Source organism: Thermobia domestica, chromosome 5 (assembly GCF_964235325.1).
Source record: "Thermobia domestica chromosome 5, izTheDome1.hap1.1, whole genome shotgun sequence".
Taxonomy (NCBI): Eukaryota; Metazoa; Arthropoda; class Insecta; order Zygentoma; family Lepismatidae; genus Thermobia; species Thermobia domestica.
In genome coordinates, this window is record NC_137458.1 from 276,011,773 (window position 1) to 276,155,951 (window position 144,179).

At 33.0% G+C, this 144,179-nt stretch overlaps 2 protein-coding genes, 1 long non-coding RNA gene and 1 pseudogene across 3 annotated transcripts; 2 read left to right on the plus strand and 2 right to left on the minus strand.

The window, feature by feature from the left end:
- The first annotated feature begins 1,842 nt into the window (after positions 1-1,842).
- LOC145684869 (uncharacterized) lies at positions 1,843-9,486 on the plus strand. Its single transcript, XR_014131419.1, has 3 exons — positions 1,843-1,982; positions 8,127-8,178; positions 9,197-9,486. It is a non-coding gene; the product is annotated as an uncharacterized LOC145684869 (long non-coding RNA).
- A 22,822-nt stretch (positions 9,487-32,308) lies between these two features.
- On the plus strand, positions 32,309-41,395 carry LOC145684868 (uncharacterized). The gene is made up of 3 exons (XM_081757228.1): positions 32,309-34,634; positions 40,066-40,117; positions 41,157-41,395. Exons 1-3 carry the CDS (start codon positions 34,380-34,382, stop codon positions 41,393-41,395), a joined length of 546 nt encoding a protein of 181 aa, XP_081613354.1. The 5' UTR covers positions 32,309-34,379.
- Positions 41,396-52,238: 10,843 nt separating this feature from the next.
- Positions 52,239-120,204, minus strand: LOC145685543 (uncharacterized). The gene is made up of 9 exons (XM_081757942.1): positions 120,199-120,204; positions 103,897-103,980; positions 99,455-99,634; positions 83,950-84,033; positions 82,153-82,332; positions 69,357-69,440; positions 67,515-67,694; positions 54,914-54,997; positions 52,239-52,478 (listed from the first exon to the last, which is right to left on the minus strand). Exons 1-9 carry the CDS (start codon positions 120,202-120,204, stop codon positions 52,239-52,241), a joined length of 1,122 nt encoding a protein of 373 aa, XP_081614068.1.
- A 22,139-nt stretch (positions 120,205-142,343) lies between these two features.
- LOC145685544 (cuticle protein 19 pseudogene) overlaps positions 142,344-144,179 on the minus strand; it is a 12,136-nt pseudogene continuing 10,300 nt past the window's right edge.

A 144,179-nucleotide genomic window follows, 5' to 3' on the forward strand; every position in this document is an offset into this window, starting at 1 on the left:
TCCCTCTTCTTATAATCTCTATTTAATCAGTCCAAAAATTTCAATATTAGATTACGTTAGTTTGGATGCCTATGGTGGACTTATATTGTGAAATGAAACATACTTGTTTGAATAGAAAGTTGGGCCTATGTGGATCTAACTATTGACTTGCAAATGAAATTTGTTCATATTTGCTTAATGTTGTTTATATGTTGTGTCCTCATAGACAAAAGATATTATGAGTTTGTAACAAATACTTTCCAATGAGGCTTGAAGTTGCTCAGAGATTATGTAATCCCTCTTCTTATAATCTCTATTTAACCAGTCCAAAAATTTCAATATTAGATTACGTTAGTTTGGATGCCTATGGTGGACTTATATTGTGAAATGAAACATACTTGTTTGAATAGAAAGTTGGGCCTATATTCATTATTATGGTATGTGTAGTTTTGGGAGGTTGAACCTTTACGTTGCATGGATATGCCCTTTAGCTCATTAATAAAAATAAACAATAATAAATGAAATGATGTACTGAGAATGTAAGAAAAAAATATAGGAGAGACTCATGAAAAAACATAAACATGCCACTGTCCACCACATACTTACTTGATGTGGGATCGAACTACGAATCCATAGTCCCAGAACGTAGTAAACTACCAGTGAGTCACAACTGGTACAAAATACCCGACAAGGATGGTTTTGAAATCTGAGAAAGAGCATTAATTACTTAAAAAATGTGTAATGCATCTCGATTCTCGAATATTAAATGTTATACAACCTTATAACTAAAATATATATGTATAAAATTGTGTAAGTCAATATGCAGGTAACAACACAATCATTCATTATTATTAAATACTGCTAGCCGTAATTTCAATTTTTAATATTCACAATCTTTCACCGTGTGTCCCCGATTCTAATACTCTTACGCCAGATCGGAACTGAACTGAAGGGACAAGTTTAGATCTATTCTTTTCACCTAATGACATTTGCTTAAGGAAGAGTAGTGATCCATATACCAAACGGAAAATCTCTCATGCTCGTTAGTCAACTTTTATATAAAGCACGTAGATAATACAATTTTCATTACTTTTTTAATTAATAAAAATTCTTATAAATAATTCTAAAAGTTTAATTGCTTGCGTTACCTCCCTACCTACTAATTTAGTATACAAGTTATACAAGTAATACTGTCGAAATGCTTTTTACTGTTATATTATAAATGCATAATATTTTAAATCAATTACGTTGTTACATAACTAATAAAAGTTTTTTTAAAAAAACAGGAAATCTTTGAATGTTCTATTCAGTTTCGGACTGGACAGGTGAGGACAGCAAAGCGGAGATCTCCGAAGGCGCCCACCCTCTCATGGAACCTCTTTGTCACAAGAAAATAAGCTTAGTTGTATTGGACTCAAGACATTTTTTGTCTTTTTAATAAATATCTATAACAGTGTTATGGCAGGTTTACGTATATTATTTAAAGGCTATAAGCTCTCCTTGTTGCAGGTGCCAACACTGCCAGATATCCCAGGTGATATGTAACAACGGGCATTTCTGGCTGGTGACTAGGGGGACGTATCTCTTCGAATATTTTCATTATAGATTATTCAATATTTTATTTTAATTTAATATATTTACTAACGACAGAATGACATAAATAATAATTATTATTTTTATTTGGAGTATAATATTCAGGCTGTGAAACGATTATAACAGAGTTCTTGATACACTTCAGGGATTCGTGAAGGTAAGCAGATAGCTAACAAATGGAATCAAAGATAATAAACAGGTTGGGCTAGGTAGTACCATTTAAATCACTTTCTTTGATGTCTCCTCCAAACTGTACATGCCAGAGACACCAGTGTGTGTAACAACTCGGTCTGACCTAGTACAAGTGGCCTTGTGACTGGTGTAGCTCATTCTCTCGTTGCGTTATTTAACTGTAGTAATGTTACAGTGTTAGTCGAGACTCAACGTAAGCGGCACGTGCATGTTCTCAGGTAGGAAAGTAGATGTTAATTAAGGCAAGAATATTGTGTGCTAATGGTTATAGTGTTATTTACTAATGCAATTTGACTTTAGTAGTCATAGATGTTACGGAAAAATAGAAACATTATTTTATAAAATTTCCTTCAGAATTTTAATATCAAAATTATGCGTAAATTACGTTTAATATATCTACAAGACATCTTAACATTCTGTCTGGCTGAAATTTCAATAGTTATGAAATTATAAGTTTATTTCGGTTAAAAGTTAACTTTCACTCTTTTGACTACATCAGTGTATCGTCTGCATTGTAAGAATGAAAACAGTATGCAAATTTAACATTTAAAATTTTGCTAGAGCAACAGGATATTTGGATTTTATAATGAAGGTAGTTCTCGATGGCAAAATATTTATTTATATTGTATTTAAAATATTATATGCAGTGCACATGTGATGCAAAATGAGCAGAACAGCCAGAGCAAGAAGTTTACGAGACAGATGGTTGAAATTCGAAACTCTAATGACAGAAGCTCTATACACATAGCTATTTAAACTTAAAACACTAACTTCGAATTACCAACTGTCCATAAATATGAACTGCTTAACTGCATGGGAAATAGTCCAAACACTAGCAACAAATTTAAAGTCAATCAGGGAGAAATTTTCTCACTTGAATGGAAGCGTTAAAATGTTTTCGGAAAATCGTAACAGAGAATGGGATGAAGACGAACTTCATCTCAGGGTGGGTGTTGATTTTGAAACAAAAAGGATTCGGTGCAAAAAGCTCTTTTTCTATGAAAACTACTCTCATGAAGCTTCGTCTTAGTAGAAAGAAATTCCAAGTAGCTAGAAACCTTCTACAAAATTTGTGACAGCGCTTTGTAAATATTGAGGAGAGGTTTATTCCAAGTGAACATTTAATGAAAGATTGTGTCTGTTTGGGTTCAAAGAGATTTGAAGAAATAAAGAAAAATGGATTACCAAATGGAACCCTGAATCATTAGCAGAAAATACATGCCTTTGTAAAGAAACCGTGTCACTCGAACTCATACAATTTGCGATTCATTACAAAGGTTACTTCCATAATTTGAAGGATACTTCTACTAGTGACTTGGATGTGTTTCAGTGTCCAAATGATTCTGGAAATAAAGACGAATGGAGTGAAAATCAAACGTAAGATCTGTAAATGTAAGGTTCAGACTCAACTGAATCCAGGATTGGATACACAGTGAGTTTACATTCTTGTCTGAGCTGACTTTAAATGAAAGCGTATATGGAAAGTTGTAATGTGTGTACAAATATGATGTAGCTCTTTCAATTAGCTTGGCAACTTGTGAATTCTTATTTTCTAAGTTGAACATCATAACCCTGGAATACACAGACAAAACAAGCTTACGTGAATACACAGGTGGGGTGCCATTACACCCCATATAATTAAACGATACTAAAATTGTAATACACAAACTTAAATATATATATTTAACTTTATCAGTTACAAGAATACGCAATAAGAGTTTGTATGTATTTTTGAACAGACACAGCTATTCCTTACTGCACGAAATGCAGACTTCCTTTCTGTGCTCAGCACAGACAGTCTCCTTGCATCTGAAACAAAAAGATTTAGTTTTGCTGCCCTTATTCCTAGGGCACATTCGACATCGTGCTTGCTCTGGATTACTAGATGTTCAATCAATTACAGGTGATAGTTCTTTTTGAATTCCAAGGATATTTCTGATACCAATAGACAAATTAGTCGGAAGATTCTTCTTAAGGCGCTCCAGCATGTAGGGTCTAGATAACTGCAACCCAAGTTTTTTTTTATAAACTCCGAATGGTTGAGAATTCCATTTATGACCGTTTCTTCCTAATATAGAGGCTCCCCTTATAGCTGGATCATTTTCGATGTTAACCTCAGTGTCACTCGTGTCACTTCCACTAATTTCATCATCGACTTCCGATTATACTTCAATATTGTCATCGGACTCATTGAAATTACCTTCAGAATCAGTGTGTGAATTAGATCATGTATATTGGGGGGGGGTAAAATTAGGCCAGCAGAACATAAAGTTTGAAGGTATAAATTTCAAAATGAGAGAATAATGCCTTACGCCATATATATATATATATATATATATATATATATATATATATATATATATATATATATATATATATATATATGTATGTATGTATGTATGCAATAAATAAGAAATTTATTAATTCAATAAATCTACCGACAATAACTATGCGCGTATATATTGTCTGACATATACACACCAAACCAAACCTTTCTGAACGTGTTTAAATGTTGTACTCACACTTATTCCGGTAGCTCTCTAAGGTTTATTTAGTTGTTAATTCGGCCCGAGCGATAGCCATGATCACAACCATATGTTAATTTTTCCACTCATATTGAAACCTTCCACTTCGCGTTATTACATACAGGTTAAAGAAAATACTTCAGTCTTATGAAAACCACTAAAATTATCAGTTAAACCTGACATACATTTTTTTAAAAGAAAATCTAGATATTAGCGTATCAAACAAGAAATGGATTGTTGCTGGTCCCGATTTCTGACATCAAGCTCAAATCGAAGACAAAATATTGAAAATCTTTCATTTCAAGTTTCGAGCTTGTGATTCTACTCTCTGCTAAACCTGCCCTTTTCACGACTTTTTTTCTCCAAATATCGATTCTGTGATGGGGCTCAGGAAGTCAACACTGACAATTACTTTACTGTTAGGTTGCAGATGAGTTAATTCGCAATGGGCTACGTTATTCAAATAAAGTAAAACATTACATTGAAGTTTACCTGACAACATTATTAGCATGGACAGCAAACTGTACAGCGAAAAGAAAGATGGAAAAATGAAGGGTTAACCTTAAAAAAGCCGCTCTAATTGAAATCCTTATACAGACACGGACAGTGACACGGAGAACAAGACGTATTAACAAATGCTGAAACAAATCTTCAATTATGTGCTTATTCACCTAAAAAATCACCTTCGCTAACATGTCTGCTCACTAGGAGCGTATCCCCAGCGTGTACGTTAACATATACTTACGAGAGAATACCTATATCTCAGATTTTGAGTACAGTTTCAAAAATTCATTTCCGTAAACTGTAAACGGCAGTGATTACTATGCTAATTATCACAAATTAAATGCAACTTTTGAGTTGCATACCCACAAAATACTAGGGATTAAAAACCATGTGCTAACAAAGAGTACACTGGAAAATGAAATAACATGTTATAACAAAAAATAAAATAAGATGATAGTCGATACAAATGTAGTGGATGAATATGACATGTCCGAACTTCTCCAAGTATTGTGGAAGAAGGTATTTGTTTAGTTCTTGGCCAACCGCTAAGAACATTTATAAAATCATATGTGGCTTTGTTGTACGCAAATAGTACATTCAAATTCACGAACGAAGATGAACTGAAGGGTAAGAAGGTACAGTTGCAAGTAACAACCGTAGTCATCATAATATAGTTCAACTAAACAACGTTGAAAATAGTAGGTAATTACGTGGTAAGTAGAAATGACCAAAACTGAATAGTTTACATAGATCATTTCGAAATACAGCTAGAAGATTAAACTTGTAATAAATGACAAAAATCAGTGAAATTTGACGTTATACTAAGCATAGTTTGGGGGGGAAAGGAAGCATCCCAGGTGGGGATACTTCAGCTGACTTTTTGGGGGGGACAAAATGTGATTGAGGGGTAAAATCCCCCTTATCCCGCCGGTAATTCACACCCTGTTCAGGATCATAATCTTCTGTTAATGTGTTCAGTACAAAGTTTGTAAACTTGCTTGAACCTTCACACACTTTCGCCATCATGCAATTAAACAAATATGCACGCAAAGTATCTAAAACGACGTAAATACACAGATGGGGTGCTGGAGAACCCCACCCTTGAATATATTATCTTCTAAAACGAGACAATTTGCTTCGAACCCACCACAGTGAATGTCATGCTCCAAAATGAGAATACACGGAAGCACCAACCAACCAGAGGGGTGTAATGTTTAATATATGTTGTTGTTTTGTCTTATTGACCCTCTATTGGCGTTTGCCTGGAAGTGCCCATCCGTGATATGCGTGACCTAGAATATAAATCAACATCCTGAGGCCACGTATACCATCGGTGGACACTATATTTTTTGACATTTTCATTTTTTTAATATAAAGTAAAATTGCTGCAGTTTAATTATTATAACTGTATACTTTCTTTACTGTTTAGTCAGACATTCCCTGCCTAATGCACACTCAAGAAGGTTGTAGGGACATGGAAGGATGTTTTCCTTGTCATCGCAGTGACAGCATTAAAACTGCTTGGCAACCGTTTTGTTTACTTCCAGTGATCTCAATCATTCAGTTCAATTTGTCCACAATAGAAGGCGATAAAAGTCTAGATCAGAATACGAATCATAAGAAAACATCACTAGAATTTTCACTTTCTGGTATTATTTTAATCACCTTCTACTGTTGAAAGTTGCAACTGAATTATTGAGATTATTGAAAGTAAACAAAAGTGTTGCCAGACAGTTTTCGATGCTGTTCCTGCGATGACAACCTAAATATTCCACCATGTCCTTAAAACCTGCTTGAATGTGCATTGGGCAGGGAATGTCTGACTAAACGGTAAAGAACGCATACAATTATAATGATTAAGCATTAGCAATCATCTTTGTGCATAAGTCAATTAAACGTGTTTTATTATAGCTTTTCAAGACACAATAAATAATAACAAAATAAATCTAACTTTGCAAAATAGCTCAGTAGTTAAAAGCTCTTTTAAACATGCAAAATAGCATTAAATACTTCAATAAGCCATGAACAATTTTGTATGTGGAGGACACCTCTCCTAAAACACATATTCCACTTCACGCTGTATGTGCCCTCCGGTAGAACACGAGGCCATAAAGAGTAATGGTTACGTGTCCACGGGTTACGTGTCACTTGTCCTGCTAAAGCGAGTATGGTGTGACCACCGGCGGTACACGAGGCAACGAGAATGCTAGGTATTTCTATTTTCTCACTATTTATCTTCAATATATACCGTATTTATTTATACTATAATTGATGCTAGCATATCAAAGTTCTATACAGTTGACACTCGAACTTTTTATGTTCATTTTCGATGCTTCATTATAAATCTCGCTAAACTTACAAAATTATAAACAAATCTCGAATGTTTTCGCTCAAGCTGCAGAAATAACTTCATTGTTTGAAGCTGGAATCCATTAGAAATAAGCAGTAAAATAAACTTCTTATTGCAAAATTTCCACGTACATAAAACAAGTTCCTAAGGCAAATTACTTAAGAAAAATAATCACTTTTGTTAAAACATACTGTATATTTTCTTTACACATTCTGATCGTTCTCATTGGTAACGGTTGAAATTGTGAAGAGTTGTTGTTTATAGAATATAATAAGAAAAAACTCATTTTCTCGGTAATATTAAAAAAAATTGATGCAAAATGGCATGGATTTTCTTGAAGACTTTCGAAAGATTGAAATTGCTTGCTGCCCGAGTCTGAAAGATACAAAGAGTTGAATTTTATCCCCGGTAATTAATAGCGAATAATAATAATAATAATAATAATAATAATAATAATAATAATAATAATAATAATAATAATAATAATAATAATAATAATAATAATTATTATTATTATTATTATTATTATTATTATTATTATTATTATTATAGAATAAGATATTATTTTCTTCTTTAATGCATATCATCACTAGATATTTATAAGGACAAGAACAAAACTAGTAAGTTTCCTCACATGTATTGTTTCTGTCAAGTTCCAGTTTTCATTTGTATGTGGCTAATCTACATATTAATTGAAAAATTTAGGAGTGCGATAGTTCAACAGTTAAGGTGTATTGATTTTTGCTAGACAAAGATGTTAAGATTTTGAAATATGTTTTAATAGGTCGGTCTTCTTTGATTACAGTCAGAACACATCTAAAATGCTAATAACACTTTTCATTAGCAAGTGATAACATTTATAAGAAGAACTCATGTTAAGGAGTTGAAGTAGAATATTAAATTGGCTTCAACTTTAAATTGACTTCTATTCTAATTGCACTTTTAATGTAGATTTACATAAAAATATGTTTTTCCTTTTTCAGATCTCCCCGACTCTCGTTTTCTGCCTCGCCTTGTTCTTCGGAACTTCTTATGGTAAGCATATATTTAGTTACTTAGAATGTTACTTAGAATGCTGAAGTTTTAACACAAATATTAGTTCGATATATTGTATTTTTTCAATAAATCAGCTAGAGAACAAAATCAATTGCAAACAAAGGCACTATACGCGTCCGCTTTGTAGCATAAATACTATTTTTGACAACTCTCACAGTAATGTCATTGTCCAACTAATTTCACAGTAGTTAGTTTCTTTTTTTTCTCAGTTCTGACTTTCCTTCCAATAGTAAAGAAACGTCTTTGTTTGTTTGTGTGTATGATGAAATTAAGCCTATTCTCATACCACATAAGCTATATGAAACATGCACGTACAGTTTTGAAGCCGTAACTGATCCAACGTAATACGTTCCGTTCTCTCCTAAAACATCTGAACTCGGAATTACCTACAGTAAAACTCGTACACTACTTACTAGACCGGTAGAAAACATTTAAATAAACTGTTGTAGCAGTACAACAATCATAAGTTCATGTAATTGAGTAGAGTTTACTTTCTTTAGATTTCGAATGTAACAATTAAGCTTTCAAAAACAATAGCAAATAGTCCCCCACCCTAGCCTTTTTCTTTCTTTCTTCAATACATGAACTTGTGATTTAAATTTTTGTTCCTGTTATATAAAATCAGGATGAATTAATCAAACGATATTGTCATTGCTGATATGAATGCATCCGTAACCAAATTACAAATAAAATGTTGAACATTCGGCATGTTATAGTGCAAATCCGACTAAAAATTTCATAAATACTTTTATAATAATACCTTTGTCATAAACTTAGGATCTTAAGTGATTTTTTACCACTAGCACGTCTGAGAATACTCAACAAATTTATTTACACTTTCTTAATATTTAGAAATCTATGATTAAGGTATTTATATGTAAAATTTTACGTTTGGTTTCTCTTTGTCTAAATATTATCTTAACAAACACTTTTAACTTTCCAGTAGTTTATGTATTACGTAATTTGTTGACACAATTTTATTTTTTAAACTGTTTAGCCGACCTCTACAGCAGTGGTGTAAGCAGCCAAAATAACAACCGGCTCTCCTTAGCCACAGTCCCCATAGTCGTTGCTTATGGTGGCTATGGACTTGGTGCCGGGTACGGTCTTGGTGGTTACGGATTTGGTGTAGGATATGGTCTTGATGGATACGGTCTTGGAGCATATGAACGTGGTGGATACGGAGCCTGGGGATATGGTGCACAAGGTCTACGTGTAATTGTTTATATTGGTTAAGAGTTTAACAAAATTTTTCTTTTGAAAATAAAATCGAAAATAAATTAATTTCGAGGATTTGATATGTTTATATTTGTCTCCTTTTGAAAATTAAAGTAGTGTCGTTGCTTCTTGCAAATAATGAAAAATCGTTTCTTTTTTAGATGTAATAATTAGTAAAACGAAAATGACAAGGTAGCATTGCTTAGTCGATTAGACATAGACCTACCACTACTCTACAGCATTCCACCTAATACCCCACTTTTACTGGAGATGGTTCTTACCAACTTGCCCGAGCCTGTTTAACAATTATATAGCCTATATATATATATATATATATATATATATATATATATATATATATATATATATATATATATATATATATATGTATGTATGTATGTATGTATATACATACATAGTTATCCTTAAATAGTGTATATAGTTATGAAAATATAATCATGTGACGCTTTATATTGAAATTATATTAATTGCTCGAAGGGATGAGCAATCAAGTGGATTTGGAAAGGATATATAACACTGTATTCTACAACATGAATATATCGTTGGATTTTTTAATATCGAAAAGTGAGGAAAGATTTATAGTGGGGTTTAGTAACTTAAACTAGGTAAATATCACTCATAATGCGAACAAATAGATTTCTTTGGTTTCTGCAGTAATGATCTAACTTTTCTAAACCGTAGCGTTAGGTAATTAGTTACATGTATCATTCGTAAATATATAGTTATTTAAATATGAGAAACAAGAAATAACTTTATGATTTTATGAATAAATTTACACTAACACGATACGCATGTTACATGCACAGTTAAGAGGAAAGTAATGTAATTATCATGACTTTACCATGCATAGCCATGAAAGAAGTACATAAACAACTTATATTCAACAACCGTATACCTTTAGAAGAAACCAACACCCATGAAGAAAGTAACGCCATACGAATGGTAACATTTTACTTACGCTTTTACAGTAGTTTCAATATGCTGAGTCAAATTTAACTCTCTAAACTATGTACCTAAGTAGAATAATGACCTGAAACCAATAACCTGAAAGTTGATCAACAGCTTGTGCGTTATGATAAAATTACCCAAACTAGGATACATTTCTAATACCTCCTCTGTTTGGACATTAGAGCATGCCTGTATAACAGTATGTACAGAATATTTCAAAACAACATCGACAAAGTACGGTGGAATGATTTCTCCCACCAAAATTAAGCAACCTGAGTGTAGAAATAGTTCTATTTATCGCTGTCAGCAGCTGGAAATTTATGGAACAAGTGGCAATCTGTCGTAGCTCGACAACGAAATGTCAAATCAAAGTCGAGTAAAAAGAAAAATAGATTATGCTTACTTCTTGATTCTACTGACATATAATTGGATGAGTTGCATTGGTAGCGCAAGCGTGATTCTGAAAGAAATTAAAGAATTCCCGTTGTATTTTATCAAAAGTTGAATGAGGAAAGTAAACAAAAAGCAACTATGATATTTCAAGAAAAATACAAAAATACAAAAATCATGGTATAACGTTCAAGTTAGAATTCAGAAAAATAACAGATACATAAGTTTGATCCATCTACTTTTTCTGAGTACAAAGTAAACTTGCAAGAAGAACTGTCCTTCAGAAAGACACATTTTTTGAGTACATAATTCAGCATTCTTGATAAACATTGAAATATGAATATGTATGTTGTGTGGGAATTCGCAGTTTTGTCACCGTAATTAAATGCATCTTGTACTTTCCGAAAAATCTACCAGTTTAATTTCTTCTTTCTCATCTCTTTTAAACTGGCGAATCTATCCTTAGTGCGTTTGCATTAATAAAGTAATCCACTAGTGAACTTCGTATTATAAATCACTTTTTACCATATTTTTTACATATGTTATCTTACTGTCTCTTTCCTCTTCTTACTTTTGAAGTTTCCTATAATGAAGTTTTACAGCTGTAGTTCATTGGCGTAGCCCTTGTATTTTTTTATGTTATACTATGAGAGAGATTCCCCGAATTATGTAAAAGATAAGAATCAGTGACAACGCAAGAAAGGAGTCAAGATGTCAAGCGTCTGTCTCCTGTTACGAAGCAAACCCCAACATTACAGGTCATATTGTAATGACGATTGACAAAGGAAACAACACCCATGCCTCCCATGGAGTCGGTATTCCTCTAAAAAACCTGAGATTGACTAGTGAACTCATTAGAGAGAGGCCTAAAGTGCACTGGCCCCCTATAGTCTAATGTGTTTCCAATGGATTTTCATGTATTGGATTATCATTAGTTTTTTTAAGAATTATTGTATAATTCGTTTGTAATCCGAATCGTGGAACCCAAATTCCATACCTAATCGCTATCGAATCTACAATTTTGTGTGCAGAAAGCAGCTATGTTAGCCATTTCGCCACAAAATAACACACTGCCTAAAATAGTTTCTCACTTGAGAATAAAGTGAGAAAATAAAACAAAAATACGAAACATCAGGTAGTAAGTTTATATAGCTTATACGTTTTCAACTTCATTCAATTTATTTGTTGACAATTGAGATGAGACTGACATAGATATGTGTATAAATCGAAACGAGAAAGAGAGACCGGAATGACAATCTTCAACTCGATATGAGACGAGCTCGACCCTGCTTCGTTAAGTAGAGACGATACCAAGATTCTATGCAATCTAGTTTTGTTTGGTTTCTGATAACATTGTAAATTTTAAGTTTAATTATTTCTGTAACTTAGAAGTTGGAAATTATATATACACTCAATATTGTTATGAATTACTGGTACTAGTGAACATAATAGACATTACAGTGTTGAAAACTATTAACGGGAAAACTGTTTATATCGATCACGGAGGATATAATTTCAAACGGTATAGCGCAAGCTAAAGTATTATTCAGGTGTTGATAGATAGAGATAAATATCACCTTGCAAGAAACTGTTACCATTTATAGAGTTAGAATCAGAATATTACACATATCTGCATTTAGTTTTTATACAGAAAATAATTGAAGGGGTGTATTCCAAAATAGCCTAAGTCAATTTTTGTCAATCTCGAGAGACTGGTTCTATTAATTTCCATTTCATCATCTCCGTATATTAAACTGGATTTCATGCACAAATTAAATTACTTGTAGGCAAAAAAAAACAGTGTTGTTTTCCAAAATGTCCTTAGTCAACAGTATTCTCTGAAGTTATTTTCTAACTTATGCCTAAAACCGCTTATATAACTCTTGTTACAGATGATAATTTCACCGTTATTTTACGAAAAGTAGGCAATTACAATTTTCGTTTATGCGGATTACTTTTCCTTCATAGAAATAGAGTGATGGAAACACAAAAATAGTCTGCTGAAAAAATTACTTTATTGACTTAGGCTCTTTTGGAGTTGAGCTCTTCAATTTGTATTATTCAGTAATAGTGGGAAATCGGCCAATAAATATTTATAGTAATATAACAAGACAGATCTATAGTGAATATCTCTCACAACTCGATATAAATTATGTCTTCCATATTGCACATTAATATTACGTTACTCATTAGTCACGGAAGGTAATTGCTTTAATTTATTATATGTATAATAAATAATAATAATAATAATAATAATAATAATAATAATTATTATTATTATTATTATTATTATTATTATTATTATTATTATTATTATTATTATTGTTATTATTATTATTATTATTATTATTATTATTATTATTATTATTATTATTATTATTATTATTATTATTATTATTATTATTATTATAGTCGACCGTAGAAATCAACAATAATAGATGCAATGTAAAATATTACTCTCATTTTATTTCCGAAGAATACATTTGTGGTAATGTTTAACAGACCTATCCAAGGTATCCATAACCTCCGACTCCAGCGTGAAGATTACCACCAACTCTTCTCACAATGGCATTAAAACCATTGATGTCATCGGCTCCATATGTAACAATTCTTCGGCTGCCATCAGGTTCAATAAGACTGTATTGTCCTTTTACAACTGGACCATCACGAACTTCACTCTGTTGCTTGTTGTCTTCTGTAAGATGGTCACTCACAGCGTAGCCAAACTGGTATCGTGGGTAAGCCTTAAAATAAACAGTTAATTTCTTGTCTAAAATGTTGAATAATTTTGTCGTCTATATTATGAGTAATTTATGCTTCTATCATGCATTGTCACATGCTGTCAAAATAAGCAAAAGTGATAGTTATGTACATAGTGTATGGTATTTGCTAAATATTATCTGATTATATGGATAAAAATTCGGTACGTTTGAAAATTTAGATTAAAATAAGCTATGCAAAGTATCGGCAATCTTATACGAAGTATAGAAAGAATCGTCAGTGTTATAGTGAGTCAGGAAGATTTAAAGAAATGTATTCTACATTCCAAGGATAAATCGTTGAATTTACTTCTCTTTAAAAATAAGTTTGTAGATATATCAACTTATTTTAAAATATTGCATCAACTTAATAGAAAAATATTATCAAATAGGAAGAAACATTTTCTGATGTGATACTAAAGAGTTCAGTTTAGATTTAACTTTCGTTCTTATAATATTTTGTTTATTACATTCGTCGGTGAATTTCAGGATTGACTTGTAGTTCTCAAACGTATTAAGTTTTATAATGTGAAACTTAAAGTGCTGTTTGAATAGAGGGTACTAATATATAATGTGTAACGCACATTAGAAAATAAAAATTCTAAACAAAAATGCAGTTGCACAGAATAGAATATTAGCTTCAGGTCCTTTAATTCAGGATAATTGTTCAGAATAGGATTCTAGCTCAGCTAAATCGGAGAGAATTATTTTTAGTATAATTATTTCAAGAAAAATGACGTGAATTTATATCACACCGAAAAAGTAAATAATTACTCATCTAAAGTTCAAAATGTCAAATACAAATGCGCTAACTAAGGTTTATATAGTAATTAATTATGTAATAAGAAAAAAAGGTAATTCTTACTGTATGATTTATATATGGTCAAATAGAGTTGAATACAAAAATCTAAGCAAGTGACTTTTCGATACAACTGATAGAAATTGAATTACAACAAACTTCAAAATAGATACAAAAATATTAACCTTAAATATATATATATATATATATATATATTTAAAGACTTACCAATTTACTGTATAAATTGAATAATAGGATATCTTCCAAAATTCAATAACGAAATACACCATCTTAAATGACCGTTTATCACATGTTGAATCACAATCAAAATGGTCAAGAATAATGAAACTTACGTCGAAATCCTTTATCTTACTCAAACACACTTCACAATAATAAGATATATTTTAACTTTCATATAAGGATTTGCTCTATATAACAATTCTGGTAATAACTTCACGATTAATTACACTTGGATTTCTCAAACATTGTAAAGACATTTTCTCCGCCGATTTTTACTTCACTTATTAGGGGATGTTTCACCTACCCCAATTCCGAACTATTATATTTAGCCCAACCCGGAGCTATTCAAACGTAGAACAAGTAGTTCCAAAAATAACCGTTGGCGCTGACAACCAAGCATACGGAGAACGATACTAAGCTTCCTCTCGACAGTAGCTGAAAGCACTACAGGGTAGGAAACTAAACCAAATTATCCGGACTCTCGAGAGACCTTTCCTTTTTTTAAAAAAAAACTACGGAATAGAGATTTAAATCTCTAACCGTTACACACATCCCTTCGTCCATTTAAAAAAATGCAATATTTTTTATAATAATAATCTAGCTTTTGTAATTAATGTATAACAACCTGAAAGCTAAATGCTATTATGAAGTTATATTGTTGTCGAATAATTGTTAATTACTATTAACTACTATAAACTAACCCAAAATAAGAAAACCAAAGGAAATTAAATAAAATTAAATGCAAAACTTAAACAGAATAGAACTAAAGAAAATTCCCAAATAATAACTATGTAAAATAAAAATAATCTACTGTATGACAACAATATACATTCATAAATTATATGTACATAACCAAAACTGCATATCTAAAATTATACAAAATCTGCTCTATATATACATACATATATTGATCTCCTATTTTACAATAAATAAGAAGCTGAATAATATGGAATATAAATATATAGAATTTTATCATCATATATAACTTCAAATATAAGCATATATATTTGTCTTATTAACAGTTGACAAATTTAATTCTTTCATTTATTTCAAATCTATATATGTGTGAGTATTAATAGTTATCTTGATGGTAGATTTCTTCAGATGTTTCCAATTTCTCAATGACTAGATGATAAATTATGATCGTGATGAGCTCATTCATTCCATAACATCCACATAATGAGGCCAAATACATAAATATGGAATAGTCGAACCAGCGACTTTACATCTTCCAATTTACATTAAGATCTTTGTTATTCCTGAAAATAAAAGTACTTTAGTATATGTGCACACATTAATTTAAATTTTTACAACTTAGAAGCATACAAATGATAATCATACTACAATTCCTAATGACTGAGTTCCGGAACAATACAAATACATAACATTTATACAAGAATGATATCAATGATTTGACTATATACATATGTAAAAATGAACTATGAAATTATGATGTATTCATATAGAAATATCAACCATTACCATCACTTTTACAATAATTTATCTCACTATAACAATTTACAGATTGTTAAAACATATCTCTATGACCGTGGTACCTTAAATTTCTTTGTTAAAGAGACGTGACATTTCCTAATATCACGCTCGTCCGAATCATTTTGTACCTGGACTGTATTCTTCGTTAATAACTTAATAACAGTGTATCGACCTAGCCATCGATGACATAAGCTCCTCGTAACCTTATCTGCAAGGGAAGATTGGAATTGGGACTTAATTAATAATTTATCTCCCACTCGATATGATGACACTACTCTGTTTTTGTCGTATAACTTCTTTCTACGCAGCCATGCTCGTTCCATATTCCGCAAGGCATTCAACCAGATGTCTGGATCCCTGTGTCGAACATCAAGTGAATCAACATTCCATTTCACATCTAGTGGATCAAACACTGGATATGGATATACTAATTCCATCGGACTGTGTTTATGTTCTGAGTGGACAGATGTATTCAGAGAAAATTCAATTTCATGAATGCCTTTGTCCCAATGATGTTGCTTCGTTGCAAAGTATGCTTTCAAAGAGTCCTTGATCACTCGTATGTAACGTTCACTTGCGTTACTTTCACTGTGGTACGGTGCGATTCTAATATCCCTGATACCGTTTGCATACAAGAAATCCTGGAATCTTGCTGATACGAAAACAGAGTGATTGTCATGGCATAAGGCGTGGATAAATCCATGACGACACATCAACTTATATAGCTTATTTATGATTACTTGGGTAGATAAAGTTCTAAAAGGTTCTAAGAAAATTCTTTTTGTAAAAGAATCTACAACAAACAAAATCGGCCCGAACTGGACTGTACGAGTGGTCCAATGACGTCACAGGACCATCTTCCGTTTGGAAACGTCTCATAGGTTGATACCAACTGTCCCATAGGTTTGGTATTCTTACTTTTTGACTTCTGGCACTCAATACAAGAAGTCACATAATCTCGAATTTCTGCTATCATTTCTGGCCACGTATATCTCGCACAGATCTTAGAAGCACACTTAGAAAAACCCAAGTGAGCCCCAGGAAGAATATAAGAGTGGTAGAATTCAATGATGTTTCTTGATAAACTCCTGGGCAAACAAATCTTGTAAGGGTTCTTCAAAGCTTTAGTACGCTTGCATAGGATATCCTTTACAAGTTTATATCCCTGAACCTCCTCTCTGTTTTTCAACCTAGCAATTATAGGGCTCAATTCGGGATCTTTTTCTTGATGATCCTTAATAGAAAGTTGTGCATAAGGCATATTCGATATATTAACCATAAATCAGTTAATGACCTCTTCATGTAATGAGGGGTGTTCATTAAAATCTTCGAAATCTTCTATATTGTGTAAACGTGATAAGAAATCTGCAGGTACATTTAAGGACGAAGGTACACTCTTAACTGTAAAGTTAAATTCCAAAAGCCTATATAATAAACTACCATATCTCTTAACTCTTTTCAAGTTTCTAAGAGCAGAAGCTAGACCCAAATTATCGATTCTCAACTCTAAGGGTTGATATAAAAATGTACGAAAACGCTCCATAGTTTCTAAATCTGCAATGAGTTCAAGAACAAAGATTAGCTTGTTTACATCATACTTTTTAAGCTTCCTAGAATAAAAACTTACAGGAACTAATCTATTTTCAGCATCTAATTGTGAGATAGCGCCTCCAATTGAATGACTTGAGGCATCACTTGAGATAACGAAAGGCTTATTTAGATCCGGTAATTTCAATATTACATGACTTTCAAAACATTCTTTCAATCTCTTAAGAGCTACATCTTGTTCTTCTTTCCACTCAAAAGGAACCTTAGGAGAACGTAGACGACTAATTGGCTCTAAAATTTCTTGAATATCTGGTATATACCTACTATAATATTGAGCAAAACTACACAAGGCCATCACAGCGCGCCTATTTTTAGGTCTTGGTAGTTTCCTTATTACTTCTAATCGAGCTGGATCTAAATACATTTTACCATTTTCTATTATTTGACCTAAATAAGAAATTCGTCGTTGAAAGAAACAACACTTATCTACTGACAACGTTAATCCACTCTGAGCAAGTTTACTCAGGACTAAATCTAATGTTTTCATATGTGAAGGAATATCAGAACTGGCAATTACTACATCATCTGCATACCAACTTACTCCTACATCTTTCAGAGGATACAAAATATCTGTTATCAATTTACTAAGTAGAAAAGATCCAGAGGCAATGCCAAATGGAACATACTTAAACTCAAATAATCCTCTATGCGTGAGGAATGCAGTATATTTATATGAGTCTGGAGCTAATCTTATAGTGTGATAAGCTTTCTTTATATCTATTCTAGATAGCACAACACCTTCTGATAATTCTGCTAAGACATCTTCAATACGTGGTGTATATTGAGTATTGACTATTAGTTCTTTATTCAGATCAGTATAGTTGACAACTAACCTCTTAGAACCATCCCTATTTCCCACTAAAAAGCATGGGAAAGCATACTCACTTGAACTAGGTTGAATAATATTTTGTTCCAATAGTGAATCTAATATTTTGTCTAACTCTCTTTGTGCAACCCTGGACATCGGATATGCCTTATGTCTAATTGGTTTATAATCTTTAAGTTGAATATTATATTGAAAATTAGGAACTTCTCCTACTCTATTACAAAATACACTAGGATACTTTATACTTTTTTATATATTCATCCAAACTAGGATCTTGTTCTAGGAGAATAGGATCCACTGTCATAGCTGGTGGTCGATCATCGTCCTTCAGGATCTGGAACATTCGGAATGAACACTCAGAATCATTTGTACTGGCAGAAGTACCTAAGTTCAGCTTGGCCGGACTACCGGGAACACTGCTTGGCTTAGCCTCCATCCATATTTCCTGACTTCCAAATAGCTGACTGGAACCTTGGACTGGACTGGCACCATCATGGAAAACCGCTTCACCATTTCCCCCACTAGTCCTGCTATCATTTGTAGGATCGAGACATCTATATTCATTGGACCTAAATTGGAATCTCGGATGATGACGATTTAAAGCAAATGGATCATTATTATTGTCAACACACGATACTGAGTTCGAACAAGATGCATGTTTGATGAGAGGTTGAAGTTCCAAATCACCATCATTATTTAATAAAGTATTCTTCAAATATTTAAAGTTGGCAACACTACACTTCCGAGTAGCAGAAGGTTGATTAAAGTCTATCAGATTTTTATTACACAAAGAAGTTTTATGTTCCTCTCTTGAATCATTATCACTGGTGTTTTCTCTCACGAAGATGGCAACACTGTTACTTTTTGAACATAATGGGAGAACATCATGTTCGGATGTTAACTTAAGTTCATTCACATCTCTGGATTGTTTAAGTTCCAAGTGTAAACGTGGATTTTCATTGTCACTAAGAAAAGGATTAAGTCTGGCAACACTGTGTACCGAACCTAAGGTATGGTCTAAGTCCCCAACCTTCGAAGAAGTTCGATGAATAAAAGAAGTCCGAAAATTGTTTGTACCATTCTCAACTGATGTTTTCACTATAGAACTGGCAACACTGCTGTCACTCTGGACTGTAACTCCAGATGTAGCATCTCTTCTCTCCCATAAACCTGTGCATCCCATTGATTGATGATCACTATGTCCATCTGGAGAAGGTAACACCCAACTACTAGAAGATGTTCTCGGTTCATCTAATGAAGGATGCTGTCCTCTCATCTGTTGATGGTTGGATGCTGGATGGGCCACTGAGGAAGTTAGATCACTATTGATGTGGAGATGTGATGGACCACTGATCCCATCATGAGTGCGCAAGATCTTCTTCTTTATATGAGACACTCGTGATTCTCTATCTGATGTGGCAACCCTGTGCTCCATAGACCTATCAACGCGACCATGATAAAGATTAGAGGGATGAGGAATATCTTTATTAAAGGGATTTGAGGATTGAAGATCTCTGGATGCAAGATGTATCTGCTGTCCATTCGGCTCCATCTCCCTCGTAGGGGTGCACTCAGAGGAACCTACCTTAACGGTGCCCCTTACATCATCTTCCTTCCCTAAACACACATATTTATCTTGAATATTCATTAACTCGGAATTCAAAAATATATTTGAAATGTTAACACTGTCACTGAATGTTACTTGTTCCGCACTTTGAGAAACACTATCAATGTCATGTGAATTGACTGAAGACGAGTTTTCCTTACACTCATACCGTAAAGGTATATTCACTTTTTCCATTCCAAGATATAACTGATTGTTTTCAATATCTACTCGCGCCTTCAACATTTTCAATTCGTTTATTCCTATCAAAAATATAGGTTTAAGTTCAGGTACTAAATAAAATTTGAGTCTATATACTTTCTGATATAATCTCACTGGTAACCATACCACACTGTCTAACTTTATTTTCGTATTTCCTACACCAACACCAATAAATTTTTCTGTGAAAATCTTAACCGGTCTTTTCAAAGATCTATTCCATTTTAAAAAGCTCTCTTTATTTACTAGCGAAGCGGAAGCACAACTATCGATGGCACCGCAGTTCTGCGTACCTAAAATGTAACCTGTTATAAAAGCCGCCACTAGTTTTCTTGATTGTGATGCCAGGACACAATTTGCATTATGTTTTTGGCTTATATTCTTCTCTGTACTAACTTCTGGCTCTATTCTCAAGGATTGAGATCGAACTGAAGTCCTGTCAGTTTTGAAGCTAGAACCTTGCCCACTCGCAGATTTCTGTCTATCACTACTATTAGTCGTAGCTCTATTAACACTAACGAATCTACGTCGTAGATCACACTGAGCTACCAGATGCGGACCTAAACATTCAAAACACCTCGGTGTTGTTTTCTTCCCTCGAATTGTAAAGTTCGACCTTTCACGCCTGGCACCTACCAACGAATTATACATGTCAACATTACGCTGGTGAACGCTGTATTTCTTTAATTCCTGCACAAATACTGGTAAAGATAAGGGTATATTATATCGAAAAACCTCATGTCTGACTACTGGGTTCAAACCCCGCAACAATATGTCTCTCAATTTATCGTCCTGCATACCACCATAACAAATCGTAAAACTGTCTATCACTTTGTTTACGTATTCCAACACACTTTCTGTAGTCTGTTGTAAACAGTAAATATATTTATCACAAATATGTCTCTGGCCTATGGGTGTGACTACATTTGTGAAAATAGCATTTGCTATGTATATCCAATCATGTGATAACCCTATTTCTCTTAACAATTCAGTATGAAAACCACCACGAGTTTTCCCAATAGATGCCATGAGTATTGCCTCTATCGGATATATGCCTTGCTTGACAATCCGATATACCGATAACAAAAATTCAAAAATTAATAGGTCGTTACTCCCGTCACATATTGGTATGGATCTACATATATCTGTGAAGTTGTTACTAGTTATATCTACTGTTAACTTGTCAATATTGGTAGAAAAAGGTACTCCAATATTTATAAGTCTACTATTTTCCAATCCTGTTGGCTAATTAGCGTTATGAGAAATAAAAGGATTTGTGTTTTTATTTCCTTCTTTTTCTACAAATTTATGAAAACCTGGTTCAATCGGAACAGAAACTGGTTCTTGTCTCATCAATGAATTTTGTTCCATGACGAAAGGATTATGTGCACTTACACACGGTACGGCTGCTCGAGTCGTATCGTCATTGTTTACATTTTGCATCACGTTAGTTCCTGCTTGTCTGTCACCACGCGATGAAGAATAGCTACCAGACGTAACTAACCAAAAATTGCTATAGGTATGCAAGAAAGGATCGGGAGTTGAAAATTCACTCGAACTGTTACTTTCTGTTCGTGGTCTATGACTCCTAATAAAGAGGCCATGGTCACCATTGGAAAACCCGTTTAACCACAAGCCTTCAGGACGACTATTACTGGAAGAACTCCTGTACATTTTATTGAGTTTTTTTTTTTAATATACTCCTGCTATCAGAAGGATTACAATTAATAAGGCACAGCTTTTGGATTCGATGCGTACTTAACAACAACAAAACTAAGATGTAGAATGCAACGTTTTGTATTTTTCACTTGCTTAGACACTAAATTACTAACTTGAAGTATAGGTAATTTAAAATATGTCTCTTTTATATACATATACAAATAGAAACAACTCCTAACTGACCTTCTGAATGCTCTATCTTAACAAGGACACTGACTGCTAATATCATTTATCCTTACGATCATTCTCTTAAATACATTTGAGAAAACTACTCTTATAGCACTTATACAAGGTCTATCCAAAACTTTGGTGTTTGTAAGGAAGGATAATAGTTCGGAATTTAACTGTATAACGCACATTAGAAAATAAAAATTCTAAACAAAAATGCAGTTGCACAGAATAGAATATTAGCTTCAGGTCCTTTAATTCAGGATAATTGTTCAGAATAGGAATCTAGCTCAGCTAAATCGGGGAGAATGATTTTTAGTATAATTATTTCAAGAAAAATGACGTGAATTTATATCACACCGAAAAAGTAAATAATTACTCATCTAAAGTTCAAAATGTCAAATACAAATGCGCTAACTAAGGTTTATATAGTAATTAATTATGTAATAAGAAAAAAAGGTAATTCTTACTGTATGATTTATATATGGTCAAATAGAGTTGAATACAAAAATCTAAGCAAGTGACTTTTCGATACAACTGATAGAAATTGAATTACAACAAACTTCAAAATAGATACAAAAATATTAACCTTAAATATATATATATATATATATATATATATATATATATATATATATATATATATATATATATATATATATATATTTAAAGACTTACCAATTTACTGTATAAATTGAATAATAGGAGATCTTCCAAAATTCAATAACGAAATACACCATCTTAAATGACCGTTTATCACATGTTGAATCACAATCAAAATGGTCAAGAATAATGAAACTTACGTCGAAATCCTTTATCTTACTCAAACACACTTTACAATAATAAGATATATTTTAACTTTCATATAAGGATTTGCTCTATATAACAATTCTGGTAATAACTTCACGATTAATTACACTTGGATTTCTCAAACATTGTAAAGACATTTTCTCCGCCGATTTTTACTTCACTTATTAGGGGATGTTTCACCTACCCCAATTCCGAACTATTATATTTAGCCCAACCCGGAGCTATTCAAATGTAGAACAAGTAGTTCCAAAAATAACCGTTGGCGCTGACAACCAAGCATACGGAGAACGATACTAAGCTTCCTCTCGACAGTAGCTGAAAGCACTACAGGGTAGGAAACTAAACCAAACTATCCGGACTCTCGAGAGACCTTTCCTTTTTTTTAAAACTACGGAATAGAGATTTAAATCTCTAACCGTTACAAATGGTTATTTTCGTTTAAAACATAGTGCTTATTGAAGAAATAAACTTTTATATTCGATGTAGCACATAGACTACAAAATATCAAATGGAGCGTGCTTCTCGACGGTGAAACTTCGTAGTGTCGTAATGAAATTATATTAATACTAATCTCAGTAACTACACAATCAATGGTCATTTCTTGAAAGCAGTCGTTTAAAATGTTAACTCATAATACTTTCCTCAACACTTGAAATAACCAATACTTTCAAATAAGAAAAGATTGAATTAAATTGCTCCAATATACTTAGTTTACTGATCTAATGCTGCCAGATTCGGGAAAACATTCATTAATACTCGCTTCCATACACCCCAGGATATATAATAATTATTAAGCCTTTGGAAATATTGTGATATGAAAATATTATTATGCACATTAGAATAACATTCCATTCCTATAGAACTTTTGTTGTTTCTGGTAATGAGAAAAGTGTTTTTACAGACTTCATTTGAATCTAGCTTGTCATCATTTTGCTGAGACAGCAGCAATTGGCATTCTAAATTTCTAGTCAAGGGTTGTAGTGTACACGCATTAAACCTCCGATGCCTCAACTTCTAACAAGTAGTTAAAAATTCCGAGGTCTGATTTTGTCAATGGTCTGGACCCCGCCCTTTGTGTTGGTCAGTTCCAGTCGTTTCTTTTAATTGCTACATACATTTACGCTATTTGTCAAAGTACAAACCGTGGTAAACGTTATGCACGATTCCCTTCCGATCCCACAGATCACGCAAAGCATAATCTTCCTGGGCATCAGTGTACGCATTGATACACACTGTGAAGACTCTTCTGACTTCGAGTACGAACCTTTCTGACCATTGAGATGTCAAAATACGTTAGGCCTCTCCAGCTACACCTCATATACTCTATGATTGGAGACACATAATGCCATCTCGTACGCCAAAGATTCAATACATTTTAGACGACTGACACGCCTTGTTGGTTCCCTATATATTATTTAGCTCAAATTACGTAGATACGAATATTTTGCTTGACAGTAAATTCAAAAATGTCTTTTACGTTACTTGTTTTTCAATCTTCAAATACGATATGAGTTTAATGGAAATTGTATCGTCGTTGTTGATATTACTCATCAAGAAATTTTAAATAAATTATATAACGAAAAGTTAATCAGCATTGGGAAGATAACTCAGTTACGGCTCAATTAGACTCAATTATTATCCAGAAAATAACTCAATTACCATACGCGCATTTACCACGGAAGACCAGATTCGATTATAATTAAGGGCTCATGTGGTTCGGATCCCAGTGTTCTGTTGTAGGTTCATATCGTATAACAGATTTTATGGTGAATGGGACGCCCAATTCAAAAAACTGTAACGACGGTTCGGAGAAGACAGGCAGGCACTGACTACTTTATTAACTAAATATAACTTTATAACTACTATTCAGAAAAATATGTAAAATCAAATATCGGAATATGTTTGAAAATAAACGACATGCATACATGCATCATGAAGAAGCAATGTTACTTCAAACGAACTGTCTCGATGATTGTCTTCAATTGGACTATAAATTTGTTGTAAACGAAGTTAAAAGTTACAAGTAACGAATGCACGTCAATTTAAAAAGTCAGTAGTCCACTTAACTTCCAGCAAATATTCATAACGTAAATTGTCATTGTACTTACGTAATAATCAAATCCTCCACCAATTCCGCCAAGGACACCAACTGCATAAGCAGAATATGCAAGAGCAATAAGAGCAAAGATAATCTTAAAAAGAAGAAAAATAGTATTTTGATTGAAAATAGAATTTGGACAAAATATCCAAATTAGATATACAAAAAATATTTAATCACTTCAGAATTTAGTTTTGTTTTGCAATTAATAATTTTCACAATTATCACTACGTATTAACATTGAATACTTGCTCAACATTACGCCCATTTTGTTCGCTTCAACACGTTCCTTTAAACAGTTTTTCTAACAAATAAAATTACAATTTAAAATTAGAAACTGTAAGAACAAGAGTGTTGAAATATGTTAAGGTACTATTCAAGTTGTTTCCAACTAATTTTAAGCCATGGTGGAAAATAAAAACCCCTATATGTTTTCTCGGGTGTAAACAAAAATTTTATTGTAAGAACCATTTTGTTGCATGTTTTGCTGTGGGAGACGCGAATTCGGTTCCCAGCTTAGAAACAAATGGTTCGGAATTCACCTTAATCTGTAGGTTCAAATCTCATATAGCCTCGCTGATAAATGGGATGCTAAACTCAAAATCAAATCATCAACTATATCATTGTACTATGGAACTTTTCTCTTGGCTTGTTGAAGCTTTCACACTGTTGATCATTGCTTTCCAAAACCTATCCCATAGCATGAAAATTTTTCTTTTAAGGAAAGTTTTTTCTACATTGAAATTTTCATTGCTTATTGTTTTTGTTTGCATCACTCAAGAACCGATGAACAAATCGATATGAATTTTTAAACAGAGTTAGTATCACGCGAACTAGTTTTTCTTATCACGTTTATTGTTTAGATTATATATTCTAAGAAGAGAAGGCAGCTTTTTCCTTACACAGTATATAGTATTTCGCTACTCCCTTAAGTTTGGTCGGACGATGAACACGACAAAATACGATTTGGTATACAAATAACTCATTTTAAATAAGCAGAAACTTATCCCAGCATTCTTGAAAACTTCCATTTTACGGGAGAGAGAGAGGTATTTTCTACAATGACTTTTTCAATACATTTCATTGATCAATAATAGACGTGGAGTGTTTTGTCTTAATGTATCACATCAAGACAGATGAATAGTGCCTATTTCAAGCTAGGAATATGTATATCACTTCGACATATCTTTAGAGGGTTCATAATTTTCTACATTTTGATCCTTCCATTCGCATTGAAATGAGATCGTAAGGGGGACGGAATCACATATGTTTTCCATGAATGAATTCTCCCTACTTGAAGAACGATTATTTTTGCTACTGAATCACTGGAATATGACTTAACAATTTGAAGTTATTGTTGCAATATCATCATCATTTGCCTCAAACTGGGTTGTGTCCTACATGAAGTAGGCGTTGTCATATATTAAACAAAACTTGACTGTCTCACAGGGTCGTCTAGCTGGGAAGATACTTTCCTTATTAAAAGTAGGCGGTTACGTGACCAGCGTTTTAAAACTTGCTGCATAAGGAGATAAAGAGTAATTTACCATTTTTCTTCGTACATTGACTTCTACGTTGACTGATACTTGTAATCGCATCACGAAGAACTTATGAACAATGTAAAATATATTTTTGGAGTATGAAGCTAGATTGATGTCATGTTATCTAGGTTTTTAAAGTAGGGTGTCCCAAGAAGATTAGTGAAGGGATTTGATATGAAGGAGGAAAAGAACATTTTCGTAAGAACCTCTTAAGTTACAAAGATTAAATTCGGTATATAAAATCATTATGAATAAGTGGTCAGGTATTTTCCAAAATATGAAGAGATAGGGGCATTTTCTATATTTATTTCATCATATTTAAAGCAATGCTGCCTGTTGTTTTGAGTCTCACAATAGAAAAACGATTGACCTCTTAGAAATAACTTTGCGATGTGGTTAATGTCTACTTTAAGTTGGGATTATGTCATTACAGTTTGATTTGGAAACGAAATCCTAAGGGATGACCGAGAGTCCAAATTGTATGGTAAAATACAGTACCTTATAGATTATTTACCATCACTCTCTTTAAGTAAACCTTGAGTCGTGGAAAGGGGCTCAAGTTTTTAGCGTTCAAAGACTAGTCATTTAAGTTTAAAGTTAAAATTATATTAAAAGATTAAAGTAAAAATGAGCTTATGCAAAAAAAAACTAATTTCAACTTTAATGACTTAAGTTGTTATATTTAGAACGAACGGCATAATTTTAATCAATTTCACACAAAAATCGGGAAAGCTGAATTACTGCACATATTCTTAGGTTTTAATTAACGAATGGTTGATCAAGCCATTACAAATATTTTATACTATAAAATACTAGTTTATTAATATGTGAATTCAGAAATATTTGTATAGTTATGATCATCACTTCAATATTTGATCATTTACGAATAACCATATTATACAATTGTAACATTAAACAATTTCAAGGTACTTACGGTAAGTTAGTTCATTTTTGTTTTTTCAGGCGAGATTGTCACAAACTGTACTGAATAATAATAACTCTGGCAGTTTTATTAAGTAATGAACGGAAAGAAAGCTCTTACAAGCGTGATTTTACAAGGAAGCTACTAATTAATTTCAGATTTATTTCATTTAATGTCAAACGTTTCAAATATTTAAAGTATTTTCAGTCCACAATAAAACAATTACAATCTTATATGCAAGGTTTCTAATCATATATCATTTAAAATTATGTAGAAGAAAGTAATTTAAATAATTAATTAAAGGAAACCTATTACTTCTAAATATCATAATCCTATTTGCTACACTGTACGACGAAATGTTGCAGCAGAGAAAAAATTTTCTATATATTTTGTAATTTCCTTAGACTATGGTATATACAGAGATCAACATAGTTGTCTTCTACAATGCAGTTAAAGCAACAGAAGTTATATTCAAAGAAATTTAAACATTGAGTAAATAGTCATGTACTGTATATGTAATTATTAATGGATAGAAATTTATCAATTTTCTTTTTCTTTTGTATCGCGAACACAATGCCCATGAAATACACATAATATTACTTTTCACTCTGAAACAAAAAATGTAATTATTAGGTTAATTTTTGTCATATTTTGCCAATTTCCAGCATTTAGCTTATTTTTTTCGATTTTATGTCATTTTTTGTCATGTTTCATTTGTGTCGGTGATTCAAATTATTATTGTTGTTATGTTTCGGTATTGTTTTTATTAATGTTTCTCATTCTTCTGATTTCGGTAATATGTTCGGGATTTTGCACCGAGGTAAACACATTCCCTCATAAGATGACACTAAAAAACAAAACAAAGATGGATCTAAACTAGAAACATTGTTTCTATACTGTCAAGACAAAGTAAAGCAAATGTAACTATATCGATTATTTATTTCCGTAAAATATTTCCAAATTAATTTGTATGTATGTGTGTAATGTGTTATAAATAACTGCTGACATTTAAGTTGTCACTATTGCAATGGTCTGTATTTTCGGGAAATAGAAATAGTGTCTAGAAAGTTTCCTATCTCCGAATGTATCCTTGATTTTCACTTTTCCTTACTTCATATAAAAATTGTTAACTCAAAACAATAATAACAATTTACCTTTAGAAATTATTTCTATATCTTTGCAACAAGACAAAACAATATATCGTGATACATGTAGTTGGATGAGATGCACAAAATAAGTACATTTTACACTGATTAATTTGTTGTTCTTGTCTTAACCATTTATTGTTTATTTATATGTTATTTTATTTGGTTTCTATTTAAAACGAAACTTAAATATTTTTATTAAAAACTCTTTGTTATTTCCTCCGGTATCGCGAACCCGATGCCCATAGTTTGTTATGTATGTTCTAGTATTATAAAGTCATGTTACAAATTTATTCATTTGAAATTTTAGATCATTTTTCATAATGTTTAGGTCACTTTCCCATGTTTTGGGGGTATTTTATAGGTCATATAACTATATTTCTTAGGTCGTGAACTTCTGTTAACTAGTAGTCATATAATAATTACTTAATTGTGAAAATAGTTTTGTTTATGTAATTTCGTAATTGATTAAGTTAATTATTTGTTTTGTACATAAACAAAACTTGCTGTTTTGTTATATTTTCAATGGATATAATGTGCTTTCTTAAGTCTCCGTAATAATTTTCACATTAAATATATCGTATGATTTAACTGAATTGTTATTTCCTAGATCATAAGTGGTAATGTTTATTTGTATTACATATTACTCTCGTATATTGTACTCTTTTGAATCCATATTTAGGTAAAGCATAATTGAACAGAGTTTAGAAAAAACTTTTACCATTCGACTTAACTGACAGTTGTGTATCTGTATCTGTTACGCATTATTTCTCAAAAATTCATCTCAAATTAGTGAACATTTTCAAATTAGTGAAAATTCATCTCAAATTAATCTTTTCTCAATGTGCAAAAATAATTTGCTATTCGAAGTCTCAATCAATAACAATGGATGGAATAAAATGGAATAAAATGCAATCTTTACTATGTATACTATGTAAAAATTGTTCCATTTGGATAAAAATTGTTCCATTTCAAGGGAAGAAAAGGGATAGCACCAATTTTATTTCATTTCACGACTCAGATTCTCTTGGGTGCTTTCGAACTATGTTCACTATTTGTGGTTATAGCATGTAAGAAATGAAAAGGTGAATACTATCCCATGCTCAACAGAAGTATTTGATAACTATTTTCTTATGTTTGATGTTTAAGTAATATTGTACATGTTTCCCTTGATAACCCTCAATGATCTTCGTTGTATGGATTATAAATGTCTGAAGAATATATGGATGGAATAATCTGGTCAATTGATGCATATGGTCTACAATAATGTGATGATTTTTTTTTCTTTAAAGGTACTTGGCATACACTTTTCTGAGACTTTTTGATTATCCTTACTATTTGACTTTAAAATCACTCGCCAATGATGGAGTGAATTTAATCCCGTCGGCATCGCCAGCGATTTAGGAAATAACAGCCACAATAACCTTAGTAACCGAAAATTGTATTTGACTTTGACAGAATATGATTTGCATCTTTCTTGAGGCTTTCCCCTACATTTTGGTGAAAAGAAAATGAACTAACTTATCGTGTATAAAATAAATGTTCACTTGGAATTTAGTAAATAGGTCTACTTGTCGCTTTTTATAAATAATAATAAAACATTTTTCTTTGGTTCTATAATCTTTGTAACATTGCAACATTGAACATTGAAATATTGCGAAAGTGTACTTAGCAATCCAATCATTCTATTTCGATATTAATCTTCTAAGTTATCAGAAAGTTCCAAAAGTTATCTATGAACTACTCAACAAATATCGTTATTTTTTTTCCTTTTAGTCTAGTTTTAATAATAAAAAAGTCAAGTATTAATGTAGTATATATATATATGGAATTCTCTATTAAGATTTTGTTGATATGAAGAGCCCACCTAATCAGCTATATTTTTTACAAAATACATTAAGGTGTATAGAAAGAGTAGCTTGACAAAATATACTTTAATAATTTGTTGTTTTTAATAATTTTAATGTGTGACTAATATACGTTTTTGTTAGTATTCCAGATCTGGATGTCCTGTATCTTTGTCCTGAAAAAGTTTGTTAAAATTGCATTTGTCAAAATAACTTCGAGGAATATTTTATGGAGCCTTTGTGAAGCCAGATGGAATAGAAGCTCAAATTAGATTGGAAACAAGATGGTGTTATATACTATGAGTACTAAGGAAAAATTTGCTCTTTTAATACTTATAATAGAATTGTTTTCTAAAATGAAGGAATATCGTTATCTCATGAGGATAATAATATATTCTAATAGATGAAAATATACTAGTAATAAATTTTGCAATTTTGTGAATAGATATGGAACAATTGAGACAATTATTATTTTAACTAACTGGAGTGGATGGGATTATTAGAATGTTTGGTAGTGTGTTTGTAATTTTGGGGATTTTTTTGTTTAGTTATGTTATCTTTAGTTTTGTATGTATTGAATGAACTGTGGGTGATGGTTAGTCAGAATAGGTAGTTGATTAAATAGATGGTGGTATTCATTAATAATATTGACTTACTTGAACAAACGAAATCTATCTATTCATAATTTAAATTTATATGGAGATTATACATGTATATTATAGTTAAATCTGGAAATAAAAAATGTCTCAACTTTTTATAGCAGGGTGGGCGATATGTTTAACGTGTGATGATTTATCACACTATTAAAATAAAAACATCTCTGACTTTGTTATCCTAGAGGTTATGTTACACTATAGGAATCATTGGGTACTTGAGCGCCTCTAGTGGGACTTTCCAATTGTCTGCCTTCGAATGTGCTGCTGAAGTAACGGGAAGCGATTTCTAAGCGATGTGTATAACTGGGCAAAGTCGTAATCTGCTAGTTTCGTGAAAATATAACCGCTATCTCTGTATTGTATTGTTAGAAAGAGAAAAAAATCTGTGTAGTAAGCAATGTTAAGTTGTTAAAGTTATTACAGTATATTACTCGAGATTGCGAGGATACATAATAGAGGGTAATTCAATTGTGGTGCAGCGCTCCAATTAATTTCTTCCAGAGGTCGTTGAAGGTTAGATTTGCTTAATACATTTGGCGAATGTTAAATTTTTGAATATATTATATTTGCTTGAAAATTTCTAAGTAGGAGAAGTAAGATATATATGATTATAGGAAAATCTTTTGGGTCAGGAAGTTTTGTAAAGAGTTAATATAGCTGAGATTTGTTTGAAAAAAAATATTTACAGCTAATTTGGCAAAGGTACTATTCAATCATTCTTTTCTAAAAAAAAGTTAAATTCATTCTATAAACCTTGATCATTGTGAGCTGTTATTTGCTATATTTTGTTGTTGGATTATGTATGGAACACTGTAATATATCCTGGCTTAATTCTTATAAATTTTTCGAACGAAATACAAGTATCTTCTTCTTTTTGGCTACCTAGCCATTTATACTGATAAATATAATAATTAGATGCTAAATTTCAGAATACATAGCGAAAATTACTTCAGATAATTTAAAGTTATAGCGGATTTACCTATATTATAAAATCTATTTTTCCTTTTTTGTAAAAAAAATTGACAATTCAAGTTCTATTTATTTCTCTTGTCCTGGTTAATATAACCAGTGGCCAGGACGGAGCTCATAGTAGCACGTTACAAGCTTTTTCAAATTAACTAACAAATAACTGAGAGCAACGATTGACTAATAACATTTTCTTGGATGTTTTAAAACGAAAACTACCTCTTAAGTTCAAGGAATGTTCTCCTTGGGATTTAAGGGCTTTGTAATGTTGAAGGAATAAATAATATTGTCATCAGGGAAACACCGATAGTTTGGGAACACAGACAATTCTAGGCTTACAACACTCTCAATTCTACCTGAAAGTGAAGGCGATGGCGTAATTAGTACTAAGTGAAGCTGTGGGGTATATGGAATATATATATGTGAGAAAGGAAGGATCATTGTTAAATTTAAACATATTTTGTTAAGCACTCATGACGGAGAGCATACAGATCAAAGTTACGCAAGCACAGGTAGTTGATTCATTAGTGTGGAGTGTTTCTAACTTACATAAAATATAGTCGAGAGTATTATATACATCCGGGATACTTTCGACACTCACATTTGGGGCACGTTCGACACATGCTTTTTTTCCGCTTTCGTTGTGATTTTTAATAACGTATGTATCAAAAATACTACATTAGTATTAACATATAGATTAGAAAATGTCTGCATCATTTTTCCATTGTATCACGGTTCGAAACTACACACGGAAAAGCATGAGGTGCTCATGTAATTTGAACAAAATGTCAGTAGCCATACAGGTCGTAAGAATGAACGCTACTTTCTACTGCTGCAAGAACTTTTTAAGTTCCTCGAAAACATTACGTAATAGCTTATTAAAAATTAACTGCAAGAAACATTTTGGTGAACATGTAACATTTGCTGAAGAGGATGTACACGCACTACAAGAAAAGTTAATATTATTAGACACGTGAAGGTTTACCGAAGAAAATAAGATGAGTTAATGTATAGCGAAGGACAATAATACCAAATCGTTAACATCTGCACAGAAAAATAGTAAAATAGAATAATCGAAAAATAATGACACGCAGAAGAATATGCAGATACCTAAAAATGTTGCAAAACACAGTCACAAAACTGAGAAAACTCAAAAAGTGTTTCTGCCCCAGGTAGGAATTATTGCAAAAGCAATTGCGGCGATGGGTGCAATGTACAAAATATTTTCAGTGGTTTCAAGTAGACTGTGTTCTTCATCAGACGATCCTTTCTTTGTGTATCAACAATCTTAAATCTCGGAGAAATCCTGTATATGGAGCTAACACTAATATTTTAATCTAATCGTACTTTTGATAACTTACGGTTAACATAAATTAACAAATATATTTTTCTTATGTACAGAAGTTTTGTGCTCTATGAACTAGATCCCATTTAGCATATTACTTTTTAAATGGAATTCTTGTATCACATATTACTTGTAACTAAACATATTTTTGTGATTTTTAATCCCTTATTTGTAACTCAGTGACATTTTAAAATATTTTCTGTGGCTGTAAGTAAAGGCATTCCCAAACTTTTAGATTACCTTGTTTGTTTAAAGGACATGAACTATATTACGAATAGTAATGTGTGTTGTGGAATTATTTTTGACACTATCATACTACGTAAGGTTTTATGTTGGTACCGATGTTGCCCCAACAACATGTCTGTCTTCCACCTGGAGTTGGGGAAGTCTGAAATTTCTTCATCGTTCATTTGAATTGTGGCTCCACAGCCACACATTGTTTTTGTGTAACATGTATTTTATCTATCAACTAGTTGCAATAGTATACCTAATCATGGGCTACAATTCGTTTCCTTAATACTTCATTACACTTTTGTAGCAATGCTAACGTGCTTAAGATGCTGGTATTGCCCCAAATGAACCTATATATATTTCCTAGCTATGAGAAATCTGTAGACAAATGCGATTACACATTTTCTTAGGAAACATAACAGACATTTCTGCCTTAAAGCATGGAAACTTTCTTCTTACCTTGGAAGACCTCACTACAATATACCTCCACTCAAATTAATTCATTAATGTATCTATATTGAGCATTTGGATGATCGAATGCATTCTGTAAATCAATAATTAACATTATAATTCAAAATAACATATTTTTTATTTCCTTAGAACAAATATGTCATTACGCTCAAGGGAATTAGCCAAGGTATCCATAACCTCCGACTCCAGCGTGAAGATTGCCACCAACTCTCCTCACAATGGCATTAAATCCATTGATGCCATCAGCACCATAAGTAACTTGTCTTACACTGCCATCGGGTTCAACGAGGCTGTATTGTCCCTTGACAACATCGCCATCTCTCACTTCAGTCTGCTGTTTGTTGTCTCCTGTGAGGTGGTCACTCACTGCATAGCCAAACTGGTACCGTGGGTAAGCCTAAAAAAAATATTTATATTATATTATTCAAAATATTGCTTAAATTGACATTATGCTTATTATTAGTTGATTTGTGTATATTTCTTTGAAAATCCTACATAAGTATATAAAATGAGACAGCCTATTATTCTGTGATTAATGTTCAAAAATAAATTATACAAAATATGGGAAATATTATAGTACAAGATAACGAGGCTTATTTTATGAAGGACGTTTAGTTTCCCAGGAAATGGTTTACTGACTTTTGATTTGAATTGGACTAGAAACGAATTACGTTACGATTTACTTAATCTCGATTTCATGTTGTATTTTCGTAAAAAAAAAAAATGTTATGAATTAGCGAAAAGTACTTTCTACGTGTCTTAAAGCAGATAAGAGATTATTAATGTCAGTTTTTATATTCTATCTATTTAGCTAGTCGAAAATGTTCTATATTTGATTCCTTTAGTTTGAATGAAATTTGCAAAATTCTATTGTGGAACGAAACATAATTGTTTGAACATAAAGTTGGATCCATAGTGTAATTCTAGTTCCTAAAGGATTATTCTGAAATTATATGATGATTTGGACTCTTACGTTCCATATGTATGCCCTTTGGCTGACTAATAGAAGTGAAGAATAATGAAAGAATTGGTAGAATGAGAATGTATGAGGAAAATATAGGAGAGAGTCCAGAGAAAACATGAACATGCCGCAGTCCACCACATAGTTACTTGATGTGGGATCGAACCAGGGACACCCAGTCAAGAAGTGAGCAAATTACCACTGAGCCACTGTGTCCCCAGAAGAATGGTTTTGAAATCTGAGATAGAACATTATTTTTTTATTTGTTTAATGTATCTGCATTCTTGACTACGAAAAGTTATACAACTTTATAACTAAAAGATATTTATAAAATTGTGTAAGTCATTTATTGTTGTTAAATACTGCTATCGATAATATCATTTTTAATACGTACAATTCTCCATTGTAATTCCCGATTTTAATACTCTTAAATGAGAGCGGAACTGAACTGAAGCGATAAGTTTACGTCTATTCGTATCGTTTAATGCATTTGCTACAGGAAGAGCAGCCATCCGTACACAAAATGTCAGATCCCTTATATTCACTACTTGATATTTAGATGAGTCATGCATATAATACGATTCTCATTACTTTATTTAGTAACAAAAGAAAAATCTTAAAAGTAGTCTAAGAAATTTAGTTACTTGCATTACTTCCTACTAGTTTAGTATTAAAGTTAATGTTCTCTAATGCTTCTTACCGTTGTATTATCAATGCATAATATTTTAAATTTATTGTATTGTTACATTGCTAGGAAATAGCTGTCTTATTGATTTTAATTTCCTAAATCCAAATTGTATTGATAATCATTCTAATATTCAGTTTTGTAATATTTTACAAATAATCTTATATATAAAAGAGAACGTACAAATCCTTTGTTAGCTCATCACGCTAATACGGCTGAACCAATTTCTTTCATTTTTGGGGGGTTATTAAGATTTGGACCCTAGATGGTTTTTATCATATCACTTTAATTTTCAATTACCAGTGTCTTGAGATAATTGACCATTCAAGTGTCCATAACGTACAAATCCTTTGTTAGCTCATCATAGCTAAATCTAACCGTATTTATATGCAACCCACATGACCGTGTCACTCGGCGGGTTAACATAAATGACAGGCGATATAATGTTAACATTTACTCCAATCTTCTATGGTTTTTATCATATCACTTGAAAGCGAAAAAGTAAAAATTATCTAAGTAACAAAGTTTATTGCGTTCCGGGGTGACCCCAGCGAAGCGGGGTGAACGCTGCTAGTTAATTATATAAGAGCAACAAATGAACATCGCACATTAATTACTGTGCCTCTCTTTCTGCCATGAGAAATCATTTTTGGATTGCTGTACGAACTTCCCAAATCAGAAATCATGGATGTACCTGAATTTTAAATGTTAGATATGTACTAAAACGTTAATAAATATTTATATATGATTTTTCATTGTACTTACATAGTAATCAAGTCCTCCGCCAATTCCACCAAGAATACCAACTGCATAGGCAGAGGATACAAGAGCAACGAGAGCAAAGATAATCTATAAAATAACAAAAGATCATCATATAAAAACAGTATTCAAAATGAAGTTAATTTTCAACTAATTAATCAAATATTAAGGGAATAAATATTTAGCTGGTACAGAAATGTATCTTCGTTTTTCAAATTTATGTTTATTTACAATTTACTGGCATTTTAAAGCGCTTAATATGTATAAGCAAATAGCTACTCTAACAAGTATTAGAGACAGGTTAGAAAGTGTTGAAAATGTGTAATATGTTGTTTGCCAATTTGTTCTCCAATTATTTACAATCATAATTAGAATGTGTAACTGATCGTGCATATTTTGTTAGAGCTAAGTGTATATTGGACGAAGAAAAAAGTGCTAGATATATTCCATTATTACGATGGATGACATTTTTGTCCTCAATGAATGCCCATGAGATAAATTTACTGAGTCGGCAAAAAGCGTTTCTAATGCCTGGACAAGGGTCTCTTAGACTTGACAATTCTATTCATAATAAAAAGCAGAATATCTCAATATCTGTGTTACGCTTATTCATAATAGTTATATTCTTAAATACGTGTCGCTACGTGCCTCCGCTGGCTAAGGGTAACGGATGGTGTAGGGAACCAACAGTATACAAGCTAAAGTGTTGGAAGCAAGAGAACTAGTTTAAAATGAAAATCAAAAAGATATAGCTCAAATTACAGTAAGTTTAAAGATTACGAAGTCGAAAATTATTCTTATGAAATATGAGTATTGCCCGCAAATCTCTACTCATGTTAACTCTTTAAATCAAATTATTTTTCTAAATGTGTATTCCTGTTCTTAATGAGTTGAATTGAATTTGACTTTAATATCCCGTTGAACAGTGAAGCTATTTCAGACGTGGACCTACTGATTAACTTGGAATCCGTACCACATGAGCTTCCACCGAGAATCGAACCCGGGTCTTATTTCTGTTGTTAAGAAAACCATAGCGCATGACGTTTCCATGTTGGTCCGCGTTTTCTTTATTTGTTTCTTTAGTTTTTATTATTGTTAGGGATTAACTCCCTAGGATGATGTTGCGTATTGCGGTTGCAATTGTTGAAAAATAACGAAGTTTGAATATAATTGGTAAACTCAAGTATTATCCAGTTGTAACTGCAACAGTCAACCAGCAACAACGTTTTACACAGTTTAGGATATAAATACTATTAATCATATAAGGGAACTCTATATTGTGTTTATTTTCATTATGGAAGAACATCAACTTATGATTAACTGTCAAATTATTTCTAACATTAAAATGTAATTTATACATATATTGCATTTTGGCATTGAACGAATGAAAATGTTGCAATTTAGAACAGAGAAAAAATGTTGTAGTTATTTCCTCATAACACGTGATCATGCCTAATTACAATTCAAATAGTTCAATAGTTATCATTTATATCTGTGATTGATCGTGGTACAACATAGTTTATTACAACTTAACTTATTATGCGAATGATTTGATAAATACATAAAAATCCAGCAGTACGATGTATGTATGTACGTTATATTACAAACTATTACGATACTTACAGTTAAAGCGTTCATATCTGTTGTTATTCAAGTGGAATTATTTCACACTGTGATTGGAAAAGAAAATGCTGTCAGTTTTATTCAGAAATAAACGGAAAGAAAGTTGCAATCAGAGTTTCTTCTCCAAGGAAATTGCTAATTGATTTCCGATTCATTTTATCTACTATCAGTTTCCAATATTTAAAATATTTCCAAACAACAATAACACTGTAACTTTGTAGACAAGATATTTGATCAAATGAGAAAAAAAACATTTTCTTTAAAAAATCGTATCCACCGGATTAAAATATAATTATCGTGTTTGATGTATTATAAAAGAAAATATTGATGCACGAGAAATCGTTTCCCTGCCAAAACACTTATTTATTTTAATTAACTTCTTTTTACGGTTTCCGTAAATATTGATATATAAAGAAACCAAGATATTCAATTTTTACAGTTCATTCCGAGCAACACCAAAATTAATTTTAGCAAAATGGTAATGTACATATGTTAATAATCTACAAACTTTATTTTAAATATGGTTCTTTTAAAATTTATTTTTTATCACATACTTTAAATATACCTTGTGTATTATACCACAAAATTGTTATGGCTTTGTAAATGTGCATTGCATATAACGTTTTCTTTGATAAAATGATTCACAATCCTTTCTACAAATCTTTAAATTTATTTTGTAAGATGCTGACATTTCTGTGAGATGGATATTAAATATTATGCATTTGTATGGTCTTACTATTTATGTTCTATATGAATAAAACTTATTTACATCATAATTTATGCTAGCGTAGTAAATATCTACACCGCTGATACTCGATCAAACATTTTGTGCAGATATTCGTTGCTTCAAGATAAATTTTGTGAAACTTATTAATTAATGAAATTTTAAATACGTTTTCCCTGAAGTTGTAAAAGTAACCCTGTTGTTTGAAAGTGCAATCCATTAAAAGTTAGGGGTAAAATACTTTCCTTACTGCAAATTTATACATACATAAAAATAACTTCCTAGAATTCATTACGTAAGAAAAATAATCGATCTTAATAAAACATATTGTATATTCTCTTTACAAAACTAAGTCGTTTTTATTGGTTACTATTCAAATCCGTGAAGCTGCGTTATTTATAAAGCATACAAAGAAGTAGATTCTCTAGGAAGTAGTGAACAAATTTATTCTTATTTTGATGAAATGTACCATAAATTTTCTTTAAAATTTCGAATAATTCAAATTACTATCTACCATAAACTGAATGAAACGAAGAGTTGTACTTTAACGCCTGTAATAAATAGACGACTAATAATAATATTAATAATTTTAATAATAATAATAATAATAATAATAATAATAATAATAATAATAATAATTTATAATGTATTTTTTTACAATTCCCATTATGAGTAGATATTTATAAAGACAAGGATAAAATTAGTATATTTCCTCACATGTATTGTTCCGCCAAGTTACTATTTTCATTTTTGTGCGGTTAATCTACATATATTAATTGCAAAATTTCACATTACGGTAATTTATTAATTGAGACATGTTGATATTTGTTAGACCAATATAATGAGGTTTTGAAGTATATTTTACATAGTTAAGTCATTTTTGATCACTGCTAAACCACACTTGGCTCAATATACCAATAACTCTTTTCAATAGAAATCCTTAATATTTTTTAGAAGTAGTCTATGTCAGCGAGTTGAACTTAGAATATTTAATTGCGGTCAACTTTTTGTATGTTTAAAATGCACTTTCAATGTAAATTTACAATCAAATATATGCTTTCCTTTTTCAGATGACCTCGACTATCTTTTTCTGTCTCGCCTTGTTCTTCGGAACTTCCTATGGTATGTATATATATTTAGTTTCTTAAAATGTATTAGTAACACAAATTGGTCCTACTAGTTAACCCAAATATTAGTTCGATATACTGTATTTTTCAGTAAATTTAATGTTCCTTTTCAACTACTTTTCACAGGAGTTGCCTTTCTTTTTTGCTCAGTTATGACTTACATCCCAACATTAAAGCAGCTTTCTTGTTTGTTTCTGTATATGTTGAAATTTAGCAACTTTTCCTAGCAGCAACGGTGTATGAAAAGTATCCATTCAGTTTAAGGGTAAACCCAAGACACCCAAATACCTTTCGTTCTCTTCTAGTGGCTTCTGAACTCGGGATCACCTGTAGCAAAGCGCGCGCACTACTTTCTAGACCAGCAGAAAGTATTTCCCTAAACCTTTATAGCAGTACAACAGTAATGAATTCATGTAATTGAATAGACTTTAGCTTCTTTTGATTTGCGATGTAATAATTAAACTTTCGAAACAAATGACTCCATTATTACTCTAGTTTATTCTTTATTTCTTTCTTCAAGAAATGAGTTTGTTGCGATTCATCGTTTGTTAATGTTTCCAGTACAATCTGTATTATCAGTTCATGGCATATACTCGTTGGTGAATAAAGAGTACATACTTATGCCAGTGTCAGAGATATAGAACTTTAAGGGAAAATTTAAAATCGGGAGAAATTTATCAAACGATATTATCATTGAGTTGACATTAATGTATCCATATCCAAATTATAAATAAACCTTAAATTGTTATAGTGAAAAATTTTCATAATTTTTTTTTAATAATACATTTGTTATCTGCTTGAGATCTTGGGTGCTAATTTACCAATAACACATCTTGGAATATTCCACAAACGTTTGTCCACTTTCTAATTATTTACAGGTTTACAGTTAAGGTATTTATACGTGAACGTTTTATATTTGGTTTGTCTTTCGCTGAACATTATCTTAATAATCACTTTTAACTTTAGAATTTCACTAGATTTTATAATGAAAAATTCGTTGATATAATTTTAATTGTGTTTAAAACTCTGTTTAGCTGTCCTCTACAGTAGTGGTGTAAGCAGCCAAAATAACAACCGGCTCTCCCTCACCACAATCCCCGTAGTCGGTGCTTATGGCGGCTACGGACTTGGTGCCGGATACGGTCTTGGTGGTTATGGACTTGGTGTAGGATATGGTCTTGGTGGATACGGTCTTGGAGCTTATGGACGCGGTGGATACGGAGCCTGGGGATATGGTGCACAAGGTCTCCGTGGAATTGGTTATCTTGGTTAAGAGTTTAACAAAATGTTTCTTTGGAAAATAAAATAGAAAATAAATGTATTTTAAGAATCAAATATTTGTTTCTGTCACTTGTTGAAAATAAAATTACAAAGTTTAAAATGATGTCTACATTCGTACTTGCAACAGTACTAAGGTTTCAAACTTTCATTGTTTCGTAAGATGTACATATTAGTGAAACAAAATTACAAGTTAACGTCGCAATCATTATACTTGTATAATCATAATTGTTATAATTATTAGCCAATTATTATTTTATATTGGCTGCTGAAAATTCAGGGACTAGGTTATAACTCCTTCTGCCAAAACACCCATACAAGTAGACAAAACTCTCAATCGCCGAACTGTGATAACCTGCATAGCCAAAATCTCACTTTCAAGAAATGTCAAAACGTCCACACAACCAGTCATAACTCCACGATAAAGAACTAACGCTCATAACTCCGCACAACAAACCCTCCACATTGGTAAGCGGTCATAACATTCAAAGGTCATAACACTCATATAAATGGAGAAAGCACCCACACAAAGCATCCGTCAAAGTCCTCATATAAATGAATAAATCCCCACACAAATAGAAAAAACTCCCACAGAAATTGCCACAACCGCCACATAAATTGACAAAACCACCATAAAATTTGACAAATCCCCCACTCTTCGAATCGATCATGGTTCGATATGTGGATTTCACATGCTGAAAACAAAAAGAAGTACCCACTTGTCAAAACAGTCACAATCCCCACACATATAGAGAAAACCCCACTCGACAAAACGATCATAACCTCCACGGAAATGAATAAAATTTCCCCACGTTGAAACAGTCATAATTCCTTACAAATGTCCAAAGGTCCCAAACATTGAAAAGGTTTTAGGTACAACACAAATGAGCAAACTCCCTCAGGTAGAAACGGCCATAATCTCTACAGAAATGGACAAATATACAATAAGTCGAAACGTTTATTCTTATGCTTCAGAAAATCACAATGTTACTCGGAACATGGATGCTGTCGGATCATTTCTTCCTTCACTTCTGTCCTTGTATATGTGAATGTATCGTTTTGTTTTGATATTTGAATCTCGTATACTCCACTCTATCTCTCTCTCTCTCTCTCTCTCTCTCTCTCTCTCTCTCTCTCTCTCTTTCTCTGTGTTGTCCGACACGGTGTTCTCCCACTACATCGCTTTCCATCTCATCACTTTTTTGAAAAGGGTCGTGGTTTTCCCACCTCATCGATCATGATCAGAAATCCAGCTTTAGCTGGTTACGAGCTCCCATTTCATCACTCGGAAAAAAGAAACCAGCTCAGAATAAATAAGGAGAGGCAAATGTGAAATATATAATAATATAAGAAAAAATAAGCAAATCATCTTCTCGAGAAATAATCCTTGTCCTACGGAGCAAAGAAGTGCAATTCACTAGGAGATTATAGTGGACAAAATTGATTTAATTATATATTCTGCACAAGACAAACCCCTTTCCTACTTCTACAGGAGCCTTGTCATGCTTTTATCATGAAGCAAATCGTCATTGAAGGAAAGACATGAGTTCTCATTCAAATTTAGCCATATACCCAAGATATCGAAGAAATCAACTTATGTCTCTATTTTGTTCAAGTGTTCTTAGAGTGATGGCTATTTTTCTCTCGAGATCTCTATCGAGAACTAATTAACTCTATGGTCTATGGAACCCGGAGGTTCAATGCAGAGAACACAAAAGCACTCCACTGTCTCCTATCCTTAGCCAACTGGATCCAGTTTCTGGTTTGTATTCCTATTTCTGGTAGATTTATTTTACTATTGTCCACCCATCTGTTCCTAGCTCTTCCTAATGGTCATTTTCCGGTTGGTCTTTTAATTAAGACTCTGAAAGCATTCCTCCTTTCTTCCATCCTGGCTACATGACCTGCCGACCTGAGCCTCCTAGACTTGACCCTAACAATGTTTGGCAAACCTTATAAATTATGTAGTTCCTCGTTATGAAGTTTCCGCCATTCCCCATTCCCGTTTCTCTTCTGTTGGAATATTCGTCTCAGGATCTTGTTTCCAAATACTTTCAGTCTATATTCTTCCTTCCGAGTACTCGGCCATGTTTCGCAACTATATAGAACAACAGGCATGATTATCGTTTTATAAATTTAAAGCTTCAAATTCCTCAACAGAATTCGCAACGACAAGAGATTTGAACTGAATAGTAACACGAATTCCCTGATTTTTGTCCACATTTAATTTCTTACTGAATATGGTTTTTGTCTGTTAATATTGATCCTAGATATTTCAAAGTATCCACATTATCAAAAGTATTATTCGATATTTTAACGCATCCCTAATTTACCGCATTATGTTCCCAAGGAACTTCCAAGTATTTAGTATTCCCTGCATTTACTTCTAAGCCCATTTCTCTGCAAGCGTTTAATAAGACTTCGGCATTTCTTTATATTCTTCTCCTATCATCTCCAATTAAATTTACATCATCAGCATATGCCATAACCTGGTGAACCCCATTTAACACTAGGCCCTAGTTTCTATATTTGATTTTTTCTTATAGCGCGTTCCAGAACAAAGTTGAACAATGATGACGACAACACATTTCCTTGTTTCATGCCATTCACGACTTGAAAGCTCGGTGGGATTCGTATAACATAGCTTAATTAGTTTAATTAGCTTTTTCGGTATTTTAAATTCTGTAAGAAAGTTGTACAATGCTTCTTTCCTAACCGAGACGTATGCCTATCTAAAATCAATAAATATAAAAGTTGATGTACCAGGGTATTGCATTCTTACTTCGTTTCTAGTATTTGCCAAGTGGTAAATATTTTATAGATAGTTCATCGATTTCGTTTAAATCCGCATTGATAAACTCCAATAATTTCACCTGCGTACGGGGTCAATCTTGCTAACAGAATGTTGAGAGGATTTTTTAAGACGTTGACAGAAGAGAAATGCCTCGATAATTATTACAGTCAGTTTTGTGGCCCTTCTTGTAAATTAGAACAATGATTGATTATTTCCAATCTTGTGGCAATTCTTTCTTGTTCAAGATAAGAAGAATGAGTTTGTGTATCTTGTTCCACAATTTTTCGCCTCAAGATAAAATTAACTCGGCTGAAATTTTGTGAAAGAAACACCGGCAGGTTTGTAGCGATTTCTACTTCTATTCGGTTAAGTACTGGGATATACGGTACTGCGGTATGTATTTCCCTTCCTCCAGGCAGATTAGTTTATAGCTGCGTGTTATGCAATTCGTCAAAGAAATCGTTCCATCTATTTAAGATGTTATCTGCGTCAGTGAGAACTGTTCCGTCAGCTTTCTTTAATATATAAGTACAAGGATGATAGCCTTTCTTAAATTCGTTGGTCCCTTTATATATGTCGCGAATGTTTTTATTTTTACTATTATCTTCAAATTCTGTAATTTTAGCTTTCAAAAAATCGCGTTTCTTTGTTCTAAAAGTTTTGGAAGCTTCCTGCCTGTTGTCTACGGAATTTTGTGCAGTTATTTCATTCAGAATTTTTAACCAATGTAATTTTGCCAGTTTTCTCTTTTCCGCTAGTTGAATGCATTCCCTGGTCAAACCATGGTTTATTCCTATGTATTTCCATGTGTCCTAGTTTTTCTTTTGCTGAAATTTTAATACTATCTCTAATTTCAATTCAAGTGTCCTTAACACTAATGCACTCCGAATTTTCTGACACAGAAAATCTATTCGAAAGTTCAATTTGGTATTCCACTCTTGCCTGGCTCTCTCCTAATTTCTTCAAATTGAATATCTCCATTTTCAGGCATTAAATATTTCCTTTATTTAACAACAATCTGTCCCTTATTATCGCTGCTACCAGATAGTGATCATTGTCACAAACAGATCCTCTAAATAACCGAACATCAATTATGCTAGATTGTCTTCTATTTACTAAGACTTGGTTGATTGATAGTGTATTTTTCCGGGTGGTAGGGTACAAGTATATTTATGAACGTCGTGATGTGGACATTTTGTACTGTTCTGCCCTTCTTTAGGTTTTTGGGTGTTGCGTACTTCAAGAGTCTAACACCGTTGTCATTACTTTCCTTGTGCAGACTTTCGTTCCCTATAATCGGTTTGAAAATATCCTCTCGTCCTACTTTCGCATTGATATCAGCTAATAAAATTTTCATATGGTATCGTGGGAGTTGGTCAAATATCCGTTCTACTTCTTCGTAGGAGACTGTCATTTATATCATTATCCACGTCTTCTGTTTTGGGTATATACATTTAAAAAAATCATATCACACCACCGTCTTTTAAGAATAATAAAAGAAAGTCTATCATTAACAAATTCAACCCGCTTAATTGCTGATATTATTCGTTTGTGAACGAAAAACCCTGTTCCTAATTGGTGACTTTTATTTCCTTCCCCGTAAGAGAACGAAAAATTTCCGGAATTCACAGTTCCATTTCCTCCCCACCTAACTTTCTGAACTCCTACTAGGTCTACCCTGCACTTCTCTAACTCATTCGTTACTGATTTGAACGCGTCTGCCCTATAACAAATTCTAGTATTCCATGTTCCAAATCTTATGTCCGTTTTCTTTTGCTGAGGTAGTGCCAAGTTATCAGTTCTGGTCCGAGGCTTCTGTGAATGTTTCTGAGCAAGAGTATATTTTACAGGATGAGGTTGTTATCCATACTCAAACCCCCAAGCTGAAGGACTACTCCTTGTCGTCTGTTCGCGACTGCTTATTCAGTATATTCGAAGCTAACCTTTGTATCTAGAGGCCTTCTCGTTGATCCGCAACCTGAGATCGCGGCTTGCCGTGGTGACAGTAACTCACATCGCACAAGATCTATATACTAATGTTTTTTTTCTGGTTGTTACTCATGTCTATTTTTGCTCCTAATTGCATTCTGTCGTCATGTGGAGCACCTTCTCCTAATACAGTAGAGAGTTCGTCAGCGTTTGGATCGCATTTCCCAAATTTTCGGACTAATCTATTGTACCACCTTTCAGCAATATTTGTGGTCTTGTGCTTTTGCTGAAAATAATTCTAAATATTTTTAACAGGCTCATTTTGAGTTCACTGCTTAATAATTAAATTGTTGCTCTATTGCTCTGAGATTTGCGTTATTTGTAACCATTCATCGTCGTTATCCCTAGGAAGAGGAAAATTCGAAACTGCTCGCAGTTACGAAAAATTGCATAAATGATTCAAAATTATCCAGTTTATTTATTTATTAATTACTCAACATAACAGGTAGATACCCAATTACAGTGGTGAAATATTTCAATACATTTACAGTAGTTTTGAAATGTTTTTCAGAACATTGTATATGTATATATCATGTTTTTGATATTTTTATAAACAAGACATATTGTCCAGGTTGGTGACTTTAGCTGTCTGTTGTTCTTAATCTTTTATGCAATAGAAGATACATGTACTATTAGTTCAAGTTGTAACATTGATTTGTAACTGAAAGGACAAGAAAGTTAATGTTGATGTAAAGGTTAAGCAATCGAAATAATATAGATTTATTTTTAGAGAAATAGCAGATTGGCGGTATTACTGTAATGTTCTAATGAGTAAACATTTAACTTTCTACCAGTGTACTATAGTTTTCAAGCGAGATACAAGTTCCAATTACCTTGTATATCAATATCTAAGTAAGTTTGATTGAACTTTTTCCATTTTTTAGCGATACTTTTGTTGCGAGTTGCTCCAAATTGCAACAGGGTGCTCTAAATTGGAACGTACATATAAGTGATGCAAGTTCAATTTTACCGCAATATTGTTGAAGTTCTTATCACTTTCATTATGATTCCTAAAGTAACATTTTCGATGTGTTTAATGAAAGTTTATTTCGGGTTAAATGTAATACCTACACCTTTAACTGTTTTAGGTCTGTTTATAGAAGTATTGTTAAGCTTATTATCATATTTAAGGGTAATTTTGTTTGTACTGAACGACAATAAGCTAAATTGCTATATGTTTAGTCGCAATTTTATTAACTGAACAGCAGCTCACAATATTCTCCAACTCGTGTTGTAAATCAAGACAGTCTTGCACTGAACAGTCTTGCCATTATTTGCGTATACTTAAACCATCAGTTAACAATAATTTTTCACTATTGGGTGTGTGATTTGGAAGGTCGTTGATAAATTATAAAAATAGTATAGGGCCTAGACTGGAACCTTGTGGAACTTCTGGTAACGCAAAAACTTCTCTGATATGAATTCTTTATAGATAACTGCGTGCTTAAGTTCATTTAGATATAATGAAATAAATTTTTATGAGAACAAAAGAGAAAAAGGTAATTATTTAGATTGTTTAACAGTATTTTATTACTTACTTGGTCAAAGACTTACTCAAAGTCAATATATATTACGTCAAATTGACATCCTTCATCCAGAGAGTTGGTTGATTTACGATAAACAAAGCCACGTTGATAACTTGACATTGCTTGTTTAGCACTAACAATAGTCCGTTTATATAATAGATATTCAAATAATTTCGCTAAAGTATACAATATTGATATGGATCTAAAATTAATAATTTCAGATTTATTATTGGACATATGTATCGGGTTGACTACCGCGAAATTCAATTTACCAGCGAAGATGTTAGTTTCTATAGAGAGGTTGAAAGCAATTCATATGTTAATACAGCCTTTGATTATATACGAGGCTTCTTTCCCCCTTAGGATTATTATTACTAAAAGGAATCGTAATCGTTATCACCTCCATCCAATAAGCGCATATTATAATGGGCAAACCGGAGGTAAGATCCATACCACAATTTTGTTTGCAGTTGTGATGGTATTACAATCTTGCCTAAAAATTGTCTACCTACTATCAAATAGGTAAGAGAATTACGTCATTCATCGATCACAGTTTCTGTAATTGCCATCAAATTACCATTATTTGATAATATGCTACATGAGAAATCATTTACTTTACAACGCAAACTACGGATTCTAATAATATACGAAATTACTACAAGATTCACTTGGATCACATGAAGGTAACTCACCAATCCTTTCGCTTCTATTCTTTGTGTTGTCTTCAATATCTTCACTTCAGGTTGATCTATTGTTTTGATAATTAGGAACATCTAGATGAGTTGGAGGGGGAGAGAATAGAAAAATACTGAACAAATACATATCGAAACTAACATTGCATTAAGTAGTAGAATATGAATTGAATATTTCAAAATACAAACAGCAATGTCTGTTTAGAAGGCTTCTACTCTTCCCTTCTATATGACTTACCCTCCTATAACTTCATGTCCGCTGTTGCCAATCTCACAATTTTAGGAGACTTAGAAAAGTTCAGGTGTGCAATTTTAGTTTGGAAATGTGTACAAACAAGGAAAGGCTTTATTTAAGTTTCTTGTTTTCAAAAAGCTTTCTCAGTCGAAAGATGTACTAACTTTCTCAGGCCGGCCATTCTGAGTGAAACTTTTCCTGGGTCTTCCTCATTCACGCCAGGATATCGCCGGGATAATACCTAACATACATATTTCAGTTCGATTCCTTCATTTTCTTTTTTCCGGATAGTGTGCTTAAGGCCATAGGTGTCAATGTTGCCAAGAAATATGTATAAAGAAATAAATAAAACCTTTCTCTTGAAATATTTCGCTAGAAGCGCGTAAGTGTAATTTGAAATACATCTATTTGCGTTATTTTAAAAAGAGTGAACTTTTAGAAGAAACTAAACTAGGAGACTGATAGCCCCTTCCAAGTGGCTTACAGGTAGGTCCCAAGGAAAGGTCAGATTGGGTAACCCAAATAAGGTTCATGACATTTTAAATATAAATGTGATAATCTCTAGGGAAGATATACCTGAACGTTCTTTTTAAGATGAATGAGTTCAGCTCCGTTCCGCTCTGATTTATTTCAGGCTCAAACTATAGACAACAATAGGAAACAGCATACAAAGCATATGCTTTGTTCGATTAAAATAGTTTTAAGGAAATAATTTGCAATATATTTGATCAGCATGGGATGAATTAACTCCTTATATTTAATTTCTACTGCACACTATAATAGTAAGTGAACAGTCTTAAACACAGTAAACGATAGGATTCACAGAAATCCAGAAAACTACATAATAATATATTGTAAAACATATTTTCTTTAGAATAAAGACTAAGCTGTATTTACAACTGATTTTCAGCGATTTTAAACTGGAACACATTCTTTGTTTGATTACCTGAAGAAATAAGCTCCTTTATAAAGCACACGACATTCTTCATGAAAACATGTTTCTTGGAAAGTTGTATTTAAACATGTCTACTTTATTTCTTTCTTGGTAATGTGCCTAATTTTCTTTCCCCTGACTAATTTCAACAACAGATAATATGGGATAATTGTGCAATTAACAAAACAAACATCCTGTTTGAGTTTCTTCTTTTTTTACAAAATTGATTATTGAACTTTTCCTAATTGGATATACTCCTTTTTTTTCCTTTCTTTTTTGTGAATTTCAATCACAATCAACGAGGATTATTGAGAGGTCTAAAACAGAATATAGCATTGCCATCAAAATCGAAAAGTGTTTAGCCAAGTTAAATATAAATCTGTTAATCTGAAGGAACTATATAGTCTTACTAAATAATTTTTTTTTGAGTTTCTTCTTTTTTACAAAATTGATTATTGAACTTTTCCTAATTGGATATACTCCTTTTTTCCTTTCTTTTTTGTGTATTTCAATCACAATCAACGAGGATTATTGAGAGGTCTAAAACAGAATATAGCATTGCCATCAAAATCGAAAAGTGTTTAGCCAAGTTAAATATAAATCTGTTAATCTGAAGGAACTATATAGTCTTACTAAATAAATTTTTTACTGAATTACTTTCTCCCTCTCTTCTGATTAATTACTACTCAGAACAATAGGATCAAGTCTTACGTTTCAGAACAAGAAAATGCTATATTTCAAAAGGTTAATGAATTTTTTTACAAACAATTGATTTTGAAGAAAAGGAAACGAAAAACAAATATTACACTTTTCTGAAACTTGGAAAATGATTTTGGTTTTCATGCCATATAACATTTATTTTGTTTCACGTTTTCCAATCATCCCACTTTTTAAGGTATGTTCAATTAAAAACGATGAGCAAATTTACCACCACTCAAGAAATTAGTTCACTGCATCTTGAAGAAAATATATTTCACTTTAACTTTTTTCTTAAATTGTCAGGTTTTCATGGATTTTAACGTTTTAAATTAAATTAATTTCCATGGGTTTTGTCGATGCATAAGTTTTTGGGGTTTTCTTTTGGGTTTTCAACAATTCGGAGTGAAGCGATTGTTTATCGTTATTCCGCTGTTTTACGTAGTTTGGAGTTTGTGTGTTGTGAAACACATGTTTTCTTGATTTGGACATTTTATTGTATTTATTCCAGGCAAACTGATACGGAATGTTGAGAAAAGTTATAATTTCCATCACATTTTACCTTTCGAGTTTAACCGAGGATTCAGTGCAGCAGCAGTTGCGAGGACAATTTGTGCAGTGTACAGGAATGAAGCAATTGCTGAAAGAACAGCACAGAAAAGCTACTCTTGACCAATTTCTAACAGATTTCATCCAGTAAAAGCCAAAACAGTTCCACAGGCGAGGCATTGAAGTGCTACCTGAACGTTGGCAGAAGGTCATAGATAGTGGAGATGAATACATCACTGAGTGATTGTGAGTTAATGTGAGAGACAGTAAAATGTATGCAATGAATTTGTACACTCGTAGAATATGTAAATGTTATATCTATGTTGTATTTGTATTTGAATTAACAGAACAGAAGAATGAAAATAAAATATAAAATATAATAACTGCACGAAGTTTTGGATCAACCCAATAATATTGCATGTGCCTAAGTTATTATGTTGTCTGGAAACAGTATTAAATAATACTAATTCAACAGTAAGGATATTAGTACAGTAATGGACAAAATTATTAAAATATAAGGGTCAATTTTAGCTTCAACAATCACGAGCGCAAAAAACAGATGAGTTAACCATTTCGTCGAAAATAACATAAGGATTACAATAACTTCTCAGTCGAGAATAAAGCGAGAAAATCTTTAAAAAATGCAAATCATCAGGTAGTAAGTTTATATAGCTTACACGTTTCAGATTTCAATCAATTTATATCTTAACAATTGAGAAGTGACTGACATTGACTATGTGTAGATTCAGGTTAGACCAAGACCGGAATGACGAGCTGAAACGAGGCCGAAACTGATATTTTAAGTCGAGACGAGACCAAGATTCTGTATAGTGTAGTTTAATTTTGTCACGATTACATACCCAATAACATTGTAAGTTTAAAGTTTACACTAAATGTTTTTATTAATTAGTAATAATAGGTTAGGTAAGAGACATTACAGTGTTGAAAAGAATTAAATTCCTAAAGGTGGATTACGAAAAACACAATTATAAATGGTAAAGTGGAAGAAAAAATATCATTTTTCAATTGTTGATTGATAGGCATAAACATCACTTTGTAGGAAACTGTTGCCATTTTTAAGGTTCTAATCACAATACTACACTGTTACTTATATGATTACTATAAAGAAAATAATGTGAATACTTCAGTAACTATGAGAAATCCTCCGATTAATTATTAGAGCAATGCAACAGAACAGATCTATAGAGAACCTCTGTCACATTTTAAGGATTCCAGATATGAACGCCTGCCTTCTACACCAGATAATTACTACAGTGCTCGTCAATCGCAGTTAGGTAACTGTTTTAATTCTATTAAATGCATATTATTCTAGTACCTTCGAAATCAACAATAATAGATGTAATCTAAATTATTATTGTCATTTTATTTCCGAAGAATACATATGTGGTAATATTTAACAAAATTAACCCAGGTATCCATAACCTCCAACTCCAGCGTGAAGATTACCACCAACTCTTCTCACAATGGCATTAAATCCATTGATGTCATCGGCTCCATATGTAACAATTCTTCGGCTGCCATCAGGTTCAATAAGACTGTATTGTCCTTTTACAACTGGACCATCACGAACTTCGGTTTGTTGCTTGTTGTCTCCTGTGAGATGGTCACTCACAGCGTAGCCAAACTGGTATCGTGGGTAAGCCTTAAAGGTAAATAGTTTTTTATTATTTAAAATGTATAATTTTGTCATTAAGATAATTAGTAATTTTTACATCTCTCATGCATTGTTATGTACTGCCAAAATAAGGAAAAGTAGAAATTATCAACATAGTTTTATGGCATTTGCTAAATGTTATCTGATTATATACATGAGAAATGGTACTTTTGATATTTATATTATATGCAAGCTGTGCAAAATATGACTAGATTTCAAAGTAACGTATTCGACATTGCAAACAAAGAGTCACTAAATTTACTGCTCTTCAAAAAATATGTTATTTTGCAATACTGCATCCACTTAATACAAAACTAGTATAATACAACTAAAAACATTTTCTTATATCGTTCCAAAGATTCAAATGTAGGTTTAAAAATCGTTGTTATAATATTGTCTCTATTAAATTGGTCAGTGAATTTGAGTATTGAGTTCTTGTAGTTCTGAAACATATTTTAGTCTCATAATGTGAAATGAAACGCAATTGTTTGATAAAAGGGTGCGAATATTCATTGGTTTAGTTTTGTTTAAAACCGATTGCTCTTTAAAGAAAGAAAGCATTTTTTCCTAGATAGAACTTTAATTACAAAATATGTAAAGTATCAGGCTTCTCTGGCTACTCCTATACTTCGTATTATTGTAACTAAATGATATTAGCACCTATACAATCATTGCTCATTTCTTGACAGTAGTTGTAGAAAATGTCAACTTTTAATACCTTTCTTAACCCTAGAAATATCAGGTTTTTACAAATGCTTTTAAACAAGAATTGATCTGCATCTATACACCCATCCTACTAGGCTAATGAGACCAAATTCGGAGAGGAAATTTAATAATATTCGCTTCAATACACTACTATGTCATCTAAAATGTTGATTTGAGTTGATTTTAGTTTAGCGTCCCTTTCAGCAGCGAGGCTATATGAGACGTGGACTTACTGATTAACGTGGAATCCGAACCACATGAGTATGTATCGAGCTATTGGAGGTATTGTGATTTGAAAACATTATTATGAGAACTTATCATAATACAATTCCTATAGAACTCAAGTTGTTTTAGGTTGTAAGAAAAGTGACATGTCGTTTTCATTGACCGCATCTCTACAGGGACAGCAACAAAAGAGTTTCTAGGTCCCAACTATACTGTGCATTAAAATCTCAAATCCTAGTTGTTCCAATTTCTACCAGTGATGAAAATATACGCGATCAGACGTTGTCAGCAGAGTATAACACACCCTTTGTGTTGACAAATTTCGGTCGTTTCTTTTCAATTGCTAGGTCCACTTGCGCTATTTATCATCAACACAAGTAGTGATGCACGTCTTGCACGATTCCCTTCCAATGCCACAGAATGCAGAGCATAACCTTCCTTGGCAGCAATGTAGATACCTTTTGCGTCGAGTTCGATATTTTATGACCATTGCTGTGATCGTGTAACCATTTTTTTTAACATTTGTAATACTTTTCTGGAAATAAGGTTGTAAATCGTAAAGCAGTTTTACGCAATGTTCAGTCATCTTCACGGCACAAAGTTGACGTCCAATTCTAAAACTCTCACTACTTTGCTCATTTACTAGCTTGGACTGTAAGCTTTTAAAAGACGTCAGCTCTGTCAAACTACGACTCAGCGAACACTGTATGGTTAGGGACACTGATACCCTCAACGTTGGGAAAATAACTCAAATGCGGCTACGTTGTTACAATACGTGCATTTGGCACGGAAGATCTGGGTTTGATTAGAGCCAGGAGCTCAAATGGTTCTTATCCCAGTGTTCAACTGTAGGTTCATGTTTCATAGAGCTTTTGTGCTGAATGGGACGCCAAATTCTAAACCAACTAACGAACGTTGGAAAAGAACAGAAAAGAACTGACTACTTTTTTAAATAAATATAACTTTATAACTACTATTCAAAAATATATACAAAATCAAATTACTCGACAGATATCATTTTGTCGCTATAGCTATCGAATTAGGTGGTTCATGGGATCTTGAGGACTTTAACTTTATAAAAGAAGTTGGTCACCGCATTTATTTATCGTCAGGAGACGCTAGAGCAACCTCTTTTCTACTACAACGCATCAGTATAGGGAACGTTGCATCAGTCTTGGGAACACTACCCTCTGGTAAGGAACTGGAGGAGATCTCTGTTCTGTATCCTCTCGGCGAAAATTTGAAAGTGCTGTTGAAAAGTTTATCACAATAATTTATATTATTTGATAATTATGTTTTTACAAAATCAAATACGTTCAATAATTTGTTTTTGAAATCATGAACGGTATGTATACTGAAGAAAGGTTGCTAATTCAAACGAATTGTCTCGACTTAGTTCACTTCAAGAGAACTACAAATTTGATGTAAATGAAGCTGGATAATCTATATAATTACTGACAATTATTTATAACGTCAATTCTCAATGTACTTACGTAATAATCAAGTCCTCCACCAATTCCTCCAAGGACACCAACTGCATAAGCAGAGGATGCAAGAGCAATAACAGCAAAGATAATCTTGAAAAAAAGAAAAATAATATCTTGAATGAAAATTGAAATTTTACAAATTATTCAAAGTACAAGAAGTGTTTAATCATTACTGGATTTAATTTTTTTTTAAATTCAATTTTTCTTACAATTAGCACTGCATATGAACATTGTGTACTTGTTAGAAACTAGACCCATGGTTTACCCATTCCAGTAGATAGCTTTTGTAACGAAGTTAATTAAAATTTAGACCTTGAAACTTTTGGTACAAAAGGGAATAATGTGTGTTGATCTATTGCCCAAATTTTTCCAACTAATTTTAAGATATGGTACATACTGACAACTTCTATATGTTTTCTCGGATGTAAGCAAAAGTTTGATTGTGAGAATATTTCACCCCACTAACGAAAGTTTCGTCGTCACATGTCGTAGCTCTCAAACTGCTCATCGCTGGTTACCAAGAGCAACTGCATAGCAAGAAAATTTATCTTTTTTAACTAAAGTTTTTTGATACATTGAGATTGATATTCTTTATTGTTTTTGATTGTCCCCTCTTCGATAGAAAATATTTTTGAACACAGTTAGTACCACCTGAGCTAGTTCTCATCACATTGCATTATTGAACGTGTATTTTCGAAGACTGGAGGTGGCATTTTCTCATTATATAAAATATAGTATCTCTCGAGTCTCGTAAGGTCAGTCGGTTGATGAAACTATGTATGTAAATAACTCACTTTATATAAACGGATACTTTCTTTGGCGTCTTGTAAAGTTCCGTTTTATGCGATCGGGAGAGCATTTTCTGCAATGTTTCTAAAACATTGAAATGGGTACTGTATATTGTTCTTGAACGCATCACGACAAGACAGATAAATAGCTTAAAACGAATTTTGAAGTATTTTCAGAACCTACCCCAAGCTAAGAATATATATATATATATATATATATATATATATATATATATATATATATATATATATATATATATATATATTTGATAGAAGGGCATATCTAAGGGTGTTTCATCATTTTCTGGATTTTTATCCTTCTATTCTCACTGAAATGAGATCCTAAAGTGTGCGGAATCATAAATGATTTCCATGAATTGATTCTCCCTACACGAACAACGGATCATCTTTGCTACAGACTCACTAAGGACCGACCTAATCATTTGAAATAATTTTGTAATATTATCATCACTTACTTCAATCTGGATTGAATCCTAGGGGGAGTAACGGTGTCAAACTTTAGGCGAAACTTGACTGTCACATGGTTGCCTAGTTGGGAAAAAACTCTCCTTATTCAAATTAGGAGGTTACGTGACCCAGTGTTTTAAAAATTACTCTATAAGGAAGGAAAAGGCCATTCTTTTACTTTTCTACGTACGTTGAATGCGAGGTTGCCTGAAACCGCTTGAACAATTTAAAATGATTTTGCAGCATAAAGCTAGGTTTATGTGATGTTATTCTCCCACATTAAAAGGTAGGGGATGAGAGATTTGATGTGTATTTTAAAAGAAAGTGTGTCTAAAGAACCTAGCAGGTAACAAAGATTAAACTTGGTTTATAAATTCATTGTAAAGGAGTGGAGAGATATTCCAAAATTTCAAAATTTTGGTTTTAAAGACATTGGGATATTTTCTATATTTCTTTCATCACACTTAGAGCAAGGCTATCTGCTGTTTCTGGTCGTATAACCGAAAAACGGTTGACTTCTTAGAAACAATTTTAGAATAGGTTAATGTCTGCTTCAAATTGGGACTATGTCACGACCAGTGGATACTTAGGATCTTGATTCGGGGAGCCTATTCACAACAAGTGAATAAGCTCTTATTTTTGCTTTTCACCCTTTAAAACCGAAACACACAAGACCGTCATTGCGAAATCGGGGGGGTGGGTGCAATTCGCTACCTAAATTTGGGAATTAAATATATTTAAATCTGTTTTCTACTAATATAATAAGAAAAATCGTAAAACTCACATGTCGGTGGAGGATCATAACACCCAGAAAAATCTGACATGATGCTACTGCAAGCACACGTTGAATATTTCTAATCTCATTTCAACTTAACTGATTTCATTTTATAGAAAAATGGAAAAACTCAGTTTTATCTATGTATGTTTTTACTGAAAGGAAGTGTTGAGAGTAGTTGAAACTGAAATATAATAATGGCAAAATTTGCATACTGCTGAATCTTGTGACTGTGATATGATACATACTAAAATTTAACAGTGAATTTAACATTTTATTCTATTCATAGAACAAAAAGGAAACATCTTCTTGGCCTATCTAATTTCCCGGCTACTTATTCCCTCCCTCTTGACTTTCCTAAATTTAGACATTCACCTTTCTTTATAACTACACTATGTAAATATTTCTTTGCTATAATAATTAAAGTTCCGTTATGTTGATATCCGTGCAAGTTGGTGTGAACACCAGTTTCGCTTATGATCTCTTCTTACTTTTGGTGTTACTTACGACAGCCGACCTGAAATGCAACTAACAAGGTTGCAAGTATGGTGGTAGAAACGAAGGAAAATAACAACTAAGGGAAAAAACAGAAGAATAGAATGGACAAAACAAGTAGAAAAGAACGCAATACTTACATTGAACGAAATTTGACAAATACAGCATTATTTCTGAACAAAGACCATAGGAAAATGGAAAGTCTTTGAAAATCTTAGAAATGGTAAGAAAAATTACTGTTTTACATGGAATGCGAAAAACTAACAAATTTATTTCAGGAGATGGTTGTTGAGCCCGGTAGCCCTCCTAAATGCGCCACTGAGTATGACATTTTTAATTAAAAATGAAATTCTACCGAAAACCAAGAGTGCAATGCTATGCTAAAATACAGTATTTTGTAGATTTCAACCACTGCTATCTTTAATGGTGATGGAAATGGGCAATCCTGGGCAATCCTGGGCAATGGAAAGTTGTTTAATTTTTTCTCGTTCAAATAATAGGAATTTAATCTAATTATTTAACTATGTGTTAGTTAAAATATACCTAATGCACAGAATGAATTATGATTTGAATGACTTAAGATGCTACAATTGAAAAGAACGGAATAATTTTAAATAGCTGTTGACAAAAAGCGGGAAAAAATAAACTACTTTACACACCGTTAGGTTTGTCAGTTAATTCTTGGTTGATTCAGTCATGAAACATATTTTATACTGTAATATATATATATATATATATATATATATATATATATATATTAATAAACATGCGTACATGTGTATTTTATGATAACAATTTCAGTATTTGATTATTTACGAATAAAGAAGTTATATAATGGTAACACTAAACAATTTTAAGATACTTACGGTAAATGCCTTCATTTCTGTTGTTCTGGAGAGATTGTCTCAAACTGTATTGAATACAAATAACTCTGGAAGTTTTATTAAGTAATGAACGGAAAGAAAGCTTTTATAAGCATTTTTTTACAAGGAAATTGCTTATTCCTTTAGGATTATTTTCATTTAAGTCAAACGTTGCTAACGTTTAAAATATTTGCAGCATTCCATAATGCAATTATAACATTGTAGTCAAAGTTTCTAATCACATGATGTCATTCAAAATAATTAAAAAGAAAGTAATTTAAATAACTAATTAAAGGAAATATCTTGAACAATAGCATTATCCTATTTGCTACATTACAAAAGAAAATGTTTGCTATATATTTTGTAATTTCCTTAGATTATAGTATATAAAGAGAGCAACATAGTTGCCTTCTACAAAGCAGTTAGAGCAACAGAAGCTATATTCAAGAAAAATTAAACATTATTAAAATGGTAATGTATTGTATCTGTAATGTAATGTAATGGTAATGTATTGTAATTATTTTGCTCCGATTTTACGTCACTTTTGATAAGTTTTGGGGATTTCTTTTCATTTTTGATAAGTTTCAGTAATTTTTGTTATTAATGTTTTTCATTCTTTTGATTTCGGTAATATGCTGGGGAAGCTGCACTGAAATAAATACATTTTCTATCATTTTTCAAATTTCATTAAATATTTCTATTTTATATTATTTTCTGAGGTATAAACTTGTTACATTTATCAACGGTGAGTATCTTGGCAGAGAGAGGTAGCGTGTCAAGGAAATTCTCCGTCTCTAATATGTCCCTGCTCTTTACATTCTGATATTTCATTTAAAAAATTATTAGTGCAAATCAATAACTACACAATTTACGTTGAGACATAATTATTATATCTTTCAGCAAGACGCAGAAACACATCATGATGCATAGTAAGATTCGGGAAATAAGTACATTTTACGCTGATTAATTTGCGGTATTGGACGTAAGCATTACATTGGTTGAATTTACATGCTATTTTATTTGGTTATCGTCATTTAAAAGGAAACTTAAATATTTCAACTGAAGACGCTGTCTTATTTTTCCGTTATCACAGACCTAATATCCATCGTTTGGTGTATTTGTTGTATTATTTAAAACGTACAGTCATAAATTTAATCATTTTCCAATTTTACGTCATTTTTCATAAATTTTAAGTCATTTGCTATTTTTAGGGGAATTTGTAGGTTATATATCTATATTTCTTGGGTCATGAACTTTCCCCATCTCAGTATCATATTCTAATCACTTAGATGTGAAAATAGTTTATGTAGTTTCTTAATTTATTGTGTTAACTAATTTATGTGTATTACAAAAGACGATTCGGTGTTTTGGTATATTTCCAATGAAGATGGTGTGTTTCGTTCCGTAATCATTTTCACATTAAAGGTGTCGGGTGAATTTATTGTTATTTCATAGATATGAAATGTTTTTTGTTTATTCCTACTTATTATTCTCTTATATTATACTATGTTTAAACCATACTTAGATAAATCGTAATTGAACAGAGTATAGCGAAGCTTCTACCACTGGACTTAACTATCTGATGTGCGTGTGTGTGTGTGTGTGTGTGTGTGTCCCGCATTATCTCTCAAGAAAATATTCCATTTTAGTAAAACTACGGATCCATCTTTCCTGAAGGTAGAAAAATAATGTGCTTTTCGAAGTCTCAATCCAATAATGATTAATGGAATATAATGGAATGAAATGCACCTTCGTAGTACACACTACGCAAAAATCATTCCTTTTCGATATGATGCTCAGTTGCTCAGGGAAGACAATGGTAAGCCTCCCATTTTCATTTCACTTCACGGCTCACATTCTCTTCGAGGCTTTCCAATTATATCCACTATTTGAGGTTAAACCATATAAGGAATGAAAAGAAGAATAAACCAAGGTCAACAGGCGCATTTTATCATTATTTTTCTTATGATCATCAATGATCTACGCTGACCGGTCAATTCATGCACACGGTCTACCACAATGTGAATATTTTTTAAGGGATAATTGGCGTACACTTTTCTGAGGCTATGCAATTATCTTCACTATTTGACTTTAAAATCGCTAGGGCAATGATGGACTGAAATTAACCCCACCTAAATCACCAGCGATTAAGGAAGTAGGTGCAACGGTAACCTTAGTAAACAAAACTTTTGTTTCATTTTGATAAAGTATGGTCTTCATTTTCATTGATGCACTCCCTTACTTATAGGGGATAAGTAAGAGAGAAAGAATGGCACCCACAGTGAATGAAATAAATGCTCCCCTGGAATTTCGTAAATACTTGTCAACTTTTATAAATAATAAAACAATAATATAATGAAACACACTTTAATTCGCTCCTACAATCTAAATATTGACTAGTTAATTATAATAAAATAACTAATAACTTTTTTGAAATGAGTTTCTTTCTCCAAATTCTCATTTTGAATAAAACATTAACTAAATCATTTCACCTAAGTACCAACATAATTTTAATATTTAGAATTGCTATGCTGATGATCCCTATGAATACTTGTTAAGATCCTAGGATAATTTAATAATTAAAGCTGTATTAATTTACATTAGAATACATGACATGCATGTAACAGGCATTTTAACAGGGTTCGAACATTTCGAAAGAGTAATTAGCAGTTCAATTATTCTATTCCGACGTTAATTTTATGTTATCATTTTATGTTATCATAAAATTGCATGAACTGTTGAACACGAATTATTATTTTTTTCCTTTTCTGTCTAGTTTTAGTAATAAAATGTGCAGTAATAATATAGATTTAACTAAAATTATTTTGTATCCACAGATGTCTTCTACTCTCATTTTGTGCCTTGCCTTGTTCTTCGGAACTTCTTACGGTATGTATTAATTTAATTACGTGTTAGTTGTACAGTGTACTATTGACATAAGTTCAGTATTTGTTCAGTATTTTTAATACATTAGATGTTCTTACGATATTTACAACTCGTACAATTATTATCAAATAAGGATAGTTCATACTCTAGTTCATTAAGGTGATCTCTTGTCTTTGACTAATGTGATTAGTGTGCTACCTTTGTGAGCAGGGCCAGCTTTATCACTAAGGCCGCGTCAAAGGTGTAATGTACTTACGTACGCATGTTGCGCGAAATTTCAAAAACAATACAAAAACTACGACAGTTGAAGAATTATAACAAAATAATTAAAATAATAAACACTTTTTATTATTTCGGAAATTGTCTTATATTATTTCGGAAGACTCACGGTTCTTGTTTAATTTTCTTATATGATTTTTGTCTGAATAAAAAATGGTTATATTGAAAAAGATTGTCAAGGGGATCAAAATAGTTATTTTCTATTTTATATTACAGTAGAGAGTTAATGACACGAGTACATGTGCGAAATGAGAGACAAATATACATCAAGGACGACAATTCAAAAATTTCAAATGAATTTAATAATGAACTTTGAAATGAGAGTATTGAATCCCCAAACCTTCTTTAAAAAATTTAACATTAAAAGCACTTTGTTTTAAATATTATTTAATTCGTGGATATTATTTTCATATTTGTATTTTTTTCAGCCGTTTTCCTCAGCAGTGGAGTTAGTAGCCAGAATAATAACCGTATCTCACTCGCTACAATTCCCGTAGTCGGTGCTTATGGTGGCTATGGACTTGGTGGCTACGGACTTGGTGCAGGATACGGTCTTGCGGGTTATGGACTCGGTGTCGGATATGGTCTAGGCGGATACGGTCTTGGAGCTTATGGACGCGGCGGATACGGAGCCTGGGGATATGGTGCACAAGGTCTCCGTGGAATTGGTTATCTTGGTTAAGAATTTCAGAAACATGTAACTTTATTCGTTTTGTGAATAAAATAAAAAGTGAACGCATCTTAAAAGATTTGTTTTTTTATTTCTTGTCTTTTCCTGAAAATTAAAATAGAAACTTGAAAGTAATGTTAACTATTAAGAATGAATATTAAATAATTTAGTTTATGTGATTTTGTAAATTGAGAAAAGTGCTATCAGAACACATATTAGTGAAATAAAGTGTACAGAGTTACAGTGCAATCACGAAAATATGAATACCTTGTACTGTTCGGTTGTAGGAAAATAAGTGCAAGAAACGTTCATGCGGAGCCTATGGCAGTTTTCTATATTGGCAGTTCCTTGGAGGCTTAAGTGCACTGCGAGCCCTTCGTCCATAGTTCTGTGCTAGATAATATTACAATGTAATATATCGAAGTGTCAACTAAAGGAATGTAGGCCTGGTGATAAGGCCAATGTAAATAAGTTATAGTTCCTCATAAGATAAATGTTTTCTCCGTAAAACCAAATTTGGTCATTAAAAGGAAAAGTCTAATTAAATAAGGAACAATAAAGAGAAGCAAACTAAAATAGACTCAAATTATTAAAGAAAACTCAACTTCACATCAAATTTGAGATTGTAGTAAATGGTCCTACATAGGTTAATTTCGTTCAAATTTAATTTAAAATAGAAACATCATTTTTCGTTTGTTAAGCATAAGTCATTAGAAAATCAAATTCGATTTAATTTCACACACTATCTATGTGCTCGCCTGGATATATTGCTTACCCTTAGCTATTACTCTACATATGAACCTAGCGAAATTTGTATTTATAAGAGTATCTTTAATTCTATCTACCTAGCATATACTTCAAATGGAGTATATATTTTATATTTTTAATATCTTTACTGCATAAAGTTCTTCATTAACCCACGAGACATCTTCCACAAACGCAAGCTGTAGGAAACCATGACTTAGTTCCTCTCTGCCAGTAAGTGACCTAGAACTATGATCGCATTTTTTTTACTTTTATTTTTACAATATTAGTAGCAATATATATTTATATATCCTTTCTTCTTTCTTACTTTTTGCACTTCATGCAAAGTAGTTAGATACGGTTCTACCATTAATATATCGTTTCTTTATAGCATGTAAAGAGAGACTTTTCATTTCTCAGAGGTCAAGATTTATATGTAACATTATTCAAGATAAGAGTAGATCTGCCTTCCTTGTTCATTCTGCTTACTGTGGTTATCTTTTTAACGGTTTAAACATTCAATTTTGCCCTACTTCTTGCGACTGTTAAAATCATTTTAAATATTTTGCACTGCTTATGTTCTTTTTTTTTTTTTACTTTGTACACTTCACATGAATAAAATTTCGACAGCAAACACCCTGCAGCTGGGCCACTCAAAATACACCGTCATATCGTATAATCTTGTCAGTCATCCCTTCGTCTCTCCCATACTGAAATCTGCAAAAAACATGAGTTCAGTTCTAGTTTCAAAAGCGTTGTATTAATATTTAGAAAATAAAAAAAACAAAAGCGAGATAAAAACATCATTCATAAGGTGTTAGTGGGACGAACTTAAACACGTACACAATGTAAAATTAAAACCGATAGATATCTCTAAGACATCCCCTGTTTTTTTCTTAACCTCATAGTTCGTCTTAAACTATCATTCTGTTAACAGGAACACAAATCAATATTGTGATATTTTTGCAGTCTGCAATATCCACCAGCATTGTCCATTGAACTTCATAAATGTTTAACTGAATTTATATAGAAAAGGAACAGTTTTCACCAGAGTACTTAAGGGCTAAGTCGATGCATTTTTTGTGTACTTATTTTAGTCAATGCCCTATTGTAATGAACACCGTGTTTCGGACTGGCTCTATGAGCTTCCATATGCTCTTCATAGCTAACATACGTGTTACCGGGTTCAATAACTGACATAATAATAATTATAGCCATGTACGAAGCTAAGAACAACTTTCAACTGACTCTAAGCCTCATTGATAAAATAGAACACTAACTAACTAATATTAGTCAATGAATTTGTGATGATTTTATCTACGTTAATTTCCAAGTCAATCCTCTTATGCCCGTTATTAGGATATCCCGTTTTCTTATTAGAAAATGTATTTGTCTCAATTTTACAATGCAAGCAAAAACTATCGTATTCCACTGTATAGAGAATGAGTGACACCTGTTGTAAAAGTGAATTTACTCTTCGTAAACTTGGGCAAAATTTGCTGAACAGTTTTAAAATTTCAATAAAAAAAAAGAAACACACAAGAAGACGTAAAACAAAAACACCCGATCTCATCTTTTTCTTTTAGAAAAAACAACAATATTTACTCTATTCGTCACTACCTGTGTTTCACCTTCATAATATTACAAACTAAATTCAATTCAAAGTCTTATTATTAACATAAAATAACGTTAGCTCTATGTAATAACATCTCAAATCAATGTACTTCATATATTATTGAGTTTTCAATAGACTGCGTACCGTAGTAGCTAACGCTGTAGCATTTTCTCCAACAGATCTTCATGTAACATTTATTTCATTTCAGCCATCCTGAGTAAGATTTTCCTGATTTTTCTCATTCCCACCAGGCAAATACCGCGTTTGGTATCTAACATACAGTTCCCAGGACACTTTTCACTTTTCTGGTAGTGTGCTCGCCGAGTGACGTCATCAACCACATGTGACGGTCTAATCTCCTTTGTTTGAACATTAGAGCATATCTGTATAACAGTATGTACAGAATATTTCAAAATAGCATCGACAAAGTACGGGAGATGATTTCTGACACCAAAATTAAGCAACCTGAGTTTAGAAATACTTCTATTTGTCGCTATCATCACCTGGAAATTTATCGAACAACTGACAATCTGTCGTAATTCGACAACGAAATGTCAGATCAAAGTCGAGTAAAAAGAAAAGTACATTATGCTTACTTCTTGATTCTACTGACATATAATTGGATGAGTTGCATTGGAAGCGCAAACGTGATTCTGAAAGAAATTAAAGAATTCCCGTTGTATTTTGTCAAAATTTGAATGAGGAAAGTAAACAAAAAGCAACTATGATCTTTCAAGATACAAAAATCATGGTATAACGTTCAAGTTAGAGTTCAGAAAAATAACAGATACATAAGTTTGATTCATCGGCTTTTTCTGAGTACAAAATAAACTTGGAAGAAGAACTGTCCTTCCAATAGACACATTGTTTGAGTACATAATTCAGCATTCATGATAAATATTGAAATATGAATATGTATATTGAGTGGGAATTCGCAGTTTTGTCAGCGTAATTAAATGCATCTTGTACATTCCGAAAAATCTACCAGTTTAATTTCTTCTTTCTCATTTATTCTAAACTGGCGAATCTATCCTTAGTGTGTTTGCATTACTAAAGTAATCTACTAGTGAACTTTGTTTTATAAGTCACTCTTTACTATATCTATTACATATGTTATCTGACTGTCTCTTTCCTCTTCTTACTTTTGAACTTCCCTATAATAAAGTTTTACAGCTATATTTCATTGGCGTAGCCCTTGTATTCTTTTATGTTATATTATGAGAGAGATTCTCCGAATTATGTAAAAGATAAGAATCAGTGACAACGCAAGAAAGGAGTCAAGATGTCAAGCGTCTGTCTCCTGTTACGAAGGAAACCCCAACATCACAGGTCATATTGTAACGACGATTGACAAAGGAAACAACACCCATGCCTCCCATGCAGTCGGTATTCCTCTATAAAGCCTGAGATTGACTAGTGAGCTCATTAGAGAGATGCCTAGGGTGCACTGGCCCCCTATAGTCTAATGTGATCCCAAATGGATTTTCATGCATTGGTTTATCATTCGTTTTTTTTTTTTAAGAATTACTGTATAATTCGTTTGCAATCCGAATCGTGGAACCCAAATTCCATACCTAATCGCTATCGAATCTACAATTTTGTGTGCAGAAAGCTGCTAGGTTAGCCATTTCGTCACAAAATAACATACTGCCTAAAATAGTTTCTCAGCCAACAATAAAGTGAGAAAATAAAACAAAATACGCAACATCAGGTAGTAAGTTTATATAGCTTATACGTATTCAACTTCATTCAATTTATTTGTTGACAATTGAGATGAGACTGACATAGACATGTGTATAAATCTAGACGAGAAAGAGAGACCTGAATGACAATCTTCAATCGAAATGAGACGAACCCGACACTGCTTCGTTAAGTAGAGACGATACAAATATTCTCTGCAATCTAGTTTTGTTTTGTTTCTGATAACGTTGTAAGTTTTGAGTTTAATTATTTCTGTAACTTAGAAGTTGGAAATAATATATACACTCAATATTGTTATTAATTAGTAGTATTAGTGAACATAATAGACATTACAGTGTTGAAAACTATTAACGGGAAAACTGTTTATATCGATCACGAAGAATATGATTTGAAACGGTATAGTACAAGATAAAGTATTATTCAGGTGTTGCTAGATAGGGATAAATATCACCTTGCAAGAAACTGTTACCAATTATAGAGTTAGAATCACAATATTACACATTTCTGCATTTAGTTTTTATGCAGAAAATAATTGAATGGGTGGATTCCAAAATAGCCTAAGCCAATTTTTGTCAATTTTAAGATACTGGTTCTATTAAGTTCCATTTCAGTATGTGCGTATACTAAATGCCAACTATGCCAAAACTCCACAAATCAAATTAAATGTAGGCAAAAGAAAACAGTGTTGTTTTCCAAAATGTCCTTAGTCAACAGTATTCTCTGAAGTTATTTTCTGACTTATGCCTAAAAACGCTTAAATAACTCTTGTTACAGATGATAATTTCACCGTTATTTTACGAAAGTAGGCAATTACAATTTTCGTTTATGTGAATTACTTTTCTTTCACAGAAATAGAATGATGGAAACACACACAAAAAAGTCTCCTGAAAAACTGACTTTATTTACTTAGGCTCTTTTGGAATTGAGCTCTTCAATTTGTATTATTCAGTAACAGTGGGAAATCGGCCAATAAATATTTATAGTAATATAACAAGACAGATCTATAGGAAACATTTCTCATACCTCGATATGAATTATGTCTTCTATATTGCACATTACTATTACGTTGCTCATTAGTCGCGGAAGGTAACTGTTTTAATTTTATTAAATGTATTATTATTATTATTATTATTATTATTATTATTATTATTATTATTATTATTATTATTATTATACCTTAGAAATCAACAATAATAGATGTAATCTAAAATATTATTGTCATTTTATTTCCGAAGAATACATTTGTGGTAATATTTAACAAAATTAACCCAGGTATCCATAACCTCCAACTCCAGCGTGCAGATTACCACCAACTCTTCTCACAATGGCATTAAAACCATTGATGTCATCGGCTCCATATGTAACAATTCTTCGGCTGCCATCAGGTTCAATAAGACTGTATTGTCCTTTTACAACTGGACCATCACGAACTTCTGTTTGTTGCTTGTTGTCTCCTGTGAGATGGTCACTCACAGCGTAGCCAAACTGGTATCGTGGGTAAGCCTTAAAATAAACAGTTAATTTCTTGTCTAAAATGTTGTATAATTTTGTCATCTACATTATGAGTATTTTATGCTTCTATCATGCATTGTCACATGCTACCAAAATAATGAAATGATATTAATACTAATCTCAGTAACTACACAATGAATGGTTATTTCTTGAAAGCAGTCGTCCAAAATGTTAACTCATAATACGTTCCTCAACACTTGAAATAACCAATACTTTCAAATAAGAAGTGGTTGATATAAATTGCTCCAATATACTTTGTGTACTGATCTAATGCTGCCAAATTCGGGGAAAACATTCAATTATACTCGCTTCCATACACCCAGGATATGTAATAATTATTAAACCTGTGCAGGTATTGTAATATGAAAATATTACTATGCACATTAGAATACCATTCCATTCCTATAGAACTTTTGTTGTTTCTGGTAATCATAAAAGTGACATGTTTTACAGACTTCATTTGAATCTAACTTGTCATCATTTTGCTGAGACAGCAGCAAATGGCATTCTAAATTTCTAGACAAGGGCTGTAGTGTACATGCATTAAACCTCCGATGCATCAATTTCTAACAGGTAGTTAAAAATTCCGAGGTCTGATGTTGTCAATGGCCTGGACCCCACCCTTTGTATTGATCAGTTCCGGTCGTTTCTTTTAATTGTTACATACTATTTGTCAAAGTACAGACCGTGCTAAACGTTATGCATGATTCCCTTCCGATCCCACAGATCACGCAAAGCATAATCTTCCTGCGCATCAGTGTACGCATTGATGCACACTGTGAAGACTCTTCTGACTTCGAGTACGAACCTTTCTGACCATTGAGATGTCAAAATACGTTAGGTTTGTCCAGCTACACCTAATATACTCTATGATTAGAGACACGTAATGCCATCTCGTACGCCAAAGATTCAATACATTTTAGACGACTGACACGCCTTGTTGGATCCCTATATATTATTTAGCTCAAATTACGTAGATACGAATATTTTGCTTGACAGTAAATTCAAAAATGTCTTTTACGTTACTTGTTTCTCAATCTTCAAATACGATATGAGTTTAATGCAAATTATATCGCCGTTGTTGATATTACTCATCAAGAAATTTTAAATAAATTATATAACAAAAAGTTAATCAGCATTGGGAAGATAACTCAGTTGCGGCTCAATTAGACTCAATTACTATCCAGAAAATAACTCAATTACCATACGCGCATTTACCACGGAAGACCAGATTCGATTATAATTAAGGGCTCATATGGTTCGGATCCCAGTGTTCTGTTGTAGGTTCAGATCGTATACAGATTTTGTGCTGAATGGTACGCCCAATTCCAAAAAAAATGTAACGAAGGTTCGGAGAAGACAGGCAGGCACTGACTACTTTATTAACTAAATATAACTTTATAACTACTATTCAGAAAAATATGTAAAATCAAATATCGGAATATGTTTGAAAATAAACGACATGCATACATGCATCATAAAGAAGCAATGTTACTTCAAACGAATTGTCTCGACAATTGTCTTCAATTGGACTATAAATTTGTTGTAAACGAGGTTAAAAGTTACAAGTAACGAATGCACGTCAATTTATAATGTCAGTAGTCCACTTAACTTCCAGCAAATATTCATAACGTAAATTGTCATTGTACTTACGTAATAATCAAGTCCTCCACCAATTCCGCCAAGGACACCAACTGCATAAGCAGAAGATGCAAGAGCAATAAGAGCAAAGATAATCTTGAAAAGAAGAAAAATAATATTTTGATTGAAAATTAAATTTCGACAAAATATTCAAATTACATATGCAAAAAATATTTAATCACTTCAGAATTTAGTTTTGTTTTACAAGTAATATTGTTCACAATTATCACTACGTATGAACATTGAATACTTGCTTAACATTACGCTCATGGTTTATGCGTACCTTTAAACAGTTTTTCTAACAAATAAAGTTATAATTTAGAATTAGAAACTGTAAGAAGAGTATTGAAATGTGTTAAGCTACTATTCAAATTGTTTCCAAGTAATTTTAAGCCATGGTGGAAAACAACGACCCCTATATGTTCTCTCGGATGAAAACAACAATTTTATTTTAAGAACCATTTTGCCACATGCTTTGCTGAGGGAGACGCGGATTCGGTTCCCATCTGAGACACAAAGGTTCGGAATCCACGTTAATCTGTAGGTTCAAATCTCATATAGCCTCTCTGCTGAATGGGATGTTGAACTCAAAATCAACTCATTAAATATTTCATTAGACTATGAAACTTTCCTCTTGGCTTGTTGTAGCTTTCGAACTGTTCATCATTGCTTTCCAAAAGCTGGAAACTCTTATTGTACATTGAAATTGGCATTGCTTATTGTTTTTGATTGCATCACTTAAAAACGGATGAAGAAATCGATATGAATTTTTAAACAGAGTTAGTATCACGCGAACTAGTTTTACTTATCATTGTTTAGATTATATATTCTAGGAAGAGAAGGTTGCTTTTTTTCCTTACACAATATATATAGTATTTCGCTACTCCTTTAAGTTTGGTCGGACGATGAACATGACGAAATACGATTTGGTATACAAATAACTCATTTTAAATAAGCAGAAACTTTCTCCAGCATTCTTGAAAACTTCCACTTTACGGGAGCGGAGAGAGGCATTTTTTACAATGATTTTTTTTCAACACATTTCATTGATCAATAATGGATGTAGAGTGTTGTTTCTTAATGTATCACATCAAGACAGATGAATAGTGCCTACTTCAAGCTAGGAATATGTATATCACTTCGACATATCTTTAGAGGGTTCATAATTTTCTACATTTTGATCCTTCCATTCGCGTTGAAATGAGATCCGAAGGGGGACGGAATCACATATGTTTTCCATAAATCAATTCTCCCTACGAGAAGAACGATCATTTTTGCTGCTGAATCACTGGAATATGACTTAACAATTTGAAGTTATTTTTGCAATATAATCATCAATTGCCTCAATGTGGGTTTATCCTACGTGCAGTAGGCGTTTTCATATATTAAACAAAACTTGACTGTCTCACAGGGTCGTCTAGCTGGGAAGAATCTCTCCTTATTAGAAGTAGGCGGTTACGCGACCAGTGTTTCAAAACTTACTGTATAAGGAGAGAAAGAGTAATTTAAAAATTTTTCTTCGTACATTGACTGCGACGTTGCCTGATATTTGTGATCGCATCACGGAGAACTGATGAACATTGAAAATATATTTTCGGAGTACGAAGCTAGATTGGTGTCATGTTACCTAGCTTTTTAAAGCAGGGTGTCCCAAGAAGGTTAGTGGAGGAATTTGATGTGTAGGAGGAAAAGAAAAGTTTCGTAAGAACCACTCAAATTACAAAGATTAAATTCGGTATATAATCTCATTATGAATAAACGGTCAGGTAGTTTCTAAAATTTCTGTTATGAAGAGATAGGGGCGTTTTCTATATTTATTTCAACACATATAATACAACGCTGTCTGTTGTTTAGAGTCGCACAACAGAAAAACGGTTGATCTTTTAGAAATAACTTTGGAATATGGTTAATGTCTCTTTCAAGTAGGGATTATGTCATTAGAGTTTGATTTGAAAACGAAATCCTAAGGGAAAACCGAGAGTCCAAATTCTATCTTAAATACAGTACTTTATACATTATTTACAGTCACTCACTTTAAGTAAACCCTGAGTCGTGGAATGGGGCTCAAGATTTTAGCGTTCAAAGACTAGTTATTTAACTTTAAAGTTAAAAGTATGTTAAAAGCTTAAAGTTAAAATGGGATCATGCAAAAAGCAAATCTTGACTTTAATGACGTAAGTTGTTACATCTCGAACGAACGGAATAATTTTAATTATTTTCACACGAAAACAGGGAAAGCTGAATTACTTCACATATTCTTAGGTTTTCAATTAACGAATGGCTGATCAAGCCATTACAAATATTTTATACTATAAAATACTAGTTTATTAATATATGAATTCAGAAATATTTGTATAGTTATGATCATCATTTCAAAATTTGATGATTTACGAATAACAATATTATACATTTGTAACATTAAACAATTTCAAGGTACTTACGGTAAATGCGTTCATTTTTGTTTTGTTCAGGCGAGATTGTCTCAAACTGTACTGAATAATAACAATTCTGGCAGTTTTATTAAGTAATGAACGGATAGAAAGCTCTTACAAGCGTGATTTTACAAGGAAGCTACTAACTAATTTCAGATTTATTTCATTTAATGTCAAACCTTTCAAATATTTAAAGTATGTTCAGTCCACAATAAGCAATTATAATCTTATAGGCAAGGTTTCTGATCATATATCAATTAAAATTATGTAGAAGAAAGAATTTAAATAATTAATTAAAGGAAACCTATTACTTCTAAATATCATAATCCTATTTGCTACACTGTACGACATAATGTTGCAGCAGAAAAAATATTTTCTACATATTTTGTAATTTCCTTAGACTATGTTATATAAAGAGATCAACATAGTTGTCTTCTACATTGCAGTTAAAGCAACAGAAGTTATATTCAAAGAAATTTAAACACTGAGTAAATGATCATATACTGTATACGTAATTATTCATGGATAGAAGTTGATGAATTGTCTCTTTGTTTTGTATCGCGGACACAATACCCAAGAAATACACATAATATTATTTTTCACTCTGAAACAAAAAATGTAATTATTAGGTTCATTTTTGGCATATTTTGGCAATTTCCAGCATTTAACTTATCTGTTTCGATTGTATGTCCTTTTTTGTCATTTTTCATTTGTGTTCGTGATTCAAATTATTATTGTTTTTATGTTTCGGTATTGTTTTTATTAATGTTTGTCATTCTTCCGATATCGGTAATATGTTCAGGATTTTGCACCGAGATAAACACATTCTTTCATAAGATGACAATATAATGCAAAACAAAGATGAATCTAGAATATAAACATTGTTTCTATGCTGTCGAGACAAAGTAAAGCAAATGTAATTATTTCGGTTTTTTATTTTCCTAAAATATTTCCAAATTAATTTGTATGTATTTGTGTAATATGTTATAAATAACTACTGACATTTAAGTTTGTCACTTTTTCAAGCTCTGTACTTTGGAGGAATAGAAATAGTGTCTAGAAAGTTTCCTATCATCGAATGTATTCCTCATTTTCACTTTTCGTTACTTCATATAAAAATTGTTAACTCAAAATATAATTACAATTTACGTTGAGAAATTATTTCTATATCTTTGCAACAAGACGAAAGAACATATCGTGATACATGTATTGGCTGAGATGCGCAAAATAAGTACATTATACACTGAATAATTTGTTATTCTTGTCTTAGATATTAAATTGTTTATATATGTTATTTTATTTGGTTTCCATTTAAAAGGAAACTTAAATATTTTTATTAAAGACGCCTTGTTTTTTTCTCCGGTATCGCGGACACGATTCCCATAGTTTGATATGTATGTTGTATTATTTTAAAGTTATGTTACAAATTTATTCATTTGAAATTTTAGATCACTTTTCATAATGTTTAGGTCCCTTTCCCATGTTTCGGGGTTATTTTATAGGTCATATATCTATATTTCTTGGGTCGTGAACTTCTGTTAACTAGTAGTCATATTATAATCACTTAATTGTTAAAATAGTTTTATTTATGTAGTTTCTTAATTGATTAAGTTAATTATTTGTTTTGTACATAAACAAAGCTTGCTGTTTTTATATTTTCAATGGATATAATGTGTTTCCTTGAGTATCCGTAACTATTTTCACATTAAATATATCGTGAGCTTTTATTAAATTGTTATTTCCTAGATCATAAATGGTAATGTTTATTTGTATTACATATTACTTTCGTATATTGTACGCTTTTGAATCCATATTTAGGTAAAGCATAATTGAACAGAGTATAGAAAAACTTTTACCATTCGACTTAACTGACAGTTGTGTGTCTGTCTATCTGTTACGCATTATTTCTCAAAAATTCATCTGAAATTAGTGAAAATTTAGATCCGTCTTTTCTAAAGGTGTAAAAATAATTTGCTATTCGAAGTCTCCATCAATAACAATGAATGGAATCAAATGGAATAAAATGCACTCTTTACTATGTATACTATGTAAAAATTGTACCGTTTGGATAAAGTTGTTCCATTCCAAGGGAAGAAAAGGATTAGCACCTATTTCATTTCACTTCACGACTCAGATTCTTTTGGGTGCTTTCCAACTATGTTCACTATTTGCGGTTAAAGCATGTAAGAAATGAAAAGGTGAATACAATCCCATGCTCAACAGAAGTATTTGATGACTATTTTCCTATGTTTGGTCTTTAAATAATATTGTATATGTTTCCTTTGATAACCCTCAATGATCTTCGTTGTATGGATTATAAATGTGTGAAGAATATATGGATGGAATAATCTGGTCAATTGATGCATATGGTCTACATTAATGTGATGATTTTTTTCTTGTTTAAAGGTACTTTGTATACTTTTTTCTGAGATTTTTGATTATCCTTACTATTTGACTTTAAAATCACTCGCCAATGATGGAGTGAATTTAATCCCGCCGACATCACCAAACAGCCATAATAACCTTAGTAACCGAAAATTATATTTGACGTTGAAAGAATATGGTTTGCATCTTCCTTGAGGATTTCCCCTACATTTTGGTGAAAAGAAAATGAATAAACCTTATCGTGTATAAAATAAGTGTTCCCTTGGAATTTAGTAAATAGGCCTACTTGTCGTTTTTTATAAATTATAATAATAATAAAACATTTTTTCGATTCTAAAGTCTATATATCTACTAGTAATTATAATTAATAACCAATAATATTTGTGAACGTTTCTCTGCAAACTTTCAGTTTCAACTAAAACATGTTAGCTACAGCAGTTCAACCTAAATAGCAACATAAGGTAGTTTTATTACTTATAATTGCTAAGAGCATAATTCGTATGAAAACTTTTAAAACTTGTTAGTATCTTATGTTTATTCATGATTGAACCTGTATTAATCTATACCAGGCGTGCACGAGGCATTTTTAGCAACCTTGAAATATTGCGAAAGTGTTCTTAGCAGTTCGAACATTCCATTTCGATATTAATCTTATAAGTTATCAGAAAGTACAAAAAGTTACGGATGAACTACTGAACAAAAATGATTACTTCTTTCCTTTTTAGTCTAGCTTTAATAACAAAAGGTCAAGTATAAATGTAGATTTAAAGAAAAATATATTCTCTCGTTTACAGATGTCTTCTACTCTCGTTCTGTGCCCTGCCTTGTTCTTCGGAACTTCTTATGGTGTGTATTTTAATTATTTAATAATGTATTAGTTATACAGTTTATTGACTTAAAGAGCAACAAGAAAATAATACTACAGTTGACGAAAAATAATAATAAACAAAACGTATATTATTTATTAAAGCTCTTGTCTCCTGTTTCATTTACTTCTACCATCTTAGTGTGAATAATGAAAAAGGTAATATTTGAAAAGGTTTTTAAAAGGATCCAAATACTTATTTTGCTTTACACTCGACAGTTAGGTAATGACACGAGCGCATGTGTGAAAAGAGTGACAAATATAGGTAGATGAAGGAAGGCAATTCAAAAAATTGAAATAAGAAAAAGGAAGTGTATTTTAAAGTATAACATAGCAATAATATTTTCCTCTCATTTTTCTCATTCTGAAATTTTATTAAACTTAACCACTGGGAAATAAGGAATAATTAAAATACCACATACTGAAAATTGGAGCAGAACATTTTCTATACTTTTTCAAAGATACATCAATTTTTTATTTCAAAATTGAGTCGAATTCACACTCAAAGCGGACCTAGGAATAAAGATCAAAGTACGCTACATTTATATATTACGTACAGATCAAAAATAAATTTACTTAGTAGTAAACTTTGAAGATGTAAGTACTCGCTCACTTTAACCTATCGTGTTAAATAAATTTAACACTAAAATACTTTATTTTATATACGATTTAGTTCATTGATCGCTACAATTACGTAGTCGGTGCTTATGGTGGCTACGGGCTTAGTGGTTATGGACTTGGTGCCGGATATGGTCTTGGAGGACACGGTCTTGGAGCTTATGGACATGGCGTATACGGATCCTGGGGATATAGCGCAAAAGGTCTCTGCGGAATTGGTTATCTTGGTTAAAAGTTTGAGAAACATGTAACATTATTCGCTTTTTGAATAAAATAAAAAAGTGGACACTTCTTAAAGGTTTGATTTTTATTTTACTTTTATCTCTTATGGAAAATTAAAATATAAACTTTAAAGTAATGGTTCCTACTAAGAAATCATATTCAATAATTTAATTTACGTCGTTCATAAATTGAAAAAAGAAACATTAGGGAACATGTTTTCGAAATAAAGGGTATAGAATCACACGGATTTTTGAAAACGTTATTGTCGCTGGTAACACCGTAAGTTTTCAATAATCGCATGTTAGTTGGACTATGGTCACAGGTAACTGTATAAACCGGGTATCCTGCAAGTTCTAATTCAGAAATAATATTCGTCAGATCACATTTGGTCATGGGACAATCAAAAGTATAGAAAACTGGTTGTTTCCACGCCACGAGCCATCACAACTTACACTGATTTAGGTGGCCCGTAGGTTGTTTCAGTTTTAGTATCGAAACAAATTATATATGATATATTCATTTCATCGAAGGAGAAGCATGTAATACATTCAAGGTGTGACATGCTAACGGTCTTTTTCTTCATTAATATAAGAACGTCACTTAGAAGACCGGGTTCACAATGTTTTTTGTTCGCCCATCGAACTAATATGCTAATGTGTGGTAAAGGATGCTTGAGTTTATTTTTCAAATATCAGTATGCTTTGGGGCTCACACTTCGTAGACATTGCAGCTGCAAAGTATTCTTAAGACCAATTTTTCTTACTGCGCGGTGATGATGTTGCTAAAATTTGTCCAGGAGTAAAATATCTTGACAAAATTACAGTGACTCTTTTGCCACTTTTCAGTTTGTAACACTTTAGTTCACTAAACAGGGTTATCTTATTTTCCTCTATTTTTTTCCAGCTTGCAACTCTTCTCCTTTTTTCCTGGTGGCTTTCTTCCAGTTATCATAATCTTTGTTCTAACAGCTGTAATGAACTACTCGGAATTTGTTCAGTTTCTTCTAACTCGTTTAAGTCTTGGTTGTTTCCAATAGATGCACTCACAATTTCAGATTCTGTGGTAGACGTTGTTTCTTTCAATAGTAAGTTCACAAAGCATTTTCATTCTCTTTTAACTCTTCTATCTTCCCTACTTTGAACATTGGCTGCCTTCTTCAAAAGCTACTTTTCAGTTGGTATAGCATCCACCTTCAATTTGCGAGATTCCAGAAGAGAGTAATTCAAAAGTGTTTGTTGAAGAGATTTCTCATATGTTCCTACAGCAAAATGCTCAGATCATATCCTAGCTGCAAATAAATAAAATAAATTACAGCATAATAGTTACATTTTGCTTACAAAGTAAGCACAGTAACTAATTTTCAATGATAAATATTGAAGAAAAAATACGTAGATAATTATGCACAAATTAAAATGTATATTGGAAATACACACACAGAATGTGTATTGGGAAGGAAGGGTTTTGAAGAATATACGGGAAATTCGATTGGTGCTATCCTTATTTAATTTGTTTGATGTATTGGAAGCAGTATTATTTAGAATAGGAATTGACCCTTGGCAAGACTTAGTGTTAGAGGAGCGTTTTCCTTACATTTTTCTTTCTTAATATAGCCTTGTATTTCTTAAGGGGAAAAAATTAACTATGCATGAAATGGAATAGTAAAACTACGGGAAAGTTAATGTTACACCCCCTGTTTCCTAGGGAAAACATTGCCATGTTAGATAATATCGTCTTATGAAGGTTTGTTAAGTAAGTTGAGGAGGGCACAGTACAGCATTTTAAAATATGGGAATAGATTCCCTCTTTCTTTCAACACTGTCATTAGACAAAGCTGATATGTGATACTGATTATGAAACACCACCAGTATATTATAGTTATTTTTCTAACATTTCATTCTAAAAACACAAACTTTTCTCTTAAAAATGTAATGTTTCTAAACCTTGTGTTAATCTCTTCTAATACGGTGCTACTGATTTATTGGTATCAGCGCTTCTTATCTCGTTTTGTAGTTAATTTTATGTTCGTAGGACCTGGTAAAGAACTTAATAGCGAGTAGGCGTAGTGGTTACACATTACTGGACAAAATATTTACAATAAATTCGAGAAACAGTGATAAGTGAATTACTAGGAAAGTAGATACTCGTATCGATTTTTGCTTTTTATTGTGCAAAATAACTGTTTAGTGTGTAATAATAGATATACCTTAGATAGAATAAAAGGAAATTCCTTGTTTTGCTTGTTTCACCTTAATTTGTTTGATTGTTCAATATGAAAAACAAATAGCTTTCTTTTGACTGTACAAAAACCTTAAATTATTAATGTCCCATGATTATGTCACGTGGACTAAAGAACACAAACGATAAATGCAAGTGAATTATTATGTGGAACTTGGTGGAATGAGAATGCGGGAATACCCTGAGAAACTCACCTACACGACGTTGTCCACAACAAACTCACTTGACTGGGAAGTGAACCAGTACCCCCTGCACCAGAGGTGAGCGCACTGTCACTGAGTCACTGTGTTTCCTTGATTGTTCGAGAATCTACCACATATATTTACTGCAGCCATTCTTAACTTTGTAATTCGGGAAGGGAACGCCTAAATATGTATACATAATTATACAAAGTTATGATTAAAATGAACAAAAATTTCAAAATCTAAGTGTAAAAATGTCCCGATAATGTCGCCCTGACATGGTAGGTGGATACTTTATTCTCTTGATCTAACACATTGTTATATATCTTTGTAACCGTTAATCGTTATTACGAACCTACCATTCGCTACTTAATTTGAAGTGTAACGTCCCGTTTCAGCACCGAGGCTACAGGGAATGCAGATCTCCAGAATGAAATGGGATCTAAACTGCTTTATCGCGTTCAATGCTCTCCATATGCGTAACTCGACAAAGGTAATACTCCCTAGAACATCGTGTCTCCCTTCTCGAGTTACATGCCTGCCTCTGTGGGGAAAAGTTTGTCTCAATATCTTATGTAGAAGGAAATGATGTTACAAATGATCACCTCTGTCACTCCCCTTCCCTCATGATTTCGAATCCGGGTCTTACCTCGAAGTTCATCTTTTCAAACCGTACTATTCGATTTTTGTTTGCAGAATCAATACAAGCCACTGCATATAATACTATTACATACTATTAATACTAAAAAGAAGCTACATAATTAAATTGTGTTTATAGAATTTCATTTAACTTTGCATTTAATTTTTTTTAATGTAAAACTTACAATATTTTAGGTGTATTTTGTCCTGTCGCCTGCAAGTTAAAATCCATTTCTAGAGACATTCCCCGTTTTCTTGAGGAAATCTAAAGCATTTTGTATTCGTTTCTTTAGGTTTTCTGTATACTTACTACATCGTACACTAGACAGTTAGGCATTCTCAATATCAATTAACAGAGCAAAGTAACAAAGAATTTCCACTTGTTACTTCTAGCCAAATCTTTTCTCGTTATCCCTTGCAACCCAGATGACGTCACAGCCAGCTCCAGGCGACATGCGCACGCAATCACGTTGTAGTCTTTCCATCATGACCTATACCAGATACTATATAGCACCAATAGTACAAAACGGATGCCTACTTGCGTAGTGTTGTCAGATATAGACTTTATTTAATTCGGAGACATGAAAATTGATAGAATATTACTTTTCATATTCTCAGAAGATAATATTCCCGTAGTTAAATTAAACATGTTATGTTTTCCAAATTAAATGTTCCTACGTAGTGTCAAGGGGTCTCCTGGGATCTACTATACTATTTACTAAGTAATTTATGAGCTCCTTCTTGGCTAAGAAGTTAGTGTATGCATCTTTGGCGTGGGAGACATGGGTTCGATTTTTGGCGGAGCTCATTTAGTTCAAATTCCACCTAAATCAATATGTCCACGCCTCATATAGCCTCGTTGTTGAAATGGACGCTAAAGTCAAAATCAAGTCATATAAGTAATTTATAAACTATTATTTATATACCAATTTCAAATTAACTAACAAATAACTGAGAGCAACTTTAGACTAATAACATTTTCTTGGCATTTTTAAAGGAAAACTACCTGGTAAGTTCGAGCAACGTTCTCCTTGGGATTTTTAGGGCTTTGTAATCTTGAAGGAATAAATAATATGGTCATCAGAGAAAAGCCGACAGTTGGGGAATAGCGACACTTCTAGGCTTACAGCACTCTCAATTCTACCTGAAAGTGGTGAAATCAGTACTAAGTGAAGCTGTGGGGTATATGGAATGAATATCTGTGAAAATTTAAAAATGTTGACGAGAAAGGTCTAAATTTATGAGATATGATGTCAGAGATATGTGAGAAGTGAAAGATTATTGTTAAATTTGAGCATATTTTGTTAAGTTTTTGTTTAGAAGTTAAGCACTGATGACGGAGAGCATACAGATGAAAATTATGCAATCACAGATAGTTGACTCATCAGTGTCGAGTGTTTCTAACATATAAAATATAGTCGATTGCATAAGTCAAACACATCCGGGATACTTTTGACACTCACATTTGAAGCACGTTCGATAGATGCTTTTTTTTCCTTTCGTTCTTATTTTTAATAACGTATATATCAAAAATACTACATTAGTATTAACATACAGATAAGAAAATGTATGCATTCTTTTCCCATTCTATCACGGTTCGAAACTACACACAGAAAAGCACGAAATACTCCAGTAATTTGAACAAAATATCAGTAGCCATACAGGTCGTAAGAATGAAAGCTACTTTCTACTGCTGAAAGAGCTTTCGAAGTGCCTCGAAAACATTACGTAACAGCTTATTAAAAATCAACTACAAGAAACGTTTTGATGTACACGCAACATTTCTGAAGAAGACGTACACGCACTAGAAGAAAAGTTAATAATATTAGATACGTGCGGGTTTACCCAAGAAAATAAGATGTCTTAAGGTATAGCGAAGAACAATAATGCCAAATCTTTAACATCTGCACAGAAAAATAGTAAAATAGAATAGTCGAAAAGTAATGACACACAGAAGAATGTACAGATACATAGAGATGTTGCAAAACAGTCACAAAACTGAGAAAACTCAAAATTCGAGGTTGGAATTATAGCAAAAGCAACTGCGCGGTGGGTGCAATGTACAAAATATTTTCAGTGGTTTCACTTAGACTGTGTTCTTCATCCGACGATCCTTTCTTTGTGTGTCAACAATGTGAAATCCCGGACAAATCCTGTATATGGAGCTAACGCTAATATTTTAATCTATTATTATACTTTTGATAACTTACGGTTAACATAAGTTAATAAATGCTTTTTTATTATGTACAGATTTTTTGTGCTCTATGAATAATTCACATTTAGCATATTACTTTTTAAATGGAATTCTTGTGTCATATATTACTTGTAGCTATACACATTTTTGTGATTTTTCATTCCCTCATTTGTCCCGGCGGGAGCTCATGTGGTTCGGATTCCACGTTAATCAGTAGGTCCACGTCTCACATAGCCTCGCTGCTGAAAGGGACGCTAAAACTGAAATTCAACTCAATTCATTCCCTCATTCGTAACTCAGTGACATTTTAAAATATTTTCTGTAGCTGTAAATAAAGGCATTCCCAAACTTATAGATTACCTTGTTATTTTAAAGGATATGAACTATATTACGAATAGTAATGTGTGATGTTGAACTATTAGTGACAGTATCATAGTACGTAAGGTTTTATGTTGGTACCGATGTTGCCCCAACAGCATGTCGGCCTTCCCTCTGGAGTTGGGATGTCTGATATTTCTTCATCGTTTATTTGAAATATGGCTCCACAGCTACACATTGCTTCTGTGTAACATGTATTTTATCTGTCAACTAATTGAAATAGTATACCTAATCATGGGTTACAATTCGTTTCCTTAATAATTCATTATACTTTTGTAGCAATGCTAACGTGTTTAAGATGCCGATATTGCGACAAATGAATATCTATATTTCCTATGAGAAATCGGCAGACTAATGGGATTACACAATTCCGCAGGAAACATAACAAACATTTCTGCACTTAAAACATGGAAACTTTCTTCCTACCTTGGAAGATCGCACTAAATATATACCTCCAATAAAATAAATTCATTAATGTGTCTGTATTAAGCATTTGGATAATCGAATGCATTCTATAAATCAATAATTAACATTATAATTCAAAATAACATATTTTTTTTATTTCCTTAGAATAAATATGTCATTATGCTCAAAAGAATTAGCCGAGGTATCCATAACCTCCGACTCCAGCGTGAAGATTGCCACCAACTCTCCTCACAATGGCATTAAATCCATTGATGCCATCAGCACCATAAGTAACTTGTCTTACACTGCCATCGGGTTCAACGAGGCTGTATTGTCCCTTGACAACATCGCCATCTCTCACTTCAGTCTGCTGTTTGTTGTCTCCTGTGAGATGGTCACTCACTGCGTAGCCAAACTGGTATCGTGGGTAAGCCTTAAATAAAAATATTTATATTATATTATTCAAAATATTACCTAAATTGGCATTATGCTTATTATTAGTTGATTTATGTATATTTCATACAAAATACTACTTAAATATATTGAATCAGAAAGCTTATTATACTGTGATTAGTGTTCAAAATTAAATTATACAAAATATGGGAAATCTTATAGTAGTAGATAACGATGCTTATTTTATGAAGGACGTTTAGTTCCTCAGGAAAAGGTTCAGTGATTTTTGAATTGCATTAGAAACGGATTATGTTAATATTTGCTTAATCTCGATTTTATGTTGTATTTTCGTTAAAAAAATATTAAGAATTAGTGCGAAATACTTTTTAACGTGGCTTAAAGTAGATAAGAGATTATTAATCTCAGTTTTTATATTCTCTCTATTTAACTACTCGAAAATGTTCAATATTTGATTCCTTTAGTTTGAATGAAAATGGCGGACTTCTATTGTGGAACGAAACATAATTGTTTGAACACAAAGTTGGGTTCATAGTGTAATTCTAGTTCCTGAAGGATTGTCCTGAAGTTAAATGAAACTTTGAACTCTTACTCTAAATGTGTATGCCCTTTGGCTGATTAATAGAAGTGGAGAATAATGAAAGGACTGGTGGAATGAGAATGTATGAGGAAAATATAGCAGAGAGTCCCGAAGAATTATGGACATGCCGCAGTCCACCACGTAGTTCTTGATGTGAGATCGAACCAGGGATCCCTAGCCAAGAAGTGAGCAAATTACCAATGAGCCACCGTGTCCGCAGAAGAATGATTTTGAAATCTGAGATAGAACATTATTTACAAAATGTGGATAATGTATCTGCATTCTCGACTATGAAAAATTATACAACTTTATAACTAAAATATATTTATAAAATTGTGTAAGTCGATAACAGGCAATTGCACAATCTTTTATTGTTGTTAAATACTGCTATCTATAATATCATTTTAATACGTACAATTCTCCATTGTATCTTGCCGATTTTAATACTCTTAAATCAGAGCGGAACTGAACTGAAGCGACAAGTTTACACCTATTCTTATCGACCAGTGCTTTTGCTTCAGGAAGAGCAGCCATCCGTACACAAAACGTCAGATCTCTTATATTCACTACTTGATATTTAGATAAATCATGAATATAATACGATTCGCATTACTTTATTAGGTAATAAAAGAAAAATATTATAAGTAGTCTAAAAAATTTAGTTACTTGCATTACCTCCTACCAGTTTAGCATAAAAGATAATGTTCTCGTGATGCTTCTTACCATTGTATTATCAATGCATAATATTTTAAATTTATTGTATTGTTACATAGCTAGGAAATAGCTGTTTTACTCATTTTAGTTTCCTAAATCCAAATTGTATTGATAATAATTCTCATATTCAGTTTTGTTATATTTTACAAATAATTAATCGTGTAAGAGCAACAAATGAACACCACGCATTTAATTACTGTGCCTCACTTTCTGCCGTGAGAAATCATTTTCGAATTGCTGTACAAACTCCAAAAATCAGAAATCATGGATGTACCTGAATTTTAAATGTTATATATGTACTAAAACGTTAATAAATACTTATATATGATTTTTCATTGTACTTACATAGTAATCAAGCCCTCCGCCAATTCCACCAAGAACACCAACTGCATAGGCAGAGGATACAAGAGCAACGAGAGCAAAGATAATCTAGAAAATAACAAAAGATCATTATATAAAAACAGTATTCAAATTGAAGTTAATTTTCTACTAATTAATCAAATATTAACAGAATAAGTATTTAGTTGGTACAGAAATGTATCTTCGTTTTTCAAATTTATGTTTATTTACAATTTATTGGCATTTTTAAGCGCGCAATATGTATAAGCAAATAGCTACTCTAACTTGTATTAGAGACAGGTTAGAAAAAGTGTTGAAAATGTGTATTGTGTTGTTTGCCAATTTGTTCCCCAATTATTTACAATCATAATTTGAATGTGTAGCTGATCTTGCATATTTTGTTAAAACGAAGTGTATATTGGACGAAGAAAAAAGTGCTAGATATGTTCCATTTATACGATGGTTGACGTGAGTCGGCATGAGATAAATTTACTGAGTCGGCAATAAGCGTTTCTAATGCCTGGACAAGGAACTTTCAGACTTTGACAATTCTGTTCATATTAAAAACCAGAATGTCTCAGTATCTATGTTAGGCTTATTCATAAGAACCTATTTCATAAGAGAAGCTTATTCATTTATATTCTTAAATAGGTGTCGCTACGTGCCTCCGCTGGCTGACGGTAACGGATGGTGTAGGGAACTAACAGTATACAAGCTAAAGTGTTCGAAGCAAGAGAACTAGTTTAAGGTGAAAATCAAAAAGATTAAGTTCAAATTACAGTATGTTTAAAGATTTAGCATACGAAGTCGAAAATTATTTTCATGAAATACGAGTATTGTATGCAAATCTCAACTCATGTTAACTCTTTAAATCTTTTTCTAAAATTTGTATTTGTGTTATTAATGAGTTGAATTGATATTGAGTTTAACGTCCCATTGAACAGTGAGGCTATATGAGACGTGGACCTACTGATTGACGTGGAATCTATACCACATGAGCTCCCACCGGGAATCGGACCCGGGTTTTATTTCTGTTGTTAAGGAAACCATAATACTGCATGACGTTTCCATGTTGGTCCCCTGTTTCCTTTATTTGTTTGTTTGTTTCCTTTTTATTATAGTTAGGGATTAACTCCCAAGAGTAAAGATATTGCGTATTGCGGTTGCAATTGTTGAAAACTAACGAAGTTTGAATATAATTGGTAAACTCTAGCATTATCCAGTTGTTACTGCAACAGGAAACCAGAAACAACCTTTTACAGAGTTTAGCATATGAAGACTATTATCAAAATCACAAGGGAGCTCTATATTGTGTTTAATTATGTAAAAGCATCAACTTATGATTAACTGTCAAATTATTTTTAACATTAAAATGTAATTTATACATAATTTGCATTTTGACATTTAACGAATGAACATGATACAATTTGGAAAAGAGAATAATGGTTGCAGTTAATTGCTCACAACATGTGATAATACTGAATTACATTTCAAATAATTCAATAATTGTCATTTATATCTGTGATTGATCGTGACACAACATATTTTGTTACACCTTCACTTACTACGTGAATGATTTGATAAATACATAAGTATCTAGCGTGTACGATGGATGTATGTACGTTATATTAGAAACTATAACGATACTTACAGTAAAAGCGTTCATATTTGTTGTTATTTAGCTGCAATTACCTCGTACTGTACTGGAAGAGAAAATTTTGCCAGTTTTATTCAGTAATGAACGGAAAGAAAGTTGAAACCAGATTTTTTTTCTCCAAGGAAATTGCTCATCGATTTCCGAATTATTTTATCTATTATCAATTTCTAATATTTGAAATATTTACAAACAATAATAACACTGTAACCTTGTAACAAGATATTGCATGAAATGAAAAAATCATTTTTTTAAAAAAAAATCGTATCCATGAGATTCAAATATAATTATCGTGTCTGCTGTATTATAAGAGAAAATGTTGATGCACGAGAAATCGTTTCCCTACCAATATGTTTACTTATTTTAATTAACTTTCTTTTACGCTTTCCGTAGATATTGGTATATAAAGAAACCATCGTTTTCAGTTTTTACAGTTCATTCAGAGCAACACGAAAATTAATTTTAACAAAATGGTAATGTATATATAATCCTAATCTAAGCACTATATTTTTCTTAAATTTATTTTTATCAGAAGTTTTAATTGCACCTGGTGCATTAGATCACAAAATTGTTATGGCTTTTTAATGCCCATTGCATATTATGTTTTCTATCATAAAGTGATTCAGAATACGTTCTACATATCTTTACATTTATTTTGTAAGATGCTGCCACTTCTGAGGGAAGATCTTAAATATTTTTATGTATTTGTATTTTCTTACTATTTATGTTCTATATGAATCAAACTTATTTAAACCATACACGTCTACACCTCTGTCACTCGATCAAACATTTTGTGTACATATTCCTTGCTTCACGATAAATTTTAAAAAACTTATTAATTAATGAATTTTCAAATACGTTTTCCCTCAAGTTGCAAATGTAGCCCTGTTGTTTTAAACTGCAATCCATTAAAAGTTAGGGGTAAAATACTTTTCTCACTGCAAATTTATACATACATAAAAATAACTTTCTAGCATGCATTACGTAAAAAACTAATCGATTTTAATAAAATATACTGTATATTCTCTTTACAAAATTGTAGTGGTTTTGATTCATTACCATTGAAATCCATGAAGTTGCATTATTTATAAAGTATAGAAAGAAAATCGATTCGCTCGGTTGTACTGAACAAATTTATTCTAATTATGATGAAATGTACCATAAATTTTCTCCAAGACTTTTGAATAATTCGAATTACTTTCTGCCAGAGACTGTATGGAACGAAGAGTTGTACTTTAATGCCTGTAATAAATATAATAATAATAATAATAATACTAATAATAATAATAATAATAATAATAATAATAATAATAATAATAATAATAATTGTATAATATATTATTTTTCTACAATGCCCATCATCAGTAGATATTTATGAAGGCATGGATAAAATTTGTATACTTTCTCACATGTATTTTTCCGCCAAATTCCAAATTCCAAATTCCAAATTTGTATTCTTGTGCGGTTAATCTACATATATTAATTACAAAATTTAATATTACGGTAATTTGTTACTTAAGATATTTTGATATTTGTTAGATCAAGATAATGGGATTTTGAAATATATTTTAAATAGTTGAGGCATTTTTGATCACTGCAAAGCAAACTTGGCTCAATATACCAATAACTCTTTTCAATAGAAATATTTAATATTTTTGAGAATTAGTATATATCAAAGAGTTGATCTTATAATATTTAATTGCGTTCAACACATCTTTGTTATAATTGCACTATATACGTAAATTTACATTAAAATATTTGTTTTCCTTTTTCAGGTATCCTCGACTGTCTTTTTGTGCCTCGCCTTGTTCTTCGGAACATCTTATGGTATGTATATATATTTAGTTTCTTAAAAAGGCATTACTAACACAAATAGGTCCTACTAGTTAACACTCATATTAGTTCGATATACTGTATTTTTCAGTAAATTTACTGTACAACATCACTTCGAAACACATATTACCCGCATCTGCTTTGTAGCATAAATACAGTACTTTTGACTAGTGCCACAATAATGTTCCTGTTCAACTACTTTTGACAGGAGGTACCCTTTTTTTCTGCTCAGTTATGCTTTACATCCCAACATTAAAGCAGCATACTTGTTTGTTTCAGTATATGTTGGAGAAATTTTGCATCTATTCCTAGCAGCAACGGTGTATGAAAAGTATCCATCCTTTTTAAGGGTAAACCCAAATCACCCAAATGCGTTTCGTTCTCTTCTAGTGGTTTCTGAGGTCGGGATCACCTGCAGTAAAGTACACGCACTACTTTCTACACTAGCAGAAAGTATTTCACTAAACCTTTATAGCAGTACAACACTAATGAATTCATGTAATTGAATAAACTTTAGTTTCTTTTGATTTGGTATCTAATAATTAACCTTTCAAAAAAATGACGAATATTCTTTCATTATTACTCTAGTTTATTATTTCTTTATTTCTTCAATAAATGAGCTTGTTGCGATTCATCGTTTGTTTATGTTTCCAGTACAACATGTATTACCAGTTCATGGCATAAACTCATTGGTGAATAAAGACGACATACTTGTGCCAGTGTCAAAGATATAGAACTTTAAGGAAAAATTTAAAATCGGGAGAAATTTATCAAACGATATTATCCCTGAGTTGACATTACTGTATCCATATCCAAATTATAAATAAACCTTAAATTGTTATAGTGAAAAATTTTCATAAATATTTTTTAATAATACATTTGTTATCTGCTTGAGATCTTGAGTGCTAATTTACCAATAACACATCTTGGAATACTCCACAAACTTTTGTCCACTTTCAAATTATTTACAGGTCTACAGTTAAGGTATTTATACGTGAACGTTTTACATTTTGTTTGTCTTTCGCTGAACATTATCTTAATAATCACTTTTAACTTTAGAATTTCACTAGATTTTATAATGAAAAATTCGTTGATATAATTTTAATTGTGTTTAAAACTCTGTTTAGCTGTCCTCTACAGTAGTGGCATAAGCAGCCAAAATAACAACCGGCTCTCCCTCACCACAATCCCCGTAGTCGGTGCTTATGGTGGCTACGGACTTGGTGCCGGATACGGTCTTGGTGGTTATGGACTTGGTGTAGGATATGGTCTTGGTGGATACGGTCTTGCAGCTTATGGACGCGGTGGATACGGAGCCTGGGGATATGGTGCACAAGGTCTCCGTGGAATTGGTTACCTTGGTTAAGAGTTTAACAAAATGTTTCTTTAAAATATGAAATAGAAAATAAATGTATTTTAAGAATCAAATATGTTTGTTTCTGTCACTTGTCGAAAATAAAATTACAAAGTTTAAAATGATGTCTACATTCGTAATTGCAACATTACTAAGGTTTTAAAATTTCATTGTTTCGTAAGATGTACATATTAGTGAAACAAAAATTACGAGTTAACGTCGCAATCATTATACTTGTATAATCATAATTGTTATAATTATTAGCCAATTATTATTTTATATTGGCTGCTGAAAATTCAGGGACTAGGTTATAACTTCTTCTGCCAAAACACCCATACAAGTAGACAAAACTCCCAATCGCCGAACTGTGATAACCTGCATAGCCAAAATCTCACTTTCAAGAAATGTCAAAACGTCCACACAACCAGTCATAACTCCACGGAAAAGAAATATCGCTCATAACTCCGCACAAACAAACCCTCCACATTGGTAAGCGGTCATAACATTCAAAGGTCATAACACCCATATAAATGGAGAAAGCACCCACACAAAGCATCCGTCAAAGTCCTCATATAAATGAATAAATCTCCACACAAATAGAAAAAACTCCCACAGAAATTGCCACAACCGCCACATAAATTGACAAAACCACCATAAAATTTGACAAATCCCCCACTCCTCGAATCGATTATGGTTCGATATGTGGATTTCACATGCTGAAAACAAAAAGAAGCACCCACTTGTCAAAACAGTCACAATCCCCACACATATAGAGAAAACCCCACTCGACAAAACGATCATAACCTCCACGGAAATGAATAAAATTTCCCCACGTTGAAACAGTCATAATTCCTTACAAATGTGCAAAGGTCCCAAACATTGAAAAGGTTTTAGGTACAACACAAATGAGCAAACTCCCTCAGGTAGAAACGGCCATAATCTCTACAGAAATGGACAAATATACAATACGTCGAAACGTTTATTCTTATGCTTCAGAAAATCCAATGTTACTCGGAACATGGATGCTGTCGGATCATTTCTTCCTTCACTTCTGTCCTTGTATATGTGAATGTATCGTTTTGTTTTGATATTTGAATCTCGTATACTCCACTCTCTCTCTCTCTCTTTCTCTGTGTTGTCCGACACGGTGTTCTCCCACTACAACGCTTTCCATCTCATCACTTTTTTGAAAAGGGTCGTGGTTTTCCCACCTCATCGATCATGATCAGAAATCCAGCTTTAGCTGGTTACGAGCTCCCATTTCATCACTCGAAAAAAAGAAACCAGCTCAGAATAAATAAGGAGAGGTAAATGTGAAATATATAATAATATAAGAAAAAATAAGCAAATCATCTTCTCGAGAAATAATCCTTGTCCTACGGAGCAAAGAAGTGCAATTCACTAGGAGAGTATAGTGGACAAAATTGATTTAATTATATATTCTGCACAAGACAAACCCCTTTCCTACTTCTACAGGAGCCTTGTCATGCTTTTATCATGAAGCAAATCGTCATTGAAGGAAAGACATGAGTTCTCATTCAAATTTAGCCATATACCCAAGATATCGAAGAAATCAACTTATGTCTCTATTTTGTTCGTGTTCTTAGAGTGATGGCTATTTTTCTATCGAGATCTCTATCGAGAACTAATTAACTCTATGGTCTATGGAACCCGGAGGTTCAATGCAGCGAACACAAAAGCACTCCACTGTCTCCTATCCTTAGCCAACTGGATCCAGTTTCTGGTTTGTATTCCTATTTCTGGTAGATTTATTTTACTATTGTCCACCCATCTGTTCCTAGCTCTTCCTAATGGTCATTTTCCGGTTGGTCTTTCAATTAAGACTCTGAAAGCATTCCTCCTTTCTTCCATCCTGGCTACATGACCTGCCCACCTGAGCCTCCTAGACTTGACCCTAATAATGTTTGGCAAACCTTATAAATTATGTAGTTCCTCGTTATGAAGTTTCCGCCATTCCCCATTCCCGTTTCTCTTGGGTTGGAATATTCGTCTCAGGATCTTGTTTCCAAATACTTTCAGTCTATATTCTTCCTTCCGAGTAATCGGCCATGTTTCGCAATTATATAGAACAACAGGCATGATTATCGTTTTATAAATTTTAAGCTTCAAATTCCTCAACAGAATTCGCAACGACAAGAGATTTGAACTGAATAGTAACACGAATTCCCTGATTTTTGTCCACATTTAATTTCTTACTTTATATGGTTTTTGTCTGTTAATATTGATCCTAGATATTTCAAAGTATCCACATTATCAAAAGTATTATTCGATATTTTAACGCATCCCTAATTTACCGCATTATGTTCCCGAGGAACTTCCAAGTATTTAGTATTCCCTGCATTTACTTCTAAGCCCATTTCTCTGCAAGCGTTTAATAAGACTTCGGCATTTCTTTATATTCTTCTCCTATCATCCCCAATTAAATTTACATCATCAGCATATGCCATAACCTGGTGAATCCCATTTAACACTAGGCCCTAGTTTCTATCTTTGATTTTTTCTTATAGCGCGTTCCAGAACAAAGTTGAACAATGATGACGACAACACATTTCCTTGTTTCAAGCCATTCACGACTTGAAAGCTCGGTGGGATTCGTATAACATAGCTTAATTAGTTTAATTAGCTTTTTCGGTATTTTAAATTCTGTAAGAAAGTTGTACAATGCTTCTTTCCTAACCGAGACGTATGCCTATCTAAAATCAATAAATATAAAAGTTGATGTACCAGGGTATTGCATTCTTACTTCGTTTCTAGTATTTGCCAAGTGGTAAATATTTTATAGATAGTTGATCGATTTCGTTTAAATCCGCATTGATAAACTCCAATAATTTCACCTGCGTACGGGGTCAATCTTGCTAACAGAATGTTGAGAGGATTTTTTAAGACGTTGACAGAAGAGAAATGCCTCGATAATTATTACAGTCAGTTTTGTCGCCTTTCTTGTAAATTAGAACAATGATTGATTATTTCCAATCTTGTGGCAATTCTTCCTTGTTCAAGATAAGAAGAATGAGTTTGTGTATCTTGTTCCACAATTTTTCGCCTCAAGGTAAAATTAACTCGGCTGAAATTTTGTGAAAGGAACACCGGCAGGTTTGTAGCGATTTCTACTTCTATTCGGTTAGGTACTGGGATATACGGTACTGCGGTATGTATTTCCCTTCCTCCAGGCAGATTAGTTTATAGCTGCGTGTTATGCAATTCGTCAAAGAAATCGTTCCATCTATTTAAGATGTTATCTGCGTCAGTGAGAACTGTTCCGTCTGCTTTCTTTAATATATAAGTACAAGGATGATAGCCTTTCTTAAATTCGTTGGTCCCTTTATATATGTCGCGAATGTTTTTATTTTTACTATTATCTTCAAATTCTGTAATTTTAGCTTTCAAAAAATCGCGTTTCTTTGTTCTAAAAGTTTTGGAAGCTTCCTGCCTGTTGTCTACGGAATTTTGTGCAGTTATTTCATTCAGAATTTTTAACCAATGTAATTTTGCCAGTTTTCTCTTCTCCGCTAGTTGAATGCATTCCCTGGTCAAACCATGGTTTATTCCTATGTATTTCCATGTGTCCTAGTTTTTCTTTTGCTGAAATTTTAATACTATCTCTAATTTCAATTCAAGTGTCCTTAACACTAATGCACTCCGAATTTTCTGACACAGAAAATCTATTCGAAAGTTCAATTTGGTATTCCACTCTTGCCTGGCTCTCTCCTAATTTCTTCAAATTGAATATCTCCATTTTCAGGCATTAAATATTTCCTTTATTTAACAACAATCTGTCCCTTATTATCGCTGCTACCAGATAGTGATCAGTGTCACAACCAGATCCTCTAAATAACTGAACATCAATTATGCTAGATTGTCTTCTTCTATTTACTAAGACGTGGTTGATTGATTGTGTGTTTTTCCGGGTGGTAGGGTACAAGTATATTTATGAACGTAGTGATGTGGACATTTTGTACTGTTCTGCCCTTCTTTAGGTTTCTGGGTGTTGCGTACTTCAAGAGTCTAACACCGTTGTCATTACTTTCCTTATGCAGACTTTCGTTCCCTATAATCGGTTTGAAAATATCCTCTCGTCCTACTTTCGCATTGATATCAGCTAATAAAATTTTCATATGGTATCGCGGGAGTTGGTCAAATATCTGTTCTACTTCTTCGTAAGAGACTGTCATTTATATCATTATCCATGTCTTCTGTTTTGGGTATATACATTTAAAACAATCATATCACACCACCGTCTTTTAAGAGTAATAAAAGAAAGTCTATCATTAACAAATTCAACCCGCTTAATTGCTGATATTATTCGTTTGTGAACGAAAAACCCTGTTCCTAATTGGTGACTTTTATTTCCTTCCCCGTAAGAGAACGAAAAATTTCCGGAATTCACAGTTCCATTTCCTCCCCACCTAACTTTCTGAACTCCTACTAGGTCTACCCTGCACTTCTCTAACTCATTCGTTACTGATTTGAACGCGTCTGCCCTATAACAAATTCTAGTATTCCATGTTCCAAATCTTATGTCCGTTTTCTTTTGCTGAGGTAGTGCCAAGTTATCAGTTCTGGTCCGAGGCTTCTGTGAATGTTTCTGAGCAAGAGTATATTTTACAGGATGAGGTTGTTATCCATACTCAAACCCCCAAGCTGAAGGACTACTCCTTGTCGTCTGTTCGCGACTGCTTATTCGGTATATTCGAAGCTAACCTTTGTATCTAGAGGCCTTCTCGTTGATCCGCAACCTGAGAACGCGGCTTGCCCTGGTGACAGTAACTCACATTGCACAAGATCTATATACTAATGTTTTTTTTCTGGTTGTTACTCATGTCAATTTTTGCTCCTAATTGCATTCTGTCGTCATGTGGAGCACATTCTCCTAATACAGTAGAGAGTTCGTCAGCGTTTGGATCGCATTTCCCAAATTTTCGGACTAATCTATTGTACCACCTTTCAGCAATATTTGTGGTCTTGTGCTTTTGCTGAAAATAATTCTAAATACTTTTAACAGGCTCATTTTGAGTTCACTGCTTAATAATTAAATTGTTGCTCTATTGCTCTGATATTTGCGTTATTTGTAACCATTCATCGTCGTTATCCCTAGGAAGAGGAAAATTCGAAACTGCTCGCAGTTACGAAAAATTGCATAAATTATTCAAAATTATCCAGTTTATTTATTTATTAATTACTCAACATAACAGGTAGATACCCAATTACAGTGGTGAAATATTTCAATACATTTACAGTAGTTTTTAAATGTTTTTCAGAACATTGTATATGTATATATCATGTTTTTTTATATTTTTTTAAACAAGACATATTGTCCAGGTTGGTGACTTTAGCTGTCTGTTGTTCTTAATCTTTTATGCAATAGAAGATACATGTACTATTAGTTCAAGTTGCAACATTGATTTGTAACTGAAAGGACAAGAAAGTTAATGTTGATGTAAAGGTTAAGCAATCGAAATAATATAGATTTATTTTTAGAGAAATAGCAGATTGGCGGTATTACTGTAATGTTCTAATGAGTAAACATTAAACTTTCTACCAGTGTACTATAGTTTTCAAGCGAGATACAAGTTCCAATTACCTTGTATATCAAATATCTAAGTAAGTTTGATTGAACTTTTTCCATTTTTTAGCGATACTTTTGTTGCGAGTTGCTCAAATTACAACAGGGTGTTCTAAATTGGAACGTACATATAAGTGGTGCAAGTTCAATTTTACCACAATATTGTTGAAGTTCTTATCATTTTCATTATGATTCCTAAAGTAATATTTTCGATGTGTTTAATGAAAGTTTATTTCGGGTTAAATGTAATACCTACACCTTTAACTGTTTAGGTCTGCTTATAGAAGTATTGTTAAGCTTATTATCATATTTAAGGGTAATTTTGTTTGTACTGAACGATAATAAGCTAAATTGCTATATGTTTAGTCGCAATTTTATTAACTGAACAGCAGCTCACAATATTCTCCAGCTCGTGTTGTTAATCAAGACAGTCTTGCACGGAACAGTCTTGCCATTCTTTGCGTATACTTAAGCCATCAGTTAACAATAATTTTTCACTATTGGGTGTGTGATTTGGAAGGTCGTTGATAAATTATAAAAATAGTATAGGGCCTAGACTGGAACCTTGTGGAACTCCTGGTAACGCAAAAACTTCTCTGATTTGAATTCTGTATATATAACTGCGTGCTTAAGTTCATTTAGATATAATGAAATAAATTTTTATGAGAACAAAAGAGAAAAAGGTAATTATTTAGATTGTTTAACAGTATTTTATTACTTACTTGGTCAAAGACTTACTCAAAGTCAATATATATTACGTCAAATTGACATCCTTCATCCAGAGAGTTGGTTGATTTACGATAAACAAAGCCACGTTGATAACTTGACATTGCTTGTTTAGCACTAACAATAGTCCGTTTATATAATAGATATTCAAATAATTTCGCTAAAGTATACAATATTGATATGGATCTAAAATTAATAATTTCAAATTTATTATTGGACATATGTATCGGGTTGACTACCGCGGAATTCAATTTACCAGGGAAGATGTTAGTTTCTATAGAGAGGTTGAAAGCAATTCATATGTTAATACAGCCTTTGATTATATACGAGGCTTCTTTCCCCCTTAGGATTATTATTACTAAAAGGAATCGTAATCGTTATCACCTCCATCCAATAAGCGCATATTATAATGGGCAAACCGGAGGTAAGATCCATACCACAATTTTGTTTGCAGTTGTGATGGTATTACAATCTTGCCTTAAAATTGTGTACCTACTATCAAATAGGTAAGAGAATTACGTCATTCATCCATCACAGTTTCTGTAATTGCCATCAAATCACCATTATTTGATAATATGCTACATGAGAAATCATTTACTTTACCACGCAAACTACGGATTCTAATAATATACGAAATTACTACAAGATTCACTTGGATCACATGAAGGTAACTCACCAATCCTTTCGCTTCCATTCTTTGTGTTGTCTTCAATATCTTCACTTCAGGTTGATCTATTGTTTTGATAATTAGGAGCATCTAGATGAGTTGGAGAGGGAGAGAATAGAAAAATACTGAACAAATACATATCGAAACTAACATTGCATTAAGTAGTAGAATAGGAATTGAATATTTCAAAATACAAGCAGCAATGTCTGTTTAGAAGGCTTCTACTCTTCCCTTCTATATGACTTCCCCTCCTATAACTTCGTGTCCGCTGTTGCCAATCTCACAATTTTAGGAGACTTAGAAAAGTTAAGGTGTGCAATTTTAGTTTGGAAATGTGTACAAACAAGGAAAGGCTTTATTTAACTTTGTTGCTTTCAAAAAGCTTTCTCAGTCGAAAGATGTACTAACTTTCTCAGGCCGGCCATTCTGAGTGAAACTTTTCCTGGGTCTTCCTCATTCACTCCAGGATATCGCCGGGATAATACCTAACATACATATTTCAGTTCGATTCCTTCATTTTCTTTTTTCCGGATAGTGTGCTTAAGGCCATAGGTGTCAATGTTGCCAAGAAATATGTATAAAGAAATAAATAAAACCTTTATCTTGAAATATTTCGCTAGAAGCGCGTAAGTGTAATTTGAAATACATCTATTTGCGTTATTTTAAAAAGAGTGAACTTTTAGAAGAAACTAAATTAGGAGACTGATAGCCCCTTCCAAGTGGCTTACAGGTAGGTCCCAAGGAAAGGTCAGATTGGGTAACCCAAATAAGGTTCATGACATTTTAAATATAAATGTGATAATCTCTAGGGAAGATATACCTGAACGTTCTTTTTAAGATGAATGAGTTCAGCTCCGTTCCGCTCTGATTTATTTCAGGCTCAAACTATAGACAACAATAGGAAACAGCATACAAAGCATATGCTTTGTTCGATTAAAATAGTTTTAAGGAAAAAATTTGCAATATATTTGATCAGCATGGGATGAATTAACTCCTTATTTTTAATTTCTACTGCAGACTATAATAGTAAGTGAACAGTCTTAAACACAGTAAACGATAGGATTCACAGAAATCCAGAAAACTACATAATAATATATTGTAAAACATATTTTCCTTAGAATAAAGACTAAGCTGCATTTACAACTGATTTTCAGCGATTTTAAACTGAAACAACAACTTGAACACATTCTTTGTTTGATTACCTGAAGAAATAAGCTCCATTAGAAAGCACACGACATTCTTCATGAAAACATGTTTCTTGGAAAGTTGTATTTAAACATGTCTACTTTATTTCTTTCTTGGTAATGTGCCTAATTTCCTTTCCCCTGACTAATTTCAACAACAGATAATATGGGATAATTGTGCAATTAACAAATCAAACATCCTGTTTGAGTTTCTTCTTTTTTACAAAATTGATTATTGAACTTTTCCTAATTGGATATATTCCTTTTTTTTTCTTTCTTTTTTGTGAATTTCAATCACAATCAACGAGGATTATTGAGAGGTCTAAAACAGAATATAGCATTGCCATCAAAATCGAAAAGTGTTTAGCCAAGTTAAATATAAATCTGTTAATCTGAAGGAACTATATAGTCTTACTAAATATTTTTTTACTGAATTACTTTCTCCCTTTCTTCTGATTAATTACTACTATGAACAATAGGATCAAGTCTTACGTCTCAGACCAAGAAAATGCTATATTTCAAAAGGATAAATAATTTTTTTTACAAACAATTGTTTTTGATGAAAAGGAAACGAAAAAGAAATATTACACTTTTCTGAAACTTGGAAAATGATTTTGGTTTTCATGCCATATAACGTTTATTTTGTTTCACGTTTTCCAATCATCCCACTTTTTAAGGTATGTTCAATTAAAAACGATGAGCAAATTTACCACCACTCAAGAAATTAGTTAACTGCATCTTGAAGAAAATATATTTCACTTTAACTTTTTTCTTAAATTGTCAGGTTTTCATGGATTTTAACGTTTTAAATTAAATTAATTTCCATGGGTTTTGTCGATGCATAAGTTTTTGGGGTTTTCTTTTGGGTTTTCAACAATTCGGAGTGAAGCGATTGTTTATCGTTATTCCGTTGTTTTACGTAGTTTGGAGTTTGTGTGTTGTGAAACACATGTTTTCTTGATTTGGACATTTTATTGTATTTATTCCAGGCAAACTGATACGGAATGTTGAGAAAAGTTATAATTTCCATCACATTTTACCTTTCGAGTTTAACCGAGGATTCAGTGCAGCAGCAGTTGCGAGGACAATTTGTGCAGTGTACAGGAATGAAGCAATTGCTGAAAGAACAGCACAGAAAAGCTACTCTTGACCAATTTCTAACAGATTTCATCCAGTAAAAGCCAAAACAGTTCCACAGGCGAGGCATTGAAGTGCTACCTGAACGTTGGCAGAAGGTCATAGATAGTGGAGATGAATACATCACTGAGTGATTGTGAGTTAATGTGAGAGACAGTAAAATGTATGCAATGAATTTGTACACTCGTAGAATATGTAAATGTTATATCTATGTTGTATTTGTATTTGAATTAACAGAACAGAAGAATGAAAATAAAATATAAAATATAATAACTGCACGAAGTTTTGGATCAACCCAATAATATTGCATGTGCCTAAGTTATTATGTTGTCTGGAAACAGTATTAAATAATACTAATTCAACAGTAAGGATATTAGTACAGTAATGAAAAAAATGATTAGAGTATAAGGGTCAATTTTAGCTTCAACAATCACGAGCGCAAAAAACAGATGAGTTAACCATTTCGTCGAAAATAACATAAGGATTACAATAACTTCTCAGTCGAGAATAAAGCGAGAAAATCTTTTAAAAATGCAAATCATCAAGTAGTAAGTTTATATAGCTTACACGTTTCAGATTTCAATCAATTTATATCTTAACAATTGAGAAGTGACTGACATTGACTATGTGTAGATTCAGGTTAGACCAAGACCGGAATGACGAGCTGAAACGAGGCCGAAACTGATATTTTAAGTCGAGACGAGACCAAGATTCTGTATAGTGTAGTTTAATTTTGTCACGATTACATACCCAATAACATTGTAAGTTTAAAGTTTACACTAAATGTTTTTATTAATTAGTAATAATAGGTTAGGTAAGAGACATTACAGTGTTGAAAAGAATTAAATTCCTGAAGGTGGATTACGAAGAACACAATTATAAATGGTAAAGTGGAAGAAAAATATCATTTTTCAATTGTTGATTGATAGGCATAAACATCACTTTGTAGGAAACTGTTGCCATTTTTAGGGTTATAATCACAATACTACACTGTTACTTATATGATTACTATAAAGAAAATAATGTGAATACTTCAGTAACTATGAGAAATCCTCCGATTAATTATTAGAGCAATGCAACAGAACAGATCTATAGAGAACCTCTGTCACATTTTAAGGATTCCAGATATGAACGCCTGCCTTCTACACCAGATAATTACTACAGTGCTCGTCAATCGCAGTTAGGTAACTGTTTTAATTCTATTAAATGCATATTATTCTAGTACCTTCGAAATCAACAATAATAGATGTAATCTAAATTATTATTGTCATTTTATTTCCGAAGAATACATATGTGGTAATATTTAACAAAATTAACCCAGGTATCCATAACCTCCAACTCCAGCGTGAAGATTACCACCAACTCTTCTCACAATGGCATTAAATCCATTGATGTCATCGGCTCCATATGTAACAATTCTTCGGCTGCCATCAGGTTCAATAAGACTGTATTGTCCTTTTACAACTGGACCATCACGAACTTCGGTTTGTTGCTTGTTGTCTCCTGTGAGATGGTCACTCACAGCGTAGCCAAACTGGTATCGTGGGTAAGCCTTAAAGGTAAATAGTTTTTTATTATTTAAAATGTATAATTTTGTCATTAAGATAATTAGTAATTTTTACATCTCTCATGCATTGTTATGTACTGCCAAAATAAGGAAAAGTTGAAATTATCAACATAGTTTTATGGCATTTGCTAAATGTTATCTGATTATATACATGAGAAATGGTACTTTTGATATTTATATTATATGCAAGCTGTGCAAAATATGGAAAGTCTTATATTTATAGTAAGATATAACTAGATTTGAAAGTAACGTATTCGACATTGCAAACAAAGAGTCACTAAAGTTACTGCTCTTCAAAAAATATGTTATTTTGCAATACTGCATCCACTTAATACAAAACTAGTATAATACAACTAAAAACATTTTCTTATATCGTTCCAAAGATTCAAATGTAGGTTTAAAAATCGTTCTTATAATATTGTCTCTATTAAATTGGTCAGTGAATTTGAGTATTGAGTTCTTGTAGTTCTGAAACATACACTCTGTAAAGAAAAAATAGCGACACTTGCTCGGATATAGTAATCTCAACATACTTTAATCAATATGATTTTTTTTACATGAATTCCTGATAATATTACAATCATATTTCTAATGAGCAGTTCATTCTTAATACTTGCGCCAGAGTTTCAGGCTTTTGACATGAATTTAGTGAATTTATATGCATATATAAGTAGCTATGTGTGTTTTGAGCAAAATCGTTTGTAGGAAGAGTAATACATAAAACTGAAAAAGATCAACAACAATAGCAGAAAACAAGAAATGGAATTTCTTTAGGGTAAGACACATTGTGTGCAAACATCGGGAAGTACGATACACCAAACTAGGATTTTTTTGTGCACCATGGGCTTTCTGGAGAGCAGCGAATCATCGGAGCCCTTTGGTAATAAGGCTATTGCAAAATGCAACCTCGATTTCACGGAATAACACCCAGATTATCTGTTCCTTAAATTCCATTCTATTTGAGATAGTTGTCTATTGAATTTTCTACTCATATTGATCCACAAATTTTCAACTAGATTCATGTCGGGTGAGTTTGTAGGCCACATGAGTCTCTAAATAGTCATATTCTTGAACCACGTATTATCAATTTTCGCTCGGTGACATGAAGCATTATCGTCCTGGGAAAGGACGTAGTCCAAATTTTCTTCAGAAAAGTCATCTTTAGCTGTTGTAAGAACTTTACGTACCAGAATTTGAAGATATTTTCGTGCATCAAACGATCCTTCACATATATAAGTCGTTCTGACGTCTTTAACGGTGAACCATGTCCATACCATCACTCAGTAACTGAATATTTGCATCTCTTAAACAAAATCTTCGCCAAGTTCCTTGCTTGTTCGTATCCACAACTTCACACCACCATCGTTTCCCACTATTCTAAACTTCTTTTCAACGAAGGAAACGACATGCTTTCAGTTGTCATAAGTCCAAGTTGCATATCGACTCACAAAACTACATGTTGAAGTCCTCTGTTTTGTCAGTTTCGACTTTCTACGCGGTTTCTTCTTTGTAATATCCTCTTCATACAGTCAAGATAATACAGTTGTACGAGTAACTGCAGTTCCAAGATCATGTCAAACTACAGAAACGAGTTTTGGGAAAATCACTCTTTAAATCTGCAGTGCTATTGATTTCATTTAGCAATCTGCTCTGGGTGATGCTTTCATTTTTCTTTCACACTGTTGACGAAGGGACGATTTGTTATGCTGTTTCCACTTGTGAATTACTCTTCCTGCCGTAGAATGATGGATTTTCAGAATTCCATCTATTCCTTTAGAGATTTGCCTTAGCTGAATTATGTCTTGTTCACATGGCAACAACTCACATTTCTTACCCATCTTATTTGTTTACAGTCCACATGTAGCAACAATATCACCCACAAACAACACTGCACAACAACAATTTTGCCACTTGACACTGTCCAAACAATGAGAAAGCAAAGAACAATCATAAAATGCTATTTACCTCAGCCTACACATCACAAATGCAATGCAGAATTCTCACTACAATAATTTAAGAGACGCACTCAGTGCCGTCTATCGAAAATACTACAAACAAAGAGTCACTAAATTTACTGCTCTTCAAAAAATATGTTATTTTGCAATACTGCATCCACTTAATACAAAACTAGTATAATACAACTAAAAACATTTTCTTATATCGTTCCAAAGATTCAAATGTAGGTTTAAAAATCGTTGTTATAATATTGTCTCTATTAAATTGGTCAGTGAATTTGAGTATTGAGTTCTTGTAGTTCTGAAACATATTTTAGTCTCATAATGTGAAATGAAACGCAATTGTTTGATAAAAGGGTGCGAATATTCATTGGTTTAGTTTTGTTTAAAACCGATTGCTCTTTAAAGAAAGAAAGCATTTTTTCCTAGATAGAACTTTAATTACAAAATATGTAAAGTATCGGGCTTTTCTGGCTACTCCTATACTTCGTAGTATTGTAACTAAATGATATTAGCACCTATACAATCATTGCTCATTTCTTGACAGTAGTTGTAGAAAATGTCAACTTTTAATACCTTTCTTAACCCTAGAAATATCAGGTTTTTACAAATGCTTTTAAATAAGAATTGATCTGCATCTATACACCCATCCTACTAGGCTAATGAGACCAAATTCGGAGAGGAAATTTAATAATATTCGCTTCAATACACTACTATGTCATCTAAAATGTTGATTTGAGTTGATTTTAGTTTAGCGTCCCTTTCAGCAGCGAGGCTATATGAGACGTGGACTTACTGATTAACGTGGAATCCAAACCCCATGAGCTCCCCATCTAAAATGTATTGAGCTATTGGAGGTATTGTGATTTGAAAACATTATTATGAGAACTTATCATAATACAATTCCTATAGAACTCAAGTTGTTTTAGGTTGTAAGAAAAGTGACACGTCGTTTTCATTGACCGCATCTCTACAGAGACAGCAACAAAAGAGTTTCTAGGTCCCAACTATACTGTGCATTAAAATCTCAAATCCTAGTTGTTCCAATTTCTACCAGTGATGAAAATATACGCGATCAGACGTTGTCAGCAGAGTATAACACACCCTTTGTGTTGACAAATTTCGGTCGTTTCTTTTCAATTGCTAGGTCCACTTGCTCTATTTATCATCAACACAAGTAGTGATGCACGTCTTGCACGATTCCCTTCCAATGCCACAGAATGCAGAGCATAACCTTCCTTGGCAGCAATGTAGATACCTTTTGCGTCGAGTTCGATATTTTATGACCATTGCTGTGATAGTGTAACCATTTTTTTAACATTTGTAATACTTTTCTGGAGATAAGGTTGTAAATCGTAAAGCAGTTTTACGCAATGTTCAGTCATCTTCACGACACAAAGTTGACGTCCAATTCTAAAACTCTCACTACTTTGCCCATTTACTAGCTTGGACTGTAAGCTTTTAAAAGACGTCAGCTCTGTCAAGCTACGACTCAGCGAACACTGTATGGTTAGGGACACTGATACCCTCAACGTTGGGAAAATAATTCAAATGCGGCTACGTTGTTACAATACGTGCATTTGACACGGAAGATCTGGATTTGATTAAAGCCAGAAGCTCAAATGGTTCTTATCCCAGTGTTCAACTGTAGGTTCATGTTTCATAGAGCTCTTGTGCTGAATGGGACGCCCAATTCCAAATCAACTAACGAATGTTGGAAAAGCACAGAAAACAACTGACTACTTTCTTAAATAAATATAACTTTGTAACTACTATTCAAAAATATATACAAAATCAAGTTACTCGACAGATATCATTTTGTCGCTATAGCTATCGAATTAGGTGGTTCATGGGATCTTGAGGACTTTAACTATATAAAAGAAGTTGGTCACCGCATTTATGTATCGTCAGGAGACGCTAGAGCAACCTCTTTTCTACTACAACGCATCAGTATAGGAAACGTTGTATCACTCTTGGGAACACTACCCTCTGGTAAGGAACTGGAGGAGATCTCTGTTCTGTATCCTCTCGGCGAAAATTTGAAAGTGCTGTTGAAAAGCTTATCACAATAATTTATATTATTTGATAATTATATTTTTACAAAATCAAATACGTTCAATAATTTGTTTTTGAAATCATGAACGGTATGTATACTGAAGAAAGGTTGCTAATTCAAACGAATTGTCTCGACTTAGTTCACTTCAAGACAACTACAAATTTGTTGTAAATGAAGCTGGATAATCTATATAATTACTGACAATTATTTATAACGTCAATTCTAAATGTACTTACGTAATAATCAAGTCCTCCACCAATTCCTCCAAGGACACCAACTGCATAAGCAGAGGATGCAAGAGCAATAACAGCAAAGATAATCTTGAAAAAAAGAAAAATAATATCATGAATGAAAATTGAAATTTTACAAATTATTCAAAGTACAAGAAGTGTTTAATCATTACTGAATTTAATTTTGTTTTAAAATTCAATTTTTCTTACAATTAGCACTGCATATGAACATTGTGTACTTGTTAGAAACTAGACCCATGGTTTACACATTCCCGTAGATAGCTTTTGTAACGAAGTTAATTAAAATTTAGACCTTGAAACTTTTGGTACAAAAGGGAATAATGTGTGTTGATCTATTGTCCAAATTTTTCCAACTAATTTTAAGATATGCTACATACTGACAACTCCTATATGTTTTCTCGGATGTAAGCAAAAATTTGATTGTAAGAATATTTCACCCCACTAACGAAAGTTTCGTCGTCACATGTCGTAGCTCTCAAACTGCTCATCGCTGGTTACCAAGAGAAACTGCATAGCAAGAAAATTTATCTTTTTTAACTAAAGTTTTTTGATACATTGAGATTGATATTCTTTATTGTTTTTGATTGTCCCCTCTTCGATAGAAAATATTTTTTTTGAACACAGTTAGTACCACCTCAGCTAGTTCTCATCACATTGCATTATTGAACGTGTATTTTCGAAGACGGGAGGTGGCATTTTCTCATTATATAAAATATAGTATCTCGCGAGTCTCGTAAGGTCAGTCGGTTGATGAAACTATGTATGTAAATAACTCACTTTATATAAACAGATACTTTCTTCGGCGTCTTGTAAAGTTCCGTTTTATGAATTCGGGAGAGCATTTTCTGCAATGTTTCTAAAACATTGAAATGGGTACTGTATATTGTTCTTGAACGCATCACGACAAGACAGATAAATAGCTTAAAACGAATTTTGAAGTATTTTCAGAACCTACCCCAAGCTAAGAATATATATTTGACAGAAGGGCATATCTAAGGCTGTTTCATCATTTTCTGGATTTTTATCCTTCTATTCTCACTGAAATGAGATCCTAAAGTGTGCGGAATCATAAATGATTTCCATGAATTGATTCTCCCCACACGAACAACAGACTCACTAACGACCGACCTAATCATTTGAAATAATTTTGTAATATCATCATCACTTACTTCAATCTGGATTGAATCCTAGGGGGAGTAACAGTGTCAAACTTTAGGCGAAACTTGACTGTCACATGGTTGCCTAGTTCGGAAAAAACTCTCCTTATTCAAATTAGGAGGTTACGTGACCCAGTGTTTTAAAAATTACTCTATAAGGAAGGAAAAAGGCAATTCTTTTACTTTTCTACGTACATTGAATGCGAGGTTGCCTGAAACCGCTTGAACAATTTAAAATGATTTTGCAGCATAAAGCTAGGTTTATCTGATGTTATTCTCCCACATTAAAAGGTAGGGGATGAGAGATTTGATATGTATTTTAAAAGAAAGTGTGTCTAAAGAACCTAGCAGGTAACAAAGATTAAACTAGGTTTATAAATTCATTGTAAAGGAGTGGAGAGATATTCCAATATTTTCAAAATTTTGGTTTTAAAGACATTGGGATATTTTCTATATTTCTTTCATCACACTTAGAGCAAGGCTATCTGCTGTTTCTGGTGGTATAACCGAAAAACGGTTAACTTGTTAGAAACAATTTTAGAATAGGTTAATGTCTGCTTCAAATTGGGACTATGTCACGACCAGTGGATACTTAGGATCTTGATTCGGGGAGCCTATTCACAACAAGTGAATAAGCTCTTATTTTTGTTTTTCACCCTTTAAAACCCAAACACACAAGAGCGTCATTGGGAAATCAGGGGGGCAATTTGCTACGTAAATTTGGGAATTAAATATATTTAAATCTATTTTCTACTAATATAATAAGAAAAATCGTAAAACTCACATGTCGGTGGAGGATCATAACACCCAGAAAAATCTGACATGATGCTACTGCAAGCACACGTTGAATATTTCTAATCTCATTTCAACTTAGCTGATTTCATTTTATAGAAAAATGGAAAAACTCAGTTTTATCTATGTATGTTTTTACTGAAAGGAAGTGTTGAGACTAGTTGAAACTGAAATATAATAATCTTGTGACTGTGATATGATACATACTAAAATTTAACAGTGAATTTAACATTTTATTCTATTCATAGAACAAAGAGGAAACATCTTCTTGGCCTATCTAATTTCCCGGCTACTTATTCCCTCCCTCTTGACTTTCCTAAATTTAAACATTCACCTTTTCTTATAACTACACTAGGTAAATATTCCTTTGCTATAATAACTAAAGATACGTTATGTTGATCTCCGTGCAAGTTGGTGTGAACACCAGTTTCGCTTATGATCTCTTCTTACTTTTGGTGTTACTTACGACAGCCGACTTGAACTGCAACTAACAAGGTTGCAAGTATGGTGGTAGAAACGAAGGAAAATAACAACTAAGGGAAAAAACAGAAGAATAGAATGGACAAAACAAGTAGAAAAGAACACAATACTTACATTGAACGAAATTTGACAAATACAGCATTATTTCTGAACAAAGACCATAGGAAAATGGAAAGTCTATGAAAATCTTAGAAATGGTAAGAAAGATTACTGTTGTACATGGAATGCGAAAAACTAACAAATTTATTTCAGGAGATGGTGGTTCAGCCCGGTAGTCCTCCTAAATGCGCCACTGAGTATGACATTTTTAATTAAAAATGAAATTCTACCGAAAACCAAGAGTGCAATACTATGCTAAAATACAGTATTTTGTAGATTTCAACTACTGCTATCTTTAATTAAATCCTGGGCAATGGAAAGTTGTTTAATTTTTTCTCGTTCAAATAATAGGAATTTAATCTAATTATTTAACTATGTGTTAGTTAAAATATACCTAATGCATAGAATGAATTTTGATTTGAATGACTTAAGATGCTACAATTGAAAAGAACGGAACAATTTTAATTAGCTGTTGACAAAAAGCGGGAAAAAATGAACTACTTTACACACCGTTAGGTTTTTCAGTTAATGCTTGGTTGATTCAGTCATGAAACATATTTTATACTGTATATATATATATATATATATATATATATATATATATATATATATATATATATATATATATATATATATATATGTGTGTGTGTGTGTGTGTGTGTGTGTGTGTGGCTGTGGCTGTATATATATATATATATATATATATATATATATATATATATATATATATATATATATATTGGTCTAGGAATTAATTCGTGCGGATGGACAAGAGATGGCGCAACGAACGGAGCGTCCCATAGTTCCGTGTATCCACACATGTGTTGCAAACCCCTGTCATCGCGTATCGTTCGTAGTATAGGGCAGTGGATTAAAGAGTCAACAACACCAGTTTGTAGTTAAGTGAACATGGCGCAATTTGTGCCTGATAAAGTGTTTTTGCGGGGTGTCCTGCTGCATTACTTTAACATGCAGAAAAGTGCGACTGAAAGTCATCGTATTTTGGTGGAAGTGTATGGTGACCATCCTGTAGCTGAGCGAACGTGTCAGAAGTGGTTTGCACGGTTTAGAAGTGGTGATTTCGGCTTGGCAGACCAAGAGCGAGCTGGACAGCCAAAAAAATTTCAAGACGAAGAATTGACAGCATTGCTCGAGCAGGATTCGTGTCAAACGCAGGAACAACTTGCAGCAGCATTAGGCGTTGATCAAACAACAGTCTCCAAACGTTGAAAGCCATGGGAATGATTCAAAAGATGTCACATTGGGTTCCACATGAATTGAAAGACAGAGACGTTGAAAGACGAAAAACCATTTGCGAATTGCAGCTTCAACGACAGAGCAGAAAGGGGTTTCTGCATCGAATTATTACGGGTGATGAGAAGTGGATCCATTACGAGAACCCTAAACGAAAAAAGGCGTGGGTGAAACCTGGTGAACCAGGTCCATCACAACCAAAACGAGATATTCACTGTGCAAAGATTATGCTGTGCATATGGTGGGATATGAAAGGTGTGGTGTGCTATGAGCTGCTGCAACCGGGTGAAACTATGAATGGAGAACGTTATCGACGACAATTAATGCGTTTGAAGCAAGCTCTGGCCAGAACACGACCAGAATGGGAGAACAGACATGATAAACTTATTGTTCAACATGATAACGCTCGCCCACATGTCGCAAAATCGGTCAAAACCTATTTAGAAAACGTCGGATGGGAAGTTTTACCCCACCCGCCGTATTCACCAGACGTTGCTCCTTCGGACTACTACTTGTTCGATTGCATGAACAACGATTTGATTGGACAGCGGTTTACTTCTTCAGAAGATATCGAAACATGGGTCTCTGACTGGATCGCTTCCAAGGATGAGGACTTCTTTCGCCACGGAATCCGTACATTGCCTGACAGATGGGCGAAAGTGGTGGCTAGCGATGGACAATATTTTTCTTAAGGTATTTATGTATTTTGTGTTTGTACTACAGCTTCAATGTGTGCGTACCAACCGCACGAATTAATTCCTAGACCAAATATATATTCATAAACATGCGTATATGTGTATTTTATGATAACAATTTCAGTATTTGATTATTTACGAAAAAAAAAGTTATATAATGGTAACATTAAACAATTTTAAGATACTTAAGGTAAATGCTTTCATTTCTGTTGTTCTGGAGAGATCGTCTCAAACTGTATTCAATACAAATAACTCTGGAAGTTTTATTAAGTACTGAACGGAAAGAAAGCTTTTATAAGCATTCTTTACAAGGAAATTGCTTATTCCTTTAGGATTATTTTCATTTAAGTCAAACGTTGCTAACGTTTAAAATATTTGCAGCACTCCATAATGCAATTATAGTCTTGTAGACAAAGTTTCTAATCACGTGATGTCATTTAAAATAATTAAAAAGAAAGTAATTTAAATAACTAATTAAAGGAAATATCTTGAACAATAACATTATCCTATTTGCTACATTACAAAAGAAACTATTTCAGTACAAAAAATATTCTATATATTTTGTAATTTCCTTAGATTATAGTATATAAAGAGAGCAACACAGTTGCCTTCTACAGTGCAGTTAGAGCAACACAAGCTATATTCAACGAAAATTAAACATTATTAAAATGGTAATGTATTGTATCTGTAATGTAATGTAATGGTAATGTATTGTAATTATTTTGCTCCGATTTTACTTCACTTTTGATAAGTTTTGAAGATTTCTTTTCATTTTTGATAAGCTTCGGTAATTTTTGTTATTAATGTTTTTCATTCTTTTGATTTCGGCAATATGCTGGGGAAGTTGCACTGAAATAAATACATTTTCTATCATTTTTCAAATTTCATTAAATATTTATATTTTATATTTTTTCTGAGGTATAAACTTGTAATATTTATCAACGGTGAGTATCTTGGCAGAGAGAGGTAGCGTGTCTAGGAAGTTCTCCGTCTCTAATATGTCCCTGCTCTTTACATTCTGATATTTCATTTAAAAAATTGTTAATGCAAATCAATAACTACACAGTTTACGTTGAGATATAATATCTATATCTTTCAGCAAGACGCAGAAACACATCATGATGCATAGTAAGATTCGGGAAATAAGTACATTTTACGCTGATTAATTTGCTGTTTTGGAAGTAAGCATTACATTGGTTGACCTTACATGCTATTTTATTTGGTTGCGGCAAGTGACCTGCCAATAAAGGCAGAATACCTATGATGATGATCGTCATTTAAAAGGAAACTTAAATATTTTAACTGAAGAGGCTGTCTTATTTTTCCGTTATCGCAGAATTATTATCCATCGTTTGGTGTATTTGTTGTATTATTTAAAACGTACAGTCAAAAATTTAATCATTTTCCAATTTTACGTCATTTTTCATAAATTTTAAGTCGTTTGCTATTTTTAGGGGAATTTGTAGGTTATATATCTATATTTCTTTGGTCATGAACTTTCCCCATCTCAGTATCATATTCTAATCACTTAGATGTGAAAATAGTTTATGTAGTTTCTTAATTTATTGTGTTAACTAATTTATGTGTATTACGGTGTTTTGTTATATTTCCAATGAAGATGGTGTGTTTCGTTCCGTAATTATTTTCACATTAAAGGTGTCGGGTGAATTTATTGTTATTTCATAGATATGAAATGTTTTTTGTTTATTCCTACTTAATATTCTCTTATATTGTACTATGCTTAAACGATACTTAGATAAATCGTAATTGAACAGAGTATAGCGAAGCTTCTACCACTGGACTCAACTATCTGATGTGCGTGTGTGTGTGTGTGTGTCCCGCATTATCTCTCAAGAAAATATTCCATTTTGGTAAAACTACGGATCCATCTTTCCTGAAGGTAGAAAAATAATGTGCTTTTCGAAGTATCAATCCAATAATGATTAATGTAATATAATGGAATGAAATGCACCTTCGCAGTACACACTACGCAAAAATCATTCCTTTTCGATATGATGCTCAGCTGCTCAGGGAAGACAATGGTAAGCCTCCCATTTTCATTTCACTTCACGGCTCACATTCTGTTCGAGGCTTTTCAATTATATCCACTATTCGAGGTTAAACCATATACCATATAAGGAATGAAAAGAAGAATAAATCATGGTCAACAGGCGCATTTTATCATTATTTTTCTTATGATCATCAATGATCTTCGCTGACCGGTCAATTCATGCACACGGTCTACAATAATGTGAATATTTTTTAAGGGATAGTTGGCGTACACTTTTCTGAGGCTATGCAATTATCTTCACTATTTGACTTTAAAATCGCTAGGGCAATGATGGACTGAAATTAATCCCACATAAATCACCAGCGATTCAGGAAGTAGGTGAAAGGGTAACCTTAATAAACAAAACTTTTGTTTCATTTTGATAAAGTATGGTCTTCATTTTCGTTGATGCACTCCCTTACTTATTGGGGATAAGTAAGAGAGAAAGAATGGCACCCACAGTGGATGAAATAAATGCTCCCCTGGAATTTCGTAAATACGTGTCAACTTGTGTAAATAATAAAACAATAATATAATGAAACACACTTTAATTCGCTCCTACAATCTAAATATTGACTAGTTAATTATAATATAATAACTAATAACTTTTTTGAAATTTATTTCTTTCTCCAAATTCTCATTTTGAATAAAACATTAACTAAATCATTTCACCTAAGTACCGACATAATTTTAATATTTAAAATTGCTATGCTGATGATCCCTATGAATACTTGTTAAGATCCTAGTATAATTTAATAATTAAAGCTGTATTAATTTACATTAGAATACATGACATGCATGTAACAGGCATTTTTAACAGGGTTCGAATATTTCGAAAGAGTAATTAGCAGTTCAATTACTCTATTCCGACGTTAATTTTATGTTATCATTTTATGTTATCATAAAATTGCAGTATTGTATACATGAACTGTTGAACACGAATTATTATTTCTTCCTTCTCTGTCTAGTTTTAGTAATAAAATGTGCAGTAATAATATAGATTTAACTAAAATTATTTTGTATCCACAGATGTCTTCTACTCTCATTTTGTGCCTTGCCTTGTTCTTCGGAACTTCTTACGGTATGTATTAATTTAATTACGTGTTAGTTGTACAGTGTACTATTGACATAAGTTCAGTATTTGTTCGGTATTTTGTAATACATTAGATGTTCTTACGATATTTACAACTCGTACAATTATTATCAAATAAGGATAGTTCATACTCTAGTTCATTAAGGTGATCTCTTGTCTTTGACTAATGTGATTAGTGTGCTACCTTTGTGAGCAGGGCCAGCTTTATCACTAAGGCCGCGTCAAAGGTGTAATGTACTTTCGTACGCATGTTGGGCGAAATTTTAAAAACAATACAAAAACTACAACAGTTGAAGAATTATAACAAAATAATTAAAATAATAAACACATTTTATTATTTCGGAAATTGTCTTATATTATTTCGGAAGACTCATAGTTCTTGTTTAATTTTCTTATATGATTTTTGTGTGAATAAAAAATGGTAATATTGAAAAATGTTGTCAAGGGGATCAAAATAGTTATTTTCTATTTTATAGAAAAAATAGAATTTTATTTTCTATTTTATAGAACAATTCAAAAATTTCAAATTAGAAAATAACAAACAAATTTTAAAATGTGACTTAGGAATACATTCTCATTCTGGAGTTTTAATTATAATCAATACTAAATAAGAACAAAATTAAATATCGCATATAATTGTAGCAAAGCTTTGTCTAGACATGCTTTGAAAGATACGTCTATGGTTTACTTTACAATTTTATGGTGTCAGTACACTCAAAGCGGGCCGGGAAAAAACAACAAAGATTCACATGTTAGGGAAAGATCTAGAATAAATGAATTTAATAATAAACTTTGAAATGAGAGTATTCAACCCCCCAAACCTTCTTAAATAAATTTAACATTAAAAGCACTTTGTTTTAAATATTGTTTAATTCGTTGATATTATTTTCATATTTGTGTTTTTCAGCCGTTCTCCTCAGCAGTGGAGTTAGTAGCCAGAATAATAACCGTATCTCACTCGCTACAATTCCCGTAGTCGGTGCTTATGGTGGCTATGGACTTGGTGGCTACGGACTTGGTGCAGGATACGGTCTTGCGGGTTACGGACTCGGTGTCGGATATGGTCTAGGTGGATACGGTCTTGGAGCTTATGGACGCGGCGGATACGGAGCCTGGGGATATGATGCACAAGGTCTCCGTGGAATTGGTTATCTTGGTTTAGAATTTCAGAAACATGTAACGTTATTCGTTTTGTGAATAAAATAAAAAGTGAACGCATCTTAAAAATTTGTTTTTTATTTCTTGTCTTTTCCTGAAAATTAAAATATAAACTTGAAAGTAATGTTAACTATTTAGAATGAATATTAAATTATTTGTTTATGTGATTTTGTAAATTGAGAAAAGTGCTATCAGAACACATATTAGTAAAATAAAGGGTACAGAATTACAGTGCAATCATGAAAATATGAATGCCTTGTACTGTGTGGGGTGTAGGCAAATAAGTGCAAGAAACGTTCATGCGGAGCATATGGCAGTTTTCTATATTGTCAGTTCCTTGGAGGCTTAAATGCACTGCGAGCCCTCCGTCCATAGTTCTGTGCTAGATAATATTACAATGTAATATATCGAAGTGTCAACTAAAGGAATGTAGGCCTGGTGATAAGGCCAATGTAAATAAGTTATAGTTCCTCATAAGATAAATGTTTTCTCCGTAAAACCAAATTTGGTCATTAAAAGGAAAAGTGAAATGAAATAAGGAACAATATAGAGAAGCAAACTAAAATATAATCAAATTATTAAGGAAAACTCAACTTCATATCAAATTTGAGATTGTAGTAAATGGTCACTGATATGTTAATTGCGTTCAAATTTAATTCAAAATAGAAACATCAGTTTTGGTTTGTTAAGTATAAGTCATTAGAAAATCAAATTCGATGTAATTTAACGCAGTATCTGTGTGCTCGCCTGGATATTTTGCTTAACCTTAGCTATCACTCTACATGTGAACCTAACGAAATTTGTGTTTATAAGAGTATCTTTAATTCTATCTTCCTCGCGTATACTTTGAATGCAGTGTATACTTTATATTCTTAATATATTTACTGCATAAAGTTCTTCATTAACCCACGAGACATCTTCCGTAAAGGCAAGCTGTAGAAACCATGACTTCGTTTCTCTCTGCCAGTAAGTGACCTAGAATTATGATCGCATTTTTCACTCTTATTTTCATAATATTAGTACAAATATATATTTATATATCCTTTCTTGTTTCTTACTTTTCCTACTTCATACAAAGTACTTAGGTACGGTTTTGTCATTAATATCTCATTTTTATAGCATGTACAGAGAGACTTTTCCCTTCTCAGAGGTCAAGATCCATATGTAACATTATTCAAGATAAGAGTACATCAGTCTTCCTTGTTCATTCTGGTCATTGTAATGGTTTAAACATTCAATTTTGTTTTTAGAAAATTAAGATTGAGTACCGTGCAAAAGTTGTAAAAGGTTATATTATGTTTCCTCACCAAAATAGAGCCGGATAAAAAGATATTTAACCGAGCCCCGGGGGCCCGAACGAACGCTAATTTTGAAAAAAGAAGTAATGACCAATGAAAATATTATTAAAATATATTTTTAGAAAGTTAAGTTTCAGTACTGTGCAAAAGTTATATAATATTATGTTATGTTAATTCACCAAAATATAGCCGGATAAAAAATACTTAACCGGGCCCCGGAGGCCCCAAATAACGTTAATTTTGAAAAAAAATTCGAGTAGTGAAAATATTGAAACAATCTTTCTAAAAAGTTAAGTTTGCGTACCATGCAAAAGTTGCATAATATTATGTTGTTTCTCCACCAAAATAGAGCCGGATAAAAATATATTTAACCGGACCCCAGGGGCCCGAAAGAACGGTAATTTTGAAAAACAAAAGTAGCAACCAATGCAAATATTATTAAAATATACTTTAGAAAGTTAAGTTTCAGTACCGTGCAAAAGTTGTGTAGTGTTATGTTTCTTCACAAAAACAGAGCCGGAATAAATATTATTTAACCGGGCCCCGGGGACCCTAAATAACGTTTATTTAAAAAAAGATAGTTGTAAATACTGAAAATATTATTGAAATATATATTGTTTTAGCAAGTTAAGTTTGAGTACCGTGCAAAATTTATAATGTCATGTTTTTTCGCGAAAACAGAGCCGGATAAAAAGATAGTTAACCGGGTCCCGGGAACCCGAAAGAACGTTAATGCTGAAAAAATATGGTTGTGAATAGTGAAAATACTATTGAAATATTTGTTTTCAGAAAATTAAGTTTGAGTACTGTGCAAAAGTTGTATAATGCTATGTTTCTTCCCCAAAACAGAGGCAGATAAAAATATTTCACCAGGACCTGCGAGTCCGAAAAGTGTTATTTTGTTTTTGTTTTTTAAATATATACCATTATTTTAGTATGTATAGAAAATTCGTTAAGATTCCTAATACTTTAACTTGACCCCAGGATTTTAAATGTTCTGATCTGATATTGCAGTTCTTTGTCTGATTGGTATTTAGTAGATATAATAGTACGGACACAAATACATAAGGTAAGATTGAAAAATTGACCAACAAACACCAAACCAGCCCAGAACTCACCACGTGGAGATGGCTACACAGCGAGTTCCTCCCACCCACCTTCCTCTTACTTAAAGCTCCTTAGTTGAATCTTGGAACAAAATATTGAGATTTATGTTCGAAGCTTGGTACATACTTTCGTGCTTCCAGTTTTGCGCGAATATAACCGTCTCGTGCAACACTACCGTATAATTCTGAAGAAGATTCTGTTACTACTTTTACACACCTCTCCTAACCCTGTGTGTGGAAGGGGAATGTGACAAACTGTGAAACCACCTCTTTTCCACAATCATTTCGGTTAGTTCTTCTGTTGATACGTTATCCAAAATTGGAGATTTCGTTACTATTACTTCTGACCAATCGGTCAAATCGATATAATCCGCATATTCTTCAGTGCTTTGCCTACTGCAATTGTCAATTAGAACTATAATTTGGTATTTTCGGCCATCAAAATAGACCCTTAAAATTAGTAGCTTTACACTGTAGACGGTTTCTTTTTTTCTCTTTCTCTTTCTTTCTTTTTTTGGTAGTTTCCTACGGATTTTGTTTTTGTCTACTAGCTTGTCTTGGTTAGTTTTGTTCAGTAAATTAATATCTTTTAAAACAGCGGATACAATTTTAGCAGCCGACCTATTCGAGACACCTGTTAAATCTTTTGCGGTACTCATTTGTTTAGGGCTCACTATTGTTTATTTAGGTTTACTTTAGATTTTATTCTATAAACGATAGCTCCATGCAAACTCTTCATCGTCTGAATTCGGGGTGGAAGCACTTAATGTATGTTCCAAGTGCGGGATTGAGGCTAACGATTGTAACCCTCTTTTATTTGGTACCGCAGCATCATAATCGATCTGTGTCATGCTTTCTTTTGAGCCTATGGGTTTCTTCTCTATCTACATTGCAATTCGTCATTTGTCTCTGATTTCTGTGATCTATATGAGCTCCCACGGCGGTATTTAATTTGATTTATCACATTTACAGGTGAATCTATCGCACCATTTACAAGAGAAAATATCAAATAACTTGTGAGCACCGTTCTTAAATTTCTTTAATTTGGCTTTTAATGGAGGTATCTTGTTTCTTAATGGGGTTAATGATCGTTTTGCATTTTGACTTGTAATTCAAAATCATGTCCTTAATTCGAAGGCAAGACAATACAGGAAGAGAAGATTGCAGCCATATCGTTTCTAGTTTATTTGAATTCAGCAATGTAAGCGCCGCCTTCGGAAAGCCAGTGTTGTGCATTTTGCATCCAGATGCGAAAATGATATTCTCTTAAAGTTTGAGAGTTCTGAGCTAGGCTCAACACGAAGGTTTTTCGTGTGTTAATATGGTAGTTATGAAAGTTAGTTAAGCTCTTAATAGTTATTTGCGTATATTGCAACCATGTATTTCATCTTTTATGTATTAATAGTATTGTCCGGTAAAATGTTCTTATTACCTAAAATCATTTTATTTGAACAAAAAATTAGGCACTTTAAGGCCACGGGGGCCCGGTTAAATATTGTTTTCAAATCAACATATTTGACTTGGCTTCATTTCGTACCAATGCACAACTTTTGATAACTACTCAATCCTGAATATCTGAAAAAAAAATTTCTGCCCACCCTAATAAACACCCCTCTAAACTGCGAATATAGGACAATATGACACATTTTAGCCGACCATAATTTGCAATGCACAATGAGAATTTACTTGAAACTCCTGGAGAGAATAAAGGAATCAAAAATAGGACATACGTGTTTTATAGCAGCCAACGTGGGAAATGAAAGCAGTAAAAAAAACTCTAAATCGCGAACATAGTGCAATACTACACATTTTAGCAAGGCCATAACTAGTAACGTACAATGGGAATTTTCTTTAAACTCCTGCAATGAATGAAGGAATATAAAGTATGACATAGGTGTTTTTTTTATACCGGCCAACTGGGAGATAAAGGCGATAAAAACCTCTTTAAAGTGCGAACACAGGGCAATATGACACATTTTAGGAAGACCATAACGAGCAACGCACTCTTTGGATCCGCTAGGTGCTTTTAAATTTCGCAGAGAAAGATACGATAAGTAGAAAACATTCTAATAGCAGTCGATACGTCTGAGAAATGGCAGATCAATTACAAATATTGTGTCATTATCTGCATACAATGGTAGAAGTGCTATGAATTTCTGTTGCTATGGAGAGACTTAAGAAAGCAATAGATGTGTTCCTTGTTAATATTGGCCAAGATGTGAAAGAAGATTGGGATTTTTTACTACAGTTTCAATTGTTCTTTGTACATGTTTTAGAAAGCAGTATCTTGTGTTTAGGGCATGGTCACATCACACGATCCTACTAATTAAATTATAAATTCGAAAAGTTTATAACACAATTGGACTGAATTTAATTCGTTTTATCTTTGATATGCGTGTTACAAGTTGGTTGTTATCGCGTATTAATAAAAACAATCACGCCAGAGTAAAGTGTCTATCAGAACAATATAATCAAGTACAAGTCTCCTGATAAGTTATCAGTGAGCAATGGTCAATGTGTTAATCGTATATCTTGTGTCCTACATATCATTGATGATGATTACTGAACGGTATATATATATATATATATATATATATATATATATATATATATATATATATATATATATATATATATGCACAATAAGACATACTTATCATTATATTTATTGGGCCGTAATAAGTCAAAACTATGTAGTCCGGTCAACATACGTAAAAGAGACACTTTACCTTGAACAAATTCCAATAAAAATGAAACATGCGCCTAAATGATGCTAAGCACATTCTAAGCAAACCTGAAAAAGTCCTAAAGAATATTCGATCTGGAAGATCGCTAAATCCAATATGGCCGCCGTTGGTGGTCATTTACGACAGACACAATAACAAACGGAGTAATTATGTGAGTTTGTAAGAACATTACAGGTTCAGCAATCCTGATAGAAGTTTTTCACCATAACTCCCCTGATATAAGGTAACTCTGTTATTACCAGAGTTACAACAAAATGTAAGAGAGTTAACCGTCTCCGAATATGATTCTTTTAATCTAAAGTGAAGGAATTTTTAAAATCGGATTAGCAGTTTGTACTGTGCACCCTTTATGTTCTCTATGTTAAATGAAAATGGAATGTTGCAAATTACCAGAAGGTGGATAAATTTTGTAGCAATGTGACGAATAGGGACATGTTTGAAATGGGGGCCATCGACACGATAGCGTAAAATACAGTAACTTCATTCAATTATGTTATGGGTCCTAGTAAATGTCAACGTTGCATTTTCATTTAACATTGGGCATATAAAGAGTGAATAGACCAAACGGCTAGTCCGATTTAAAAGATTCCTTCACTTTAGATTGAAAACATATTTAGAGACGACTTTCCCTCTTACATTTTGTTGTAACCCTGATATCAACAGTGTTATCCTATGCCAGAGGACCTTTAAGACACCCTGTACTTTATTCACACATAGTAGGCCTTTTATACTTTTTGTAAGTGTAAATGTAACTCCGTTTGTGGTTATTACTTTCAAATGTCTGAATAGTTGAATACTGAACTGTAACTGATGATTTTAATTTTATTCATCTCAGAAGGAATGCAAAGGTATTCAGAAAGCGATTGAAATATGTGCCGCTGCACTGACAAACAAACCTGGAAAAAAGTACATCAAGAATACCGAAGGAAGTATGTGAATTTCAGTCTATTCAAGAAGGATATGCAATCTAGAATACAGTCCGATGAAGAGACATCTGCAAGCATTGTGCGTTCAAATTCGCCAGCATTGTATTTTGCTCTTAACTGTTTGTTTTGTGATGATCCTGATAAATATGACGGTAAGTGGAGGGATCACTGTCTAATTCCACTAAAACCTAATACGTTTCAAGAAACAATAGAACACAATAATTATTTGGGTCATGACTGTAAAACGTTGTATTGAATATGCCAGAGATTTGTTTGCGAAAGACCCAATGTATCACACTACTTGCAGTGTAAATTTTAGAACAGGAACGGGGATTTCAGTAAAGATGAGGAAGCATATGTCATTAGGTGAATAGGAACCGAAGAAAATGGCAGGCGCATGAGAGGATGCTTTCTTGCGAATAGTTGAGTATTTGGGGATGAAAGATGATAGCAGGTTACCATATGTGTTTTATTAAAGGTTATGGAACACAAGCTGGCTATTCAGAAGTGCAAACGTACTGTGTCAGATACACGAAAGCTAAACTATTGGAATTATTCTCGGAAGGAATTACTATAGCTGAAATAAATAGTGAAGTATAGTTGTTACAGTACTTTCGAAGAGACATCTGCTAGAATCCTTCAAGACTTTTATCAGAACATCCGAAAAGATACTGCACCTCAGAATATGAAACACAATACCACTGACGGTATAGGATGTCCAATAGAAAGCGGGAACCAAAAATGTGGTGCATCTGCAAACCCAAACCAACATGCAGTGGAGCTTGCATCAGTTTTGGTCGAGATAACTGGATTATACACTGACTCAAGGAAGCTGTTTCGGTTTCAGTGTGTGCAACTGTAGCGATCTCTTTTATAAATACTGTTAACACACAGGAAAAGTGAAATAGCACTTTCAAGATTGTACTCGTCAGTGGAAGGGTAGTACTACTTTGATGTTTCCACGGACTTTGTTGCACACTTTTATTAGCTTTGCTGCAGTTTGTACTAATCTCAACTGCTCCTCTACAGCACTTTCTCATGTTCTCCTCATAAAATCTTGAAAGATTCTAGATGTCTCTTCGAAAGTACTGTAACAACTCTACCATTTATTTAAGTTATAGGGATTTCTTCCCTGCTATCATCGTTCATCCACAAATAGTAAACTATACGCAAGAAAGCATCCTCTCATGGACCTCCATTTTCTTCCGTGACATTCACCTGATGACATCCGCTTCCTCATCTTTACTGAAATCCCCGCTCCTGTTCGAAGATTTACACTGCAAGTAGTGTGGTACACTGCGTCTTTGGCAAACAAATCTCTGGTATATTCAATACAACGTTTCACAGTCATGACCCAAATCATCATTGTGTTCTATTGTTTCTTGAAACGTATTAGGTTTTAGTGGAATTAGACAGTGATCCTTCCACTTACCGTCATATCGATCTTGCTCACTACAAAACAAACAGTTAAAGAGCAAAATACAATGCTGGCGAATTTGAAAGCACAATACTTGCAGATGTCTCTTCATTGGACTGTATTCTAGATTGCATATCCTTCTTGATTTGACTAAAATTCACACACTTCCTTCGGTATTCTTGATGTACTTTTTTCAGGTTTGTCTGCCAGTACCGCTGCACATAATTCACTCGCTTTCTGAATTCCTTGGCATCCCTTCTGAGATAAATAAAATTGAAATCAGTTACAGTTCAGTATTCAACTATTCAGATATTTGAAAACAATAACTGCAAACGGAGTTACATTTACACTTACAAAAAGCATAAAAGGCCTATTATGTGTGAATAAAGTACAGGGTGTCTCAAAGGTCCCCTGACATAGTGTAACACTGTTGTTATCAGGGTTACAACAAAACGTAAGAGGGAAAGTCGTTTCCAAATATGTTTTCAATCTAAAGTGAAGGAATCTTTAAAATCGGACTAGCCGTTTGGTCTATACACTCTTTATATGCCCAATGTTAAATAAAATGCAACATTGATATTTACTAGGACCCACAACATAAGTGAATAAAGTTACTGTATTTTACGCTAACATGGCGATGGTCAGCCCTTATTTCAAACATGCTCCCATTCATCATACTCACAACATTTATCCACTTCCTGGTAAATGGAACGTTGCATTTTCATATAACATTGCATTCATAAAGAGTGTACAGCACTAACCGCTAGGTTCGATTTTAAAATAAATCCTACACATTAGATTGAAAACATCATATTTGGACATGGTTTACCCTCTTACATTTTGTTGTATCTCTGATAATAACAGTTACCTTATATCTGGGGACTTTTGAGACACCCTTTATAAAGAGGTATGTTCAGTTCCTTACTCGAAAGGACACATAATGGTAAACCACTTTTATTAGGGAAGTTGAGCTTGTATTTTTTACAGTAACATAATTAAACCGTTTGTTATGTCTGTCGTAAATTATCACCAACGACGGTCATATTGGATTTAACGACATTCCAGATTGAATATTCACGAGGACATTTTCAGGTTTGCTTATAAGGGACATCGCCCAATTGTCCGGCTCCGATTTCAATGAAATTTTTCTAGCTGATAGAGGATATATATGTAATATTTGCGATGACAGAAATTTTTGCCATGGTGCATGTTTTCTATTTTTTTAATAATTTTTAAATGTTGTGATGTGGTTATTAAATATTACTGCAGAAGTCCCTTACTAACCATTGTAAACGGAGTGTTAATAAAAGAACAGAAATTGTAGTGCCCCGCAATGACACCAAAGCACTACAGATTATTTTGTTTAATTTACATTTTGTTTCTTGCTTCGTTTCTTCGTTACGCTTAGTTTATATCTTGTTTTTTTAATTATTGACTTAACTTTAATTCTTTCACATTTATTTAATATCTACCTTATTCTCAATCTGTACCCAACTTTTCATGTAGACAGATTACGTTACAATCTTCAAGTAGGCGGAAAATATTCAAGTTATGATACTTGCTGAAGAAGAAACGAAGAAAATGTAATTATTCACAACGAAGTTTGCTTTTAAAAATAATAAGGATTTTCATCAAAAATAAGATATGTGATATTTTCAACAGAACTGACAAGTAAAATCGATATTTATTTTTAACAAGTTGTTTACAAGGTAAAATCCTAATTTAATATATCAACATATTCACTTCAAAATTCTCAGTATTTATATTAATTTATATTTATACATAACAAAATTTGATGTATTTATTTATAATACCATCATGTTTTTTATATATCAATGTAGAAATCTGATATGAACAACATAAACAAAATGTCAGCACTCAATAATCATTAGTTTGTTGTTTATGAGGTTTAAGAAGTAAGAGAAAGGTCAACTGTTGATAGCTAGTTATTTCGAAAAAAACACGTATGTCAGCGATATATGCTAATCAATGAAATGGTGGTTCTTAATAGGTAAAGTTAATACATGCTCACCTGTTTCGACGAGTAGAAATAATACGGCCAGCATCATCATAGGTTAACCTCTGGAAAGGAAAGTATATCTGTTAAATAAATAAAGAATTAAATAAGGGTTTTATGGAAGTGGTTAATATATATTCATACACCGTATATCGCACGTTTTAAAATGAAAGATAAAATATGATTTAATTTGTTATGCAGGAAATATGAATTATAATGAATGATAAAGAAATATTATATATTAAAGTCTACGATGATATAAGAAAAAAGTAAAGAAATTGAAATAAAATATACTTACCTGTAATAAAGAGAAGGAATTAGTGGTGCTTGGAATCGTATCACCTCGACGAAACATCTATAAAGAAATACAGTACGATATATTAATAAACAAACACTTAAGAACCTAACCTAAAATACCGGTAGATACTACTAAACTAGCTACTGCTAACTATGCTTACGAAAAGAGAAATGCTTACCTACTAACCTCCAACATATTATTAAATACTACTACTTACCTCAAAGATATTCTCAAACATTGTAATGCGTGGAATGAAATGATGTATATGATGATACTATGACAAATATAAAGCAGAATTAATTCCGTGTTTGACGTTACTGGTTCGATTCTACTGTACTTACTATGATTCATAATAATTGGTCCGAATTTTTCATGTATAGCTAGTGTTATAATATAGTGTTCTGTAAATTACATTTCAGTGTTTACAAAGTTATTTCTATAATTGGTATTAAGATAAGTGTATTTTCCTTAGCTGTTGCTAAGTTCGTTACGGAAACTCTAACAATCCGTTCGATGTGATTTGTATATCGTCTCTGTATACTCCTGTACCCACACGAACTTGGAAGTTGCGTTTTCTTCTCTTCCGTGGCGAGTTGCTGCGGTGGCGACTTTAGTAAATTTTACTGGGCCAAATTTTGTTTAGTTCCCGCGTGTTTTCCAGAAATACGTCGGTGAGCTATATATATATATATATATATATATATATATATATATATATATATATATATATATATATATATATATATATATATATATAAGTAAGAGTGAGAGTGACCATTACAAAATGGCGACCCAGCCAGGATAAATGTATCCAAAGCAAATATGGAATCAGCTGATCAAAAATAATATGATATAAAGGAAACATCTTTTGGAAAAAGAAGAATCTTGGTAATACACAGGCAAAACGTCATATGAATATAGGAACCTTAGTGGAAATAAAAGTTATATGGAGACGATAATGTGAATAACTCTGAAATTATTTTTTTTAGTAAAAAGGAAAATGTTAATTTTATAAAAAAATAAATTTAACGAATAATATTTCTTGTTTTAAGTGGCTAGTGGAAGGGGGTTGACATTTCCCGGAATCGTTGTTAAGGAAAAAGAAAGAAAAATGATACGGAAGAATGAAACAGCAATAACGTGTAAATGTTGTGATGAAGGAGAAGTTTTGTGCGGTGAAAAGACACGAAGGCGAACAATGGGTACTAAAAAGTGCATTGTTTGTGATAAGTGCAATGGTTCCTTTCACTTGGAATGTATTAACTTACCGGAAGAACAATCTGAACTATTGAGTGAACAGTTAGTGAAATGGATTTGTGACCCATGTAAAAATAAAGAAGTGGATGAAAAAAGAAATGAGAAGGACCTTATTACATATAGCGCAAAAGAAGATGAAAATGGCTGTACTGCAAAAGTAAGGAAACAAACAGAAGAAGAAAAGCAGAGAAGACAGAGAACGAAGAGAGGTCTCTCGAAGCAAATGATCAAGTGGATGAAATGTTCATCATGAAGGACAGCCTTGTTCATGACTTGACAGACAATACAACGGATTGTCAAAATAAGAAACCAACAGAGTCGTGTTCAAAAGAAGCTGATATAGCTATACCAATGGAGGATGTAGTTGGGAAGGAAGAAACCCAGAAAACGGAAGAAATGCCATCTAATTATTTTAATTCGGAGCCTGGTTGGAGAAATTTCCAAACTGGGACTCAAACTGGATCAGAACACCCGAGAAATGAAGATGCTACTGGATCGAAACACTCGAGAAATGGAGATGTTGAAAATGGAGGTGCGAAGAGATTTCAACGAACGTGTAAAAATTGTTAAAAAAGATGTACAGGAATTACAGGCAAAGGAAGGTCAGACGGAGGAAAGAGTATATCACTTGGAGAACTCTCTGGGAAAACTGATAAGATCTTGCGATGATATAACTACTGTAATAGGAACCATGAAAAGCGAACAATGTGAAATTAGTAAAAGTGTTGAAACTAATAATACGCGATTGGAGAAATTAGAAAATGATGTGAATCAAAGGTTCCAACGGTTAGAGGAAGAAATCCAGAAGCTAAAGAAATCCACAAAGGCGAGTACTGAGATCGAAGTAATAGACGTCTGTAAAACAAATACTCCTAATATACCTACTTTACAAAGCTCTTCTATAACGTATAACGCTACTGTTACAAAGGTAGTTAGCCAGTCGACAAACGGAGAAGCAAGCAAACATGAATAACATGTCACCCTGGCGAATGTGGAAGGATATAATGGGAGTGGCATTCCTTCGGGGTTTATGATAAAACCAACAGGAAGTTGTGCAAGAGAGCCACAGTTATTATATAATGTGCACAACCCTGTGTGTTCTATCAAAGAAAATCTGTCGCCTAAACAATATCGTTTCAATACTAGAATGGCTTGTCTTGTACCGCCAACCGAAACAAGAATAAGAGTAAGTGATCTAAGGGAATTCCCGAAATTCGATGGAGAATTGAATGGTTCTCCGAACACGTTCCTCGAGGATTTAACGCAGACATTCAAGCTATTCCAAGCGACCGAAGAGGAAAAGCTGTATTTTGTACAAAGTGGCTTGACACGAAGTGCGAGCACATGGTTTCGAACGATTCAACCGGTATTGCGCTCCTATGAAGATGTTGTGCTATACTTCAGAAGACAATATTTGTCTCATCGTCTCAAGAGAGTACAAAAGCGTAATTTACAAGGAATGAAATATGATCGCAGCAAATATCCTTCTTTGGCGGATTTCGTCTGCGCTTTTATTCAGAAATACCGAGCGATTGTGGACAATGTGGATGAAGCGGAACTCATAGGTTTGATTCTGAATAATATCCCGGGTGATGATGCTAAAATAGTAAGAGCAAACCCATATTTTACCGTTCATGAGCTGTTAATGCGTATAATGAATATGGAGGACTACAATAGCACTACACCATTTAATAGCTTTCATAGTCGACATCGTGACAACCGAAGGAATTTTCATGATGAAATAGATGAGAGAGATAAAGGTGTACGGCGAAATTTTACTCGAGCGCCTAGAGTTAACTACGTAAAGCGTGCCAGAATAGACACGGCATCACAAACGGAAGCGTTAACACAACCTACGACATTGGTAACTGAATGTAATCGGAACACGGGACTCGAATTGAGAAGGAACGAAAATACGAATTATGGTCGAAATAACCGAACTTGGCAAAGAAGATGGAGAAACCCGAATTACAAGTCAACTCCCGAAATGACTGGTTATCCTCGTCTTTGGATGAATAGGTCGTGTCTCTGTCAAGGTGAATCAAATCTAAGAAGTGATCCTGCTAATGCCAATTCTGAAAATTCTGCAAGATTGTACGGGAATGTACATAAAACGACGCCTGACATGCGTGCGAGAAATGAAATTCAGACGCCTATTGAACCTCAACCTGTACAGAATCAGGGAAACTAACTCCGCAACCTGTCATAGAGGGGGGTGGTGGTTGCGATTTGTTATCTATAAACCTTCTTGACGAATCATCTAACTTTGGAGAGTGTAACGAACCCTTAGAACTAAATTATCAAGTTTCTTTTGTTATTGAAGAAAAAAGTTCTGAGTCTTCAAGTGATAATTATTGTTATCCGTCACCGACGATACAAGGCAGTATAGATGATATATCCCTCACTTGTTTAATAGATTCAGGTGCTGAAATTAATCTTCTAAACGAAAGAATTTGGATACAAGTGCAAGCAAAATTTCCATCTGTAAAACTACGTCCGTACTCCCATCTCACCTTAAGAACTTTTGCGGGATCGGAACACTTCAATGTCAAGGAATTCCAAGTGATAAATTAAAAACTGCAAAAAACCTCATTGAGACTCCTCTCTTTGTAGTTACAAACATGAAGCCGGACATATTATTAGGAAGTCCGTTTATGAAGAAATTTCACTGTGTTATCGATGTAGATAAACAGGAAATAAGACTAAGGGATAACTTGAATGTAGAAGTTATAGTTGATATATCAAAACCTAACTTCTTACAACTGTCGCTTCCATCAATTCATTTGGTAACTCTTGAAGATCATAATGATTATGAACTAATAAAGAGCCCTGAATCAAACGTTACGGAAGAAGACATAATTAACTTACTGGAGATCAGGCATGATTTAACTGAACCTACTCGAGAACGACTAACGAACCTGCTATTTCATTTTAGACCGATGTTCACAGAATACCCGAGGAGAATAAAAACAGAACCATACCAGATACAACTGACGGATGACGAACCTGTCGTCGGGAAGCTCTATAATGTGCCTTATGCTATGCGTTCCGAATTCGAAGCTGAGCTAACGAAATGGGTAGAACATGGAATTGCAGAGGAAATATCATCTCCATATAGAAACCCTATGCATTGTGTCAGAAAGAGTTCTGGCTGTGTAAAGCCAGTATTAGATCTGCGTCATCTCAGCACAAAAGTTGTAGCGCCCAAGGTCCAAGTGGAACCTATATTTGAAATTTTGTCGAGGTTAACGGAGCCAAATACTTTTCCTCATTCGAAGGCACAGTAGGATATTATGGATTGGCATTACATACTGACTCATACAAGTGCACGAGTTCTGTATATCTCGGAAAACAATACTGTATTAAGGTCCTTCCAATGGATCTTCGTTCCTCGCCAGCAATCTTTCAAAATATGATGAACAAATTCTTTGATATGTCGACTAGAAGTTTTGTTACGGTCTATCTTGATGATGTATTATGTTTTACCCCTGATCTAGAAACACATATTATCCATCTTGAGAAAGTTATGAAAATCTTCGACGATGCAAACTTTTCACTGAATTTTAAAAAATGTAAGTTTATAGTTACTGAAATTAAATTCCTTGGCCATATCGTCAATGGCAAAGAAGTGAAAGTTGATCCTAAAATGACGGAATCTGTACGATGCTTTCCGATTCCACGGAACTGAAAACACTTGAAATCATTTTTAGGAATTCTAGGATGGTTGCAAAGGCATATTCCAAATTATGCTGATTTGACAGCACCTCTTTATCAACTACTGAAGAAGGATGTCCCTTTCAAGTTTACAGAAGAATTAACTCAAAAATTTGATACGTTAAGAAAGCTAGCTAGTTCTCCACCAGCAATAGGACAGCCTAATTTTGATTTACTCTTCCACATATATAGTGACTAATGTCAAGAATTTTTAGCAGGATACTTATGTCAATATCCTGAGGAACACAAAGAAGTCATTTTAGCGTATGCTAGTCGACGAGTCAAGATGCATGAACATTAAATGTCAATTTTCCAAATAGAACTTCTGTCGATTCTTTTCCTATGTGAAAGATTTTCAAGTTATATCTTAGGACGAACAACCATATTTCACTGCGAGAATCGAGCCGCAACATATGCCCTTTCAATGAAGAAATTGGATGCTCGAACTACTAGGATCATCTTGAAACTACAACGATACGACTTAAAATTTGAGCATATTGCCGGAAAAGATAACTTCATAGCTGATCCTCTCAGTCTTTATCCACCAGAAAATACCGGAACTTTGACATCCTTTACTACAATTGAACCATTAAAACATGACGTATTCCATATTTATGGAAATTTTATTTTCAAAGAAGATCCAGAATTGTTTGATCTGAAGAAGTTATTGGAAGAACAAAGTAAGGATGATTATTGCAACAGTCTAAAGAAGAAACTTTTCCTCAAACCCGAATACATTAAATTATATAATTCCTTAATATTTGTTAAAAATATGCGACGAGGTAGTTGGTTGCTTGTGATTCCTAAAAATATGGCAATGGAAATAGTTACCAGAATTCACAACCAAGGTCACTTTGGACATAAAAATGTTTGGCTTTCTGTCGATCTATTTTCTATTGGCGTACTTTGAAACGTGATATGATCAACTGTATTCGAAACTGTTTAGATTGTGCCCGAAACAAGTATTCTAACAAACAGATACGAAAAGTGACATACCATCTCTGCAAACTATGCTCATGAAAAACTCTGTATGGATCTTGAGGGAGAGTTGCCTAATAGCAACGAATTAAATTATATATTATCTGTGATAGATATTTACTCCCGTTTTACATGCTTTTTCCCTCTTAGAAAAGCTACAACCATGGAAATTATAAGAACGCTCTATTTCTATTTCTATTTCTATTTCTAAGTTCTATTTCTACTTAGTGCCCTATCCCAGTGTAATCATCACGGATCAAGGTTCACAATTTATGCCCGGAGCCTGGAAGAAATATTGTGAAAATAAAAACATTAAACATCAACCAACGTCACCTTATAACCCTCGTGGCAATGGAGTGGTAGAGAGGAAACACAAAGACCTCAATCGGATCATTCGTACGTACCAGAACAAATGGAGCCATATGTTGAAGTTTATACAAAACTTGTTAAACTATTCCATGAATACTGTTAGTCATCAGACACCTGCGGAACTATTTCTTAGAGAATCGTCAGTAGAAAATTTCAAACTTGCCTTCAAATGGCCGGAAGAATTATATCCGCTGGATATCCATGATCGAATGTTTTTTATAAAAAACCAAGTCCTACCTAAAATTACGTAATAAGACTCAACGAATTGTAAATCTGAAATAGCCCTTAAACCGGATGACCTTGTTATGCGACGAACCCACTACCAATCATCGGCTCTCAGAAGTGAAACCTCAAAGTACTTGCATTGTTACATAGGACCTTATAGAGTTGCACGAATATTGAGAAATTTTACTGTACTAGTCACTTTGGACAATAAGTCTGCTGGAGCACACAATTTTCGAAACCTAAAATACTTCAACTGTTCACAGGAAGAAAAAGAACGATTACTAAGTAAATATGGTAATAGAACGCAGACAGTTGATGAGATGACCACAGATGTGAAAGGAGTACAACGTTGAAGAAAGTTTTATGTCTATAAAATTTTCTTTACCAACGACGGGGAGAACTGTAGTGCCCCGCAGTGACAGCAAAGCACTACAGATTATTTTGTTTAACTTAAGTTTTGTTTCTTGCTTCGTTTCTTCGTTACGCTTAGTTTATATCTTGTTTTTTTAATTATTGACTTAACTTTAATTCTTTCACATTTATTTAATATCTACCTTATTCTCAATCTGTACCCAACTTTTCATGTAGACAGATTACGTTACAATCTTCAAGTAGGCGGAAAATATTCAAGTTATGATACTTGCTGAAGAAGAAACGAAGAAAATTTAATTATTCACAACGAAGTTTGCTTTTAAAAATAATAAGGATTTTCATCAAAAATAAGATATGTGATATTTTCAACAGAACTGACAAGTAAAATCGATATTTATTTTTAACAAGTTGTTTACAAGGTAAAATCCTAATTTAATATATCAACATATTCACTTCAAAATTCTCAGTATTTATATTAATTTATATTTATACATAACAAAATTTGATGTATTTATTTACAATACCATCATGTTTTTATATATCAATGTAGAAATCTGATATGAACAACATAAACAAAATGTCAGCACTCAATAATCATTAGTTTGTTGTTTATGAGGTTTAAGAAGTAAGAGAAAGGTCAACTATTGATAGCTAGTTATTTCGAAAAAAAAACACGTATGTCAGCGATATATGCTTATCAATGAAATGGTGGTTCTTAATAGGTAAAGTTAATACATGCTCACCTGTTTCTACGAGTAGAAATAATACGGCCAGCATCATCATAGGTTAACCTCTGGAAAGGAAAGTATATCTGTTAAATAAATAAAGAATTAAATAAGGGTTTTATGGAAATGGTTAATATATATTCATACACCGTATATCGCACGTTTTAAAATGAAAGATAAAATATGATTTAATTTGTTATGCAGGAAATATGAATTATAATGAATGATAAAGAAATATTATATATTAAAGTCTACGATGATATAAGAAAAAAGTAAGGAAATTGAAATAAAATATACTTACCTGTAGTAAAGAGAAGGAATTAGCGGTGCTTGGAATCGTATCACCTGGACGAAACATCTATAAAGAAATACAGTACGATATATTAATAAACAAACACTTAAGAACCTAACCTAAAATACCGGTAGATACTACTAAACTAGCTACTGCTAACTATGCCTACGAAAAGAGAAATGCTTACCTACTAACCTCCAACATACTATTAAATACTACTACTTACCTCAAAGATATTCTCAAACATTGTAATGCGTGGAATGAAATGATGTATATGATGATACTATGACAAATATAAAGCAGAATTAATTCCGTGTTTGACGTTACTGGTTCGATTCTACTGTACTTACTATGATTCATAATAATTGGTCCGAATTTTTCATGTATAGCTAGTGTTATAATATAGTGTTCTGTAAATTACATTTCAGTGTTTACAAAGTTATTTCTATAATTGGTATTAAGATAAGTGTATTTTCCTTAGCTGTTGCTAAGTTCGTTACGGAAACTCTAACAATCCGTTCGATGTGATTTGTATATCGTCTCTGTATACTCCTGTGCCCACACGAACTTGGAAGTTGCGTTTTCTTCTCTTCCGTGGCGAGTTGCTGCGGTGGCGACTTTAGTAAATTTTACTGGGCCAAATTTTGTTTAGTTCCCGCGTGTTTTCCAGAAATACGTCGGTGGGCTATATATATATATATATATATATATATATATATATATATATATATATATATTATAAATTTATTGCGCAATAAAAAAAATTAAGAAAAAGAAACCCGTAAGTAAGAGCAACCATTACACCATGTAGATAGATATAAGGCCTAAAGAGAAGTTGTATGGTAGGTATGACCTTGACGCCAGCCATTTTGAAATCCGCCATTTTGAACTAAGGTCAAGGTTTTTAAATCGGAAAAGGGTAATATGATACATAATTTCTGGCTAGAATTTAATCAGAAAGAGAATGGTGAGGCTAGTTTGGAGATACACCCATTTGAGGAAAATTTACAGGCATTTAATTGTTCACTTACTACGTGCGAATGTCCCTTATCTCCGCTTCTAACCCGCATATTAATGATAATACATGAATAAAAGCTTCGGTAATACATATTATTCCAGAGGGAAGTGATACGGTAAGGTATCCTTGCCGGCAGGCATCTTGAAATCCGCAATTTTGAATTAAAGTGAAGTTTGAAAAATGAAAATCATAGCATGTGACACCTAATTTTAATAGTAAATTTTCCCAATAAGCAAATGGTATGCTTATTTTTGTTCTATGGTTAACCAGTATGAATTTAGAACTGCTTCCAGTGTGCACCAAATGTCCATTATTTGATCTTTTAAATTTTCAACACTCCTAATTTTCACCGCATGTTTTAAGATTCCAACTGGCACTTTGCAATTGTTACCATTGCTCGTTTTATAAATTTATTACATTTTTAAGGAGTTTCGATTTGTACGTTCGTGAATCGTGTTGTGATAAGCATTCAGCAATCTTTCTGAATTTTGAACACTTGCAATGTAATTATTTCTTTTAAACGAATATACGTAAAGAACCTATGGATCTATGTGACGTAAAGAAATACAGAGGAAATTATAACTAATTGGTTTTAAAGGAACACAAAATTATCAGGAAATGTAGCCTGCATGTTGCGCAAACGACAAATAATAAAATATTTTTAATAAATACAACTTTAAAAGAACAGCAGCAATGATGAAAAATATCAAAGAGGCATATAATTACTGTTCCCAAAACATTGTACCATGAACATAATATTGAAATAAGTAACTTGTTTATAAAGAGGTATAACTTAATTGAGATCCCGACCAATACTGATTATAAATCTTACAAACATGAATCATTGACAACAATCGCTAGAAAGCGAATAACTTTTTTTCAAATAAATAAATAAATAAACATACAATAAAGAAATTAATATAAAAAAAACAAAAGATCATTGATTTACACAACAATCGTATTTCGTTTTCCTTTTTGAAGTGAATTGATTTTTCGTCTCATCTACTATACAAACTACGTCTTCGGTATTACCGGAATGCAAAGTTGGAGTTGTTTCGTTATGCAATGATTCATGTCAGTAAACGAGTTTTTGAAGGGCAGATTTAGGAAATAAATAATTACATGGCAAGTCTTCAAAATGCAGAAAGATTGCTGGATGCCTCTCCCAACACTATTCATGAACTGACAAATCGCAACTCTTAAAAGAATGTAATAAATTTAGAAAACATGAGCCATGGTAACAACTGCAAAGTGCCAGGTGGAATCTTAAAACTTGCGGTTAAAAATTAGGAGTGTTGCCAATTTGAATGACCGAATAATGGACGGTTGGTGCACATTAGAGACATTCCTAAATTTATACTGGTTAACTATAGAGTAAAAATAAGCATACCATTGGCTTTTTGGGAAAATTTGCTGTTAAACTGAGGTGTCACATGCTATGATTTTCATTTTTCAAACTTCACTTTAATTCAAAATGGTGGATTTCAAGACGGCTGCCGGCAAGGATACCCTTACCGTATCACTTCCCTCTAGGCATAATATGTATTACCGAAGCTTTTATCCACTTATTACCATTAATACGCGGGTTAGAAGAGGAGATAAGGGACATTCGCACGTAGTAAGTGAACAATTAAATGCCTGTAACTTTTCCCCAAATGGGTATATCTCAAAATTAGCTCACCATTGTCTTCTTGATTAAATTCTATCCCGAAATTATGTATCATATTATCCTATTCCCATTTAAAAAACTTGACCTTTATTCAAAATGGCAGATTTCAAAATGGCTGGGGTCAAGGTCATACCTACCATACAACTTCTCTTTAGGCCTTATATGTATCTACATGGTTTTTCTTTTATTAACGCTTCGTTTACAAAGGTTAGTAAGGGAATTCTGCAGTAATCTCTAATAACCACATCACAACTCGTAAAAATTATAAAAAGATAGAAAACATGCATCATGGCAAAAATTTCTGTCATCACAAATAATACATATATGTCCTCTATCAGCTATTTGGTCTAGGAATTAATTCGTGCGGTTGGTACGCACACATTGAAGCTGTAGTACAAACACAAAATACATAAATACCTTAAGAAAAATATTGTCCATCGCTAGCCACTACTTTCGCCCATCTGTCAGGCAATGTACGGATTCCGTGGCGAAAGAAGTCCTCATCCTTGGAAGCGATCCAGTCAGAGACCCATGTTTCGATATCTTCTGAAGAAGTAAACCGCTGTCCAATCAAATCGTTGTTCATGCAATCGAAAAAGTAGTAGTCCGAAGGAGCAACGTCTGGTGAATACGGCGGGTGGGGTAAAACTTCCCATCCGACATTTTCTAAATAGGTTTTGACCGGTTTTGCGAAATGTGGGCGAGCGTTATCATGTTGAACAATAAATTTATCATGTCTGTTCTCCCATTCTGGTCGTGTTCTGGCCAGAGCTTGCTTCAAACGCATTAATTGTCGTCGATAACGTTCTCCGTTCATAGTTTCACCCGGTTGCAGCAGCTCATAGTACACCACACCTTTCATATCCCACCATATGCACAGCATAACCTTTGCACAGTGAATATCTCGTTTTGGTTGTGATGGACCTGGTTCACCTGGTTTCACCCAGGCCTTTTTTCGTTTAGGGTTCTCGTAATGGACCCACTTCTCATCACCCGTAATAATTCGATGCAGAAACCCCTTTCTGCTCTGTCGTTGAAGCAGCAATTCGCAAATGGTTTTTCGTCTTTCAACGTCTCTGTCTTTCAATTCATGTGGAACCCAATGTGACATCTTTTGAATCATTCCCATGGCTTTCAAGCGTTTGGAGACTGTTGTTTGATCAACGCCTAATGCTGCTGCAAGTTGTTCCTGCGTTTGACACGAATCCTGCTCGAGCAATGCTGTCAATTCTTCGTCTTGAAATTTTGTTGGCTGTCCAGTTCGCTCTTGGTCTGCCAAGCCAAAATCACCACTTCTAAACCGTGCAAACCACTTCTGACACGTTCGCTCAGCTAGAGCATGGTCACCATACACTTCCACCAAAATCGAGCCGCAACATATGCCCTTTCAATGAAGAAATTGGATGCTCGAACTACTAGGATCATCTTGAAACTACAACGATACGACTTAAAATTTGAGCATATTGCCGGAAAAGATAACTTCATAGCTGATCCTCTCAGTCTTTATCCACCAGAAAATACCGGAACTTTGACATCCTTTACTACAATTGAACCATTAAAACATGACGTATTCCATATTTATGGAAATTTTATTTTCAAAGAAGATCCAGAATTGTTTGATCTGAAGAAGTTATTGGAAGAACAAAGTAAGGATGATTATTGCAACAGTCTAAAGAAGAAACTTTTCCTCAAACCCGAATACATTAAATTATATAATTCCTTAATATTTGTTAAAAATATGCGACGAGGTAGTTGGTTGCTTGTGATTCCTAAAAATATGGCAATGGAAATAGTTACCAGAATTCACAACCAAGGTCACTTTGGACATAAAAATGTTTGGCTTTCTGTCGATCTATTTTCTATTGGCGTACTTTGAAACGTGACATGATCAACTGTATTCGAAACTGTTTAGATTGTGCCCGAAACAAGTATTCTAACAAACAGATACGAAAAGTGACATACCATCTCTGCAAACTATGCTCATGAAAAACTCTGTATGGATCTTGAGGGAGAGTTGCCTAATAGCAACGAATTAAATTATATATTATCTGTGGTAGATATTTACTCTCGTTTTACATGCTTTTTCCCTCTTAGAAAAGCTACAACCATGGAAATTATAAGAACGCTCTATTTCTATTTCTATTTCTATTTCTATTTCTAAGTTCTATTTCTACTTAGTGCCCTATCCCAGTGTAATCATCACGGATCAAGGTTCACAATTTATGCCCGGAGCCTGGAAGAAATATTGTGAAAATAAAAACATTAAACATCAACAAACGTCACCTTATAACCCTCGCGGCAATGGAGTGGTAGAGAGGAAACACAAAGACCTCAATCGGATCATTCGTACGTACCAGAACAAATGGAGCCATATGTTGAAGTTTATACAAAACTTGTTAAACTATTCCATGAATACTGTTAGTCATCAGACACCTGCGGAACTATTTCTTAGAGAATCGTCAGTAGAAAATTTCAAACTTGCCTTCAAATGGCCGGAAGAATTATATCCGCTGGATATCCATGATCGAATGTTTTTTTATAAAAAACCAAGTCCTACCTAAAATTACGTAATAAGACTCAACGAATTGTAAATCTGAAATAGCCCTTAAACCGGATGACCTTGTTATGCGACGAACCCACTACCAATCATCGGCTCTCAGAAGTGAAACCTCAAAGTACTTGCATTGTTACATAGGACCTTATAGAGTTGCACGAATATTGAGAAATTTTACTGTACTAGTCACTTTGGACAATAAGTCTGCTGGAGCACACAATTTTCGAAACCTAAAATACTTCAACTGTTCACAGGAAGAAAAAGAACGATTACTAAGTAAATATGGTAATAGAACGCAGACAGTTGATGAGATGACCACAGATGTGAAAGGAGTACAAGGTTGAAGAAAGTTTTATGTCTATAAAATTTTCTTTACCAACGACGGGGAGAACTGTAGTGCCCCGCAGTGACAGCAAAGCACTACAGATTATTTTGTTTAACTTAAGTTTTGTTTCTTGCTTCGTTTCTTCGTTACGCTTAGTTTATATCTTGTTTTTTAATTATTGACTTAACTTTAATTCTTTCACATTTATTTAATATCTACCTTATTCTCAATCTGTACCCAACTTTTCATATAGACAGATTACGTTACAATCTTCAAGTAGGCGGAAAATATTCAAGTTATGATACTTGCTGAAGAAGAAAAGCAGAAAATTTAATTATTCACAACGAAGTTTGCTTTTAAAAATAATAAGGATTTTCATCAAAAATAAGATATGTGATATTTTCAACAGAACTGACAAGTAAAATCGATATTTATTTTTAACAAGTTGTTTACAAGGTAAAATCCTAATTTAATATATCAACATATTCACTTCAAAATTCTCAGTATTTATAATTATTTATATTTATACATAACAAAATTTGATGTATTTATTTACAATACCATCATGTTTTTTATATATCAATGTAGAAATCTGATATGAACAACATAAACAAAATGTCAGCACTCAATAATCATTAGTTTGTTGTTTATGAGGTTTAAGAAGTAAGAGAAAGGTCAACTATTGATAGCTAGTTATTTCGAAAAAAAAACACGTATGTCAGCGATATATGCTTATCAATGAAATGGTGGTTCTTAATAGGTAAAGTTAATACATGCTCACCTGTTTCGACGAGTAGAAATAATACGGCCAGCATCATCATAGGTTAACCTCTGGAAAGGAAAGTATATCTGTTAAATAAATAAAGAATTAAATAAGGGTTTTATGGAAATGGTTAATATATATTCATACACCGTATATCGCACGTTTTAAAATGAAAGATAAAATATGATTTAATTTGTTATGCAGGAAATATGAATTATAATGAATGATAAAGAAATATTATATATTAAAGTCTACGATGATATAAGAAAAAAGTAAAGAAATTGAAATAAAATATACTTACCTGTAATAAAGAGAAGGAATTAGCGGTGCTTGGAATCGTATCACCTCGACGAAACATCTATAAAGAAATACAGTACGATATATTAATAAACAAACACTTAAGAACCTAACCTAAAATACCGGTAGATACTACTAAACTAGCTACTGCTAACTATGCCTACGAAAAGAGAAATGCTTACCTACTAACCTCCAACATATTATTAAATACTACTACTTACCTCAAAGATATTCTCAAACATTGTAATGCGTGGAATGGAATGATGTATATGATGATACTATGACAAATATAAAGCAGAATTAATTCCGTGTTTGACGTTACTGGTTCGATTCTACTGTACTTACTATGATTCATAATAATTGGTCCGAATTTTTCATGTATAGCTAGTGTTATAATATAGTGTTCTGTAAATTACATTTCAGTGTTTACAAAGTTATTTCTATAATTGGTATTAAGATAAGTGTATTTTCCTTAGCTGTTGCTAAGTTCGTTACGGAAACTCTAACAATCCGTTCGATGTGATTTGTATATCGTCTCTGTATACTCCTGTGCCCACACGAACTTGGAAGTTGCGTTTTCTTCTCTTCCGTGGCGAGTTGCTGCGGTGGCGACTTTAGTAAATTTTACTGGGCCAAATTTTGTTTAGTTCCCGCGTGTTTTCCAGAAATACGTCGGTGGGTTATATATATATATATATATATATATATATATATATATATTATAAATTTGTTGCGCAATAAAAAAAATTAAGAAAAAGAAACCCGTAAGTAAGAGCAACCATTACACCATGTAGATAGATATAAGGCCTAAAGAGAAGTTGTATGGTAGGTATGACCTTGACGCCAGCCATCTTGAAATCCGCCATTTTGAACTAAGGTCAAGGTTTTTAAATGGGAAAAGGGTAATATGATACATAATTTCTGGCTAGAATTTAATCAGAAAGAGAATGGTGAGGCTAGTTTGGAGATACACCCATTTGAGGAAAATTTACAGGCATTTAATTGTTCACTTACTACGTGCGAATGTCCCTTATCTCCGCTTCTAACCCGCATGTTAATGATAATACATGAATAAAAGCTTCGGTAATACATATTATTCCAGAGGGAAGTGATACGGTAAGGTATCCTTGCCGGCAGGCATCTTGAAATCCGCAATTTTGAATTAAAGTGAAGTTTGAAAAATGAAAATCATAGCATGTGACACCTAATTTTAATAGTAAATTTTCCCAATAAGCAAATGGTATGCTTATTTTTGTTCTATGGTTAACCAGTATGAATTTAGAACTGCTTCCAGTGTGCACCAAATGTCCATTATTTGATCTTTTAAATTTTCAACACTCCTAAGCATTCAGCAATCTTTCTGAATTTTGAACACTTGCAATGTAATTATTTCTTTTAAACGAATATACGTAAAGAACCTATGGATCTATGTGACGTAAAGAAATACAGAGGAAATTATAACTAATTGGTTTTAAAGGAACACAAAATTATCAGGAAATGTAGCCTGCATGTTGCGCAAACGACAAATAATAAAATATATTTAATAAATACAACTTTAAAGGAACAGCAGCAATGATGGAAAATATCAAAGAGGCATATAATGACTGTTCCCAAAACATTGTACCATGAACATAATATTGAAATAAGTAACTTGTTTATAAAGAGGTATAACTTAATTGAGTTCCCGACCAATACTGATTATAAATCTTACAAACATGAATCATTGACAACAATCGCTAGAAAGCGAATAACTTTTTTTCAAATAAATAAATAAATAAACATACAATAAAGAAATTAATATAAAACAAAACAAAAGATCATTGATTTACACAACAATCGTATTTCGTTTTCCTTTTTGAAGTGAATTGATTTTTCGTCTCATCTACTATACAAACTACGTCTTCGGTATTACCGGAATGCAAAGTTGGAGTTGTTTCATTATGCAATGATTCATGTCAGTAAACGAGTTTTTGAAGGGCAGATTTAGGAAATAAATAATTACATGGCAAGCCTTCAAAATGCAGAAAGATTGCTGGATGCCTCTCCCAACACTATTCATGTACTGACAAATCGCAACTCTTAAAAGAATGTAATAAATTTAGAAAACATGAGCCATGGTAACAACTGCAAAGTGCCAGGTGGAATCTTAAAACTTGCGGTTAAAAATTAGGAGTGTTGCCAATTTGAATGACCGAATAATGGACGGTTGGTGCACATTAGAGGCATTCCTAAATTTATACTGGTTAACTATAGAGTAAAAATAAGCATACCATTGGCTTTTTGGGAAAATTTGCTGTTAAACTGAGGTGTCACATGCTATGATTTTCATTTTTCAAACTTCACTTTAATTCAAAATGGTGGATTTCAAGACGGCTGCCGGCAAGGATACCCTTACCGTATCACTTCCCTCTAGGCATAATATGTATTACCGAAGCTTTTATCCACTTATTACCATTAATACGCGGGTTAGAAGAGGAGATAAGGGACATTCGCACGTAGTAAGTGAACAATTAAATGCCTGTAACTTTTCCCCAAATGGGTATATCTCAAAATTAGCTCACCATTGTCTTCTTGATTAAATTCTATCCCGAAATTATGTATCATATTATCCTATTCCCATTTAAAAAACTTGACCTTTATTCAAAATGGCAGATTTCAAAATGGCTGGGGTCAAGGTCATACCTACCATACAACTTCTCTTTAGGCCTTATATGTATCTACATGGTTTTTCTTTTATTAACGCTTCGTTTACAAAGGTTAGTAAGGGAATTCTGCAGTAATCTCTAATAACCACATCACAACTCGTAAAAATTATAAAAAGATAGAAAACATGCATCATGGCAAAAATTTCTGTCATCACAAATAATACATATATGTCCTCTATCAGCTATTTGGTCTAGGAATTAATTCGTGCGGTTGGTACGCACACATTGAAGCTGTAGTACAAACACAAAATACATAAATACCTTAAGAAAAATATTGTCCATCGCTAGCCACTACTTTCGCCCATCTGTCAGGCAATGTACGGATTCCGTGGCGAAAGAAGTCCTCATCCTTGGAAGCGATCCAGTCAGAGACCCATGTTTCGATATCTTCTGAAGAAATTCATTGAAATCGGAGGCGGACAATTGGGTGATGTTCCTTGTTAGAATATGCTCCGGATCATTTTGTGCATGTCTTGTTTTTATTGCAATTTGTTCAAAGTCAGTACTTATCTTGACTGGGCTGGTAGGACCCTATCCAAGTTGGGTGTAAACCCATTAAATGTCATTCGTCTACTTGCAGCTCGTTTTGCTATTGTAGACCTTTCAGAGCCACCTCCTAACAAGACAGAGATTCACCTTGCAAACTGTCTTCCGAATTTGATCAACATCGCTGCAGATTGAGCATTGTTAACATACAACGAAGTCATTACTTTACATTTTGATTTGGATGAAAATGTGGAACGAAATGGTATCACCGATTCTGAAGAAGCGGATGAAACTTACTAGGAATATGTGCGAAGGAGAACATCGGAGACCTGCATTGTTATGAATGATGAGTCTGTGGACTTGAAGTACATGAGGAAGGCAGTTCAATTATGGAAGAGTAAAAAAAGGAAAGAGATTGTCCTAACGTCCCTTATGCGGCACTAAAACACAGTGACGTTCCGAAAACAGTCGTACCGTTGGGAAAAGCAAGTTTCTTTAGGTGGGACACGGAAAGATAATTGCGTGAAATGTTGCTCGCCGTGCTTCAGAACTTTCAAAGCGCCGTCGGTGCACATTTACTGCTGCATGACGTAGTTCTACAGCGGCGGACTCTCCAGGTAAGTCAGGAGCTTAACCTTTCTTCATTTACATCCTCAGAAACGTGGTTGTGACCATTGTAACAGGCCCTCAATATTGTTTTACGTAAAATGGCCAAACTTATAGCTGTTTTCTAACATTAGCCAATGTGTATCTCTAACGGTGTAACTAGTTATGGTCTCTTAACAGGTGGACTGTTACGTATGTTAGCAGTTTAGTGGAGTCTTTAACCCCTTCATCCCCAACGCTTGCCGATACAAAAAAGGACACGTATGTCCAACTTTTAATCCATTGCAGGAGTTTAAAGAAAATTCAGTTTGTCTGTTGCTAGTTATGGGCTTGCTAAAATGTGTCATATTGCACTGTGTTCTCACTTTAGAGGGGCGTTTACCCGCTTCAGTCCACACGTTGGCCGATATAAAAACACACGAATGTCCTACTTTTTGATTCCTTTTTCAACTCCAGGAGATTCAAGCAAATTCCCATTATGTCCTTCTAGTTATGGCCTTGCTAAAGTGTGTCATATTGCACTGTGTTCGCACTTTAAAGGGGTGTTTACCCACTTCAGTCCACACGTCGGCCGATATAAAAAAAACACGTATGTTCTACTTTTGGTTCTTTTATTCACTCCAGTAGTTTCAAGGAAATCTGAGTATGACACTTAAAAAACATTGCTTGTAAGTAGTTCGTGAGCACCTTCTGGGCTAGTTGGTTAGCGTACGCGCTTTTGTCATAAGAGACCCGGGGTAGATTTCAGTTGGGATTGCACGTGGTTCGGATTCCTCGTCAACAAGAAGGTACACATTTCAAATAACCTCGTGGCTGAAAGGGACGCTAAATCCAAAGTTAACTGAACTCAAGTATGTAATTTATAAAGTATTTTTGTTTGGCTATGGCAAATAGTCTATGTAACCGTAACTAACAAATAACTAAGTTCAACAACTGACTGATAACATTTTATTCTAATTTTGTTTCTAACAAAAACCACCTTGTGAGTAGGAGGAGCCTTCTTCTTGCGATTTATAGAATTAATAAGCAAATCTTCGAATTAAATCTTACTATTGTTACTTCAATTAATATAAAGATGAATTTCGAAAGACAGTATTGTAAATGGCATAGTGTAAGAAACATTAATTCCTTCCCTTTATTGCTGGTTCAGTAGATATTGCACTTTATGGTAAGACCAACGTTTCTAAAACAATACAAGAAGGATTTTGTCATCTTGAAGATGATATTTTGAGACATCGGCGGACAAATGGTATTTGAGAGCTCCTTAGGAAATATAACAGACATTTTAGAACTTACAGTATGGACACATTCTTCCTATCTCGGGAGACATTGTAACATTATACAACTTCGAAAGTTAATTAATTAATGAAACTGTATAAAGCGTTTGGATAATCAAATGCATTCTGGAAATCAATAATGAAAGTTATAATGAAAAATAACAGCCTTTTTATTTCCTTAGAATAATAAATCTGTCATTATGTTCAAGAGAATTAGACAAGGTATCCATAACCTCCGACTCCAGCGTGACGATTGCCACCAACTCTTCTCACAATGGCATTAAATCCATTGATGCCATCAGCGCCATAAGTAACTTGTCTTACACTGCCATCGGGTTCAACGAGGCTGTATTGCCCTTTGACGACGTCGCCATCTCTCATTTCAGTCTGCTGTTTGTTATCTTCTGTGAGGTGGTCACTCACTGCATAGCCAAACTGGTATCTTGGGTAAGCCTTAAATACAAATATTTAAGTTATATTATTGAAAATATTACTTTAATTTGCATTATGATTATTATTGATTGATTTCGTTATAGGTCTTAGAAAATACTATTTAAATATATCGAAACAGATACATATACAACTAAGAACTATTGTGAATAATGCTTAAAAAATAAATTATAGAACGTATAGAAAGTCTTATGGTAGAAGGTCTTATGGTGAGGCTTATTTTATGAAAGAAGATTAGCTTTCCAGGGAAAGGATCACTAAATTTTATATTGAAATAGAAAAGAAATTTGTTAATATTTACCCAATCTTGTTTCTATATTGTGTACTCATAGAACAAACCTTTTACGAGGTAGCGAGAAATAATTTCCAACCTGGTTTGAAGTAGCTAAGAGATTATGTAATTTCTGTTCTTATAATCTCTCTATTTAAGCAGCCGAAAATTTTCAATATTAGATTATCTTTGTTTGCATGCCAATATACTTATATTATGAAATGAAACTCAGTTGTTCGAGCAAATTTTTGATCCATAGTGTAAGTGCAGTTTCTGAAGAATTGTTTCGAAATTAGAAGACCTTTTTAACACTTACAGTTCATGGATACGCCTTTTGGCTCATTAATAAAAGTGAGTAATAATAAAAGAACTGGTTGAATGAGAATGAATGAGGTAAATATAGGACAGAGTCTCGAAACAAAGCATAAACATGCCATTGTCAGCCATATACTCAATTAACGTGGTTTCGGTGGGAGACGCAGGTTCAGTTCCCGGCGAGAACTCATGTCGTTCCGATTCTACGTTAATCAGTTGGTCCCGTCTCATATAGCCTCGCTGCTGAAAGAGACGTTAAACTCAGAACCAACTCAACTCAATGTGGGATCAAACTAAGAATCTCTAGTCCCAGAAATGAGCAAAGTACCACTGAGAAATCGTGCCCTAAAAGGGTGGTATTGAACTATGAGATTAGAGCATTACTTACATATAAAAGTGTATAATGCATCTCCATTCTCGACTATGAAATGTTCTACATCTTTATAACTAAAATCTATATGTATAAATTGTGTACGTCAATTAACAGGTAATAACTAAATTATTGACTTTTGTTAGGTACTACTAACAATGATTTCAATTCTTATTATGCACAATTTTCCATTGTATTTTCCTGGGTTTAATACTCTTAAATCAGATTGAAACTGAATTGAAACGCCTGCTCTACACGTATTCTATTCGTCTCATTCCACTTGCTGAAGAACGTTCAGACTTCTTTATTCATTACTTTCTTAATAAAAAATCTTAGAAATGATCATAAAAATTGATTTACTTGCGATAATTCTACTAATTTAGTATAAAAGTTAATGATGTTGGGGTGCTTTTTACCATTATATTACCTGCGCATAATATTTTAAGTCAATTATGTTGTTTCATAGCTAATCAAAGTTAAGAAAAAATTCTGACTTTATTCATCATAATTTCATAGGCATAAATTGTATTGATAATAATTATAATACTCACTTTTGTAATATTTTAAAAATAATTAAATGTGTGAGTGCAACGAAAGAACATTGCAAACTAGATTATTGTGTTTCATTGACAGATGAGAAATC

What these genes read in the sequence shown, in the direction of transcription:
- LOC145684868 (XM_081757228.1), top strand. Translation starts at nt 34,380, where the DNA reads ATGTCATTACGCTCAAGGGAATTAGCCAAGGTATCCATAACCTCCGAC. An exon ending in TAGCCAAACTGGTACCGTGG is followed by an intron (nt 34,635 to 40,065) that starts GTAAGCCTAAAA and finishes TTCCTTTTTCAG; the next exon opens with ATGACCTCGACTATCTTTTT. An exon ending in GTTCTTCGGAACTTCCTATG is followed by an intron (nt 40,118 to 41,156) that starts GTATGTATATAT and finishes AACTCTGTTTAG; the next exon opens with CTGTCCTCTACAGTAGTGGT.
- LOC145685543 (XM_081757942.1), bottom strand. An exon ending in GTGGAGGACTTGATTATTAC is followed by an intron (nt 99,635 to 103,896) that starts GTAAGTACATTT and finishes TTTACCTTTAAG; the next exon opens with GCTTACCCACGATACCAGTT. An exon ending in TCAATGGATTTAATGCCATT is followed by an intron (nt 84,034 to 99,454) that starts GTGAGAAGAGTT and finishes GTTATTTTCTAG; the next exon opens with ATTATCTTTGCTCTCGTTGC.